This window comes from Labrus bergylta, chromosome 17, assembly GCF_963930695.1.
Source record: "Labrus bergylta chromosome 17, fLabBer1.1, whole genome shotgun sequence".
NCBI lineage: Eukaryota > Metazoa > Chordata > Actinopteri > Labriformes > Labridae > Labrus > Labrus bergylta.
In genome coordinates, this window is record NC_089211.1 from 10,592,518 (window position 1) to 10,714,413 (window position 121,896).

At 39.9% G+C, this 121,896-nt stretch overlaps 1 protein-coding gene and 1 long non-coding RNA gene across 2 annotated transcripts; one reads left to right on the forward strand and one right to left on the reverse strand.

The window, feature by feature from the left end:
* Positions 1–33,520: 33,520 nt before the first annotated feature.
* On the reverse strand, positions 33,521–36,025 carry LOC136183158 (uncharacterized). The gene is made up of 2 exons (XR_010668988.1): positions 35,886–36,025; positions 33,521–34,144 (listed from the first exon to the last, which is right to left on the reverse strand). It is a non-coding gene; the product is annotated as an uncharacterized lncRNA (long non-coding RNA).
* A 79-nt stretch (positions 36,026–36,104) lies between these two features.
* Positions 36,105–121,609, forward strand: LOC109991881 (matrix metalloproteinase-17-like). Its single transcript, XM_020644305.3, has 10 exons — positions 36,105–36,571; positions 65,134–65,266; positions 65,439–65,574; positions 87,375–87,661; positions 101,872–102,048; positions 103,017–103,119; positions 105,864–105,946; positions 107,018–107,170; positions 107,764–108,021; positions 119,874–121,609. Exons 1-10 carry the CDS (start codon positions 36,437–36,439, stop codon positions 120,197–120,199), a joined length of 1,791 nt encoding a protein of 596 aa, XP_020499961.1. The 5' UTR covers positions 36,105–36,436; the 3' UTR covers positions 120,200–121,609.
* The last annotated feature ends 287 nt before the right edge of the window (positions 121,610–121,896 follow it).

Sequence of the window (121,896 nt, forward strand, 5' to 3'; positions counted from 1 at the left end):
ATTGAATCTAATTAAATTCAGAGCTGATTTATTGGTCACAGGCTCTTACATGTATTGAAATATGTAGATAATGATCGGAAGGAAATTGCCACTTGCTGCTGCTCTCAACCAAGACTTTTTTTTCTGTTGTTCAATGAGTTAAGCATGGCATAAATACAGCCCTGTTTACCATCCTCAGGCATAAAAAGAATCTTGGTAAGTTATATGCACTATATGTAGATAGACATTTGGCTTAGAAAAATCAGTTAAATACTATTTACCTTCTGTTTTGTAAGTAAATAAACGGCTCAAATTAATCTTGACTTTGACCTATGAGCACTTTAATCTTGGGTGTCTCTATCAGCAATTCATTTTTCTCTACACTATCGCTATTATAGGCAACTGTCCACCAACCCTGTCTTCTGGATTCAGTCTTGAATCTAGTGACTCATCATATAGATTATGTCGAGGCAGTAATATGCTGTTCAAACCCAGAGCTCTCTGTTTGCTTGGTCATATTTTTCCAGCATGCAGTCATATTTCTTGTGGCACAACAGCAAAGAAGCAGAGATTTCATCATATCTTTCACTATACTGGCCGATAAAAATCGAAGCCTGCTTCTTAAAAGAAGTTTATCTGAACATTCTTGGGCTGAAATCCTCAAATAATCCCAAAGTGTATGAGAGCACAAGAGGCCTAATTTTTGTTGGCAATCCCTCCTTCCATCTGTGAGTGTCTTGCTTTGTTGTGTATGACACATGGATCAAAAATTCTGCCGTTCTCCCAGCCTGTGTATGTGCGAGTGAAAGGAGTTTAATTTGATTATTATTGCCTTTTATCAGCCTCTACAGCTGTGCTGGCTTTCAAAAAGCAGACAAATTGCACCTAGCCAATTCACAGTTGTCCTCTGCCACTTAGAAAAAGATAACTTTGAGCCAAATGAAGTTCAGAGAGGAAGCCTGTCTTACAATAAGCCCAAATCCTTTTATTACAGAAGCAGATCTTTTTCATGTTCCCTCTATGCATGTGTTAAGATTGTGTGACTTTCAGTTCTGTTAGCCACTATTCCAGATGCCAAAAGGAAAAAGGGAAAGGTCACTGTTAAATTAAGTGCTACAGGATACTTGCACCAGGTGGAAATGCTTTAAATGCCACCTGGAACTGAGCCAAAACCTAGAAAAAAAGTCAAGATTTATTTATACAGCCCTTCAAAACACTTCCTTTCTGCAACAGCTTCCTCTGTGCAGCCTTTCACAGGTCCGATGACAGAGATGGCTGTTCACTGCTATGTAGCCAAACTGAGATGGGAATATACGTGTGAAACTTAACTTTTTGGTTTGATCTGCAACCACTATTCATTTCTTTTAAAATGAAATTCATAACACTCAGCCTCATTCAGCAGTTTTTCTTCAATTTGGTTTTCAGAAGGTGCTAAAATATCAAAGGCAGTTTCATGGACCTTTTCTTAAAGTGGAGAATCTTGCCTCTGTTCTTAAATTAATGAATGCTGTGTCCTCAAGTTTGAAGTTAGTACAACCTTTTCCTCATTAGCAATACGTAAACGCTCCTCCAGTACCTATATAAGGGCATGACAGTGCAAGAAGTTGCACTGGACTTTCAGGCGTTCTTTACCTCAGAACTTGGATCTTGAGTTGGGAATGATGTCCCACCATACGTCAGCTCCCTTCCAGTAATGAGTTGGTAACAAGTCGGAAAAGCAACATGACTGCCTCCAGGAGTGTTTTTGTTGTGTTAGCTAAAACTTGACGGTAACAAAACGCTACGTGATAGTGTGCACTCGAAAATAACATTACAACATGTCCACAGATAGAACTTGTATGATACTATCGATGTGAGTGATTTAATTACACATAAAGAGGAATACGTTGCTTATAAACACAAGTACACAGCTGAAACGTTACTGTTGTTGCACGGAACAGGCTTCCTTACGACGTATCAGACCGGCAACTCGAAATTTCCGACTTCTGAGAGCAAATGAAACGCATCATAAAGAGGAAAGTAAATTGTAGTGGTTAGCTGGATGGTTTAGCTTGAATAGCTCTACATTTTGATGATAACACTTTTGGCACTGCCCTTGTTTTTCATTATTCTGCATTCATTTGTAGATTTAGTATTGAGCAGAACGAGGACATGGTTTTGTTAACCTTAGGGAGAGGATTGGGACAAGAAGGTCACAGCTAGCCAAAAACAATGTAGAGGTAAAAAAATTAATAAAAATCCTCCTTCCTATACCTACAAATTCAACTAGTGCAATATGGTTTTACTGACTTTATCGTCACTGTGAGGTTGTAAATCATCCAACATGTGTGTGCTTGTATGTTCTTTCTATATTACACATCTAAAAAGAAGCCATGTGCAGAGTAAATTAAAATACTTGATGCCTAAGTATCATTTGGTGTGTTTACTATGGTTGTTAGCTGTGATTCTTGACTGTCACGCTTAAGATTTGTCTGAGTTCTGCTGAAAGTTGAGCTACTTAAAGCACAGTCTGTCACAGTTGACGACTATCTGAGCTTACTACTGAAGCAGTTGTGGGTTAAGTGTCATGCTTAAGGGTCCACATTTACCTTAACTATGTGTGGCTGGATCATAAAACCAAGAACGAGATCTCACACTTTGTGCTGAAACGAGATGTCGTCGATGGTTACTTTTTCTTGCCTTTCAATAGCCTTTAAAGTTTTATTTCACAACCTTTGAAATGATTAATTTAAGACCAGTGGGACAGTTAAAGATAAATTAAACACTTAGTAAGGATTCATAAATTTTAATGGGTTGGCCATTTTAACTTGGATGATTCTGCGTTATCATGAGGAGCCTTGATTTTTCAGGCTGGACTCCTGTTGTGCCTTATTTCCCAAAAGGTTAATAAAGAGTGCTCTGAATTAGGCTGTCCTCTAAATGCCTAAACGCTCATTCTTCAAGGTGAAAATGCAAAACTTAGCACACTAAGCTCTAAAAGAGTCCAGTGGAGCTTGCTAATCACTTTTTAAACATGTTTTTGGAATATTTTTTCTTCTCATTTCTGGTGATGTTAAAAGAATCTGAGTGCCTTCGAGTGTATGCTTCAATTGTTTCACTTCTCTTAGTGGATCTACACAGCAGGGACACATCATCCTCGGTGCTTTTAAAACCACTTACCAGCTTGCGTTCTCTGTACTCGCACAGTGTTTAACTTGGCCATTAAATTCAGCCTGTCACAATCATGTGACGTTGCCGCAGCTCTCATATTGAAGTGTGTGTCCTGATCACACTCATCCTTGCATCTTGTCCTCACTCTTTGCCTTCCATTTGTCTCCTTTTTTTCTTCTTCCCCTCAGTTGATTTATGTCTCTAAAATGCCCCCCCCCCCCCCCCCCTTCCACATTTTCCTCCATTTCTAGAGGGTGGACATTTATTTTAGGAAAAAAGCTAGAGAGTGAAACTAGGAGGACAGAAATGGTAAAAAAAAAAAAAAGACAGAGTGCCCAACGGCGACTTAGTCATACAAAGAGAGAGAATAATTATTTGAAGTGTAGTTTTTGTAGGCACACTGCATGGCTCTAGTGTTTGTTCAGGGGAGCATTTTGCCTTGAGGTCTCAGCTGGATGTTCTTTTGTGCATGCAGGGATACCAATCGGCCAATCGGACTGTGACAAAACACAGAGGGGGAACATTGAAGCTTTTGCTTGAGTCAGTGGACAGCATCAAGAGGAGGTGGTGGTGTCTCTTTTTTTTTTCTTTTTTTTTAACTTCCCATCTATACTGTCTTCTTCCCCCAGTCTGTAGTGTGTGTTGCAGTCTCCCGGCCAGCTCTCTCATGCACACACAGCTCCGCTTCTCTGGACCACAGCGGCCATTGTTCCCCTATAACATAAACTCCTTCACATTTATCCTCTCAGGCTACAAACTCTGGAACAGGGGCAGAGCTGTCTAAACAATGGCTGCTGAATAACCGTGCCATTAAAAATGCAGACAGCTCCACAGTAATTGGAAAAGACCTCTAATGAGTGAGGCTGAATGCCTGGCCATGGGCTGCCAAGCCTGAAGCCTGGGAGTTTGCATTGTCCTCCTCTCACAAGGGTTTGGAAGGTATAAATTTAGCTCTGTATGTGCGCTGTGTTTCTGTCTGTTGTCATCTTGCACAGGAATGTCCCTTTACAATCTCATTTTGCTACAATGGATTGCTTGCACATACCAAGCAAGTTTAATTAACTTCAGTATCCCTGCAGGGAAATTGCATTGCAGTCAACCAAAGAAATTAAAATAGGTAAAACACATATTTGCATTAAAACATCCAAGGCAAACATTTAGACCTGTGGAACATCACAGACACCAAATATTGTAAAGAAAAATGCCTTTTTCCTTTTTTATTTCATAACTTTAGCTGCAAAGGAGAGAAATGACAAACAAGGCAACAAATAAATGAGGCTCAATGACAGACAAAAGTGGTTTCCCTCCTCAGTGGGTCCAATTAATCTCATACTTTTTTGAGTGGCCGCTAATTGATGACACTTTTACTCTTGTTTGTGTTCATGTGACCGCCATCTGTCATAATTCCTCTTCCTTTTTTCACTGCAGCCAAAAGGTGTAAGCGACACACCAACCATCTTTCTCTAGTCTTGTATAACAATTTCCTCCTCTGACCCTTCTTCACTGCCAGACACAAAAACTCAGCAGTGTTTTCCTCCTCACTCTGATTTTAGTGGCCAGCCTCTCTACATTCAACAAAGAGTGAGGTCACAACCTGTCTGTGCTCCATTCTGCCTGGCGGCCATGATGGCCCTGCTGGGTTTCCCTTGGCAGGACTCGTTTGCATTTAATCTGGCTTTGGCTGCAAAACTGGAAATGCTTGACTTCTAACCAGAATAAAAGAAAGCAATAAAAGACAGCAAAGCAACGCTGACCACTCTGTGGTTTGATTTGTGTGAAAGTGTGATTTCTAGTATGAAGACAGATGTATTGACAGGATTTTAGTTTTATATTAAGCCTGGCTTCTCAGACAATCGCCGGTGTGATCTCAATTCGAGGCTGCTCGGAACCCATTATCTTCCCAGATTATCTCGTAGTGTGAGAAGTATAAAGAACCAAGCTTAATGTCCCCGATCAATTTGGAGATCATCAGGGATGCCCCGATTTATATCAAACCTTTTTGATATTTAGGATTTAAAATCTTGACGATTACGTCATGAAAGGGTCTGGCAGAAGTCCTGTGTGAACCGGGCCAGACAAGGGAGGACATTAATAAGTGAACAGCAGTGGTGAACCGCGGAAAGATGCAACCTGCACAGGTACACACACAGGTACACTGGACAACTGGAGGAGGATAATGACAGTTAATATCTTACATCCATCTTTTGCTGAAGAATATACTGTACAATCCATGTTGTCCGCGTCTCCCCAGACATTTCTTCACCCAAACTCGTTCTTTTTAAGATGATTTTGTCCTAACAGCACAAAGCATTATAATCGCAAATTCAAATGCCGGCTCCATTGTTTACATGAGGTCATGTGAGTTGGTGCAATTCTCTCCGGAACGATATCTTGTAGAATGAAATGTGCCATGATTTTCATATCTTGAAGCGTATGCATGCTTGAGATTATAGAGAAGGATATCGGTTTAGATTCTCCTTATTTGTGGATATTTAAACTTGGGTAGTTTGGGCCAGGCTTTAGTTTGAGGAACAAGGGGCCTTATGTGGTGACAAACCCAGGTTACCTTTAGGTTCTCAGGTTTGACAGATTGTAAATATTAAACATGTTCAGTATTTCCAATCTGATAACATTGTTTAACCCAGAGCAGCAAGGACTCTTTGTAACTAACCAGGAAGTAAGCTGACTGAAGGAGAAAGCACAACAACCACATCAAATACATTTTTTACTCCCCTCCAGCTTGGACTGCTTCATACATCTCATGTTCACGCCATCCAAAAACGTTTTTTTTCTTTTTACTTTAATTCAACTTTAAGTAAAAGTAGTCGAAATACTATCATCACCAATTCTTTCTGCCGTTGTCCACCATGTTTGTTCATTTCAAAGTCCATTTCACCGCAAACGATTTTGTAAGATGTCCTGTTTTGAAAGTGTGGATTCTGATTTGTTAGTGCGTGGTTTGCTGCTTTGGTCAAATTGTTCCTCTCCAAACACTCAAAATGTTTACATCAATCAGTTTTTTTTGTAGGATCTCTCAAATTTTGCCAGATTTTTTTGAAAACATTTTATTGTAGGCAAGGCTTAAGACGAGCTATGAAACTGTAACCCAGTTTTTCAAAAGCCAAATAAAATGCCACCTATGACATAAGAGAAATATGAAGAAGTGTAATACATAATCCAGGCTAAGAGCAGCACAGCTGCATCTGCCAAAAGCAGGAAGGACAGCTGGCAAAAAAATCACTGACTGTCTTAAAGTATATTTAAAGACTCAAAATAAAACTATAAAAATTATAAAAGCACAAGTAGAATTTACTGTAGAAAATGTGTGCATTACATCAAATGAATGTTATGCTTGCATGTATTCTCATAGTATGTGACTGTAGCCTAATTCTAACAAGTGTTATTATATGTAGTAAGGGAGGTTACTTTTAATTCTCAAATACAAAAACTACACCGCTGAACAATTAGTCTGTTGATATCAGCCAAAAGGTGGACCTCTAAACTCCAAAAGTAATCAGCACCGGGTCCAAAGAACCCTCCCTGTTACCATGTAGACCTATTTAACAAGACAACTTATAAACAGGACATTTTGTTGCACTCATTGTAGGTTAAGGATTTGATTCAAACTCTCAAAAATACTCAATGAATTGGTATAAGAAAACTATAAATAACCTATGATTATTGCACATTTCAAAATAATTAGCTGCAGAATCATCAAGAACAAAAAAGAGCAAATGTTATTGCAAGCGACCGATATGGTTACTTTGAACAAAATAGCATGCAGCATTAATGAGGATAAGAAGTGTGTGAACTGGATTCTCTGCTCCATATTAAATTACATTTAAATACGGCTCAGAGTGTAGTCAATTGTGCAAACAAATAAATACAATTGGTTCATATAATTGTAGTTTTGATTCCTGTGATTTTATATTCCAAACATCTTAATATACAATGGATGCCAGTTATCTAATTATTTACGAAAAACAACATTTCTGCATGTCCATCTGCAGCAATTTCAGCAATGCAGATTTCTGCACAGTCATCATTAATCAATATCCAGTACATTTCATTGTGTTGAAATCCTACACCAACTAGGGTAACAACAAGCAAAACCTCTCCTCTCTTTACTGGTGAGCAGTTAAGAGAGGAGCTGGTCAGACACACTCCTAAATCATGATGATTCTGTACTGTAGGACTCAGCCCTGTAAAACATTTAGGAAAGATTTACAACCTAAGACACACGCACGCACACACGCACGCACACACACACACCATGCACGCACTCACAGAGATGCTAGAAGCTCAAATAGAAACAAACCGACTGTTACTACCTATACTGCATAAAGATCAGGTACAGATTCACTGCCCTCAGCAGCCATAAAATACCTCCATTTTCATTAACCCTGATCTGAACCTGCAGAACAAGAAAGAGGGGACTTTATAGTGACAGCTGGGTGGACAGAAAAATTTACAGTTGTGCCTTAAAAAATGTTTTATGGCTCGGAGTTTTTCGCAGACATCCAGTCGAGGGTTTCATAACTCATGTGACAACAGTGATCAGTTGGCCAAACAGCCCACACAGACATGTGCAGATGCAAACATTAGAGAAAACATTGACGCCTAATATATAACACCCGGGTCCACCCTCAGTCGTCTCCCAATGACACTCTATTTAACTGTTCAATTAAACACAAGTGGGCCTGAGAAATCCCGCTGATTTATTCATAATCGAGCATGGCTGGAGCACGGATAAAAAAAACTGCTCTGAGCATTTTCTTCCCCCCTAAACTACATCGTGATCATACTCAGTCAACATTCACATGCCAGAAGAGACTAGTTCAACATAGCACTACCGGCGCAAGGTATTAGAGCTAATCTTATGAAATCTGGCTACAGGAATGTAAGAAAGGATTAATAAGAGTAAGAACAAGGAGTTATATATATATATATAGCATTTTTCCATTTAACTGGATTATCTTCTTCAGCTGCCTTAAATTGCCTTATAGCTATACAGACTCTGATACACATTTGCCCATTCATACATCTGTGGACTTCCCATAGCGTTCCCACAGACTCCCATCATTGTCTACCCTCCAACCCTTTGAAATCTCTCCTTTCTTCCCTCCTCCAGTTCTCTGCTTAGCATGTTCTTCTCCTCCTCCTCCTCCATGCTTCCTCCTTCCACCACCACCCATCCTGCCATCTCCATCCATCCCTCGAAATTAATCCTTTTAATGGGCCGAGCCCTTGTGCGACTGAGCAGAACAAAGCCCAGTAAGTTGCGCGTTTGTGCACCAACAGGAGCAAGCAGAAGCGTAACACAATGTCCATGAATGCACACACAGACACACACACACACAAAAATATACTTACACAAAAACACACTGAACACAATTTATCTCAATGCATGACTCTCAAGCACTTTAGGGCCCACTCACGTCCACAAGCAACCATGCACACATCAGAAAGCATTTACTTCATTGGTGTACATTTTCTGTGATGATCCTGCACCAAAAAAAAGAAGAAAACAAATTAGATTTATGTGTCCTCTGGATGAACTGGCTAACCCTGTCATAGCACTCTCTTAATTAGCAACAAGATCCAAGCAAGTGGCAGGGCTGGGCATTACGGGATTGACTAGTAGAGGGGGGACGGGTAAAGCCTTTACCCTCTATTACTCATCTTCCAAGGATAGTATCAGGGGATGATACAAAAGTATAAGGAGCAATGGAGCTCACATCTTTCTCCTCTCTCTAGGATCCCAGATATAGCTCAAAGAAAATATCCCCAGCATGCTTATCTTCTCTGAATAAATGCTTCAACAGAAGAAAGAACAACTTTGTATTTTTAGTTGTTTTTCTAATGGAAATTAGTAGACTATATTTTAACATTTCAATGCTTGATTACATTTAATTGAAAGCCTACATAAAATATTTTCCAGACATGCTAAGAAACATTTTGCCAGCAGGCTATTCTTGCATGTAGCGTTAAACTTGTTGCATGTTGTACTCATCTGTAATTGCGATCATTCATTTTCTATCGCTGTCGTATCCTGCCGAGCTTTCGCAAACCGCCTTGATCTTCGCAGGAAGCATGTTTGAGTGGAGATCACATCAATCATTGTATCATCAGTCTCAGTATGATCTCTGTCTAATGAGCCTAGAAACAGATGCTCACACATGCTTTTCTGAATAATAGATGCAATGGGGCGCTGCTTCCACCACTCATCATCTTGTAGCGTTCACATGCGCTCACGCCGAATCGGCTTGAAAGGAGCGAGAGTAAGGAATCATCACCCTTCAATAGGTGCTTTGAAGAGGATCAACGTTGTTCTTGCTTGGTGTTCAATGGTCCTTGACATGAAGGTGTACGTTCAATTCTTAAGGAACTGGGAGACTTAGATTAACCTGTGGATGGCTACATATCAAGTTTGAAATTAATCTATTGTGAGAAGAAATTATAAAGAACACACACGAGAGAATAACAGCTGCACAAAAAGCAACCTCGAACTTTTGCTTTTATATAATTCTAAATGCAGATATAGGTATATTTGGTTGTCAGGCCTCAAATGGTGCAACAACCTTCCATACCTCTGTCTCATCTGTCTGCCTGTATTGTTCAGCACTCGTGTTTTGCCTCGCTGCAGATTTGAGTGCAGAGGAGGGCTTTCTGGTTTTATCTACCCTTAGCATGAGTAGGAGGTGGGTTGATGTCTGCGTAATGCTCGCATGAGGTTTCAATGATCCATTCTAGGAAAATGAATAATCTGGAGGTTCGTAAATGAAATAGAAAAGCAGCATTGAGAAGTGGACTGCATTCCTAGAATTCTTTCTGGCATCATTAGTGAAAAACCTACAAAGGCTGAAAGTACACTTGAAGAAGGCTGCGGTATACAGTTGCATGCATGTATAGACAATTTGTACATACCGTGACATCCAGTCGTCTTAGATTATTACAACTAGGTACACAAACATGTATCATACACGCCTTTGCATTCCTTTTATTTAAAGGACTTACGACACAATCATGACATACCAGCCTGACCATCTTTAGATCTGTACCCTCCTCTTGGAATGAAATGTTCTTACATGTTTTGCCCACCGGCTCTGAGGAATTCAGCAGCCTTTATCTTTATCTCTGGCCTTGGTTCATGCTGGTATAACTCTGACTCATCCTGCTTCCTGTTTTTTTTTGTTTTCTGATCACTGAGCTCTGATAATGTTCTTTAGCCACCGTCTTCAAACGACTTCAAAGGTGGAGATTTCACCTGCTTAAAATGGCAACGTAAAGATGCCAAAGGTCTATTTGCAGGGTTTAATAAACATAAAACAGTTGTCATGGTGACCTATTCTGATGCTTCTAATATTGACAAAAATATCAACCTTAGTCTGCTCTGATAAGTCTATTAAACAACGTCACACTAGGAGTTCTTTTGGATTAATTATCAGAATGGCTGATGGACCTATAGGCGGTTTTGGAACTTTTTCATGGTTGTAGGAACTGTTGGAACCCTCCCCCTTTTTTTTATTAATTCCACACAACAGAAACTATGAACAATTTTGGAACCTAGAACACCATTTAGAGGAACCTTTTTAGGTATTCTCTTAGCACAGTGCTGGTGCGCATGCAGACAAAAATAAATCCCCATGCCGTATAGTTCTCCGGGAACTCCATAGCGGAATAGTTCCTCTTCAGAAAGTCCCCAGCACTGTTTGGTCCAAAAGGACATATTGGCACAGGGAAGCACGAGGAATATTCAGCACAACAGCACAACCTCAATTGTGATTTAGCTTTCATACAACAGTTCTATAAGAGGCATAGTGATGTAAAAATAAACAAAAACAGCTAATAATTATTTGCACATTTAACGATGTGGCTTTGCCAACACAACTGCCACAACAAATTAACTTGAAACTGGTAGGTGGGCAACACAAAAATGTTCCTACTCCTGCTTTTTTGTGTACGTCTTCACTTTAGCCCGTACTCACTCGTTTTTTTTTTATGCACCTACCTGAATGTATCATATTATCATGCAATCGGTGAACTGCGAGTCTCTGGATATTTTCTTTGGTAGCATGCGTGACTGATCCGTCTAATGGGCTGTTTGCTGTAATGTTAAATAATGATGTTCAGATCACCCTAGTTAGAGCAATACTTAAAATCACTCCGCTGTAATACCAGCACTCATTGAATGTTGTCCAATCAAATTACTTGGGGCGTTATTATGTATAATGTAAAAGTAGTAACCTTAATAGACAATGTGTAAATACTGCCACCAGGGGGCTCACAATCAAAACAAAAACAAAAGATGACGTCATGGCTGTCGGGGAATCATGGGAGTGATTCTCTCTGCTACTCCAGCCCCAACCCATCCCATGACAACCAACTCCGATATGACAGTTGTCAAGTCGAACGGGCAAAACAGGAAGAGAATCTGTTTACTGGACAGCTGATGAATCCATGTATGATATACATGACATTTTTATCACAGCAGCACATACAGCAACAATACGGCAATACTCTTGGACGTAATATCCGGTGTTTCCACGACAACAATAAACATGTCGTGTCTGCTCTATCATGGCTGTTACAACTATAAAATTAAGGATTTTTCTGGCTTTGATAACTGTTGGAAATATTCGAGCTGATGTAAGTACTCAACAACAACAAATACACAACATAGATTAAGTCGTTTTTAAATTAATTTAGATATTTTGGTGTTAACATTTTACATACAGTATTGTACATTTAAGCTACAAACACACATCATTATCACTAAATCCTGCACGTCCCCTCATTGATATGGAGTTGGCACATATCAGCACTTTTACTTTTTGGTTTTATGTGGACAAATGATGCTTGATGTGTCAATAAGGTTACTTAGACACACGCAATTATTTATTAAACTTTGATTATTTTGTATTGCTCATTTAATAAACAAGATATTTGCTCCTACTCGCAGCACTTTTACCTCTCAGAAAATTACAATTTCACAAAAGCTTTCTCGGTAATATAGAACAAGGTTACATTTACAAATGATAGTCCACTGTGGTGCAGTTAAAACTGCAGAGTGAACACACTCTCACTAAATGAAGGCACTTTATTTAATTGACAGGAGTCAGTGATTTGTGTTGAGCAGCATCCCGGCACACATCCTCCTGGCCGGCATGGATAAATCCTGGAACCCAATCAGCAGTTCCACAACATCAGCAGGCATCCCAAAAAAAAAACCTCCTTTCCCAAAAGCTCAACATTATTTTGTTATGGTCTGACCATGAGGGAATGTCAGCCGCCGTCGCTGTAACATCAGCTGCACACAAACATCCTCAGTCCTCCTCAGCATGTTTGTGATGTCTGCTCCTTACTCCACCTCAAGTCTTACAGCTTATCTCAAGGGGGATCAGTACTAAAAGGAGTGTGTGTTTCCCTTCAACTCCAGTTAACATAAGGACACTCGCTCACTTATTTGATTTCTTGTAATTCTTTGATCTCTCCATGCCCAACAGTCAATCGGAGTAATCAAATAGAAGACGCGTTCAAGTAAGGACATCTCTTACAGTCACAGACTGCTGACAAAGTGTATAAAGAAATAAAAGGGGATACAGCCAGGTTTATTTTTCTGCAAATTAGTTACACCCTGAGAGTTAAGGATTAAGAATTTCCAGAAAAGTATCAACTAAAACAGACCTTAGTCATTCTATTATAAATAGTGAACATGTTTGCCTTGTATGAAGATTTGAGAATTTTAACAAAGGAGAACTGTAACATACATACATTTGGACTCTGAGATACAAGATTTCTTATCAGGGGGTGTCCAGACTGATGACCAGGGTTGGTATGGACCCCACGGAAATGGCCTCTGATGGCCAGCTCTGGTGCCAACCCAAGAATTCTAAATTTAATTAACTTTTTTTTTTTTTTTTTTTTTGGCACCCGTCTAGCCGATTATAAATGCTATTGCATTGTCAGAGGTGAGATGTATGTAAAAAAACAACATTTTGGGTTGTGCTGCAGGCTGCAGGCTGCAAGTAGCTTTCTTAGTCTTTCAATGCTCGTTTTCTTGTATTAATACTTTAGATTGTGTCTAATTGTGAGTAATTCATGTTTTTTTTTAATCCTTACAAATAAAGTTTATAGAGATTTTGGGGGGGGATTTATTTTCTTTTTTTTCATGTTGTGTTAGTTTTTAAGTTTAAAAATTTGACACATCTGTGCAAATCACCTCTATATGATATTGTAATGTTAGTTTTTAAGTTGATATGATAAGTTGAGAAAGAAAGTAAATAAATGATCCAGCAAACCCAATCAAAATAATCTAAACCTCCCTCCTGACTCCAATGGTTGTTTTTGGAGGAGAGGACAGGAAAAGAGAGAGTTCTAGTAAAAGATGGAAGGGGAAACTAGAGGTTGATAGTCCAAATTGTGACAATAATGAAATAAACATTGAAGTTAACCTGACTGGATGTCAACTGAAATAACCACAGATGAAATGCAACAAAGTTTCCTCTCAATTATAGAGGGAATGCGGTTAATCCTAAGAACGACATAAATTCTTTGATTTTGGATGCAGTTACTCATTTCTCTGCATAAAGACAGTATTTGTACGAATATTTAGACACTCACACTCACACACACAAAGCTCGTCCACATTTAGATCTGATCGCACACACACACACACACACACACACACACACACACACACACACACACACACACACACACACACACAGTAATGCCCCAGGAACTAACAATGACATATTTCAAATCATAATTCATCTTCTTTATAAGAAGCCCTTCAACTAGAAGTGGTTTTGTAAATGCGGGCTGTGATACATTGAAATACCCAACATGAAGTCAAGAGAAAGTAAGACGAGCCCATTTATATACTTCAACCATGCTACAGAGGAAGTATAGAAGAGGAAAATGTTTTTAATATGCTTTATTCTGCTGTAAATAATGGGCCCTCTGAACGGTTAAATCTTTTACTAAAAATAAATTAATGCTCCTTCAATTTCAGTTTTGACTTCAAAAAACCTTTATGTGCTGATAATACTTCTCGCTTTACATATTTTCCATTAAGCCACCATAGATTCAGCCAACTTGAAAGTAATGAGTGTACAACATGAAATATTATGGTGTATTGCACGGTGCTGCAAGCAAATGTAATTGACTGAAAATGTAATCCGTGCACATTTGAAAAGTATTGTGCTAGAATGCGAAAAGACAGTTGGTTTACAGACAGAAGAAGAAATTTCAGTTTCATACAGCTAACAAATACATTCTATGAACATGTCCACCTCACAATATCACCTCATAATCAAGACACAATTTATATCAGTCTTTAAAAAACACATGATGATAACAGATCAACAGAGGTAATCCTTCTCGAACTGTTGGAAATATTTCTCTTTGTGCCCTCAACTGCAGCCCTAAGTACAGAGTCTGATTGCCAAACGTCTGCCAGCCGCCCCCCTGGTCAATAACACAGAAATCCCTCCAGACCTGGAGCGAGCAGGGGAAATGACCCAAACACCTGACCTCCTGTGTATCCATCCTCGGAGTGAGAGGTCCCTGCACATCGTCCCTTTCTCCACAAATACCCTAAGTTAATCAACCGTGATGCTTCTGAATTTCATTCACCTCCATCTGTGGAACTTTCCATTCTTAAATCTCTGAATGGTTTACACTTCTTGCAGTTCATAGAATCCACCAAATTCCCCCTGCAACTACCAACCCTATGTGCGTGTCCTGCAAAAACAAATGCCCTACACCTTATAAATGCAATTTTTTGAGCAATTTTATATTTATTTGCACATATTTTTCACCACTGATTTCGTTTGTATTACAAACCAGATGAGCTAGCACTTTGAGAGCAACATGAAGCACGGTGACAGCATTGTGTGCAGGAGTTTCATTATTGAAGCAGCTGTAATTATTGACAATGAATGCTTTGCAAGGACTGACACTGATAAAAAATTGAATTATGGTTGGAAATAAAATTGACAATAGGACTTTCAGAGAGGAGAATAGCTACAGCTGAATGAAGGTTTCTGGTCTGATTTCTACAAGGTCCATTTCAAACTACTGTAGCAGAAGAGCATGCTCAAAGAACAGAAACAAATAGAACAACATTTAATAGGCCCTATGTACAGCTAATAATGCAGAAATTGAAATTTATGTCCAATTTACAAGCACAATGAAAGTGTATACAAGAGGGTTTGTCATAATTCTTTGCAGCTGAAGCTTCATCAACTCATATGCATATTTATTTTGTATTTTTTTATTTTACATTTTTCAAATGTAATTTTTGCAAAAGACAAATAAAACAGTATGTTCCCAGATTAAGATTTGTTCCCAGTATGTTCTGATGTCTATAAGGCATTTGTGTTTGACAGTCAGCAGTGTTACAGAGCTATTATTAGTGATTGTTTGTGAAAAAGGTGTTGCCTCCTTCTAGAATTGAATGGGTTTCTTTAATGACCTATGCCATATCCTTTCACTAACATTCAAATTCCGCAGGGTTTGTTTTATTTTGTTCAATTTGTAGGAGTAGTTCACTGTTTCTGTTTCTGGTGGTTTTCAAAATGTAAGTGTTGTAGCTTTTTGTTTCATTCAAAGTTTTATTAGACTATTATTTGTTTCTGTATATTTGTTGATTTTGGTTTATTTTCTGGGTATAGGGTGGGAGTGGAGGAATAGGGAGAAGAACAGAATACTCCTTTACTCATTATTATTTCTTTTTTAGTGTGTGTCTAAGGATGCTGGCTAATGTACACATTATGAAAAAAATTGATTCAGTCAATGTTAGCATATTTATGCATATCTGAATGTAACACATCTCAATCCTTTAAAATGTACATGTGTATATAATCCTATAATCCATTTATCCTAGCATGTATTGTGAAGTGTATAGCTTCAACTTCCAATACACAATGAATGGAGGCAAACTTTTATTCACGTCAGGTCGCCCAGTGGGTGATGCTTGCAACTGCACTTAGATTCAAAGAATATGCATTTCTAAGCATTTTATATTGGTTTATTTTTCACAGATTTTAGATGAAAACAGGTATTAAGTGCGTCTTATGCACTGAATTTGACAGTAATTGTCCACAAACCATTAGTCATTGGAGAAAACTGTCTAAATCTGATGTAAATTCTGTATCAACTTATCTGGTCTGTTTTTTTAGTTGTATGTTATGGTGAACAATAAATACTTACATCACAGGACCTGGTATTTAAAAGAAGGGGGTCAGGTTGTCTGCAGTTGGTAGATTGTGTGCCTCTTAGAGGCTGGGTTGTCAAGTTAGACTCTCGTCTTCTGCCCTTTGCTGCATGTCATCACTGACCCAACTTTCCCAGATTTCCCTTTCAATCTTCACATGTCCTGTCCAACAAATGCAATGCAACAAAATTATCTTTGAAAATAAGAGAAGGTAGAGGCTTAGGGTAAAGTGATTCATGTAGAAACACACCATTAGGTTAGAGGGGGAAAAATGCTCTCACAGAAGCTTTACCAAGTCCCACTGCCATGAGAGCCTGGAGGAAACTTGTGGCTTTACATCAAGCATATTGGTTTCCAGCATGGTTCTTGGAGGAAGGACTTGACTGAGTAGAATTATATAGAGCCTAATTTCCCAGCCATACATCAAACACTGTGGCAAAAAGGAAAGGGGCCGTTGGCGTAGTACATGGACGAGGTCTGGCCACAAACCACATCAAGAAGTCATTTACTGTTGACTGTGGGATCAATCGAGGAGATGGTGGCTTCTTAAAACTTAAACCATCCTTCTTGAGAAGTGTTTGTTGAAACTGCTGTACTCGAATGCAAAGATAAATAATTCCCTTTTATTTGCCATATTGTTGAAAGTTGAATCCCAAGCTCTGTGATACACACAAAGTCGCTTAAAAAGAGGAGTCAGCTTTAACAAAAAGAACATGTGCACAGAGTTCAAACACAGTACCAAAACACTGTCAGGGTGTGTCAACAGAATTTTTAGCTTTTTTTCCTGGTTTTAAGAAAATCATGTTTTAAATAATGTAGCTAGTTCATCTTTTTAAGAGACTGCCATTAGTCATAAATAAAGTCTTTTTGATTTGGTGCTTGCAAAAGTCTCTCTGAACCGATCACCTTAGATTGTGCTGAAACAATAATGTTGCACGTAAGAGTTTCAAAATAACCCTATGATCAGGCACACACCAGACCTGTTGAGTAATTATTAAAACATTGCTGCATTGCAGATAAAAAAAAACTGTTTCATTTAAAGGGAAAGTGGGGAAAGGCTGTTTACATGTTAGCAATAACCAGAACATCCTGGTACCATGGCTGTGGAAATGGTATTAATATTCTTGTGACTTTGTTGCAGAATTCTTTACTCCTTACAAAGTCATTTCTTACTATGATTGACTAATTTGTAATATTAATGATTTTCTTTCCTCACAAACACAGGACACACACACGCGCACACACACACGCACACACACACACACACACACACACACACACACACACACACACACACACACACACACACACACACACACACACACACACACACACAGTCTCACAAACATTCTTCTAAATGGAAAGCGTATTGGAGTATATTGAGTATTGTTTTTATTTGAATTAAATGGTAGAGTAAGAAACATAGTTGATAGCTGGTCTGTGCTTATGATCTGTGTAAGATTATTAAAAATGTTGTTCAGATACAATCCAGAGTCTGGTGGATTAACAGGAGAAAAACCCAGAACTGCACTGAGTCGTCTTGAGCAGCAGGGAGATGCTGTGAAGTTTGTTTACTTGCACTCTGATGATTCGATTAATGTTAATTTAACAGAGGAATCAAAGGGGGAAATGGAATATTTGGAAATCTCAAGGCTGAGCACATTAATCTGAAGTGTGTTCCTATGAAAAGTTAATCAGGAAAGAGTTTAAGATCCATTATTAATGAAGCCATGGGATGATGAAAAAAATATTCTAACCAGCGAGCCAAAGGGAGCTAATCAAACCTTTCCTGTAACAAATGTACCATAAGTACTTCATTCTGACTACTCAAAGTGCTTTTACTCTGCATGTCCCACCTACACATTCACACACTGATGGCAGAGGCTGCTATGCAAAGTGACAATTAGAAGTAACTAATCCCATTCATACACATCCACACACTGCTGACGAAGCGTGAGAAACGTGGGGTTAAGTGTCTTGCCCAAGCACACATCAGACATTTGGCTGCAGGAGCTATAGGGATCGAACCCCTGACCTTCCGGTTGAGAGAAGACTGGCTCTACCACTGAGCCACAGCAGCCCTCTTGTGCCTTTTTTGTTACATAGACACATTTTGTTTGAGTAATTTTAGAAGTCTTCAAATTATACTTAGTTTCACTGAAAAGCTACATCTATGGTAATAATTAAGTGTTGTTCTTTTTTCTTACCCCCCCCCCAACACACACACACACACACACACACACACACACACACACACACACACACACACACACACACACACACACACACAGTTATTTACATTAAAACCTAATTTGTGGATCATCTCAACCAAGGCAGTTGGATGTGTACTGTCAATTTGTTGGCCTGAATTCTTACAATCTCTTGGGCCTTTCATCATCTCTAATACCTTGTTATCTCCAATAAGCCAAGAGCCAGCTGAAACCATCATTATATAATTACCATGGGATGAGTCACTAGATGCTTCTCAGTTGTAGTCCTTGTTATTCATGTATTTGCAAGTCAGCACATTCCAATGCCTCTAATCCATCCAATCCTTCATTGTAGATTTATATATGGAAACTGTTCATTGTTGTTTTCTAGGTTACTTACTTCATCAAGGATTTCCTTTTCTCTAGCTTTTATATTTTTTAAATGTTTGTGGATTCTACATTTTCCTTCCATATTATGTACCAATAAAGATATGAGCTCTTCAGAACAAAAACACATTTTTTTACCAGGCTCTAATATCTATTTTTGCCGTCAAATTTAAATTTTACATTGATTTTAATTGGACTTTGGGGCTTTGAAAGCCTCAAGTGAACACTCCAAGAACTGCAGATATTCGTACTACCATATTGGCTTTATTTTTCAACCAAGGTGGCCTCTTGGTTCTCACCCCATGGTCAAATGCAGCAGCTTAGTCTTTAGTCCCTCCTCTTCAGAATATGGTATTTACATATCACACTATTGTCAGTTTAGCAAATGCAGGACTCTGCTGTCAAGTTACTTTTCATACATATATAACACCTGGACAGACAGCAAAAAGTTGTGCTAATATTTGCAACAATACAGAATAAACATCCAGTCAAATTTTCAAAATAAAGCTTCCAAAAAATCTTTCACTTTTTAGGATTTTCAGACATATCAGTCAAAAAAAACAAACAACTTTTTTTCGAATTTTAGTTAGGATTACTCACCAAAAGTACTGCAGTTTAGGAAATGTACTTGTGCTAGTTACAGAACATGACTTGAAAACACGTTATAACCTTAATAGCATACACTGTGCGTAAAAGACAATCAACTGCTTAAAAGAAGACATTTACTATTGGTTTCACATTGTAAGTAAACACACAATGTGGGCAGCTGTGGCTCAACCAGTCGCCTCTCAACCAAAAGGTCTTGGATTTTTATCCCCATCTCCTGCAGCCACATGTCAATGTGTCCTTAGCAAAGATACTTAAAGGGATACTTCACCCATTTGCATTAAGCATTGTATCATTAGAAACCTGGTAGTATTTTTGAATGGTTGTGCATCCCACCCTCATTTTCCCCTGAGATGGGAAAAAAATGACGATTTGTGCGTCACTGGAAGCTGTTGGGGTTAGCAGGATGAAACTACAACGCTAGTTCCTCATATTTTCGACCACTGAAGCTACAGACCTATCACAGATCAGTGGATGGGAACTCACTCCCAGACTCAAAACTTAATGTCCGCCATATTGCTTGGAAGCTATGCTAACAGGCTCTATGGAGAAAGCTGATAATGGCGAAAAAAAAACATAAATATAGCGGCGAGACGGTTGCTGCAGACAGGCCGGTCTTGTGCTGGCCGCCGGGTCCGCCGCTGGCCGCTAGCCACCACCGCTACTGGCCGCTAGCCACTGGGGCTGGCGCTGGCCGCTGCAACACAAGACCGGCGTGTCAGCAGCAACCGTCCCTCTTACTGCTATATTGCTGGCTGCTGCCGGCTGCTGCCAGCTCAGCAGCCGAGACATAAGGCCTGCCTGTCGGTGGCGGTGAGGACGAGGAGCCCGGGCCGGCTCGAGCTGGGGCGGACTGGTAGTGTCGGTGCTCTCACTGTTTGCCTATGGACACAGAGTCTGTTTTCAGCCAGGAATTTCCAAGATCAATTCTGGAAGAAATTTCGGAATCAGTTGAGGAAACGACCTTATGTGTTGAAGTAAATATGTCTGTAAATGTTTTTATTACTATATTTCTACTGCTTTATTGTATATTTTTGAGAAACTGTAACTATCGAATTTCCCTCTGCGATTAATTAAGTATTTCTGATTCTGAAATAGAGGACCTTAGTGAGAGTGGCCTGCGGTGCTGTGCATTCTGGGATTTGGTGTCTTTCATCCACATGAGCCATAAAGACACTTTCTGCCTTTTCTCGGCCAAGAAGGCACCAACTTCAAAATGTATTTCACATTTCTACTACATATATGACCCAATGTCAATACAGATTCATGTTTCAACGGGTGAAGTATCCCTTTTATTTCACATTGTTCCCACTGCTCAATCTTTCTTCTCTCAAATTCTTATACTTATTTGACCTACCTATTACCCAATATCAACATCACAAGCAGGCTGTGTCACTCTTAAACTACTTCAGCACAACATAGAATAAATAGCAAGAGGAAAGTCTCCAGAAATGACACTGAAGGTCTTCCTGGAGAATCATAATTTGACACAATGGGCTACTGGCAGAGTTGCTGTATTTGACAACTTGTGAGTGAGAAAAGATTGTACCTATCTCTCCCCTGAGACTCAGGAACCTTTCCCCAAAAATGCTGTGATTGTACAGATATTTCTTGGTATCGAAGAACACCAGGGCAAATGGTTTCTGGACCTACAACTCATCCTGTAAACACACGTTTGAACTGGTACAGATGGATAATCATTTCACAAATTTTCCCTAGACGTTTTCCTTTTTGTCTCAGTTTCCCCAAAGGCACAAGAAGTCATTGTTATGCTAATCCCAAAACCCCACCCGGTAGTGCCTTCTCTACCAGTCAAAATAAGCCTAACCTACTGGGAAAGGAAACCCAAGAGACCACCACACTCTGGGGACCCTGGGGAAGTACTGGTTTCATAAAGGCCATGCTCAAAATCGCAGCCTCAGTGGAGATCTGTTTGAACTGACAGCTGCGGCCTTGCAACATGAGGCAAGGATGCAGCCAGAAGTGACCAAGAGATTGATGTGTGTGAAGCTTCCTCCACTGAAGTTAAAAGTCATATAGAATCACCGGCTTTAGCAATCAGACGCTGTATTCTTCTCTCCCTTGGAGCAATTCGCAGTGATGACTTCACAGAGCCATACAATGGCTTTAGATGGTTTTGTCAGTGTCATTGTAGAGGCTAGCCAAGCTTTAAACCAAAAATAGTCCCAATCAAAGAGGTAACCAGGATTGCATCAGAGAAAGTCCTCTCTGCTACACATCTTCTGTAGAGTTCAGGTGGATCCCTCTTACAGTCTTACAGAAAATATTTCAGAATTATATTACTTGATCTAAATCATTAAAGAGCAAAATAACAATCACATCTAATCAAGCTGGTCAGCTGATTGTACTTATTTTAGTTACAATGCATTATTTTTTCATTGTTCCTCCAACTCAGGGTTTTAGAAATGATGACTGAGTTTGAATGGTCCTTGTCCCGTTCAATTAAATCTGACAGATTGCAGTATAATGGTCCACTGTGACCAATTACTTTATGTGGAACTCTATTATTTATATTCTCTGTTAACCTTCGATATGAATTTTACTACTGGTATACAGTAAGAACTTGAGCAGTTTTAAAATGATTATTGAGCTATAATTGTTGGCAGAGGAACCATTCTTTTTTGGGGGGGAAACGTGTGTCATCAGAGAGGGGCTTATAAACAACAACTCCAAAAAAATAATCTGTTTTGAGAATTAAGGTCTTAACATCCAAGTCTGTCGTTCATTTTCTCAAGGAAGATTAATGACAAACATAATCCCAGAAACAAAGACAGATCATCTGAACAAGAATTACTGGCATCTTGCTTCATTTTGTTTCTTCGGCGATGCGAGTTTGAGTTAATAATGAGGTCAATACGCTGGAAGTAATGCATGTTTCCAGAAGAGTGTAAAGGTAATGCTTAACTTTTTTTTATATAGGCTTAATTGACAAACACACTCACACTAACCCAAATATTTTTATAGAGCACGGGAGAGAGATGGGCTCTTAATCCTGGCAAACCTTCAATCTAAAAAAATGTCTTCCAGTAGCAGCTAATATTAACACAACCTCATCCTCGTGTGTGTGTGTGTGTGTGTGTGTATGTGTGTGTGTGCGTGTGCGTGTGAATATAATTGGTATTATTATCGCTGGTCGGACCCATAATCTTCTTTCTGACACAGCCTGTCAGCAGATTTATGTATTGTATGGATTGAGATACTTTAGGTCAGCACTTGTTCTCCTGCTGCTAATATAATTAAAATGGACCTGAAACCTCATCTTTTTTTAATGGGAAAGTTTTAATAATATTTAGGAGCAGCTGGGGTTGTGTTTTGAACAGATTTTTTATGTTTTTCGGTGGTTGTTTTAATATTGTTTTCCATCATTAAAACCACTCAGGAGACTGATGTTTCAGGAAGGAAATATAGAATCTTAAGCAATGATGTCATTACTTGGCACACACTCACATGCTGCGCTCACAGAAACATGTGGTCAGATAGATGACCTGTAGACATGGATATGTAGACTATATTATATCATGTTTAAATGTCAGCTATATAAAACTTTCCGTTTATTAATAGTAACTTGTGAGTGCTCTTTATTTTATGTAACAGTTCCTTCCTCTTCCTCAAACATTTAATTCGGTTGTTCCTGTGTGAATGAGGCTAAATTTAACCTTAAAATAAATGTCAAAACTGAAACTCACTTTAAAGTAAACATCACCTGTCTCACTTCCTTTACATCACTTTCATGCCCGCATATACTTATCCTCAGGTTGGCCCTCATTTGCACCCACTCTCTTTCAGTAAACCTTTTATTCACACTGCCTACTATAGAACCATACTCTAAAAAAGGCTTTGCATTCATGCACATGATTATAACTGCGTCATCATTTTCAGGTTTAATTTATTCAATGAAAATCTAGGGCTCGACTCAATTTAATGTATAATTTGAATATTAAATGAAAATAACACTTTAAGAAAAAAATAACATTTGCATATATATTTTCTGCAGAGAGGCTACTGTACAAACCTTTGGGTGCATGAAGCCATTGCATCTGTGAGAAATTGGTTTAAAAAAAACGAATTGAAAAAGACAGTTAAATGATGTGTAAGATTTCCGACTTCTGAATAGGTTTTTTTTTTTTTGCATTCAAAAGCAGCTGTACAGTCTGTTCTTCTATTTTTTTATTTTTTTTTTATTGTCCTGAAGGGGCAGAGTCAGTGATCCTTATTTAAAGTCTACTCAGTGTTATAGCACATGCGGAGACTCTGCCCGACAGGTGATGTCCTCCTGTGCAGGGTGTGTGAGTGCTGGATACAGCGGAGTGAATAATAAAAAGGAGGACAGCAGAATGACTAGAACATTGCTTCCATGAAACATTACTCTGCTGCATCCCTCATGGTGCAGCTCTTTATTATCTGTCAGGGTCGCAGCACTATTGAACTGCGGGAGAGCAGGTAACCAGTTCCTCCTGTGCTGACACTTATTAACGTCGGAGAAATGAAGCCAAGCAGCTCGCCCATGTGCCCACATGTACTGTACAGGCAGAAACAAGGAGGAAAGCAAGGCAGAATTATTACACATGGTCAATCATTTCAGAGTGGACAAAACAGTCCTACAACCAGCCTAAAGAAAAGTTTTCAACAAGTTTTTTTCTGTTATCATGCAGTTTGAGCTTTCTTTGTGCACAGCTGTAAGGGCAAGGAGAGAAAATGATTACCTCTGGGTATGCATAGAAGTGCCTCAGGCTCAGTTTCACAGAATCACTTCCAATCTAGGACACAACTCTCACTGAGCGACTGGAAGGGAAGAAGCAGCGAGATTACTCTCCAGTCTGATTAACATGGACAGAAGAAAGGTGAATATTTATTGCATGCAGCACAGCCTCTTGGCCTCCCTTATTTCACCATCCTCTCCATTGCCTTTTTTTTTTTTTTTTTTTTTTTTTTTACACTTAAGGAAACAAAGACGAAGGACTCATCAATGCTGGACCTCAGGACATTTGTCTTTTTAACTGTTGCTTGTCTGCATGCAGCCTGCATATTGGATTTCATTATGCTGTACTGCTGCCGGGGCCGTTAAAGATTTAATCAAGGTTGTAATCTGACTACTGCCACTAATCAAAGATACATCTTGACATCAATATGTATTTCACAGATGCAGAAGCGCTCATCAGAAAATACAGAGCAAACTGTGTTGCATCTTATATGAAATCAAACAGTGAGAGATCTATGAATTAAACATGACTGTCATCGTGCTATAACTGAAACAACCCCACCCCCCTCTTTCTTTCTTACATCAAATGTAACCTGTAATGAATGATTTATTACATTCCTATGAATCAACTTTGAAGGCTTAATTGGATTAACTCGGTCATTAATTAAAGGGACGACGATTGAGGGAACACCCTGATTATTATTGCAACCCCTGTTTCCTGGAGCTTCTATTCCAGGTCAGACATGAATCCATCACACTACATTGGAGAAGTCACAAGATTGTGCATGGACCAACACGCGGCAATATCTGGCTAATGTTTGATTAATGAGAGAAGCTTGAAATGAAAATGTGAAGAAAAGGGAGATTGGCAGAGGATTTTTTTTTTTAAAACTCTTGATTGTTAAGTGCATGGAGAAGAGGTGGTGACATACAGTAAAATGAGGTAATATGACAAGGACAAGACGTAACCCCATTAAGCCCTGATATAATTAGACAGACTGACAGGAAAGAAGACACAGAATAATAATGTGAAAATTACCTTGATCTATGCTGAACTACCACCTAATACAGTCAATTATAACTAGAGATTTTACCTAATACATATGTATCCATATATTTTATTCACACAATTTTCTTTTATCCAGTTGTTTTCGAGATCTCTAATCATTTATCTTGTTACCTCAAGATGATTATGCTTGTTTTACAATTATTTTTCCTTTTAAAATAATGTGTTATGCTTGTTCAAACAATTTAATTGAAGTTGTTTTCTAAAGATCTCCACTTGTTTTTCCCATCATTTTTGGAATAATAAAACTGGTTTTCCTGTCACAGCCTTGGTTGTGATCATTTAGTATTTCCTATGCTTCCCTTGTGTCTTCTCCCCCTTCCCTCTTTTGGTCTTTGGCTGTCTCTGAAATCACAAACTATTCACTGTGTAGTGAAAACACCATTTGTTAGTGGTGTCTGAATTCTGAGTGAGCATAATCATACCATATTATATAGTCCACTCACTGTATAACAGGGTGCATTATGAAAAGTAGTGTACAACGGAATGTCACTATCCAAGCAATATACACCATCGTGCATTGCAATTCAAAGCTTTTTTGCGAGTGCAGAGTGGCTTTTGACTGGACTGCTCTCAGACAGACGAGAGGCGCTACCAGCAAGAACACAGAAACACAAATATGTCATATTTAGGGGGCGTTTTTTTTCTGAACTGGAAGCTTTTTTAATAAAGGGTTATCAGTGGAGGTAATGTTAGCTTGTCCTCATGACGACGATGACACCAGAGTCTGTAAGCACAATAAACAGATTTGGTGCGAAAAAATATGTAAAAACATTTCTAGATAATTTGATCTATCCTATCCTGATCTAGTCTATCTTTATAAATGATTTACTGTTATTATTGAGCCTTGTTCAGTGAGTGAGCCGAGGAGTGTTCCAAATGTTATTTTTATCGTGCTGAATGTGTGCATTATGTAGTCTACTATGTATAATGCCCTATATAGTGTGTAGGGAGGGAATGCGTGTGCGATATCAAACACTAACTTTGTGTGTGTGTGTGTGTGTGTGTGTGTGTGTGTGTGTGTGTGTGTGTGTGTGTGTGTGTGTTTGTGTGTGTGTGTGTGTGTGTGCGTGCGTGTGTTTGTATGTGTGTCTCCTGTCTCTCTGGAGGACGTGGCTTTTGCAATCAAGCACCTGGCTGGATCACACACCTGCTTCTCATGAACTCATCTGCTTCAATATAAGAACCCTGGTTTCTTCTCCACTCATTGCCAGATTATCGTCTACTCTGTGGAAGTGGGGATCGGCTGTTTTGTATAATTCAGACAGAGTATATCACCTTTAGTTTTTCCAGTGTTTTCTAACACTTTTTGTCCTGTGTTCAGATTCAGTTCCACCTGCAAACATCGCAACTCTGAAGATCACCAAGTCAGCCAACGGGACAACAGCAGTGTCAAAATTCTTCAAACTCCTTTACTCATCCCAAATCAGCCAGCCAATCAGCATTCTGCTAGCTCTCTGCCCTGAAATAAATCTCCTCTAAACTTTCCTACTGTCTCTGTGTCCACTTTTTAATTCATATTCAACAACAATACTTTTCTCGTTATTAAGGATTAATTTATCTCACTACTTGACATAACAAAGCAGTAGCAGAGAGAATCAATCACATGATTTCCCGCCAGCCTCGATGTCATCTTTTGTTATTGTTTTTATTGAGAGCCCCCTGGCGGCAGATTTTACATACTGTTAAGGAAGTTTTTTTTTTTTTTAATGAATGATACCCTTAGACACTTGTTGTGGTCTTCCATATACAGTAAGCACAGGGAGTTAGTCAAATGGTGCAAACTGTCTAGGTCTATTTTCTTCTCGTGCCCCTTCACTGTCATGCCCCATTAGTCATCTTTCATATCCCTGAACACAACAGACATGTCTTTGACTACTATAATAAAAGAAAGTTAAAATGACACTATATGGATAATAAGAATGGCATGAATTATCACAGCGTATATTAATAGATTTTATTGTATTGTTATTTATATGTTGTTTTTTTTAATAATGAAATTACTATCTTAAAGTCATACTTAAAGTTATTCAGGGTTCCATAAAAAAGGCTAATTTAAAATTCCTCAACCCTAAAACCCCTTAACAAATTAGACCAGGGAACCCCCATATTTGGCCAGAGTCTTCATCTGATATAATTTGGACGTGTTCTCTGACTGAAAGTGTATTAAACCCATAACCAAATTGGTCATAAATTATTTTGTTGTTTTCCATAGCCTATGTTTGGATTCATAGTGAAAATGAATTGCTTCATCCTCAGACTGTTTTGTGGCTAATCCTCTTAAGGACCCCTGGGAGTTCCCAGAACCTATCTGTGGGAGACAAGATTTTACAGCAGTGAAAAGAAAGCTTTTCTTCAAAACCAAAAGTCATAGTGAGCACTCCACTGTTATTAACTCCTTATGTTATCCTAAGTGATCTGATACTGAACAACAGGTGACAGAACACATGCTCACAGCATTTACTGTTATTTTGAATCACTTTGACTGTTGGGGATTCGATACAAAACGGGAGCCTGCAGATCAGTGTCATTCCAATCACCTTGCACAAAGAAGGAACATACCAGGTGTGGATAAAATATAAAATGGTCAAAAGGAGAAATAGTATGTAGAAAACTTTAATAAATCAACAAAACTTAAGTGTTTGCACTTAGATACAGATGAGATTAACATTCTTCAATAAAGGGAAAAAAAATGTCCCTAATGAGAACCAGGAGTGGAAGTAAACATTAGGGGCCTGATTTACAAAAAGGATTTATCAGCTTGACACCCAATAAACCTGTGCAAATGAGTCAAAAATCAGATGAAGACTCTGGCCTAATTCACAAAAAATACACAAAAGAATAAATGCACCCATGACTGTGCTGCAGAGCAAACTTTTTGTAATGACAATGAGTCATTATGCAGTCATTTGCGAAAGATTGGTCCCTTTCTTAGCAAATTGACCTCATTGAATAAAGCATAAAAGTCACAAACGCCAGAATAAATAGCCACACAGTTAGAGTGCAAAAAATACTGGTTGCGCTGTGGTATTCATAATATATGTTATGTGCAAATTTCACATTGAACTGGTGGCTAATAAATGTGTTGTTATTGGAAGCTGTGGGTCAGTGGTAGAATATTTTTGCCTCATATGACTTAAAATAAATTCTTTCTAACTCTGTAAATACAGTCTGTAAATGTAACATTGAAATAATTTTTGTCAATACAACCGTCACTTGAATCATTACAACGCTGTCAGTGGCTCCACACTTCATCCACATGGAGAGGTGGGAGCTGTTAGGCATGATGAGGATGTGGGTGTTTTTTTTCCTTCTCTACTTGATTCATTCACGGATGAAGCTTTGATTTAAAAGGTTATAATTATACTCCATTTTTTTATTATTGTTTTTTGAGTCTGTCCTCATAATAAACTTGATAAAGTTTCCCCCCCCTACCTCGTCATCTTTATGTGGAGAAACTTGTGTTCCATCAGCAAGAGAGTGCAGCTCTGCATAGAGTAAAGGTGGACATTTTGCTCTCCACATTCGCAAAACAAGAGCAAACATCTGAATATGCCTTTTGTCAATTACGCCTATACGCCTATATATGTTTACGCCTATATAACTCCTTCCTACCCCAATATTCATCCCCAAACTATTTCCTGCATCCTCCAGTCTGCCATAGCTTGAGAAGACTGTCATGTTTGTCTCTAAGGTCGCGGTCACACTGGCCATCTGTACCGTGCTGTACTTAAGCACGATTACCCCCCCCCCCCCCCCCCCCCCCCCCCCCCCCCCCCCCCCGCTGCGCCATTCCCATGCTGGCCGGCATACTGGCCAGGACTAAACCGTGCCTAAAAGCACGATTACCTCTTGTACATAATGTCGTAATACAACACATGAACGCTTTATGCTATTATGAAGTGTGCTCAGTTTACAAACAGGCGGACGAGAGAGAGAGAAAGAGAGAGAGAGAGAGAGAGAGAGAGAGAGAGACACGCAGTCGAGTCCGCGTCTGCACATCAGAGAAAAACACAGAGAGCATGACAGCTACTTTACTGACTTTGCAGCTTATTTTAAGCCATTTTAATCAGACACAGCCATAAATAAATTAAAGAATAAAATAGATGGGAGGCCGAGTCCACGGGCGAGTCCGCGGCCGCACATCAGAGAACAACACAGAGAGCATGACAGCTACTTTGTGACTTACATTGAGTCATTTTAGTCAGATACAGCCAATGAAACTCTGGATTTCTCCATAATGAAGGCTGTCAGTGTTGTTTACCCGCGTGCATCAAGTGTACCGTGCCGAAGCACACCTCTCCGAAGTGTGCCAAAGCCAAGGAAGTGTACCGTGCCTGAGCACGACACGGAGCGGTCACACTGGCCAAACGAACTGGACTTTAACGTTGAAGCGTGCTTGGGCACGGTACGGATGACCAGTGAGACCGCGCCTTAAAGAGGCAGGTGTAGTTCTTCTGCAGAGCACAAACACAACACTATGCCACCATTTTTATCCAAGGGAGGCATTAGAATAGTTTGGTACCCAACCTTAGTGTGTGTCGGTCTTTACTTATGACCTAAATGAAAGATTCAAAAGGGGAAACATCTTCAATCTGATATCTTTATTGACAAAGTCAGCTATTAGTTTCTTGTGCTGGTAAACTTTACATGCATGTTGTAATATTTACATCGCAAATGAATATAAAGCTTACAGTCCTAATATTAGCCTTAAAACAAATTGAATTAATACATCGAATTACTTGACATTACACCACAAGACACAACAGCTGTGTGACCAGAATGATTATCAGCATGGTGGCAACTTCCTGCTTATGGTGGAGAGCAGCAGGAATGTCCCCACAGGTTTTCTATTTATACCCTCCCCCTTAAGAAGGGGTGCCATGGATAGCTGTGGGTAAGACTGTAGTGAAGTGGATCCTTTTAGAGGGCAAACACATGGTGTCACTATAAGTGTGGTGCAATCAGGAACCAGCTGGCAAGTGCACAACAGCCAGCATCTGTCATCATGTATTAATAAGGCAGAAAACAATGTGAACAAAGTCGACTGTCTAGACGCTACTCTTTTTATTATTTATTGACAACCATATTATTCACCATAAACAAGCGCTTTGCAATATAGACGAGGAAAACTATAGTCAGAAACCTTAGAGCAAAACCAGACTAGCAGCATCATTGTTGAGAGGACATTTATCTGGACTAAAGAACTAAGGACTGGGAGAGATAGAAATAGTGGCATAAAATAGCTTGGAAGGAAACTCTACTGCCAGACTGCTCTGAAATGAACGTACAGTTAAATAAGTTACACAAAATAAAAACCCAAATGTAAGTAAAAGAGCGTATTGAGCCTGTAAATGTCATCTGTCCTTAGCCACACTACTGCTTAGAAGATGATGCTTGGCCATACCCAGTGATAGAACATCTGCAGCATTAACTAGAGCTGAAAGACCTGAGTCTCCTTAGAAAATAAAGGCTGCCCTAACCCCTGTTCTACACACCATAATAAATGGAAAATGGAAAATTGACTTTTCTGGTCTAGGTCAACAGCAGTGAGCATTACTGAACAATGATCCACATAAATCTACAAGTCAAAGATAAACAGAAACTATGAGAAAGTTACAAAGTTAGCATGAATGGGGTTGCCAAACAGGGGCAATGACTTTTGCAGAGGTAAAAATTCCCCAAATCTGTGCTTGATGCAAACTTATGGCTGTTGCTTATTTCGTAAGCATCAGACTTGATGAAAAAAATGGATGAAGAAAAAACACACATATTAAGTTTAGAATGATAGATGAGGTGTCTTTAAGGACTTTAAACAAGTCACTTGCATTTTGGATTAAACTTTGGAGAGGACTGGGAACCTACACAATGCTCACACACGCATGTCAACGGACATTTGCCCCCAAGGCACAGAAAGTGCAGCTTCTCTTTTTTGCTGCCTTGCCCTCTTACAGTAAGTGTTTTAAATGCCTGGACAAGATGGAACCACTTGACAGAGGTGTCATTGGAACACTGTTGTCACGCTAGCACACTGTCGACGAGCTGTTAGCACTCATAACACAGGCTAAAAGCCATGCTAATGCTTTTTGAGGCTTTCCTCAGGCAAAGCAGTGCTTTGAGCTAAATGCTAGTCAACATGCAAACAAGATCTCAGTGATAACAGGCTGATGTTTATCATGTTTACGATCTCATTTCAGCATATTTGCATGTTAACGTTACAAAAAATAAAGCATGCGGATTAGTCATAAACTAAAAATGCCTATAGGACAAATTAAAATCTTAGGATGAAAAGTCTGTAAATAGTTAAGTGTTAACACTTCAGGGAATCTGAAGGCAGTCCTTTCCCTGCAGAGGATGTTGAGACATTGAACTAAGGAGCAGAAGGTTCCCTTAGAGAAAAAAACAAAGTCTTCTGAGGACTCCAAATGTCTGCACAAAATATTATTGCAATCTAGTTCATAGCTTTTGAGATATTTCAGTGTCGACTTAAGTGTTGGACTGCCACACCCACCAACATTGCCACCCCTGGAGCTATTATGAGCAAGGGTAAAGCTGTCATTATGCAGGACAAACAACTAAGCACTGGCAAATGACCTATGTCTGCAGTATATTTGCACCAAGACCTAAACATCTTCTTACAAGCAGTGTCTGTTTGTGTTTGTGTTCTCCTTTTTTGTTGGACACTTCTGGGCTTCTTCTGCCATCCCCATTTAAAAAAACAACACAATCATATGAATTATGCATTACATCCTAAAGCAAAGAAGAGTGTGTATAAAAGCCTGAAAAGTCTGCAGGAGGGCCCTCATGCACATCCACTGTAGATTTTATGGTGGGGCAGCCCAGAGCCACTGTAGTCTTAGTAGAACTGTACATCAAAGTCAGCGAGTCTGTGACAGCAAGATTGGGCAAGAAGGACTTTGAGAGAAAGGAGGAAGGGGAGAGAGACATAGAAGTGGAAAGAGAAGCTGAGTCTGTGACACTGTTTGACTTATTACAGTGCAATCATTGACTTTACTGCGCTGGGTGATATCTAAACGAAATAAATGTTATCAGAAACAATGTTTACAGTACAGCTTATACGCACTGGCAGGTTAAATAGAGCTAGACTTCCCAGATGTGAGTTTTTGCATTTCACTGATTTAAGCTTGTATATTGTTTATGCATTGTTTTGTGTCTCAAGGGGGCGCAAAGAGTCAATTTTAAAAACCACAAACAACATTTTTGTGAGTCAGGAGAGGGTCTCGCACTTGTCGCTGTTTCACCAGACTGGATAAGAAGAGAGCTGAACTAAAGAGGGAGCAGGAATGTGTGAATGTTTTAAGTCCCTGCTAAATGATCTCATTGGTCAGAGATGATTTCCATCATAACTAGTCTGATGATACAAAATGCCAAATTGATTCATTACAATTCTACAATTCATTTAGCAGACACTTTTATCCACAGCGACGTACATCAGAGAGTAAGTACAACACAAGCAAGGATCTAGAGAGGAGGAAACAACGTCATTAAGTGCAAACGATCAGCTTTAAGTCTGATTGGACACACAGTTGCTGACAGGCAGTGCACAGAGGCAAAACCCAACATCGACAGCCGTTCTTGAGAGCTAGAATCAGCATCAAAACCATCTTAAAATCGTCATTATCAAACAAAACCATCATCATCATTATTATTGTCATCAATAATATCATAAAGTTCGTCGGTATTCATGAAAGAGCAGGGTCTTTAGCTTTTTCTTAAAGGTGCAAAGGGACTCTGCAGATCGAATGGAGTTTGGAAGTCAATTCCACCACCAGGGGGGAACAGAGAAGGAGTGTCTAGACTTAGGACCCTCATTCTTTATCTTAAAGGCAAATTAGTTTTACAAACTGCTTATACCTGCATATTTTTCTGTGATTAGGTAATCATTGCCAAAATGTCAGATGACTCCAAAGACTGTCTTATCTCTATAGTTGCAGATGATAAAGCTTTCTTTTTTTATAAATTAACTTTTTACATTTATCGTTCAACCCCTATGAAAATGCAGAGCATATTCATATTGGAGCTTTATTTATGTGTCAACTTTATATGAAGAGGTGTTCATTTATCTCAATTCAGAGACCTCATTTATATTCTACAGATGTTTGTTCATCAGTAAGCATAAACTCACAGTAAAAAGAGGACAAAGAATAAACAAGATGAAGTAATGTGACGATGCAACCATTTATTAGCCATTTAATATATCAACATGAATCTCCCCATAAGCTTCACAAAAAACAGTCACATAAATCCTCATTGATATTACATGACTTAATGTTATGGCAAGGAGAATTAGTTCTTGCAATCTCTTTGGGTACAAATAAATTGGCAGAAAATGCAACAACAAATATCAAAATGCATGAGTACAGCTGACTCACTAAATTCTGGCCACGTTTGCACTGGGCGATGGGTTTTCTAATACTTAAATGATCAGAAAGAAGAGAATGAGCTAAATCGTCTCTGGGAAATAGTCTGAAGATGTTGAAAGACTTCAGGTAAAAATGCACACAGCAGACTGTGTTGAATTAATGGATTTTTTCCTCCCCTTCCTTTAATATTCAACTGAATAACTGAGGCTTCTTTTTGCCAAGAGACTTGCTGTGAGACACAATATTCAAATGCTTCAATAGTCACAATATATGTCAAAGCTGACTGGGGATAGAAGCAGTAAGGCTGAGAAGTTTTTAAGCCCTCAGTGGTAAGATAGCAGAACGTAATGCTGCTGAGCAAAAACAGATTTTTCATGTCTTCCTCCTCTGGACCGGTGATGAACGGCTGCTTTAATGGATCTGCATAAGAAACAGAAAAGGTGTGTATTTGTGCATCCGTGACAGTTCTTACCAGGAAATATAGAGGGTGATAAATTCAAAACATGTTTTATATTTCAGACTTGGATTCTGATTCTGTGATTTGTTTGTAAATCAACCCATCAGTTGGTCTATTAAAGGGTTAATATGTCACATCCATGTAGCTCTTACTTATTGTTTGTTATAACGGCATGTTCCTTCATTACCTGCCGGGTTTCGATATTATGCAGCACACAAAGAAAATAAGAACATGAATCTTTTCTCAGAAGAAGAACACAGTGGGATGATACCAGTGTTTCATGTAATAATTATCTCTGCGGTTCTGCAAATTGTTTTGTGCTTTCCTCTGATGTTTCTCAAATATGGCGAAAATAGAAGTGTAATGAGGGGTACAGAATAAAACATCTTTGCATTTCAGAGACATTTGCAGTTTCTCTACTTCAGTGACCCAGCTTTTGCTGATATTTATGTCTAATTGAGTGTATTTTAACTCGATTATACGATTATAAAAAACTAAGCAGACAATTGCTTATGGCGTCATTCCTTACCCAAGAATGCTGACTAAAGGTCAGTTAGCTTAAGGTGGATTTATTATACGATATTCACCATAAATGACCATAATGGAGATTTTACACAATGTGGGTTCTGCATTTAAGGGAACTGTGGCAGGTTACTGGATATTGGATAATTGATAAATCTGAATTTGTGTTAAGGCTCTTTAACCTGGATTCTCCTTTGTTGCACAATGTAAAGGGTGTCGTGTGGAAGGGCCCTTGTGTCAACCAGACTAAGAGCAGGCTGACAATGAACCCAAAACAGAAACCCAAGTTACAGCTGAAAGAATGTCTCTAGTTTTATATCTCTGCGTTCATAAACCAAGGTTATGGGAGGAAAAATGCAATAGTGAGCAGAAGGTGGTTAGAAGAGAAGTGAAAGGAACACGAATAAAGGTAAGGTGTAGGACTTTCAAAGCAGGAGATGTGGCACTGAATATTTTTAGTTTGGATATATTTTATATGTTAATGTTTTAAATGTTGCTAAGCAAAACTATAATCACACGAGCTCTATAAATGTGTGTAAAGCACTTTGAATTGCCTTGTTGTTGAAATGTGCTATTTAAATAAACTTGCCTTGCCTAATAAATTTCACTTGCCAACTGAAATTGACATATATCAATGTCCAAAGCGTGGAGCTGACAGATAGATGGACATTCCTGACAGGCCAAACGCATAAAGTACTAATAAGACCTTCAGGACAAAGTCATCTTTAAATTTGCTAATTTGTTGCATATCTCTTATTAATCATTCTAACAGTGAATATACCTTGCACAGAGGACCCACATATTAATTTTGCCCTTGGCCATGCAATTACATATTTTGAACCCACTGCAACCAGAACCACCAAAACTTGAGAAATGAAGGGGGTTTGTTAAAAATCAGAGTCAGACTTAGGATGCACAAAACATCAACTCTATGATTATCTTTCATTTTGATGTCTTGCTGTGTGAGATAGACTACGTGATGGAATAAAGATTAAACAACAACAAAAAAATAATAATAATCATGCAACAAATTCAAAGCTTGATTCGCCTGAGGGCATGTCAAACCCACTTACTGCCGACACATTTGTATTTCTCATTTAAAGATAGGGGAGCAACACAGACACGTGTTTTTTTGGTCTTCTCAACCCTTGAGACTATGAAATTACGTAGGCTACAACTCACGTCATGAATTTAGTAGTATCCAAGTGGACTAAAGACGCGCTGAGCACCTCCTCCCCCCTTCTTTCCCCGTGTCCTTCGGGCAAAATACTCACGCACCCTCCCTGAGTGTACGTCAACGAGCGGGGTCTCTGCTGCTGCTGCTGCTGCTGCTCGCGGACAAAACCACGCGCAGCTGCTTTCATTCTCCAGAGCTCGCGACTGCACGAACAGGAGGGGAGCTCGTGCTGCTTGTTGCGTGGGGAGGGGGGGGAAACCTCTGTTGGACTTGATTTGGGACGAGAATAGCCTACACATTTTCCCCACCTGACATGTCTTCATAGCTTATAATTAAGGCTACAAAGTGCTGTTTTGTTTGAAACAAACTTGTTAACCCTAAGCGTCCTTCCCGCCGCTTGGTTTTTTTTAATGTGTTTCATGTGTTTGCGCTCCACAGTGAGGTAGACTTATGCAGGGAACATTTCACGCGACTGTCGGCGTGTCTTTTATCCCGTGGATGCTGCTGTCGGGGTCGGTGTCTGAGCCCTGCAGGACCAGCCTGTCATAGGGGCATCATGAATTTTTCGGTTTTTCACAAGTGGATGAGGCATATTTCCCCGGAGATGCTGCTGCTGGTGCAGATATTGTGGCTTTTACCTCTGACCGGAGCGGCTCCATCTCAGACGACCGAGCAGCTGGACACAGGGGTGGTAAGTTTGTTACCTTTTTTTCTCTACCTGTGGGGCAGGAAGTTTTGCTTGCTGCAAGCCTGTCAAATTGGGGGGGGAATGGGACATTTAGGCTAGGCTACTTGAGGAATATAGTCAGCTAGTCTACATTTTTATCCTACCCTCCTCTTCCAGCTGGTAGTTCTTACTTTTTGGTGGTCTGAAGCAGAGGCTGTCCTCACCGCAGCCTACTTTATCTGACTTTCATCATCGCAGCAGTCCACTGCACCGGTAGAGCACGTTGTTGCAGGCTGGGTCTGATGGAAAATTAAATCAGATCACGTATCACTTTAATATTTGGCAGTCAATAGCCTACATGTGAATGTTTCTGCTTTGGCGAAATATTAACCTCCTCGCCATGAATGGCATAAGCGGCAGACCTCCATCACAGCCTACTGACGAATGATCGTTTTCTTCTCTGTCATGGTTCTACAGCCTATACGTCACCTTGCTCCAAAAATAACTGTTTAGTTTAAGATGGGGTTGCTAAAAATAAAATGTGGAGCAGCAGATGATGCTGACAGTTCAATAGATTAGCCATTTAAATGTTTGAATTGAATCATTCAAATCTAGAGTTATATGGATTTAGTGAAAAGTTTTGTAGTAAATGAATCAGGCGGTAGGATATTTTGTTTTCAGAGTTTCGAACATAACTGAATCAATCTAGCACTTCCAATTATCTGCATCTAAGCAAATGAAGCGTCAAAGATGTGATCTATCTTTCTATATGGCTTCTTCAGCTTTGATTTGAGACTTTAATGAACAGAGCACCTGCAGATAAAACAGGCTGCTAAAAAGCAACTCCTCAGACAGCAGTCTAATTAATTGTTTTCTTCAATAGCTGTGATATCTGCATACATTATTTGTTTGTTTGCAGCTGAGTAGTACATCTGGATCTTCCCGACCAGATTAAATCACACAAAAAAAAAAAGATTGTTTCATGTTGTTGCTCGTTCATCTGCTACGCGTCTCCAGTGTCTCTCTCTCTCTCCACAGCTGCAATGTTTCTCTTGTTTTGTGTTTGGATTTGGAAGCTAAGCTTGAGGATGAATCTTATTATCAAGGACATCGCTGTTGCAGCACCACCTCCGCTGACTCCCTGTGGACATGTGGTGCCAGAAAACTATCATTCACTGCGTTGGTCTCAGATGCTCTTTCTGTAGCTGCAGACACAAATTGTCCCTGGACTCCACAAGTGAGTTGAGGACAGCGGGACGGACTTGAGTGCACAGAGAGGAGCACTGAGACACGGTTTGGATGTGCCCGAAGTACAAAAGTACAAGCAGGGTGCTTGCATATGAATGAGCTGTTGTTTGGTCGGCAATCCTTTAGGCTGCTTTAATGCTGTATTAAAGCAAATCAAGCTATCTTGGAGTGTGTATAAACACATGGCTTCTTGCAAATGAAGCAGAAACACATCTATGTAGGAATCACTATCCCCACATATTAAGTCCAAGTGCAAATGCAACTGCTGTTTTGCCCCGGATTTCGGTTCTGCTATCGAGGATCTATGTTTATTAGTTGTGAGATATTCAACTTGGCTTATCAGCCACCTTTTTACTGCAGCGCTTCATCATTCCATGCTGTACAAGTCACATGCACGAGCTCCTGTGCTGGGAAGCAGTGGCCTGAAGTTGTTTTTGAAACTACATAACCGAACAATGAGCTGAAAAATGCTGAGTCTGTGAAGACAATGAGCCTGGCTGCACGCACACACTGACCTCTCATGAAAAACAGTGGGTGTGTTCATATCTGTGGTAAAATGAAAGTTTAAGTTTAAAGGTTTTCAAGGTTAAAAAAATGTCACAGCTTCAAATACTACAAGAGTCGGCAAATTAGCAATTAATTTGCTATAGTTTTTTTTTGTTTCACCTTTCGTAATATGTTTCTTACTCGGACTGAGCCAGTTGTCTTTGTGTATAGTGTGTTTGGATCAGGAACTTTTTACAGGGACTTGTTTTCACCCTGGATGGAATGGGATTGTGTCGCTCAGTGTGATTACCCGGTCTTCCTGGCAAATGCAGACACATATTTATTTGATGTTGTCGGTTTGGTGTCAAAGGGTTTAAGGGTGACCAAAGGGATTTATACGGACAGATGGGCAGATGGGTCCCCGTCCAGAGACACACTGTTCCCATGTGACTGTCTGCCTTTTTAAATAGGACCTCTCCTGCATGGATGAAAATGCTCTCAGCTGGTGAGAGCAGGTGGATAATTGGTTGTTGAGGGTATAAGTGGGTTGTACCATGCTGTGTGCCCAGTTGTGTCCATATTTGCATCTACCCACAGAAGCGTGCTCTGATCTCCAACTCTGCTGCTCCCATGTCCCACCACACTCCAGAGCTATACTGCTCTTCATCTCTTGGCTTTTAGTTGAGCTTGTGCACAGAGTGTTTCTCTTTGTAATTACTGTGCACCGTGAATGCGATTAATTGCTCCACCAAATTAAGCACAGATCTGAGGTATCCAGTTTCCAGTATTGCTGTTATCTGGCCGGCGATATCACCGCAGAGAGCCAATTTGCAATTTCAGCATACTGTGGAACCACAACATTACAGCTACAATTTAATCTGCAATATGTTTTCCGCACGTCATATCATTTTACTCCTGATGGCTGTTTCCCACACTGGTACAGGCCATCAGAGCTCCTTTGGGGGCTGTTCAACAACGGCAGCAGCACTGTACTTGCTTCAGCAGCTGTCATGCAGTTAGACTGAGGTGACTCGATTGGCTGCTGATAAAAGTATCTTAAGAACAATTTAATCTTCTCGAAACTGACATCATCTGCGTAGCATTTATTCCCCTCAAAGGTTCTAGAGATGGTTTGAGAAACAAAACTTGATTGTAAAACCAGTGTGCAGCATGTTTTTATTGGATAACCACACCCTGCCAGTCTGCTTTTTATTCCCATCTTGCTTAATATGTTTTTCAATGAGAAAACCATCTGGTGCTGAGTCCTGTCCACTGAATGGAAGAGAAAAAGCTTCTTGGTGAAAGCCATTTTTCTTTCACCACTCTCCCCCCCTCCCTTCTAGACCTCATAATACTGAATTCTCATGCAACCAACTTACTCAGCACCATCACTACCACCATCATTTGCTCTCTCGTATCATATTCTCTCCCCTCTTTCTCTTCAATTGCCTTCTTCCAATCCATCTAGTCTCTCTTTTGCCAGTTTATCACAGTCCTCACAGGCCGAGACGAGGAAAAGAAAACTGGGAAGCGTTGACAGGTGGGGTAAAGTACAGTGAAACATGAGCTGAAATAAGTCATGAAGAAACAATAATGGAAAGCCCACTGCAATGAAAAGAACGAGGATAGATCATGTAAATAGTGTCACAAGTCGGGACTATTTTTAAGTAAAAGAGAAATCGCTTTTGGATGTTCCTCCTGCAGTGTATTTTTAACGTGTGTAATAACTTCAGAGTGCACACAATATGCTTACTGACTCATATTACTTTTCATGTGTCAATCAATCAACTTTAGTGCTGGAAAATTAATCAACTTTAATTATAATTTTGGCTTCCCACGATCATGTAAACAAAATAATTGAGATGAAACAATTTTGGCGCATTCTGCTTATAATTTTCTATTTTTATTAACTATAATATGAAGTTTTGGATATATTTTTTGATATATTTTCACTTGTTTTATTGCAATTCTGATAAATGCAAGTGCCGCAAATGATGTAAAAACAACAAGTTATCGTGTATAATAATCATGATCAGATCTCAATATCAACCACAAATAATCATGATTAGAATTTTTGCTATAAGCAAACAGCCCTACTTTTGCCCGGCTGTCCCACTTCCATGAAGCTGTGTAGCCTTTCTGTCCGAAGTGCCATATAACAAGGCTTATATGTATGGCAAGGAAACTTTTTATATGCCAAAGAGGTGATGACTACATTGCAGGATATTCTGGAATGATTGGCATCAAGAACAGGAGACAGTTTGACATTTAACATACATCCTCTTCTTTTTAGCAAAATATGGGATACTATGGAAAGCAGCCAGTCCTTCAATCTACTCTCATCCAATCTGTCATCACAGCTTTGCTATGTGTAAAAGTTCTCCAGGGAGCTGCAACTTTGTGAGAAGATTGTCAAACTTTATAATATCCTTAGAGGCCATTTCAACAACTTTATCGGCTGCCACTGCAGCATGACTGTGTGGGACTGATGTTTGGCAGCTGCAACACTTCTGCTTGATGTTTACTCAATGACAACACCAGATGGATTTGAGTGCATTTATAACTTAAACTGTAGCAAGCAGGCTGGTAAAATATCAAGTTGCATGTGTTTGGATTTGTCTTTGGTAATGTCCTCTCTGTTCCTGTGGTGCAGAATCTGGGGCTAGACTGATAAAATGTTAGACTTTAGCCGTTTTGACATAATGCACTCCTGAAAATTTGGAGGGCTGCCTCTGAAATCCTCCTGATCTGGTCTTACACAAATACACCTCACAGCAGGTGACTATCCTGGTCAAATGGGAGTAGGGGCGGGGGGGTGTCCTGAGGCAAGACTTGACTTAAAAAGAAGGATGCAGAGGTGGTGGACAAAGTGACAGACTCAGCTGTTCAATGCTATAATGAGAATATTTGCCTTGATATTAATGCTATAGTTCAATTATCAAAATATCAACATAAGAAGACTCTGGAGAACAGAAAACATAATGCTATACCGTTTCATTATGTGCATGGAGACCCTATCGGTCATGTGCATTCAAACTTGCACAAGATAAATTCTCCTGATAATATTGTGCTGCGTTCTCTAAATACTAGGGGGCTTGCAGGAGAAACTCCGGATAAATTCTGTGTGAAAAATTTGGCTCATACTGCAAATATCAGTAGATTTTCAGGAGTTTTGTGCAAGTGTGAAAGCACTTAAAGGAAGAATGTGCGACCTCTTGATCCAGTCGATGTCGCCCTCGAGCACTAGCATGAAACCAGAACAATCGGCTGTTTGGCGACACCTCCGCCATCCTGAATGAAGCTTTTGCTCTCCTCTAGCGATGCACGTAACACGAAGGAGTAAGCAGCTATGTTTTTTTTTTTGCAAGTGGGGGATAAAATAGTCCTTGGACTTGAGCTCCAATTGGCCTTCATTGTTGTGTCAGTGGGCTAAAGTTAGCCCATTTTAGTTAGCTCTTAGCTTAACATTGCATGTAAATTTACACGGAATGGCCGTGACCTAAAAACGCTGACATGACATTAAAAAAAGCTGTGAGTTTTTTGTTATTCTTTTCTTAAGTCCTTGACTAAAAGAACCAGCGGGACTCGCGCTTCTCACTCATTGTAGACAGTCATGACACAGAGAGATATTTACATACTTGATTTCTGCTATATTTATGTCTTAAATTGTACACATTCTTCCTTTAAGACTATGGTTTGTTTTATACAATCTGACTTGGTCAAAACGATGTCTTCCTTAGTCAAAAAGGACTTAAAAACTTGTTGAAAAACATGGATTGTGCAACCACAGCAAACTAGTCAGATCTGTTTAATCCTCCTAAAGATGTCTGTCTTCCTGAATTTTTCAGATACAAGTACATCATACTCAGAAAATTCAGCATAACATACAAAATCCGAAAACATGTCAGTGCAGACCTGCAGCGGGGCTGTGACACTGAGACTTTTAATGTGGCAGGGCTCAGTTCTTCAGCTGGCTTGTCAGTCAGACTCAGGACGGTTTCCTTGGCAAATGAAGGATCAGTCAGACTTATCCTACAGGTCTTCTTGGTATCTTATACTTTAGCCTTAAGTAAGTTTTTTCTTCAAAAATAGTTTTCGGGAATTGTCTTACTTGCATTAGACTTTTATAGAGACTGGCTTAAAAGCACAGACTAGTCTGTTAAAAAAAAAGTAGTACCTGGTTCTCTGGGGAAATATTGTATGTGCATTTCAGAAACAATTACAAAGAAACTCATTAATTCTTTCTCTACTGAGTTTTCTAATTTAATAGCACAGTGATTGAACTGATTTATGGAACAATACTGCTGTGACTCAGGAACTCTATGCTCCATCGAAGCACTTCATTTACATTTCATTTCAAAGGGAAAATGAAGCACAGTAGTTCACCCCTTTATGTTTGACTTTACAGTACTGACGGTTTAATATTGTGGGCAAGTGAGGGCTGTTTTCCACAACGGAGCTGCACGCGATGATCTTTTTCCTTTTGGCTTGGAGAGACTTTATTACTTGAGCGTGCCCACTCCAGGGCTCCCCATATAGAAAACCTCAAATCAACTCCATGTGGACAGTTCTATTTTAACCCGTGGAGCCCCGCCTCTCCCTCTTGTCTTTGACCAGATCTAGGTTTTGGTTTTCCTTGCTATTCAAAGGGCCGACCAGACCTTGTAATTACAGTGGTTTCGGGTGTTGTGCTGGCTCTGCATGCTGAGGCCTAAAATAATCCAAAGCAATGCCATTGGACTTCTTTAATAGCATGATCAAGAAAACCCAAAGGCAACAACAAAGCTGTTCATGAAATTGCTTGCAGAAATTGGCAGAATGATAATAAATGTGGTTTTGAGCGTCTGTGCATGTCAGATTCTTCTTGCGTTGCTTTTAAATTCTGCGTATGCATGATTGGTTGGTCGTGTGTGTGTGTGTGTGTGTGTGTGTGTGCGTGTGTGTGTGTGTGTGTGTGTGTGTGTCTTTGTCATTTCCTAACAACTCACAGCGGAGCAGATGTGGAAAAAAATGAAACAAGTAGGGATGATGTTGATTGCTTATCTTCTGTGGAGTCAACTTCAAGAACGCTTTGTTCTCAAGATCCCGTTTTTTTCTGAAGGTCCAATGACATGAAGAGAATTAGTGCGGAGGGTGAGGGAAGCCATGAGAAAGTGAAGAGTGGGTGGCAGAGATAAGCTTCGTTTCCATCAAACTTGCCACATACAATTAGGCCCAGCTTCTTTTATTCCAGTTTCAATTCTCAACTCCCTATCAAGTGAATATAATGAGCCACTAGCAGTCTGCTGAAATTCAAGTGGTACTCGAGATTGTGTTATTTGTAGTAGAAGTGATTGCACGGACCAGGCCAAATGTTGCAGTTGGGTAAATGCTTAAAGCAGGGCCATGTTCTCCAAATCAAGTTTTAAAAATAAAGTCAAACACATGAACACACACACACACGCATGTCCGTGCATGTATGTGTGTGTATTTTCACATTGCATGCTCTTATAGCCATGCCAGTTGCCAGCATTCCTCAACCAACACTAGGGACACATTGGTTTCTTTGTATGTACTATAGTGACATATGGCTGCTATTGCATAGCTTTCGTGTTGGCATGATCTGCATTCAAGGCAATCCATAAATAAATCCTCATGTATGTGTTTCCTCCTGCAGCTTTGAAGGCAGTTTCAAAGATGGGTATCATCTTAAGCACCTTCAGGAGCGTATAATAATCCATACTTTATCTGAGCTACTGTTTCTTCTTATCTTTCAAGTCAGGATACATGTTTGTAGAATAATTTAAAACCCTTTTCTGTTATTTACTGTGGCTGGCTTCTGGAAAGTAGACTTTGTTGATTTCTTTTTTTGTTTTTTATATCTGTAAAGGTCACAGCTATCAAAAAAGATCTACATGTGATATTGATTATGTGACTGAGTTTTTGACGGAAAGACAATGATGTCACAAGGAATGACCTTTCTTCTGAGATTGCCTGAAGATGAAGCAATATAAAAGACCCAAAACGACAAGTTGCATTAGAATAATTTAAACCGTGCGCACCTCTTACTCACCTTCAGTGTACTGCTGAAGAAAACACACTCTTTCAAAACCTAGTCCAAGTTCTGACGGTGGCAAGTACAACCCCTCATAAGACAATTATAATCATGACACATTTGTTCATTTAAAAAAAAATGAATTTCTCATTTCTCTATTTTTGGATCCTGTAGGACATTTTATTCTGAAGTGCAAGCGAGAACTGACGTTGAAAGTGAATTCTTAATTGTGCTTTAAATAGATAGCCTGAGGCATGTCACTGTAACACACACACACACACACAGATAGTAAACAAACAAATTGAAGATTGACTCTGATAGTTAAAATCCATCAGGTGTGTGTGTGTGTGTGTGTGTGTACATTTGCTAAGGCTTTTTATTTGTGTGTAACTTTACATCCTTCCTCCCTTATCCTGTCTATCAGGGGAGACTGGGTGAGCTTTACTCAGTTACCCTGTGTTTGTGGCCGTTGGCTCTGTGCCATGCCACATTACTGCCCACAGAGAGAAGAACTTCAAAGAAGGTCTGGGGGCTCCCCCCCCCCCCCCCCGAGTGGAGCCACTGAAATGTATGGCTCTTAAATTAAATCAAGGGGATGTTCTAATTGCCTTCATCAGTTTGTTTTGCTTTAAATTTTGGCTGACATGTTTTAAATCCTTGTTTTCCCTCCCCCTTTTCTTTATGTCCTTAAATCCTCCCTCACTCATTCATACTTAGTCAAGTGCCATATTGCATTCGTTAAGTTACTGTGCACTACATAGCCTTTTACCATAATAAGTTGGGGCTGCCAAATTTCGAACTGACACTAAACTGAAACTCTTGTTGGCCTCTTAAATGGAGCTGAGTTGCTGCTGGCATGGATGAAGCAAATCCTCTCCTGAGCCACAGATTAATAGTCTCAGCAAAGAGGTTCCTGCAGAACCTGAGAAATGCATTTTGCCAAACAGTCAAGCAAAGGCAGGTGTGTGTCATGATTTTACATATTGTTCTAAAGTGTTGTCAGTAGTCAGAATATTTGCATATTTCTGGTTTATTGTAAATTTGTGTCCGTGCCTCTGATTGTGTTAGTGTAAGTGTTTGCTTTGAAACACTCTATGTTTCACACGTTAGAAGAAGCAGATTCGGCATGGAAATGAGGATATTCACACTTGAGTCATAAAACCGTGCTAACACCTGATAAATGAGGGCCGACCTTACTCGAGTACATGAAAACGTGTTCCACCATCCTGCTTCAGCCTAATTTCTCCCAGTAACCTGGTTTCTGTTCTGCAAGGAGCCAGAGACTCCTTTCCTCTTCCCCTAAGCTTCTGTCTCTCACAATCTCTTTCTATTTTATGCCCTCTCTTCTTTTCAGGTCTCCATTCTGTTAGTCTTCCACTTCCTGTGTTACTTTTTCCCCCTGAGCATGATCACTTTTTCTCTTTTTCTTCCCTCTTTTGTTTATCTCTGTTTCCCCCCACTCCTTCTTTGTCATTTACTTTTTGTATTCGCTTCCCTTTTTCTTTGTCTCTATGCTTTCTCCTAACATCCCTGTCTCTTCACCTTCCTCCCTGCTGCCTCCAGGAACAGACACAAGTTGAGTCTCAGCTCTCTGTACAACCAGCTGTTCCTAAACCGGGGATTAGATGATTCACTTACAGTCACATTTTAATCCTCGCTGTCACGCTCTCACTCACACAAACATGCAAATTAGGACAGATTTTCCTCCCAAATGTCTAGAAATTGACATTCACACCTCCAACTGAATGGAAACTGGGTGTCAGAATAAGCACATCCATTAGAATCTACCGCATCTTGTCAACAAGTCAGATTTCAGTCCATTATATTCACATTGTATCTGTAGGCGAACAAACACGTCCTGAAGAGAAGTGATGGATTGCTTCAGCAGGGTGGCATTTGAGCCATCTGCTTGATAATAGCAGGCTGGATGATGAGAACAGATGACTTTGGTGTATGCCATCTCTTCTGTCTGTTCTCTGTCTTCGCACTGCAGTCAATCTAACATAAATAGTCAAAATACCCCCGAAAGTAAAGTCTTTTAAAATTCTTGGATGAAATGTGACCTATCTATAAATGTACATGTCTTGTTATGTTGACATTTAGAAAATGTCTTCATTATGGGACAACAAACCTTTAATATATAAAGGACAGAAAAATGTATTGTCAAACATTTGATGTTTCATACTTAGATATTTTGTGCAGAACCTCTGCTAAAAAAAAATAAATAAAAAAACTTGACTGGCTAAGGGATGCGTAAATCCTTTACCCGTCACAATTGCGTTGTATGCATATGCAATAGTGACATTGTAGGATTTGATGTCAAGCATATGAGCTGGTACTTATCTGTTGCCTGAAGCAAAAACAGAGACTTGTCAGTTTCTTATCTGAAATGAAACAAGAACACAGACTGCTGCCATCTGACATTGTGGGCATAAGGTCAAGGCCCACCCATTAGGAATAGATAAAACATTGTCCATCCAAAAAAAAATAGCAACCAAAACAAACATTTTCAAACTTAAATACTCACCATTTCTTTGAAACACATTTTATTAATTGTTGCCTGTGTCACAATGTAAATCCCCTCTTTTTAAACGGTATGAACCCTTTTATGTAACACCCATTTAACTTACCTGTTAGTCATTTTGGGCTTGGTTTAACCATGACTGGACCTGCACAAAAGTCAGGATGCCAGAAAGCATTTGACTCCAACAATATCCAGTGAGAAGGCTTTTTTGTCAGTGCTCTCCAGAATCTGATCAGAGCCAGGCAGAGGAGGCAAATGTTATCCAGGAAGCTAGCACAGACTACTAATCCAACATGCATATGTAATGATATAATTAAATGACATCTTTGGAGGGCCCATTCACTTGGTTTTTGAGGGCCCAGCCATTTCTGTGGACATTTCTTGCATAAGGTTGAAGGCTCATTTAGGTGATGCAGATTTTTGAGTGAGTGCAATCCTATATCAATGGATCCTCGTCCCATAGCTGGTTACCAATGTGGCCACAAAGCGGGTCATTTATGTGATGATGTGCCTGGATCGGTTTCATTTCAGTGTTGTTTGAGTCACAGCAGCAACAAGACGATGGGTTTTGTTTTCAAAAAGTTATATACAAAGGGCTGATCATGCTGGTATTTAGAAGTAGATAATGACTTTTAATCAACACAACCTGGAACCCATTTTTCATTTGCAAGAAACAGGTCCCTCCTCTGGTTTTCTTTCTACTTTTCGTCTCAAGACTTGTCCATGAGGGGTGAACCCCTTTTAAAAGTGGTGATGAATCCTGTAAAAAAAACAAAAACATTTTGATCGTTGGAAATGTGTTTATAGGTTTATGGAAATGAAACACTTAGCTTGTGTCTTTTCCTAGATTTATCTCACATCACACAACAGAGTGAATAAAAGAAAATACATCCATAATTCAGCTTTTAGCAATACTGGCGGCCCTAACAGTGAGAGACAACAGAATTCTTCCCCTGGTGTTTTAGTGCTCTTTGATGTCCCCTTGTTAAGGAAAGTAACAGTTTATGTGTGAATTATGTTTTCTCTCTAACCCCCCATAGTTGTTTAAGAGTTTCAGTTCAACAGAGAAATTGGAAATGTAATTCAAAGAATACACAAATACTGTTAAATGTTTCAGCTGGGTTGAGTTATTCGAGGTGTAATGGGAAGTGATTCTTGGATGTGTATCCATTCAGGAACAAAAGGCTCATTGTTTTTGATTGTGTAAAGTGTGAACCAGATTTTGTGCATCACAGATTTTCATGCTGCAACAAACACATAATCACTTTTTCAGGTCTTTTTTTAATTTGTTCGCGATGACAGTTAAGACAAAATGTGAAGAATACTTGACAGCTTCATTCAGAGACATCCTGGTCAAAAAAAAAAGTTGACCGGTGTTTTAAATATATGTAGGATAATGCTGTCATGGTTTTCCTTAACAATTCAACATCTTGGCATATCATTTCAATAAATAATTAAAGAAATGGGCAGCATACAAAATCAATATCGGAAGAATGAATGCAAGCCTGCTGCTGCCAAAACTATTTAGTAGATAAATGAGGCTGCGGAAGACTTTGTGAGAGCTTTTACTATTGCAAAATGAAAAGCAACAAGAAGATTTCCGACTTAATTTGTCATGTTGAAATATTCACTTGGTCACAGGGATTAATGTTCTCTAAAGGCAGTTGTTCACACAGTCACAACTGCCTTGTAGAGCAACACCATACAAATAGCATTAAGCTGGACAGTTTGAGGGCAACTTCCTTACGTGTAATATTGATTTACCAGCTCGCACTATCTTACATCTACCCACATACTGGCACATTTTAGTAGTCTTCCAAAAATAACTTGTTTTACCCACTAACCCACCTCATAATAAGGTAATTATTGTTATCGTTCGATCGCCAAGGCCTACGTATAATCAAATCTGAAATTGTTCTTAAAGACTTTAATTGTGTGCTATAATATAAACATTGCTTCTCCTTGGGGGATAATAACCCCAGACCCCCATAGCTGTACTTTTTTCACTTAGTTTGCATGAATGAGGAATCTCACCACCACAAGTAATATAATTTTTTGTCAGTTCTGTCTTTTCTCTGAAAGCTAAATTCATAGAGACTGTGCAAGAAGTAACTCTAAAGTGGATTTTGTCACACTAATGAAATTCCATTCCTTTCATTTATTAAGACAAATGACTAATCCAAATGAATTCTGCTATCTTAATTCAAATAATTGAGATCCCTTAACCAGTTTTTGAGTCTAATAGAGTAATTCTAGGTCAGTTTTAGTTTATATTTAATTTATTTGCCAGAAATGTAAGTGGAGGAAAATCTAGGAAAAATGAGATTCTTACATATTGTCATGGTTTTTTAATAATTGAGCTCAAAATTGAGGATTTCAAACAGGGGTTGAGAGTTGTCTTTGAGCTGTTTATCGTGAACACACACCTGCATGGAGACACATTTAAACAAGGAGAGAGAGAGAGAGGTCATGTTCAGTTTAAAAGCAAAAGGAAAGGTGAGGGGAATGCATCAGTAGGTGGATGATTTCTTGGCAAAGATTAATTTCTTCACACATCTACCGCCTGGCAATCCAACCGCAATTTTCTGTTCGATTAAACGTGCTATTCAGGCTGCATGTCACCCTCAATTTCCCCCTCCTCTTATGTTCTTCCTCTTTGATCTTATCTGTTTGCTCAAATGAGGCTAAATCCTTCATTTCTATGGTAAATTGTGTTTACGCTGAGGATCTGCTATTGGAATACTTGCAGGAGCTTCTCAGTCAAACACAGCTTTCATGCCATAGATCCTACATCATCCTAGTGTAGTACTTGGCTTAAATATGATTTTGGATGATGATGATTTATTAACGGGGCTGAACACAGGTTTGCTCTCTCTGATGATGTCAGAGCTCTCTCTTTAGGCATTTTGAGCTATTTTGTTTATAATACAGGACAGATCTTTTCTGCTTTTACTACAACACCAAAGTTAAGAAGAAACCCAGTGATGTGTTACCAACCAGTATAAGGTTGCCCTGGTCGGAAAAAGCCCCCCTCCCCCCTTTCTTTTTTAAAGGCTGGATTTAAAAATATTACTTTAGAAAAAAACTTTTTGTATTTCAGGAAAAATATATTTTGAGACATTTTCCCGGAGGTACTATCACTCCAAGTACAAGTCCTCATTCTTCAAGCATTTGTTCTTAAAAAAAGAGAGATACTATTCTTTACTGCAGCCTAATATAAATCTCAAATTATGCAAGGTCTGCTTTCAAGTGTTCAAGCTTAGTCTGCCACACACTCACTTATTCTTCTTGGCATTTTTAGACTATTTTTGAACATCTTGTCATACTACAGTCGTTCTTGGCAGCTTGACTGACAGTCATTTGGTCCATCTTCAAGAACAAAGGTGTGGGAGACCAGTTCCTCTCTTTTCCATTGAGTAATGAATTGCTCTCCTGGCAGAAAACTGTGTGATATGAGTAATCAGAAAATCAGTAGGTTACACTGGGATTCCTAAACACCTGTGGGTTGGCTGTGGCTCAGTATTGGGACGGTTGTCTCTCCATTTTGAAGTTGTTGGATCAAATCCTGGCTCCTGCAGTCCTCATTTGGAAGTGTCCTTGGACACTGAACCCTAAATGGTTTCTGATGGCACAGCCATGCACGCATGCAGCAGCAGGAGAAGCTCAGGTGTTGATTGTAATAAACATCATGGTGGCTGGTTCCATGAATTGCTGTACCTCTTGCGTCTTGAGTGTGAATTCCTCCATCTTAGTTGTATTTCATCACCAGGCTTAAGAGTGAAACTCTAACTTGACATTTAGATTCAGAACATTTTGAATCAAGCAACCAATTAACCAAGTGTTTTTTTAAATTTTTTTTTATCTTAGTCTACTTGTGTTGTGTGCATGAATTGCTTCATGTTCTGCTTTGAACAGCTCCCTCGTTCTTCCATGATCAAAAACAACTTGTCGCGCTTTGTTGTCAGCAAAGACAACCCAAGAGCGAAAGAGAAAGATTCATCCTTAACAGCATTAATTAATGGACTGTCATGAATTTGTCTCAAAATATTTCATCCCACTCTCACTTTTCAAACTTTTAAATCTATTCCGGTTCAGCTCCATGACCTTTTGTATGACCTCAACCTAGAGGAAGTTAGCAACGCTGTAAACACTATGGTCTGGCTACTTCATGACCCTTTGAGAACCAATGAGGGCAGGAGGTTAAATGTCTCCCGGGGCCTCATTTCCTGTCAGAGAGGCTAAAGATGAAGGGACTCTTCAGCTGTTCATCAGGGCTAAACAGGGAGGTATTGTGTGACAGAGGAAGCCACGTGCACCGGGGAACAACTGATTCTGCTTTCGAGAAATATTGCTATGGCGATAAATAAATTACGCATTTGCGACTGATACTGAATCTTGTTGTCTGGGAGTGTGATTATGTACAAGGCAGGCAAAGGTGCTGTACACTAGTTATTAAAATAATGACTCGTCCTTTTCAAAGCACGCGATGCCGTTGTTTCTATTTGCAGGTCAGACATAGGCAACAGTGAACTTTGACCTTAGGTCTGCCAGAGCCAAACACAGCTCTCACTGAAACAGGAAACTCATTCATCAATTCAACAGTTGCAGGTTTCAGTTTCAAAGAGTGCGAGGTGAGTAGATGTTTGCAGAGGCTGGTGTAAGAGGGAAAACACCTAAAGTGTTATTACAATGTCTTCAACAATGTTCAAATCGACTCAGTGTATTGCTTTCTACTTCAGAATATACAGCGTTCACTCCTGTGGCCAGGGGTGTATTTGTCTATTGCATATGAGTATTCTTTACGCCTTCTCATTGAACAAGCTTGAAACTTGGTCTTGAATAGAAAAACAACAAACCTAGGGCTGGGAAACATATTTTTTCAATGAGATATAGGATAATAAAACATTGTTTATATATCCATATAGTTTATGTTGCTTTAAAATAATATAATATAATATAATATAATATGATATAATATAATATAATATAATATAATATAATATGATATAATATAATATAATATAATATAATATAATATAATAATAATTCTACCTCTCACTGTCTGTCACTCTTCACCGTGCTCCGCCTCTTTCCCTCTCTGAGCTAAACATAAAAAACCTGCCTGCATATCAGGGGCGTGTCCAGACTTTTTGGACTGGGGTGGCCCAACTGGGTACTGACTGACTTGTGCAGGGATGGCCTGAAGTTTGTGTGTGCACACATTCATTTATTTACTCCTTCTGTCTACACTAATCACATTGACTTTTAAGTAACACAGGATAATGGCAACGTATACATATTCTAAGCTTTATTCTTCAAGGACTAAAAACATGTACGTCCAAAGTCACAATTTAAAGTATTGAGATGAGCTGCCTGTTGCAACACAGACTGAGTCCTGCATTTTAAACGGAGGTCCCACCTCTGACAGGGCATGTAACTAATCATAGTTAAGGATTTTGGGGTGGCACCTGGGCCCCCCTGGCCACCCCTCTGGAAACATCCCTGCTACTGTACATATCAAAATATACAGCTGTCTGTATATTGTTTTTCGGGAACAAAACATTTCTCATTTGTTCTGTTTTATTTATTTTAAGGAACATTGTAATTCATACCATTATATTTATTCACAAATGGTTAGATTGTTTTTATGTCATTTTTCATGTGCATGTTGACATTGTGCAACAGAGTATTCATAAAAGTGCGTCTGTGATGTTAGGCAAGTGGACCATGTGATATTTGAGTCGACTTTGATTCTTTACAGAAAAAAATATCAAGATATAAACTGTGTATCACCATTCAGCAACAAAACAGACAAACTGGGATGTGATTTTTGTTTCGTATTTCCCAGCACTACAAGAAAAGGTGATAAAATGAGTGTCATGACTCCAGTCTGTTGGCTGCTCTGTTGCTCTCTGCTCAGCAACAGTGAAGACTGCTGAGCAAAATAGTAAAAAAAAAAAGGTTAACAACCTGTTCTGCATCTGTCCACTTTAATTGGCTCTTTAGGTAACTGTGGTGTCGGCAGCACAACACTTTGTGGCGCACTGGGATAGTATCACTGCACATTAGCTGTTATGTGGAATACTTAAACTATGCCTGACTAAACTTCTTATGAAGAAGAAAGGCGGACACACAGGAAAAACAAAAGACTCATGTAGAACGGTATAGAAGTCCAGCCTGATTAACAGAAAGAAAAAAAAAATGATGTGCAGGGATTGGGTCGCAGCTTGTTCTTTTTTTTTTTGCCCCAATATTATTTGTGGATGTCAAGATGTCAGCAGAGTGAGGAGAGGTTGTTAAATAATCATTTATCACAGATGGAGATATTGTCTCTGATGCTTCCAAAAAATGCTTCTTGTAAAATCTGTTTGAGAAACACTGATAACTTCATATATAAATAACATATTGAGTTTAATGATTGGGCAGAGTATTTTAAGTTATTTATTAAAGCTTATAAGATGACTTCTGCTTACGCTGACCAACAGCTAAAGCCTTCAACACAACACAGAAGCCACAGACTTTGAACAATAAGTCAAATGAACGTTTCAGCTTAAATCTTCAGCTATACTTAACAAGAACACTCAGAAAGCCTATCAGCTGAATGATTGCCCAAACAAACATGAGAAGGGCACTGCTAGTGCTAACATGAACTTTCGAGCTAGAAAGCTATGAAACTATTCAATTAAAAAAACGTGACAACTTCCTGCAAATACACATTTCAGTCTTGCTTTCAAATAAGATTGTGAAATTATTCGCATTTCATTGTTGTCATGATATGAGCTGCCGCATTTAACACATTTCAAAAAATTGTAAACCAGCGATGCTTTCTCACTCACTCATATAGGCAGGGCACCCATGTTTTTCCTGTTTTCAAAAATTTGAACCGCTATACATTATTGTGTTGGGTGTGTTTATTAAGAACACAGCGTATCAAGTACAGTACCTGGTGTGAATTTGTCATTTCTAACTGCAGTTACATACAACGGTATGGTGGCGGTGCTGTATTGTAATCAATCCAGTGTACCAGGAAGCGCACTGCCAAACAACACCGGAGGAAGAAAAGTGAAAGGAGAGGAAGTAAATATTTTCTCGCAAGAGTTTATTTTTTATTTTTTTGCTACGCTGCTGTTTAGGCATGCCCTACACAGATATCCGATTAACGATAAATAGTCGCTTTCAATGAATTTGTCCTTAAATCATTATCACTTACACAAATATCTAAATGTTCAGAGACCTGTGGACTTTTGAATGCAGGTTTGCCTGCCGTGGGATCGACCGACCGGACCCATGTGATCGTAGAGTGTTCAGAGTGCAGCTGATTTCATAAACTTCACGGATAAACCTGAGACTCACTCAGAGAACTGTGTTCTGATGGTAACTTTAGTGTGAGGTGTCCAATCACGGGATTTGTTTGGTGTTACTTTTAAATCTGCATTTTCTATTTTCAGTCAGTGGAACGCCAAACCATAGATATCAGGTTTAGAAATGTTCCGGTTAAAGGTCTGAAAAACAAAACAAAACAGTTTAACGTATAGGTAAAGACAAGTATCTGAGAAATAAAGAGTTTTTGAATTGAGCTGGTCTAATGTAGCTCAGTCTCAGTGTTCCTTTTTCTTCTTTTCTTTAGCCCACACATTCTTTACCTGCTTTGGTTGAGGGATGTAAAGTGTGAGTGCAAACAGATTTAAAATGTCTTTGCATTAACAGAATACAAAAAAGCTACATTTACGAAAATCACATAAACTCTGCCCTTTTGTTCCGCAGACTTACTCACCCACACAATGCTTCTATGTCTAAACACTCCTGTTTCAAACGCTGCACTGATCACTGATTCATCTGCAATACAGCGACGCTTCAAATCTACACCCACATTAATCAATGTCTCACACACGAAGCTTTGTTTTCTACCTCAAATCGGTTTTCTTTTTAGCGTGGACATGTTTGCCGTTGCTGAAAAGCAGACAGCGCTTTGCTCTGTTTCCTCTATTCACAGCTACACAATGCCATTTAGAAACATTACTTACTCACGTGTATTGTAAGTTTCAATGGCAGACGTTGTTACCTCTCATCTCAAACAAGCTTTCTATTTAAATATAAAGCACAACATTTCAATCTATAAACACCATAATAATGAGGTACAGGTTCACTAAGTCTCAAAACGTTATTCTCTGCTCTGAGAACAGGACAATTTGGAGACTCTACAGTATACTCTCTCCCTCTCTTGAGGAATTCCAAGGCTCATTATTCAGATCCAGATACTGCACCCCAGGGTGGGAAGAGGTCAAACACCATATAAGTGATTCACACGCCGTATAAGTGTGAAAAAGTGAGAGCCAGAATGTGTTTGCGACATGTGTGATGTCCTCAGAAAACATTGTTTTAATGTGGATATGAATAAACATTTTAAATGTGTTTTTGTATTGTGCTTATGTAGGATCTTATGAGTATGTGTGTCTGATATGATTCTTGCATAAACAGGCTGTATCTTGCAGAAAAAAGGTAGTGTACTCTGGTGATATCATTTTTTTTTGTTAATATACCCTGCTTAAAGGTGCACAATGTAGATTTGGTAGTGAAATTTGAAAGTTGGAGAAATGAAACAATTCTGTGCTACATTTTCTGAACTGAATACACAAACTTTACTCAAAGAAAGAAATGGGTCCCTGGACACTGTTTGAAGCTAAAAAAAAAAAAGCTACCAGGAGAGTTACAGTTTCACTGTTGCAGGCCCACCACCATAACTTCTCGTGTAGCATTTTATCTTCAAACAGTGTTCCAGGGATCACATTTTCCTCTGAGGACAGTTTGTGTAAAGAGTTATGAACATATACCACACAATCTGTATATTTCTCCAACTTTCAAATTTCTCTACCCAAACTACGTAGTGCACCTTTAATAACCCAATTTGCAATATTGTTTGTCTGACTTAGAGTTGGGGCTAGACATTTTTTTAATACAGAATCTCTCTCCATGTTTTGTTTTCCATTATATGATTGTCACAAATAATTAAAAGGGAGTATATAGCATCATGCATATTTCATTTTTTTACACACAGTCCTTTGAAATTAGTTCAGTATTTTGTGGCAATCTTCCAAAAAGCAACACAAAACATTTTAAATCATTTATCAAATGAAAGAACTTGCATGCTGTGTAACAACGGACTGATATCTGCATAATTACTGCCTGCTGTTCCCACCGGGGACTGTATTATGTCGTCTTGAAGACACGGTTAATTCATGGCTGCTCATATTTTTTTCTGCATAAGGGACATGACCAGAAAACGTGTGAAGGCAGAAAATTGGGTGAAATCTATGTTAATGTATAATATATGTACATACAGTATGTAGGTGTAGAGATGCAAACATAGAAGTGTTTTATCTACTGTATGGAGGGAAAAGATGGATTCTGTATCCTGTCATCATGTGTTTTATTTTGTCTTTTGTAGTTCCAAGTATCATAGGTGACAGTTCAACATTCAGTTCAAGCATTGTGGGCTCTTTGAAAGCTTCAACCCTATTTTAATTAAGTATTCTTCAATGATTGCTTTGGTGTTAAGACTCCATGCCAAGTGTTAAAGTTGAACCCAGGTAATTGGAGCGTGAGGCAAGTGATGCCATGACACTGTTTTTGCTGAAAAATTAATTTAGAAACCAGTCGCAGATAAAAAAAAATAATATTTTTTTTTTTGGGGGGGGGCAATCCAATGAAGAACATGCCCTCAAAGGAAAGTTATTCTGTGAAATTAAAATATAGCCATTTTGACATTTGAAAATCAATTACTTCTTGCAAATTGCAGAACAATTTCTTAGTGGTACTAGGCAAAATAATCTCTATTTAGAGTTTTGAAAAAATAGGCGCTGCTTACGGAGATGTAACATTTCTACAAACAACAAAAGATATCAAATAAATATACATTTATATACATTTATGCTTAGGTTGTAAATCCCTGACAATCATCATTTCATCCAACTAAGTGACACAAGGTTTCTTAAACATGGAAGAAGTTCGACAGCAGCACACACAAAGGTCAACCCATTTTGGAGAGAGTATTCCAAAAAGACAGAATGCTGAAGGAGTTGGAACGCTGAGGAAAATTGACTGATGTTGCAACAGAGAAGTTTGTTGGAAGAGGTTATTGAATTGTATCACAGCGTTGTGCATCAGAGCAGCCCTGACTCCCACATAGTGTACAGCGGATGATGAATGTTAGCTTATTGACAGTGATGAAAGGTGTTGTTCCGATTGATCAGACGCTGCTCAGCTGCCAGTGTTCAACTCATACAACTAAGGGAGGGAAGAAAAAACAGGGGATGTCATTTTGCAGAGCACTGAAGGGACTCTGCACCACTAATGAGATTTTACGCAAAGATGACTGTAAGAGTTGATGAAGGAGCAAGCCAGTGCACGAGCCATATCAAACTTGGTTTTAATCTTAACTCTTTCTCTCTACATAAAGTACATGCCTAGTGTTTTTTCCTCGCAAAATGAAAGTGACATCTGGAATCAACAGCTAAATTTAGCAGGGACAGGAACAATAAATCAAACCCACCCTTCAAAGGGCCCTCTGTGTTAACAGAGTCAATCACTTGATGCATCAGTCACACATCAAACAATGAAGTTACATGTCTCGTTCAGTCTGATGTCTGTGTTGCATTCATATTCAGACTTATTCATAGTCTACTTTTGCATGATTCGACAGCCTGACAAAGAGCCCCAACACTACATATTAGCAACCTACAGTTTAGGTGGACTTTAGGTTAGCATAAGCTAACATCTTAGCTGGAGTTAGCGCCATGAAGTCACTAAGCAAGGAGCACTCTTCTCTCCAGCTCAGATAAAAAGACAACAAATGCACTAACAGAAGATTTTCTGTTGTGTTAAACTAAGCTAAGAAATGTTACATATCATTTCTTACTGGAAGAAAAACTCATGAATGTTGTTACATTATAATGCTCCTGCTCCTATCAATCTTGAAAATCAAAGTTTAGCTGGTGCAGACTCTAGCCCCCAAAACCAAAGTTGCTCCTTCTGATAAAGCACAAGTCTAGTTGTTTTCAGCCAGCTGCTGGCGATAGCTTTTCTTTTTCTTTTTTTTTACTGTACATACATCAGAGTCGTAATGATATTTCTTACCTAGCTCCTGGCAAGAAAACAACTAATTTTATGTTCCATAATGTTGAACTTTCACTTTGAGACCAAACTTTTGTTTGGAAAGCCCTGGAAACACTTTGAAATACACAAAGATGTTTCCTTGCTTTTACTCAGAAAACATTCAATTAGCAAATAGATTTGAACTTGCAGCTTAAGGTACACCGATAGATCGAATCTGCCGATTTTCAGCCTGCTCGTCCTGGCTGGTCGTAAAAAGTGCAGCAGATTTTGTGCCCATCTCAGACTCAACCACACAAGCCATTTCATGCCGTGCACACAGCGACACAAACACTAACGGACAGACACACACAACAATCTTACATGTCGGCAGAATTCAGGTGATAAAGGGTTTGATGCTCTAAATCGTCTAGTGGAGATTGGTTTGTGTGAGAATGAGAGATGGTCATGAAACCTGGAGCAGTTTAAAAAAAAAAAAAAAATCAACAGTTACTCAACAGTAAGTGTTTTATTTTGAAAATTAACTTCCATTGTAAAAAAAGTTTAAAAAAAAATAATTGAAGAAAGATAATCGGTTTCAGCCAAAAGTCAGTATGGGTAGTGATTTTTACCTGCTCTGTGACACGGGGACTTCTGTATTTTGGATAATAGAATACAGTATGACTGTGTTGGACTACAGACAAAAAGGCAGCTGACAAAAAGGCATTTTCACTTTGACAAGATGTGTCTTTGTTTCCATTTGGGAAGGCCTGAATATTGAAAGCAGAATACTAATACACCAGGACTTGGCCGGTCATTTGAGCAGCATGCAGGCTAAGTGGTAGAGACCCCCTGGGCCTGAGTTTGGACATGGGGTCAAGCCCACGCGTCAGCCAGAATTTGCCCTGCAGAAGTCATTGAATAGCAGCTTTAGAGCTGCTTCACTGCAGCTGAGCCTGTGCCCTGACTTCACTGCAGGGAGAGCATACACAGTGAAAAGAAAGCATGTCACAAGTGAAGAAAAAACTGCTCCATTATTAAGGCATCATTTCAATTTGTCATTCTATTCTCTGTGTGCTCATTTCTTCAGTTAAATATAAGAAATAAGGAATAAGGACTAAGTTTACAAACAATGTTTTGTGGTTTGATGAAGACTATTTGAAATAATAAGTGTCATTGGGCCTCATTATCTTCTTAAGAAGATTTGTAAGAAGACTCGTCAGATTCAATGACTGAATTGTTTGTAGCTGTGTTCTTATCTCCTTGTGTTTGTAAGTTGAAAGCCCATGCATGTTGTTCCTAATTAGCATAGGTAACCGTCGACTAATGCCCATAAAAGGGCATGAGGGCAGGGCCTGCTTTCCCATGCTGGTAGAAGAAAAACAAGGCTGCCTAGACGGAGGGCTGATGAGGCCATTGAGCTCAACTCTTGTGTGCAGCTGATTAAAACTCTGTCTCTTTTTATTTAAAATGTTTCTTTAATTAAGGCCTTAAAAATAATTCTCTATTCGGTTGTTAATTATTTTTTTGAGAAATAAATTCCGAACAGCCTGTTTTTTTTAACATTTGATGAAGATTTGATTTCCAGGATCATTACATTTGGATTTCTTCGACTATTTGTGCAGACCACTGAGCTCAGCTCCCCCTTTCCTTCCAGAGAGAGTAGATATAAGGCAGTGACTTTTAGGATGATTGTGTAATTACAGCAGTTGTTGCATCATTAGGTAAGATTACACTCTGATATGATGTGCAAAGTGAACGACAGTGTTCAATGTAGCTCTGATTATTTGTCAAACATGAGGATTATTTTCTTATTCCTGTTATTTTGTTGCGTTTGTTTAAGCAGGAGGCTCATAACTACCAAGTACGGTCTTAAAATACGTCTCACTTAGTCAAGACAATAAAACGATATTTGAGGTTTTCTTCACATGACCTTAAATATTGACTTGTTTTCAGACAGGAAACTTGCGTCTGCTCTCCTAACTTTCTCTCACCCACTCTCAGCTCTTTGGATAATTAGTTGTTCATTCGCTTGAAGCAGTGGTTGAACTTCACACTTTAACATTTAAGATGTACTTTAGTTCTGTCTTACAATTCTGATTAAGAAAAGAGTCCAATCCATATTGCAATTTAATGAAAAACACGACAGAGGAATAAAAAGTTGCTGCCCATGTTGAGGCCTAGTTATCGCAGAAGGAACTACCTTTTATTTGGGACACAGCACAGAACACAGATGTAAGAAATCACTTCAATGCATTAATGGTGTGTTTGCCAAAGTGTGTATTTGTGTCTCTAATGAGCCATTCAAGAAGAGTATGTCATCGTATTGTTCACTTCAGATTAGAATTTGTTGTACAGGCCAGATTCTGTGTTTCTCTCTCATTCTGCACACATTCATTTTCCTTATCTTTATTTCCAGGGTGAGCACCCAGGAGAACTGCACCATTATTTTTTCGGGTTTATTAGGTCTGAGAAGCGTGTAAATTATTTAAGATTTCCTAATTCTCCCTCCTTTGTTCTTGCATTGGGGATTTTATCTTTGAGTTGCACTCTCTATGGTCTGTGAGAGCGGGAGTGTTGTTTATTTTGTTGTACTCCTTATCTTCTTCTAATGGTTTGTAGTGTCTCTATTTGACCTCAGATGACTTGTATGCAGCCTTTTTTTTTAAAGTACAGCCAATCTCACCTAAACACAGTGACATCCCTGTATATAATTTAGCAGCGTTCAGCATGTTACTGAGCTCTTTGGCAGGTTTTAAAGCTTCTTTTTTTTTCCAGCTGTGAGCTACGGTGTCAGGGTTTAAATTAGTTGCTGGCTCCACAAAAAAAGTTTGATGTAGTGCGTTTATGAGTTGTGTCGGTGTGTGTCGGTGTGTGTCGGTGTGTGTGTGTATTTGTGAAAAAAAGGGTTCGCAGTTTTGTAGACAGCACAGATCCATCACTTCAACACTTTGCTTATAGAGAAGAACTTTAACCTCCTCTTGTCTGTATGGATGCATGCACAGTCAGACAATGTATGTATGTAATGTACTCTAGGCATGTAACTTTAATCAGCGTTACCTCGTTTATTTTTAACTCGTCTCATTTTCATAGTATTGGCTTTCATTTTTTTCTGCTTTTAAACCTGCAAATAAACAGTGTTGGGTCATTTTACTTTTAAAAGTAACTTGTTGCATTACAAGATTACTGCCATTAAAAGGTAACTGTGTCACCCACTGAGAAAAGTAACGCGTTGATAGACACTAAAACCCCTTTGCGGCTATTAACCCACGCTGGTTAAATGGTCCGTCTACCTTTGAATATATCAGCTATACCATCATTGCACGGCCTCCATGGAATCCCCTCTTACAGTCCATAATCTGTAACCCTTCAGCCCAATAAAAGGAATGACAGACTCAATATAAAATATAACAAGGCAAAATAATGGAAAAATTTACACCAAGTAAAAGCTTTCCTCTCCCCCATCTTACTTGCTGAATTAGCTAAACTGCAGATGCTTCGGGGATTTCTTTACTTCAATTTTCTTTTCTTTTGAGGCAACAAAAGGAACAGGGCAGTGCAGCATTTTTCCCTGTAACAAATGACTGTTCTGAAATAGTCACCGTTAACTGATCGCTTGAATTTCAGTACTAACGCGTTATGTAACTGGTCACTAAAGAGAAGTAATCTGAGTACTCAAACGGATTACTCTGTAACGTGTTACCCCCCCAACACTGAAAATAAATACTTTAAATCTAAGGCAGTTCCACATCTCTTCATCAAAATGTGACAAGCAAGAAAATTAGCTGTCAATTAAGTTCTGATCAAGATAGTATTTAAGATAAAGCACTTATTTCTGTTTTAACCCCAACATTAAGAGCACCTTAGACGCTGGCAATAATTCCTCATTCCAGACACTTCTACAACAAAAATAGTTCAAAGTTAAGAATGTCACATTGTATATCCCAAAACTATCATACATACAGTACTTGGAGGTATATTGTAGTCTTCTCACTATTATGATACTCTTCTTGAGAGCCCGACTGATTAATCTGCCAGCCAATAATATAGGCAGTTATTAGCATATCCAATGACTATCGGTATCGGCTAATTTGATCGTAGATATCACTAGATTTGTTCACCAGTCAAATAGCATTTCATTTGAGTTTTAGTATTACACTAGCAGTTCTCTCTCTGGCTGTCACCAGCAGAGTGTGCTATATGGATTACAACAAGCATGATCACTCTCCAGAGTGTCAAGTGGTGATGCACGTACATGTGCAGTTACTATCTAGTTGTGTGACCATCTTTTCTTTAATTAATATCTTTTCAACAAGTTTTTGATCACTTCATTTGAGGGATCAACGTAATATATGTGTGTATGTATATCTATATCTATCCCTACAGATCGAACATATATCAAAGAAAGATATCGGCCAAAAATATCTGATATTTTCCCCTCCCCAATACCAATATCGGTATCAGGCCCAAAAAGTCCATATCGGTCAGGCCCTATAAATAATAAAGTGGAACTTGTCGGTGTATCCATTGATAAGTTGATCATAAATATAATCAGAACACATTTGGTGGTTCCCTCATAGTCAACGCTAGAAATACTCACTGTTTGAGGTTTGATGCTCAAGAGCAATTTATTAGAGTTATGGAGTCAAACACATTTAAGTTGTTTGAAAATGTCACCTTTGTGTCTAGGAAACTATTTTTTACTTTTCAAAGTGTTATTATGATCTATAGGTCAATCAATTCATCTTGTCATTAAGATAACAAATATGAAGATGAGCAATTAAAAAGACCCTTGTGTTAAAGAAAAACTCAACACTCTTTATAAAAACAAGAAATGATAGAATGAGAGCATTGTGTGACGTCAATCCAAACAAAACTTTGGCACATAAAATAGAAAAATGTATCTCTGAAGATTTCTGTCTTCAGAACTCCACCAATTTCCGTTTGTACAGCACAGTCAAAAATCCACTAATTTATTCTTAATAATGCCTGGGTTGGAAAAGAATTGTATGAGGAGTTTTTTCACAGATTATGAAACACACTCAAATTACAAATGATGCCTTTACAGGACCCACAAAAGCAAACAAGATCAACAATGGCAAGATAACTGTTTCTAGATCCTCATTTTGAATGCCTGTAATCGCTGCTTCTGGGTGTTTGTCAGATGAAGCAACTTATACCATGCTGCTGAAACTGTCTTTTATACATTTTCAATGAAAGAAATACTGTATCAGAGTGGAGTTTTCTGGCAACAACTTCACCAACTACCATTGACATGGAGAGTGAATGATCCTGATAAAGGCCACAAACCAAAAATGTGTCGGTCTAATAAAGTTAATATAGTTGAACAGTTCTGATAGGAAGGGCACAGAGGCAAAGCACAACATTGGCAGCTGCTGATCAGCATCAAAACCATCCTAAATCGTCATTCTCAAACAAAACCATTGTCGTCATCCCCTTAGTCATCATCAATGTTATTAAGTGCGTGTTCATGAAAGAGCTGAGTCTTTAGCTTTTTCTTAAAGGTGCAAATGAACTCTGCAGATCAAAGGACTTTGGTGGTTCGTTACAGAAGAAAGAGTCTAGTTATAGTCCTAGGGCCGTTTTGGGAAGGTTGGATCAGACGCCTATTATTGACAGAGCGTAGCTGGCGGGAGGTGAGAGAGTTTAGGTAAGGAGGAGCCGTTTTTGTGGCTGTTTTTGTAAGCGAGTAGCAGAGTTTTAAATTTGATGCGAGCAGTAACTGGGAGCCAGTGTAAGGAGATGCACAGCGTAGGTTAAAGACCAGTCGCGTAGCTGCATTTTGGATCATCTGCAGAGGTTTGATAGTGCATGTAGGAAGACCTGCCAGTAGGGATGAGTTGCACTATGGGTGTTGCAATAGTCAATGTGTGTTATCACCTGAGCCTGTACCAGGAATCTATTTATACAGATTTCAGACACTGATAGTCTCTAAACTGATGGATGTTACCTGTGCACAACATGTTTTTGACAATTAGAGTTAACATTCACTTTGCTTAATGTTTTGCATTCAGTAGGTTAGGATAACTTGGGAGTTCTTTTTTAAAGCCGTGAAATTATCTGACTTGTGCTCTTTGGCCATCCTTGGTAAGTGGTTCCTAAGGCTACTAAAAGGCTCTCACTTCATTTACAATGAACAGTGATAAAGTGATTGAAACTGTAAAAGACAAACAACAGCAAACTTAATTGGCAAACTTTTGGAATCAGTGCGAGCACTTTTTTACAAACACTGTTATCACAATCTCTGCTGATTCATAGAGTCAATTTAACTTTCCTGTTTTCGTTTAGATCCTTTAGCCAGCATGCTCACTCCAGGCATTACTGTTACATTGCAGAAACTCTTCCAGGAAATTGTTGTTGTTTCTCATCATGCCTGTTGTTGCTAAGGGTCAATTTAATTTCCCTGCAAACCTTTGCCAGGCCCTCTGCAGGAATGGCAATCCCAAGGATGAGGAGGCGAATACCAGCCCCCGGAGAGCTGAAGCGAAGAGTTAATGGGATTTTGCCAGCGTTGTCTTTACAGAAGGGTTGCCTTGCAATCGATCTGTGTCACTCACCTCTGATGAGAGCTGATCAAAAACCTATTTAAAATCTGCCAGCTCTTATAGGCTGTCAGATCATGAGAGAGGAGGCAGCTTTAGCTGAGCTGAGTTGGACAAAGAGAAGAGAGAGAAAAAAGGAAAAAAAATACAGACAAAGGAAATATCAGGAGACAAAAAGCAAGAGGAAAAAGCAGAGCTCAAGTTGCAGCTTGCATGCATCCATCAGATCAACACAGTCAGCAGGGCGACTTTGATTGGCAGCACTCTCATTGGTTTCCAGTGGAAACTTGAGTTGCACTATTAACCTTTATTCATGGAGCTTTGCTTATTGTTGAATTAACTTTCTTTTGTAAATCACTGAAGTCATCATTCTTTGAATTTATGTTAGAAACATTCAGTACAGTACAGCAAAAGATAAAGACACAGAGAGCCTTATTCAGAATAAACTCACGACCGCTTCTTAGTCAAACCCCTCAAATAACAATAATGTAAGAAGATGTGGCTAATGGGAATTCCCAACAACGTAGCCACAGGCTGTAAACATGAACAGGTGTTGGACCTCCTCAACAGCTTTTGGATACTCTGCATCCTTGAAATGCCTGGAATGACCCTTGAACTCTGTGTCTTCTGTTTCCCCTTTCAGGACTGGCTGAGCAAGTTTGGCTACCTCCCGCCCCCCGACCCTGCGACTGGTCAGCTTCAGACCAAAGAGGCCCTGACCAATGCCATCAAAGCCATGCAGAAGTTTGGAGGGCTGAAGGAGACCGGGGTCTTTGGTATGTTGTTATTGCAGGAATAATATGGGGGAGTTGGTACTTTTGCTAAATTCAGGCTAAATAAATGGAAGAAAAATGTGCAATACAATCAAGGAAACCTTCAGCCTTTAGCCTCAGAATTGAAAAAAAAAATGGAAAGCATTTGACACAACTAATGTTTTTTTCCCTCCAGACCAAGCCACTCTAGGCCTTATGAAAACACCCAGATGTTCTCTGCCAGATGTGTCTGATGGAGAGCGGACAATGGGCCGAAGGAAACGAAGCCTGACTCCTTCGAACAAATGGAGTAAGAGACATCTATCCTGGAGGTAGGAAACAAAGAACTATGAATTAAAATTGACACGTTGGTTCCACTAGAATGCTCCAATTCTTTTGCTTCTTCTGCTGCTTTTATCTGTAATTTAACAGGATGATCAAGGTCAAATCATTTCAGAGGGTACCTCAGAGGGTTATAGTCAATTTGTGTGTTACTATCAGGTTTCTTGAGTCACCAGGCATTAATATTCTAAATGTTTAATGTTTTTTCTGGGGGGGGGGGGCTTCTATGGCTTTATCAGAGAGACAGGACAGTGGATAGAGTCATAAATCAGGGACAGAGAGAGTGAGGAGTGACATGCAGGAAAGAAGCTACAGGTATTTGGGTTCGAATTTGAACCCTGGTCACCCACTTCAAGGACAATAGCCCATGTACATCAGGGGCGCAAGCTAGCCACTAGGCCACTGGCACCCCTTTACATTCAGTATTAGTAGTAGTATCACTGTTTGGCCTTAGAGCCTTAAAGATAATAAAGGACAAATATCCTGTTCAATTTATTTTGTTTCATTTATTAAACCTGTTTCTCGAAGTCAAATGTTTCTTCTGTACAGATTCAGTCCAGTACATCACATCGCATCACATTGGTGCCGTCAGAAACAAATCTGAAATTCCACCATTCTCCCCCAATTTGTGCATCCTCTAATAGATGAGATGAGAGGACTCTTCCTCAAGCCAGAAAATCCTATTGCTCACCAAATCAGTTTTAAGGAGGGGATCTTGTGAATGAGGCAAGCTGACTAGAGAGACATTTGATAAACAACAAACACTTGTGTCCTCTCAGAGGATGTACAACAAGTGCTCATTAAATTTGAAGAACAAAATTTTGCCTTAAGTGATAAAAAGTTGCGTCTTCAAAAAAATGAGATCCATCATTATTGCATCAAGGTACAGGAAGTTGAGAAAGTTTTGAAAAAAAGTTCAGAGGCTTGCGCAGTTGTTCTGCAACTAAAGGACTATTCAGCTGAAATTGATACTATCTCGAGTTGATTTTAGGCTTCAAACATAATTCTGTGTATTTAGTGCGGTTGTAGTGTTGTTTTGCACCAAAATTATTTATTTCTTAAGTGATTTGTGTGCTCCAGAACTTTCTTTGGACCATGCCTTAAAATAGGAGTCCACTGAATTTTATTTTGAACATCTAAGGTCCTTCTCTGAGAGCACCAAGCGCAATCTGTAGAGTGGCTGAAGCGCTAGAGTTTCCTTCTACCCTGTTTTTAAGATTAAATTGACTCACTGACAATAACAGTAAAATACGTACAAAATAATCTCGTTCATGCTACAATCAGTGTATGTTCAGATCACTCCAAGCTTTTATCAATATTGTTTTTTTATGCACTACCACACTGTTACATCACTGCCTCTTTCATTTTCAGACGCTCCGCCAGGAGTAGCGTATGAAATCATCTATTGGAAACAAGAGAATTGTTTATCATTTACTGAACATGGAGATCAATAGCAGAGACGTGGATAATGCTTCCGGAGAGCTTTGAGAGGTTTCTACGGATGTTTGGATGTTTTCTTTTTTATTTGCCATAACTCTGGCTCACAGCAAGAATCAATTTTGACTGCTGTGGAACAGCAGGCCAGCCATGATAGAAACTTTTCAAAAACATTCAAGTTACTCTTTAGAAGAAGTATTCCTTTTACGGTGAAGGAGGTAGCATGTATCCCTCTATTGTTACAGAGCACTCAGAACCGATTTCCCGATTTTGCAATTTCACTCACTGCGCCAGCACTTCATGAGTCCTCACAGTGGTGCTTAATACATTTATTTATTTATTTAAAGGCGCCTTTCAAAACTCTCAAGGTCACCTTACAGAGCAGAGATAAAAACAATACTTAATGATGACAAGGTGACAGGAAGTTCAATCAGTCAATTAATAAACCTTCATTGTATAGCGCCAATTCACAACAATTCATGGGACGACACAGCCCAATGGGGTGGCTGGGCAAAGTTCACTGCACTTTACCTTTTTCGGGGCATTTTAGGTTATTCAGTTAATCGGGTATTTTGATGTATCATTTTATGATTGTCATGTAATATATCAGTTAACACAGAATCTCTAAATTGGGATATAATTGTCATTGTGGACCATGTATCATATCGTGTCATGAGTCCTATGATTCCCACCCCGAGAGAAACATGAGGCTGCTATGTGCTGATTCACGCACGCTATCAGGGTTGATTCAACTATCATGAGTGTGTTGACTCGTGTTTGTGTGGAGGTGTGTGTGCAGAATATGAGCACAAACATCATCGAAAAAGACAGTTCCAACTCACAGATTCCTCCGCTCACACAATGTATCCTGTATGCACATACACACAGGTGTGTATGCATCGCCTCCCTCCTGGTGGGCTTTAATGTTCCTTTTTTTTCTTTGTAGTGCTGCCAATCACACACAGCTCTCCTGTCAGCCCGCTCCTCTCTGAAATAAGACAGGTTTGTCTTCAGTCCAGCAAAAGCCCCTTTGTATTCACAGCACTCAGATTTGTAGAACACTGCGCAGCCTTCAGATCCGGAGAGATTTCCATATAGTGCAGATTTCCTTTTTTAAAGCACCATAACAAAGCATTGATATTCTGCATAGATTGGACTCCTCTTTAATTCTCCGGGTGTGCTTCCTGCTGCCGTCTCTTTCAGCTGGTGTCGTGGAACTTGCATAGTGATTCCTTCACTGCTTGGCTTAGGAATGTATTTTTATCATCTAATGTTTCATGGTTTTCCTGCTTCATTAGATTATACGTGCAGATAACAGAGCTGACAGCATAGAGATAATGTGGAAAACAGCTAATGAGGCAGATTCAATCGAACTAATGTAATAAATGTTAGCATCCTCATCCAGCAGATGATCTAGATTAAAGAAAAGAATATCACTGCTATATACGATTTTATGATCAATATATCAATTTTAATTACTTCACTGCACAGTCAGATGATATTGTTCATTAACTTATATATATGCTAGCTATATGTATGCTACAGAGGAGGATATCACAATGTGAGGATTAAATGAGCATTAAACACACATAACTTGCTGTTCAAACCACAAATGCATCAGTGCCTGCTATGTCATCAGACATTTAGAGGCCTAACTGTGCACCCATATGCTTTAGACTTTGAGGTGACTCACATATACTCAGACAGGGGTTCTGACTGGGATTCATGCAGCATTAATTCTCCCAGATCACTATAAATGATATCTGATATGAACAATCGATCTTCTTTTAAATCAAAGAAATATATGAAAGTAACCCTGCTATCAAAAAGATTCATTGCAAGTGTAGTTCTACTTGAAAGCACTCAAACTGTTCTAGACTTTTTCTACAAGTGAGAATAATCAATAATAATAAAAAACTACTATTCAGAAACAAGTCCAATCATCACCAGAGTGTAGGTACTGGAATAGCACCCATAAAGCAAGAGTTTTAAGCATTACTGCTGTTACCATCAAGGTTTGCCTTCAAATATTTAGGTTTGGTTCTAATGTCAAATGGATGAAACTTTTAATATATTCAGTCTGTCGTTTGATTGTGCGGTCAGTATATTTTCAATGCAACTGCCTATGTCTCAGGCGTGCCTGTTTTTCTTTTTGGATTAATTGAATGTAAAATGTAGAAAACTCTCCACACAAACATAAAGAATTTAACTCCTTTGAAAAAAGTGAATTCATTGTGTTTCGATACGTTCACTAAAGCCAAGTGTAGATTACACATCCACTACCATAAGAGTTTAACCACTTAATGTCAAACACGAATGTAATAACACAATATGTCTAAAATCATTCCCTTTCATTTTAGTCCAACTCACATTTCTGTTGACCACCTGTGGGTGTTGGGCTCTTACACTGTTTTAACACTGTATGTGATGTTTTTTCCGAAAAAAATGTGTCGTATGTTAACCAAGTTTAAAAGCAGTCAAATGATTGTGTTGTTATCACCGACCTCTGATTAAAAAATAAATACATTTAGAAGTAGCAACATGCAAATAACCCAAAGAGGATTTAGAGTCTTAAATTGGTAACTGCTCCATTAAATCACATTTTTAGGAGGAATGAGCTCAAGCTACCTATAGCATTAGCACCTACATTTATATCCAGGTTCTAACTTGGCATCAAAACGCTTAAAGTCATTTCAAAGCATTTTGATGCTTAGATAAAACAACGACCTCTCTATGGGTATTAACAGAAGCAGGGACTTATAAGTGTCTCCAGCATTGAAAAAAAGTGTTTTTTTTACTACAATCCCCGATCAATCAAGGGTCTGCACTCTTAGTCTGTTTCGATCACTTAATTAGATCATCATATTAGATCATCATAAAGGGAGAAGCAGACTCGCCCACTCATTCCTTATTCAACGCTTGACAGAGGCTGTTTAACTGGTGCTTCACACTCTCTTCTGCCTGTTCAGACACATCAATCACACCATTATGTTTTGAAAATGTGTGGAGTAGGTGGTGAGTGGTGAGTTGTCAGTTTTTTCATAGAGGGAAGGAAAAGATAAGTGCCCAGACTGGGAGGCTACTCATTTCAGGGAATTAAATTCAAGTAATGTGTTTTTTCTGCAATTGAAATATAAGTAAATTATTTTTTTTTCATTATGTCAAAGAGTCTTGCAAAGACTGAGTTCTTAATCCAAAATTCAATTCTTGCGCACCTCCCCCCCCCCCCCCCCCCACCCCTTACACATCAACCCATACAGTGCACTGCACTCAGCTCAGTATGTTGGAGCACAGTTGTATAACAGCCCACTGTTGGCTCATTATGTCATATTGTTAGGCCATTATCGCAGCACACAGCCTGGCAGTCATTAGCAGCCCGGCTGATAACTCAAACGGATAGGTAGGCAAGCTGAGCAGGGGGAGAGAAAAGATTGGGAGGAGGATGAAGATAACGAAGAGGGAAGGAGAAGAAGAAGAATACATGAAATGCAAGACTTCATCTCTTCTGTCTGCATCTATTCAGCGTGATGCATTCGATGAGGTTTACTGACAAAACACTGGGATTCAAATTCATCGTCCATCATCCATGTTTTCTAGCTTGCGCTGCACATCAAAAATCATCTGAGGTTAAGAATGAGCAACATTGAAACGTGATCACATTTGTAATAGCCATTAAAATCCAATCATTGTGACGCCACAGTATCATCTCCCTCTGTGCATCCTGGAGTGTGATAGTATGACATTTACATACCCTAAAGCTCAAAGCCTCTGTTTTGTGTGACCTGCATGGAATAGCGGTCGCCAAAAACTCCCAAACCCAGTGATGGTGATTAGAGCTGTATTCAAAGTGGAAGGCGGTCGGTAATGACAGCATTAAATGTAGCCATAGTCATAACTCAGCAGCAGGGGTCCATCACAGTACTTATTATAGCGATAGCTCACAGTGGTTGGAGGTTGTTAAGAAACACCACAGCTGTATTTAAAAAAAAACAAAAAACAGCTAGCTATGGGAGTTATAATAAAGCTTCAAGCTGTAAAGACCAGGCATACCACAGCATACCAAACCTTTTCTTTAAATTCTCTTCCTCCTGTGGTGACTGGAAATTATGTCTTCAAAATTCATAATTTAATCCACTTCAAGCTGTTATTTTAATATCTGCAAACTAAAAAAAAAAAGTTAATTGAGTTAGATTTCTTTAGGATTTGGCCTTCTTATCTTTATGAGGAGTTATTGGATAGTTTTTTCTTTTTTTTTTTGCTTCACAGCAAATCCAAAATTGCATGTTTTTTCTTTTGAAAGGTAATATAGCCCCTCCTTAAGTGTTATATACAGCATTCCACATACCAAACATCTACAGGGTATACAGGGTGTATGCAGCCAACTTAGAACAAAATAAAAATCTATGCCTGAGTAAGGGGACTGATGCTAATAAAGTGATGTTAAAAGAGTCTAAAGCCCCTGACACACCAAGGAGATCGTCAGCCGTTGGTCCTAGTTGGACCGTTGGTGAGCAGTCGTCGTCATTTCTCTCCAGCTCTCGACACGCGTTAGGGAAAGCCCATTGAGCATGTCGCTGTAGTATCCATGCTGTCACCTATTTAGTGCGGTTTCTCATTATTTGTCGTCTCCACCTCTTCTTTTCTTTTTCCACTAAAAGACCAAGGGCTGACAAGGCCAGTGCCATCTTCAGCTTTTTACCAGACATTATTCTCGATAAGTAGGTTACCTATAATACAAGTGGTGCCAGACGGCGGTGTGAAAATGGTCTTCTCATATCATAACAACGGACTACCGCCGCCTGCTCTCATGGAGAGTTATTTCTTCTCACGCATGCGCACAACGTACGTAGTGGTTGGCCGTCGGCTGTAGTCTTTGAGGTGCGTTCTAGTACAACATTTTGGCCAAGACGTGAGTCGACACCACAAGCGGCCTTCGTCGCCACTAGTTCTTTGCCATCTGCTTGGTGTGTTAAGACCTTAAAGCGATGCTAGCAGCTTTCTGAGACTGCATCGGCACAGTGGTGCAATGTAATAATCATAATGTCAGTGTGCTAACATTTTCAAAATAAGGATATTCAATAGTTTTAATGGAAATATGATTAGCAAAGTGTTGCTCGTTTACAAAGTAGTAGCTATAAACTCAAATTACTGCCAGGTAATGTCATATGGTTTGGGTCATACACCCAACCCTAACCCTAACCCTAACCAATTTAAGTTTTGACCTTAAAGTTGACCTAAAGAGAAAAAAATAATGGATTACCAAATGATGAATGTGTATTTCACAGCAGTTCATTTGACAGTTGTCTAATCGTCAATTAGATCCAAAAAGATGAGGTAAAGTCAGACGACCACCAAACACATAGGAATAAAATGACGGATCATTATAATCATACGAAATGAGCACATTCTTCTTAGTTATCATGTAATGGATCATTTTCATCATAATCGTCAACATTTTGTTCAGACATGGTTATGCTCATAAGATGCACAAGTTGGTCCATTACACTCATGGACAGTCTGTCAATATTAACAAGTAGCAGTATTGTATTACGTTGCTACTGCAATAGGGTTTTTCGAGGAATATGAATCAAATGAATCCATATGACATATAAATACACAGACAACCTTATACACACACATTAACAGCTATAGGATAATCAGTTAGCTGGCAGTCAGAGTGAACCCTCCACAGGCACAGGTAGAATGTAAACTCCTCACAGATAGACCCGTGCAATTTGAAAGATACAAACCAGGAACTCTACTGGCGTGCCGCCCTGCCTCAGTGTTATTCAAATTGAAACATGCACTATGTCTAAAATACACAACCATTTAATTCCAGTTTAAACAGACAAAGAAGCCCCTTCATTCCTCCTTGACTTTGAATTTAATTATCTTGAGGAGGAATTGAAATTGAAATTCTTCTGTCTAACCTGCACATTTAGTGTACCTTGTGTTGTGAGAGTTGCAATTTAGTGGTTAATCACAAAAGCTACCAATGTGCCCGTGTCACAAAGCATTTCTGCCAGTCGAGTTTACTGACATCATGCAACGTAATTCCCAGCTATTGAAGCCGTCAGCATTCATTTCTCTGCCGCCATTTGAGGCCACCAACCTGTGAAATTGCTTGTTGGAACCTAAGAATAAGAATAACTTACTTGAGTATTGTATTATTAGAGACCCATTCATTTTTTTTCTCAAGTTTCATATCGCTATCTGAAACTGTGATAGTACGGATAGACAGAGAATGAGGGATAAGTGAGACTTGGACTGAACGGAGGGGAGACAGATTTGTGGAGAGGGAGTGGACTCATGCAGAGCCTTTTAATTTAATGTCTTTCATCTTTAGCCTGAATGTGATAGCGCCTGTGTGTGTGTGTGTGTGTGTATAATAGATGTACAAGGAGGTTTTAGTAATAGACAGCACGGGGAAAATATTTTCTTGCTTTTAAAGGGGAATTGAGTGTTTCTGTTGCTACATTCATGCTGCTAAAAATGCATATGAGCACCTGAATCACCACCTGCCTATGAGCTTTCAATTTTCACGGTAATCAGCTTATGTCTGCACAAGGTGGCAGAAGGCAGGAGGTGAATAATATTTTGTGTGCGCCTGGTGTGTGTGCGTGTACTTTTTAGCATCACTTTTGATGTCAGCTCATGTCTCTGTGGAGGAGCGAAGCCACGGGAGGTAAAAGCCTGCTGAGAGGCTGAAGGCGGGGACAGCAAAAGAGTCTTAGGGTTTTTCTTCATCTCTTTCTCTTTCTCTCCCCCCCCACCCCACCCCACCCCCCTTTGCCGTCTTCATCTGAATCATCACTCTGTCCATGCAAAGGTCTCTAAGAACGACATTGAAATGAGAAGTCAAGCAGGTAAAAAGTAGAAGGGGATTGTGCCTGTGTGCAAGAGTGAATGCCAACGATTGGGTCTTTGCATATCAGCCTGAGCTCATACATATGCAGCCAGCATGCAGTTTCACACATTTACCTACACATGAGCCTAATTTACTCCTCCGAACTTGTCAAATTAAAGTTGAAATCGTGCCATGGAATTAAAACAGGTAGAGAAAATTAAGTCCACCTTAATCAGCCTTTCGCCCATCCGACTCATTTCAAAGTCTGTCAAATGATTTTTCCTAATCTTTGGGTGAATAAAAATGATGGATTGCAGACCTTTCCATTAGCTCACCCCCACGCCTCATTCTGAGTTCTGTCATTAGAATAAGGTAGTTATGAAACAGGACTGTCGTTACTTCTACTTGCCCTTTTGTTTACATGAAAGGATGTTTCAGCTACAGATCATAGTGGAAGGTTTTTTAGAAACCTTCTATTTATAAATCAGCAATTGCACAACCTGGACAACACGTCACTGCTGGCTTCAGGGTGTTAATAAACATACCCACTTATCAGAGTATGGAAGAAACCTTTGTGCAGGTTGGTGCGTTTCATTGAATGCAAGGTAGTAATTACCCAGACCGGAGATGCAAATTGCATGTATGCATGAGAACTCTCCAACCATTAAAGGTTACATTCGGTGTAAAAACAGGGAACTTTCTCCTTTGTTGTAGTGAGTTAGAAAATAACAGCATATACATTGGAATGGTGAATGGGTTTATACAGTATAGGTTGATTATCTTTTGTTAAGAGGATCAGAGTTAGCATGACATCACAGACCTTATTCTTTAGGCTGACAGCAGCCAACTCCATATACCTTAACAACAGTCTGTTTCTGTTGGCTGCAATCTTTCTCACACTTTTTCAATACAGTACCAGGATTTTAAACCGGTTTCATTTAAAGTAATCCAGGTTGATGTATTTTGGTGCTAAATGGTTTGATTTTACATTTGTATCCTCTGAAACCTGTCCCTCTTTAAAAAAATAAATCCCATCGTTTTTATTCATACTCAAATAACCCATAAAAAAACATTTATTATATAATCATTCTGAATGGTGTCCTCTCACATCAGCCTCTTCCATTTAAAAGTAATGCTAAGGAAGCCTAGAATATGTTACAGAGGACATATTATTCCCCTTTTCTAAACAGTAAGACAGTCCCCTGTGGTCTAAATGAAACATCTGTGCTGTGCTTTGGTCAAAATATTACATGACTGAAGCACCAGAGGAGGTTTGTGACCCTGTATAAACCAGCTCTCTCTGAACGCTCCGATTCGGTGTGTGTGTGTCTCTTTAAATGCAATGAGCCCCCCTTGAGTTTTCCCTGTAGACATCACTCATTCGCTAGCAAGAATAAAAATGGAGGACATGCGCAAAAGTTTTGCTCTAAGCTGGGGGTGGAGTCCATGGGTGGAGATACCAGGGGAGGGGAGGGGATTTTTTTTTTTTTTTTACCAGAATCCCACTTTGACATCACAAGGAGAGCAAATTTTAAACGGAACAATTGTCTCTGTGTTGTAGGACTTATGCAGACCATAAACACAAAAGAACTGGATGGGTTTATTTCACATTGTGTGGGTCAGTAGACACTCAGATATATCTTCAAAAACACTGTCAAAGTGGATTTTTCATACTATGTCCCCTTTAAAATAATACCGTACACTCACAGCACTAACCTAGCAAAAGAAGCAGCAGGTGCTGTAAGGACTGTTTGCTTCCTTGGGATTCGTATCTCAGACTACATACAGGCTTTTCTAACCAGCTGGAGCTTGTCGAGATTCAATGCAGCCTGACAAGAGGACACAACCCGACTCTTCAGCAAAAACCAATCTGCTATATGTTCAGGAAAAGTCACCCAATCCATGTTAAGATTTATGGTTTACATTGTGCTAAAGCTAAGACAATGGAGGGCGTTGCCTTTGCTGCAAGAATTTTGGTCAGCATTATTTGGTTATCTGTTTCCCTTCCATTTCAGTTTGTGGTTCATGCTGATCAGTAAATCTTGATGTATCATTTTCTACTGTGAGTTGATAGAACAGCTCCCACAAAATTAAAAAACATAAACCCCTCACTTTTGCCCTCCGACACATGCTACCATATATCAACGGTACACCTTTTTCTCTTCTCTCTCTTTCATTCTGACAGCCATGTTCTGTCTTAAAACCTTATAACACAAGTCATTAAAAAAAGCATATTGTAATGAGGAACTTTTTTTTTTTTTTATGCTTGTGAGAAAAAAGGCGACATCAGATGCTTTGTCAGAGATGGAAACGTGTCTGTGTGATCACTGATCCCTCTGAGTGTACTAGCCTGCAGAAACGCTGATACTTGAGGACCCGTCATTCTCATGGAGAGCAAACTCTGATTCTGACTAAAGTTAGAAATGTGGAAGATAAAGCCGTGGGGAGTTGTCAGAAATATTTCTGCAATAGGATAGTGTCTTTGTCTCTGCTTTTTACCCCTTCTTTTTTTTTCCCCTTATGTCTCATATTAAAGCATCTCTCTATTTTTTCTGATTTTTTTCCCCCCTTTTCTTTCTCATTAATTTGTCTCGTTTTGTTTTGCTGCTGTTGCAGATGTGATACATACAGCTTGGTCTTCTGAAATAAAATCGTTTTATTCTGTGACATTAATAACAAGAAGACTTACAAAAAGCTAAACAGCTTGCTAATGTTGGGGTTGTATCAAGTCAACTTTGGTTATATTCTTTAATAATTATACTTAATTATTAATAATATAAATAAAATATCATTAAACTATGTTTAATCTCGTTTTGGGGCACCAACCTGTAATCAGGTAAATATAACCAAAATATCACTCAAATCAGTCTCAAATTAGTTATTTAATTACTAATATTATTAATAATGAATAACTATATTTAATAAATTGAAGGCGTGAAATCCGTACACAAAGCCTTCGCACCCAGCTTATATCACAATGTAAATACACCAGTAACCACAAACAACTGCTCTCTTAAATTATAACAGAATTTATTTAAACAAAGCAACATCAATCCAAAATCAATGAACTTAATTAAACAAATAACTATTATAAACTAATCTAAGCAACAAACATTATCAAGCAAAGGCTTGTGGAAGGGGTGTGTGTGTGTGTGTGTGTGTGTGTGTGTGTGTGTGTGAGAGAGAGAGAGAGAGAGAGAGAGAAAGAGGGAAGAAGAAAGGGGGGGAGATGGCTTCGTACCCTCGTGGTCGTTCACGATGGCGCAAACCTAACAAAGACCTGGGTGTGTGCACGTGTGGATGAAAGGGAGAGAGAAGGGGGGGGAAGATTACTTCGTCCCACGTGGTCGCCCTTCCGATGGCACACACCTAACAAAGGCCTAAATGTGGCCTTAAGGTCTAAAAGAGACTGAGTTCGGCCCTACACAATCTGTGTCTCTGAGGCGTCTGGATAGCCGCGAGTGTATAGATCTCTGTGCGTAATGGCGCGGTGGTGGAGTTGGTCTCCAGATGTACGTTTACACAGGAATATGTGTGTATGTGTGTGCGTAGAAGGGGAAATAAAAGAGAATAAAAGAGAAATGCGTGCCTGAAGAGGCCGGATCACAGTCCGACTCCCGCGCCACAACTCGGAGTAATTCCCTTCATTCACAGAAACAAACCAATAGCCGAATTCAGGTTAATACAGCTTACACTGGCCTTTCTGATCAGAAGAGTAATACCCGGTTATAACGCTGTTACGCTAAACACATATAGGACGCCGCGGTCCGAAACAACAAGAGTTTTAAACAGTTAAAACTCAGGACGCAGGTCCAACAAAGATAAAAATTACAGTTTCTGCTTTGATCAACAATTGTTAAAAACACTCCCTAAAGCTAATTCTGCCCAGACCTAATTAAGCCTCACTTGTGAATCGCTTTGTCCGCGATTGGTGAAAGGAAAAGAGTCCGGCGATGGAGCAGATCTTCTGTCCGTCCTGGTGCAGAGGCGTCTGATGGCGGCGAGGGTCCCTTACGGCGAGAGCGGCTTCGTTGGTTCTCCGTCGAGTGGAAAGATGTCCCTTGATGTCCTTTCGTTGCAGGACGGAATAAGACCGTTATCTTTCTGATAATCTGTTATAGTCTGACGCTCTCCGAGAAACTGAGATGCGTTCACTGGACAATCCGAGCTCGGAATTTAGAACACTGCCGGCCGCGGATTACCTGCGCGCCAAAACTTAAAACAAAGGAAGATTGTTGCAGGAAACAGGAGATCTTCTTGGGTCTCCGAGCACCGAAGGTCAGCGCGTGAAAGAGAGCGAGCAATGGAAGTCTTGGAGTTTTGTAGCCTGGCCTGCTCCATGGGGGTCTACCTCAGGTCCCCTCCAATGAGGAGAGAGAGGTTCCGGTCCCCCCTTTACTTCACACGTAGGTGTGAAGTACCGCAGGGGATTCTGGGATTAAGAGTCCTTTTAGGCCTCTTTGTGATCTCAGTGAATAACTCAAATGAGGCTTTTACAGAGGTGCAGGCCCAAGTCCATTGCTTGACTGTTCTAAGCCTGCGTGGCCCAACATCCCCCCTTTGTCCTGAAGAATGGGATTGCGGGTCGCGGTCTTTAGGGCAAATAGGGCCAACAGTCCATGCGTGAGGAGACAAATTTTCAAATAGTTAGTGAGCCAAAAGTCCATACATTTTGAGAGGCATTCGGTCTGGGCAGATACTGAGGCAAAGTCTGGGCAGACTGTCTAACCACGTTTAAAGCTAGGCATAAAACATAACCAGGCATTAGCAAACTTCGCTACTCAAGGTGCATTCTTTAACAAAACAAATTAAACAAACAGACAAGAGGAGGGGAGAAAGAGAAGAGTATAAGGTGTAGATTTTTAGCCTGGGCAGGAGTAAGCCTGTGGGAAGGTGTTTGTGGCATGTAGGTGTGTAAATGTACATGTACATTATGTGTCTCCCTACCAATGTCAAAACACAAAACAGGGACTAGGAAACATTCATGTTGGTAGAGTGACATTGTTGTGTTTCTACAATGGAGGCTACACCCCCACTCCTATGTGGAGTCAGAATCGGGTTCTCTGTAAGCGAGGGAGTCCTTAGGGAGCTCGTAGGAACTCCGATTATACCTACCCTTCTGTCTCAGACTACGGCCATCCCGAGAGTTCCGTTCGGATCTGGTAGCGATCAGTTCTCCAGGCTGGAACCTACTCTGTGGTTGAGTCCCACCCCCCTGGCTCTGTTCTCTATTCTGCCGGTGATATGGTCTCTTATTCTTAGCACAAGGCAGCTTGTTGCCCTCACGTGACACGTGACGTAAGCGTGTCTGCCAAACCGCCTGTGCGAATCTCTTGATCTCTTTCATACTAAGCTGATGTGTACGACTATGCAGGGTGACATCTGAACGCACGCAGCCATGCAGATTGTGCATGAAGATGGACTTGAAAGTTGGGTTCTCTTCCAAACCTGGAGCCTTACGTCCCTGGAAATATGCAGATCTAAGTCGCCAGTAATAATCTTTGGGGGCCTCATGCTTCTGATGCAAGACACTGAAAGCACTAAGAAGGGCAGATGCAGGGTCAATGTAGGTGGAGTATTCCTGGCGCAAAGCATTGCAGAGCGCAGAGTACTGGTATCTGATCTCAGGCTGAAGGGTAGTCGTGAAGTTACGGACACTCTTGGAAGTTGTCTTCCAGATCAGCCTGAGTTTTTCTCTTGTGGATGCATCAGGTACCTCACTGAGACACAGGTTAATCTCTCTGAGGTAATCATCGATGCAGAGGTCTGAGTTATCTGGATCAAACCGCTCTACATCCTGTGCCATAGATTCAGTGAGCCTTATTCGCATTCCTTGATCTCTGGGTAGAAGGGAGCCATCCAAGTCATCTGAGGTTTGGATATTCCTCAGCTGTGAATCCTGCAATGGGAACCTACAGGTAGCAGGAGGGGGCCTGGTGTTATCTCTGCCTCTGGGGGCTGAGAAGTCACCCCCCTTCCTATGTGGTGATTCAAACCTGTGAAGGTGTGAAAGGGTGTCACAGTTGTCAGAGAACTGTGGCGTTTCCCCAAGGAACGGGGCTCCACAGTCAAAATCAGGGAAAACTAGACTTATTTCCTCAGTCCTTGGGTTATCCTGGCTGCTCGGTTCTTTACTGAGCTTTTTCAGCAGGGTTGTTTGATCTCTTAAGGGGCTTGGTCCAGGATCAGAGTCATATCCTGACGATGTGTCTTGCTCCATGCTTACCTGTGCTCCCTGAATTAATTCAAGCATGTCCAACACTTTCTGCTTGGCAGTTTGTAAGTGCTGATTAACAGATTTGTTTCCTTTCTGCAAGGATCGGACCTTTGGTGGGAGTGTCCCCATGAAATCACGGACACTCCTAGCCGTAGTCTTCCAGATCCGTTTCAGTTTTTCATGTGAGGACGCATGAGGCAGGTCAAGGAGACAATGGTCAACTTCTCTAAGGTAATCGTTAACACTTGAATCTGGGCTATCTGGGTCAAAACGCTTCAGATCTTTGGCCTGAGGTTCTATCTGCCTGGTTCGCAGGCCCTGACCCGAAGGCTGGCGAGGGTCGTCCGATTCGTCTGATGAATCGTAAGCCCTGTGGTTGTCACGGTAGTAGGGTTGTAACCGTGGCGGGGTTTGTGTTCGGCTCACACGTGGCCGTCTATCGTGGGACAGGTAGCGTTCGGTGCCCAATTGGGCCCGTGTCTCCTCCCTGTCTCTAGGGGGAGTAAAGCCTCTCATCCTGCGGGGTGAGGGTTCTCTTCGCTCAAAGCGTATGGCGGAACGCGGGGGCCCTTCCTCTTTACTCATCCTACTCTTTACCGGGTGGTCTGAGGACGTGGGCGCTTTTGTGCCTGGGTCGACCCGGCGGTGCCTTCCCCTCTCCTCCAGATCCTGCAACATGTCTGTCTCCCTCCTCCAGGGGCTTGGTTCGGTCTCCCATCCTTCATCTGAGGTTTCCTCATCTGATCTGGGGGCTGAAGTCCTTCTCTGCCTGTCTTGAACTCTGGGTACCATATCACTTCGTTTCCTCTGTTCGGCCAGTTTGCTGCTTTCGTGCAGTGTTTTATTCTCCTCCTGCAGGGCCTTGCAATTTTCCTGCAAGGTCTTTAGTTTATCCTGCATTCTTTCGAAGTCGTCCCGCAGGATCTGTCCTTCTTCTAGTACCCGGGCTAGCTGTTCCCGGTGTATCTCATTCTGCACATTTGATTTGCGCTGATAAAGGAGGAGAATTTCGCCTAGAACATCTGAAGCTGTACGTGTTGGCTTCCCAGTTGGTTGATTTGCATATTCAACCAAGCCCTTTAGTCTCTTTTCACATGTGCTGAGGGTGTAGGAGTTCAGGCTGTCGAGCTGCTCTATGGGGAGGTGGATAAGATTAGCAACTACGTCTTGAAGGGGTGGATCGTCTGATCCATAGTGAGCTTTGGCCCATAGTTGATGTATGTCTTCTGCATACATTCTGTCTTTATTAGGGGTGAGCCTGGCTCTGTGGTTGACAAGATCAACTAGCTCTTCTAACTTCTTATCACTAATGCTAATTGACTAGCTATATAGGTTGGCACTCTCCTCTGAGGAGAGGTTCGTCAGACCGGCAGCAGTTTCTTGCAGTGCTGCGTCGTCTGATCCAAAAGGAGTCTCAGCCCCCGACTCACCTAGGGTCTTGGTACACAAGAGAAAATCTTATCTAAGTTTCCCAACTGATCACTGCAGTCTATCCTGGAAGATAGGAGAGGGGATTCACACCTCAAGTCCTCAAAGGAAGGGAGGAACTCACACCTCTCAGACAGCTGGCTATGCCACAATGATAAGGTTACACTCTCATCTGGCCAAATGGCTCTCAAACAACAAGGAGCACCACAATCCTTTAGTCGAATACTTCAGGATCAAAATCTAGATTAATGCAACAAATCAAGTTCCTTGATAAAGTCACACTAGCTGCATCATTATGTCCAATTGTTGTATGGACCCAAAGGGGACAACAGTTACGGCTTTAACCATTAACTAACAACATAAAACACAACTAAGCCACAGCTTGATGTCTGCTTTGCTTAAACCACAAAAATTTAAAGAAAATATAATTTTCTTCCGAAGGATCCTTTATAGGATTTTAAGTTTGGATTACTGTGCATTTACAGTGCAATAAAGCTGGTTTATTGAAGGCCTCACACGGGGCACCATTTGTTGGGGTTGTATCAAGTCAACTTTGGTTATATTCTTTAATAATTATACTTAATTATTAATAATATAAATAAAATATCATTAAACTATGTTTAATCTCGTTTTGGGGCACCAACCTGTAATCAGGTAAATATAACCAAAATATCACTCAAATCAGTCTCAAATTAGTTATTTAATTACTAATATTATTAATAATGAATAACTATATTTAATAAATTGAAGGCGTGAAATCCGTACACAAAGCCTTCGCACCCAGCTTATATCACAATGTAAATACACCAGTAACCACAAACAACTGCTCTCTTAAATTATAACAGAATTTATTTAAACAAAGCAACATCAATCCAAAATCAATGAACTTAATTAAACAAATAACTATTATAAACTAATCTAAGCAACAAACATTATCAAGCAAAGGCTTGTGGAAGGGGTGTGTGTGTGTGTGTGTGTGTGTGTGTGTGTGTGTGTGAGAGAGAGAGAGAGAGAGAGAGAGAAAGAGGGAAGAAGAAAGGGGGGGAGATGGCTTCGTACCCTCGTGGTCGTTCACGATGGCGCAAACCTAACAAAGACCTGGGTGTGTGCACGTGTGGATGAAAGGGAGAGAGAAGGGGGGGGAAGATTACTTCGTCCCACGTGGTCGCCCTTCCGATGGCACACACCTAACAAAGGCCTAAATGTGGCCTTAAGGTCTAAAAGAGACTGAGTTCGGCCCTACACAATCTGTGTCTCTGAGGCGTCTGGATAGCCGCGAGTGTATAGATCTCTGTGCGTAATGGCGCGGTGGTGGAGTTGGTCTCCAGATGTACGTTTACACAGGAATATGTGTGTATGTGTGTGCGTAGAAGGGGAAATAAAAGAGAATAAAAGAGAAATGCGTGCCTGAAGAGGCCGGATCACAGTCCGACTCCCGCGCCACAACTCGGAGTAATTCCCTTCATTCACAGAAACAAACCAATAGCCGAATTCAGGTTAATACAGCTTACACTGGCCTTTCTGATCAGAAGAGTAATACCCGGTTATAACGCTGTTACGCTAAACACATATAGGACGCCGCGGTCCGAAACAACAAGAGTTTTAAACAGTTAAAACTCAGGACGCAGGTCCAACAAAGATAAAAATTACAGTTTCTGCTTTGATCAACAATTGTTAAAAACACTCCCTAAAGCTAATTCTGCCCAGACCTAATTAAGCCTCACTTGTGAATCGCTTTGTCCGCGATTGGTGAAAGGAAAAGAGTCCGGCGATGGAGCAGATCTTCTGTCCGTCCTGGTGCAGAGGCGTCTGATGGCGGCGAGGGTCCCTTACGGCGAGAGCGGCTTCGTTGGTTCTCCGTCGAGTGGAAAGATGTCCCTTGATGTCCTTTCGTTGCAGGACGGAATAAGACCGTTATCTTTCTGATAATCTGTTATAGTCTGACGCTCTCCGAGAAACTGAGATGCGTTCACTGGACAATCCGAGCTCGGAATTTAGAACACTGCCGGCCGCGGATTACCTGCGCGCCAAAACTTAAAACAAAGGAAGATTGTTGCAGGAAACAGGAGATCTTCTTGGGTCTCCGAGCACCGAAGGTCAGCGCGTGAAAGAGAGCGAGCAATGGAAGTCTTGGAGTTTTGTAGCCTGGCCTGCTCCATGGGGGTCTACCTCAGGTCCCCTCCAATGAGGAGAGAGAGGTTCCGGTCCCCCCTTTACTTCACACGTAGGTGTGAAGTACCGCAGGGGATTCTGGGATTAAGAGTCCTTTTAGGCCTCTTTGTGATCTCAGTGAATAACTCAAATGAGGCTTTTACAGAGGTGCAGGCCCAAGTCCATTGCTTGACTGTTCTAAGCCTGCGTGGCCCAACACTAACCAAAGTTTAATCCTTTCTTGCAATTGCCCAAATACAATTGTAGGCAAGCAAAATGTACGTACAATCGCAGTGTACTCTATTTGTGACACACATTGTCAGCCATCCAACACCACCTTCCACATTTGGATTCCAACTTATAAGTAGGTGAGTTGTTTATGGATGGTGAGCATGTTCTTCTTTACCCCCCCCGTGGTAACCTGTCAGGGTCGTCACAAGGTCACAGAGCCAGTGATCAGAGAGCCAGACAAGTGATCCCCCTCCTAATGTGCTTGAGAATAAAGCTAACTATGGCTGATTCTGCAGCTTATAGTGCTCATATTTTTGGAGAAAATTGAGAATTTGAAGGAACCAAAAGACAAGTTAAGAATTGAATCCCTCATTATAAAGTCCTGCTGTACCTACGCCAAGACCAGACATCCCAAAACTAGTTCGAGAGCAAAAGAAATTCTCTGACGGAGAAGCTTCAGTTGGGGAGATGAGAGATGAGTCACCGGTACTTACCGAGATGTTCTTAATCATGAAGAATTCAGGAAGTTAAAACAAATGTCAAGCAAATTATTTTTTCAACAGGAACTTGGCTTTCAAGATGCCAGCTTCAACAAAGTGGAGATAGGGATGTCACAGGGATTTTCTTTATGAAAAGATACTTTTAAGTGAGAGAACTTCCGTCAAAAAAACAAACTATCCTGACCTACATGTTTATTGTGATTGGCCCACAGCTGGTGCCGCTTGTCTTCACTGATGAGGCATAATGAAGTTTTTGTGACATTTCTGTTGTGAAGCGAGTTTGTATACGCAATTTTAAGGGGAGAAAAGGGCAAGTGTTACAATATGTTTGGTGTCACTTAACGTTTCAAGTTCTACCACTGAAAGTGTGTTTTGTTCCTGCTGTAAGCACTCCTAAAGGCCCTGACACCCCAAGGGCACCGACGGCCGACGATCTCCTTGGTGTGTCGGGGCCTTTAAGCTGCTACTCTGTCACGTGTGAAACAGAAGATGATTGGTGCGTGTGTTAACATTGAAGCTCAATACATATCAAGGGTTTTAAACTAAGAAGTAAGTCATTCTTTTGTTTTTCCATCATGCTGCTTGCAACCACTATCCGATTTCATGATGCACAATTTAGGCCCTTTCACTCATGCACTCCTCACAATTTCTTGAAAATGTCACGACACCCAAATCTCACTTCTCAGAGTTCCCCCTTTCACTCACATCTCTCACAGCAGGAATGTTGATCCAATGATTATTCTTACAACATTACCATTACAAGATGGTGCACAAACCAACAATGTGTGGCAATATAATGACAGTTTTTGCCTTTATATTGATGCTATGAAATGTTGTGTATGTTTGATAACCAAACCTCAAAGAATATGAAATACCTCAAAAAATCCATTCAAAAAATCCCTGGATATCAGTCTTTGAGTAGTCATTCGATTTGATTCCACAAGATAGATCACTGCTATTTGTTTGAGAACCTACTGAGGATTATGTTAGACAAAGGAAAATTGAGTCTTATTTGACAATTATTTTATTGTGAATAACTAACAAAACAAAATCTTAAAGTTAAAGGAACTTTTCCACACAGTGAGTTGGTAACCTTGCCAAAGTGCAATAGCTTTGTTGCCTGTTTTTTTTTTCTTTCCTTTTGGTTCATTTAATATATCTAAAAGATTCATTGTTTCCTGTGCATCCCCCGCTTAATGAAATCTTAAGGAAAAGTGGTTGTCATGCCCCAAGCGGAAAAAAACATTCCCTGAATCCTAATAGCCTTGCTGGCATCCAAGCACTCTTCTAGCTTGTTGTTCCTTAATGATACAGATTCATTAATCACTTTTATTCCATGACTCAACTTGAGCTGTGCTCCACATTATTCCCCAGTCATTACGCTCTCCTGCACTGCGCTGCATGGCTCGCTGCATGGTGACAACGACTGGATTTCAAAGTTGATATTTCCTGTTGACGGTGAAGAGGTGAACTCATATAGTGTGTGAAATATAAAGTTAATGATTGCATGCTGAAGAATAGCTGTTCAAATGGACTGAAGCAGCAGCAACACAGAAAAACCGAGTTCGAACCCTTGAGACGGAAAAAAATCAGGTACAGGTGTGTGGATTGATGTTCTCCGCAGCTTGCCTTGCACCTGTTTGTGAATTTCAGTGTTCATGTGTGTACCTTGTAGCTTTAACCTAACCCTCAGGTCAGTTGTTGATGATCAATAATGTGAATCAATATCCATATATGTGCTCGAGGTTATCATTGAGCTACAGCGTTTTCTCATTTCATGCAAGTCACACCACTTTAGAAAGACTTGACATTGACTTAAGATGGTCAATAATCTACGTGTCCTATATACAGAGTGTGCAGCCTAGCATGACATGCTACCTGGACTACCCTTAACACAATCAATATGTTAGCATAAAGTGTACATTTTAAGATATGCTAGTGGGAGGAAATCATTTGACACTGCTCGTTCTGATTTGATATCTAAACTTCTAAAGAAAACTTCCTATGTTTTTCCATTTTTAGCTTATTTCAGGTTTTTTGCGAGCGGTGGTTCTAAAAGGCTGCACTCTTTCTGGCCTTTTTGTAAAACGGTGCTTTTGTAGGGAGAGAGAAGGCAAGTGCATCTAGTAGAAGGAGAGGAGTAAACAGACCCGGTGACTGATGGGTGAAGAGAAAGATAGGGAATGAGCGATAGGAGAGAATGGGGAAGGAAAGCTAATATAGTTTGAGATGGGGTAGACAAACTTTGTGCGACATCTGAGGAGTTCTCTGTTTATTCTTGTTCGGTTTCTACTGGGGCAGAGAGGAGGAAATAGCTCCAGAGATGACATGTGATGAGCGGGAGGAAGAAAATGAAATATGGAAGAAAAAAAGGAAAGAGAGGAGGGGGGGGGGGGGGGGGGGGAGAGACGAGTTCTCAGAGCAGATGCCATAATCTCTTCAAATGCACATTGTACTCCGAGCTTATAATCAGTATTTGGGAGCAGCAGGAGCACCTAGCCATGAAATGCAAAAACTGATGGGATCACATCGAATATGAAAACAAACAAAAAAATGTTCTTGTTTGTTGTATACCAACACATCTGTTAACTTCCCCTTCTGTTTCCTGCACCTTCTTTCCCAGTCTTTTACTTGTCTCTTCTCCATCTCCATGTTCAACCCTGCAGCCCGTACAGCCTTCCTCCTCCCTTGTCTAACCCCAACGGATTCGACCTCTATTAACCTTTCCTCCTTTCATTTTCCCTTTATTCTCCTCTTGTTTCTTGTCAATCATCATTTCTCTCCTTTCATTTTGCCAAGCTCTCTTCTCTTGTCTTTACTTATACTCTGTTCTCCTGTCGAGTCTCTCTTCCACCTCCTTCATCAGCCTGATCTCCTTCCTTGTTCTTTCTACTCCCGGATGTCCTTTCTTTACCTTCATCTCCTCTTTTCTCTTTAATTTGTCTGTAATGTATGCATACCTTCCCTTTCTTCCCTCAGAGTGCGGACCTTCCCTAAGGATTCAGCCTTACTGGGTAGGGACACTGTTCGAGCCCTGATGTACTACGCTTTGAAGGTCTGGAGCGACATCGCACCACTTAACTTCCACGAGGTGGCAGGAAGTGACGCCGACATTCAAATCGACTTCACAAAGGCCGACCACGATGATGGATATCCCTTTGACGGGCCGGGGGGCACCGTGGCACACGCATTTTTCCCCGGAGAGAGGTTCACAGCTGGGGATACGCACTTTGATGATGACGAGGCCTGGACCTTCAGATCTCCAGGTGAGAACATTATTATCTCCTATTATAATCCTAAAAGTACGTTTGAACAAATGTGTAACATCAATTGAGTGCCAGCAGCACTGAATAAAATAGTTTCAGATATATTCTTTAGCAGAGAATCTTCTTTTTAATCTAAGAGTTTAAATTTATTTTGAAATAAATATAGGGCCCATTTAAACTGTTTCTATTCATCTTGTAGCTTCATTTCAAAGCCATTCATCCTCACTTCACCAAAAATGTATCCATCATTTTAAGAATTCTGTTTAATATTATTATACTGACAGATTCAACCATTCATCTTTAACTTTAAGGTCACTTTTTCAATCTCTGTCAATTTTGTCTGACTATTTCAACCATCAGTTTAGTGGTTCAACTGATTCAGCCACATTTTCAATCATAAGTTCCTACTGTCAACAATTTATCCATTACTCTTACTACCCCATAACACTTTTACTCTAACCATAATGCTTGCTGTTCAAACCATTTACCTACCAGCTATCTTTTATCTAACTTTTTAAACCATTATTATTTTCTAGATAAGTGTTTCAGCCATTCATCATTTTGTCTTAATTACCATATTAACAACTCATACTGATGGCTAACACTATCTTTTTTCAGTGAACCATCAACCCTTTTTACTTTTAGCAAACTGTCAAGCACTTATCCATTTAGCTTGATGCTTACTTTTTAAAGCATTTTACTTCTAGCTGTAGGTACACTTGTTTGCTGAACTTCTTAACCATCGAACTTGAACATATATTGTGTGAATGTGTTACACGTGACAGGTTAATGGACAGCTTACTGGTAATGGTGAATTTGAAGAGATCAGCATCACAACAACTTGCAGTCCAACCTTACAGCGTGTTCTCCCTTAACCCAGATTTGATTTCATTGAGGTAATTAGCTGAGCTTACCACGTACCATTTGGCATCTACAGAAGCAGCCCCGGGGTTAGCTATGGTTGAGTGTGAGTGCCTCAGGTGATACTCTAGTCGCCTTGAGCTTTTTATGCAAACGTTTTTTATGTGATTCAAGTTTTGTGAACATGCTGGTAAACTTATTGGCTACAAAATATTTAAGACTTGTTCACAGCAAAACCTTTACTGCCCCGACTAACAGGGACACTGTTTATGTTTGCTCCAGAGTAAAATGTTGAAGTGCTTAAATGATTAATGACTAAGTCAATGGACTGAGAATAAATTCTCAACACAATCAACCAAAAATCGTTTAAGCTCATAAATCACAGTGCTCCGCTTGGGTCCAGCCTCTCAAACGTAAGAAGCATTCGTTTCTTAACTCTTGAGTCATTTTGCTTTTCAAACTGGACTGTTGGCTTGACACACGCAGCATTTAAAAACAGGATTAGGTCTCTCAACTTTCTCTCTCAACTGGTATGGGCATTTTTCATGTGTATTTTATATTCCATTGATTCAACAATTGAAATATTTCATTGGAAAATTAATGTTTGACATGATGAGGTAAACGTATATGCATCCCTAATTGAATTGTTATCCTGCTGTAGTGAGTTAAAGGCAGAAAAAATGCAAGAACTTGTGGAAATATCAGAGTTATGTGCTTATCTATTATTTAAAGTTTTTTTTAAGTTCAGGTTTTGGTAATCTCGAGCTTTGAGTTGTGACCAGATGTCTTATTTTACCAGAGCAAGGTTTATTATTACTGTAATATGAATATGAATCAAAGTATGAATGATAATCCGTGCTACTCGCTTTATTAGGTCTCTTATTACTGTCATCGCTGTGAAACATATTCATTCGGTGCGTCTCGGCTTTGTGCAGCGTGAGCTGATGGATCGGTTCATTCAATGTTATCCTGAATGATCTGGCCAAATGTCTTTCATCAAACACTTTTCAAAGAGTGTGATTACTCGCTGAGGAAGATCTGCGACTTTGAAATGACGACAGGATGACAGCAGCTTGAAATGGAATTCAATCAGCTCTGCCAATCAAAAGTAGAAAAGCTTATATATGAGCTGTATTAGAAGTATCGGTCTGATTTTTTTGACAGCACTGGAAATCACAAGGCAGTGCATTTGTGTTTGCCTTAGTAAACTCCAAATTGTCACTGACTCATTCTTTCACTCTTTCATACCTTTATTCACTCTGTACAGACACCAGCATTCACACGCCTCCTCTTTTGTGTTCAAGCTGAAACCCGCTGTGTGCTTGTTAACTTGTGTTTGATTGTGAATTTATAGAGCCTTTGCAGAGTGTGTGTTCACTCTGGTGCAAAGGAAATGACTGCTTGCACAACAGGACCATTTTTCAAAACGTGACCATGTCTTCACGTTTTGATAAGAACTTCGTCATCATCCTCAATCCTCCCTGCTGTCCTTTACTTTTCTTGGTGGGGGGGGGGGGGGGGGTGACAAGCAAGAAAGGGCATGGGAGCATTACAAGTCCACTCATCCGGATGAAATGAGCGGATGGAGTGATCAAGTCGCGCTGAATGCATCGCCGGGCAGGCCCTGTCTCAGTGCGGTCACACGAATGACAGTATAAATCATTCACTCCGCTTTTCTCTGACTTGCTTTCTCTTTTCTTCTTCTCATGTGGATGACTGAACTTAAAACGACCTCCCTCTCTTGTCTGCCCAACACCTCCACTCGTCCCTCCTTTTCAAAAGATAAATGGATAGCGGAAAAGAGAGAACATGGGGATAAGAACCGAGGGAGAGATGCATGAGAAATGTTTGATCTGAAATGTCTCGAACAAGATTAAAAAATAATTTTGAATTATAACATAACATCATTTCACTTGTCTTAGTATGAAGGTCAGTTTACCTGTGAAGTTATTTGGTAGTGCAGAGTTGATATGTGATAAAGCAGCACAAAGGTTTTGCTACAGGAGGGTCCTGAGGGTTTAATCCACAGTGACCATCTTAAATAGAATTGGCATGTGGGGGACGCAGAGTAGATCTGATGTTTGAGCGGACCCCCAGAGGCTGAGTCCTTGCAGCACCTGCCTGGATTTCTCTCTTGACCTTGGCCCTTTGCTGCATGACATCACCCCTGACTAATAAAGGCATAGTGCAAGACAAAACGGTTAGTATCAGCCCTCAATAAGTGGAGTATAACTGGAAGATACAGGGTTAAAAACATGAAAGAGAATACATTCATCCACACCCTATACTGTCATACAATCAACCTGAATAGTTGATTGGTTAGAATGATATAATTCAACCTCTACATTTAGGTAGATTTGAATAGAGTGGATTTTCCTGTAATTATTCTGTTTACTTTACAGAAAACTAATCCAGCTTTATCAATTGGAAAGTGGATAGAGTCAGAACAGAAATGAGAGAGTGGGGGACGTCATGCGGTAATGGAACCGCTGGTTGGAGTTGAACCCTGGTCGCCTGCTTGGAAGGACCACATCCTCTGTACATGGGGTACATAAGAGAACTGCTAGGCTGCCCGTCCAAAAAACAGCAAAGACAAATTGACTAAATTTTAAATCATATTTGCTGCTGCCTGGTTACAGGCCAGCACAAAAAGAGGAAAAAATCTAATCCGCGTTAAGGTTCTCTAGTATAACCTAAATCAATGTATAAAGTTAAACAAATAAGTGTATTTGAAACTTACAGTTCCTCTGTCGTTCTTCTGTTCAGTATGTTTTGGTGTTATATACACACTGTCTTTGCAAAATGCATTTTTATTTCCTAAATAGCAAGGGTGCTGTTCCTTTTTACCACGTCTTCTTAATCCTTACTTCTCTTGGTCTTCTGTCATTTCTCACTGTTAGAATCAAAATTGACACCAATGAATCTGAGGGTGGTCGACTAGCTGGGCCTTTATTTGATTGGCCGAATGGTTGAAATGCATGGCTCATGTATGTTTGCATGTTCATTTATTCTTTTGCCCTTCAGTCTTTTCAAATATGTTTATTAGCCATGTTCAAATTCCAGACAATGCAAATTTGGTGTTTTGAGTAGTTTCTATAGAACTGCAAATACTACCAGATCAGGAAAAGGCCATTGTTCCTGTCAGACTGTATAAAGTCCAAGAAGACAAGAGCTGAAGGGGTGTTAAAAGTTTCAGATATATGTGGATGCCATTTCTCCTCCTCCTGATCCCAAATGAAGTCTTTTTCATTCCAGGAGAAACAGTATTGCAAGACTTGGCAGCGTATACGTATTTCTCACCGCACCTCTTTCTCACCTCACGCTCAGACATCCCAAATAGAGTAATTCCTGGATGAAAGAAAAAATCCGTGACAAAACCTGACATGAATACCTTTTTCCAAAGCTAGAAGCAAAACAGGGAAAATCTACATCCAAGCAGGCAGCTTTTTTTTATGAATCAGCAGCACAGACAATTTGAGTGATTTTGCCACGCGGAGCAACAGCGTGTGATTTTCACGGTTGTGTGTATATTATCTTGTGCAATGTACTGAAGAAACAAGAGCTCAGTTACAGAGCGTGCACACTAAGCTCCAGTGCTTTATTTGATGTTGCCGCATTCTGAAAAAAAAAAGGTTCCCATTTGTGGGCCTTCCCGTGGGGATTTTTTTTCACACAAGCATCGTAGCAAATCATCCAGACTGTAATATCATTTTGACTTTGCATTGGAACCTTTTATTAGAAATATATTACCTTACAATAATTTTGTAAAATCTTGCAATTGGGTATCATTTTGTGACTCAGTCTGTGATTGTGTTTATTTTAACATCCCTCTCCATCGTTGAAAAAAAGACGAAAAAGACCTGCATTTATTTTCTTGGTTTCAATGTGAGGTAATTGGTTATCAGAGTTCTTTTGTCTTATATAATATCAGGCCCAGATATTTCTCGTCAGTGAATCAAGTCGTTTAGTGAGCAGATAGTTCTCATTTCAAAAGAAGAGAGATAACACTTTGTAAGCTCAGGGGTTCAGACACCTGTCTAATATCGCTGAAGGAAGTATCTAATAAAGCTTCATGTTTCTCACTCTTTTAATTTGAAGGGATAAAAAAAAAAGTGCATGTATTAGTCCCTGACATCACAGCACTCAGTAAGCTGAAGTGAATAATATATTTAATGAGGGACATTGGAATCAGACTACCAAGAATTTATGGAATCATTTTCTTCCCTTCATAAGTAAAAATGTGGCCTTAGAAAGATAAAAACAACAACATTTTCTGAATCTATTAGCTCATTTGCAATCACTTGTATCAAAGCTCACAAAGCTTGTACTGTATGTAGAACGTTCGGTTCATGTTGATTCTTGCCGCCCCTGGTTGAATATCTTAGCTGATCTTCTCCTGTACATGTGCATGACTTATTTTCTGACGAACACATTTAATCCCACCGTCTTTTAACTTCTAAAAATGTCACTCAACATGTTTCTCTGCCATGTAAATGGCATGTATGTACATGTAAATCGTGGCTGTGTCCTTAACTGACACCATCAGGGGCATGCATAGAAAATAACACTAAAGAATAAGTGATTCTTCTGGCACATTGTCTTGTTTTTAGATGCATCAGTGTTCATTTTGGTCTGTTTTGTAAGCAAGTTTGAAATTGGTTCAGCATTCTTCTCGAGTAATCTAATGCCAGGGGAACATGGTTTATTTTTGTATTGAGTTTTGTCCACAAGAAAGGTCTGCAGAAAGAGCTAGTGCCCGTTGATCATTTGACCTCATGATTTAGATTGAAAAAACGAATGCTTAGTGTGTGTGTGTGTGTGTGTGTGTGTGTGTGTGTGTGTGTGTGTGTGTGTGTGTGTGTGTGTGTGTGTGTGTGTGTGTGTGTGTGTGTGTGTGTGTGTCAGTGAGACTGTCGGTCCCAGCTGGTGGGGCTGTGTTGGGGCGAGGACCTGCGTGGATCTCCCTCCTTTGTTTTTGCGCTGTCAGGGCTGTGAGCCATATGCTTCAGGACAGCAGCTCAATCTGCTCCAATTAGACCTCCCAGCAGGCAGCAACGCGACAGGACGGGCAGAGGATGCTGTAGTGGAGCCTGAGTGTGTGTTTGAATGTGTGCATGGGGCGATAGAGGGAGGGGAGATGCAGTCTAACAGCTGCAAACATGTAGGTTTGGTTAATGTAAGCAGGGCAGTGAGGGAGGGAGTCATCAGAGATGTGCCCCAGTCTATAAATGAAATTGTTTTTATTTCTGTTTCTTATGTTCTGTTTCTATCAAGACAATAAATTATAGGTAATTGTAACCACTAAGATACAGTAAAAATATATTTTTTTATAATATTTAAGTGATCTACCTAACACTTGAACTGTTCAAACTAAAAAATGATTGCACTGAATATGTTTTTAATTGTTAATTTCCAAACATGATGTTAATTTTGCCAGCCATGGATAATTCATGGCGACTGAAGGATGGCAGTAATACTGTGGGTTATTTTGGTAATGTTGCCTTTAATGTATGAGAGAGTAAAAATATCGATTGCTTGAAAAAACTCATCTTTCAAGGATTCTTCTTTCTTTGGCCTTGCTGAATCCCCTGAAGGATGTAATTCATATCCAGTGCATCAAGCTTTTTCATCTGTAAGGCAAGCACAGACTGCTATTTTTAACTGTTAAATCTGATGGGGGGGGGGGGGAGCTGCTGAATGTCTTTAATCAGCTCCCTGAAGATAGCCACAGACCTTGTAGAATTCTCTCTTCTGTGGTTTTATAGTGAAGTCAGATTATTAACGCTTTGTTTAGCCTTGTTGTTTGTTTTTCTACCAGAGGTGGCTGTGGCTTAGTGGTAGAGTCGGTCATCTCTCAACCAGGAGGTCAGGGGTTCGATCCCCAATCTCCTGCAGGCACACCGATGGGTGTCTGAGGTCTGATGGGTCCATGGGCAAGACATTTAACTCCCTGTTGCTCCTGCTGCTTCGTCGGCGGTGTATGAATGTTTATGAATGGGATTAGTTATTACTCATGGACACTTTTCATAGCATCACTTCCTCTGCCATCAGTGTGTGAATGGGTGTGAATTGGCAGGTGACCTGCAGTGCAAACGTGCTTTGAGTAATCAGAAGACTAGAAAAACACTATATTAGCTCATGTCCATTTACCCTTTACCGTTCTGTGACTTTGCCAGCCCCACCTAGCGACTGTTTTATAACCCCTCCCCCCCTCCAGAAAATATCAGCGTGTCTCTAAGGGTTTTTTTAGCTGATGTTTGTATCACTGATTCCTATTTTTTTTTCTGCTTATAAGAAGGCATACATAAATTTCTGCCTTGCTAAGCCCTGCAACCCAAGAGGTATCAGATTTAAACATTGTTCTTTCTCTGCAGCTTTTTCCAAAGCATGGTATTCCCTTGAGAAGATATGAACTTGTTAGGTCAGCCCTGAAGGAAAAAAAGTAAATGTTGGTGCTTCAGCAGATTGTTGAGCTTTGTAATCATCTTTGGAAAAATGAGCCTTATCAGACAAATCCGCAGCTGAGTAATTGCCTCTGCTAATTCCCTTCCCCCTTCTCCCGGTGCATTGTTCTCAGCGGGACCCTAAATCTGGGTCCGCTAAGGCCATCTCCTAATGTGTGTGATGATGGCAAATGGTTGAATATTAAGCACCACATTTAGCGGCCCAGTTCATCCCTCCTGCTGTGTGATCGATGGTGCTGGCGTCCATTAAGAACCGTGAGAGGATGAATTCTTGGTGAGATCAAATAGGTGGAGGTCTTGGAAGTGCTGTTTTGGCTTTGACAGGCAGCAGATTGCTTCTGTTAATTATCGCTCTGCCCGCAATCTGCTTCTGCAAACTGATTGCCCAGGCTGAAGCAAAAGCATCATTAAGCAGGTGAATTTTTCATGACTTTCGTTTCAACATTCTTTGTTGTTGATTGGTGAGGGAGATGTAAACAAGCACAGTGAACAGGTAGGATCTCATAGGACCAGCGCTTCCATCCATTTTCTTTTTAATCTAGAAAATGGAGATAAGGTTGAATGAAATATTGACCACACAGACATGTGGATATATTAACCTGCAAGGACTACCAAAGCCTGGTGGTGTTAGCATTAGCATTGCTAATGTTAGCCATAGTTGGAAAACCAAATTACACCATTTACCTGCAGACAATTTAAAACAAATTGTTCTCACCTTTAGATCATTTCCTGCTGGCCATTATAAATGCTAAATAAATAAACACTTGAACTGGCTTCAATTTAGAAACAAGGGACCACTTTTATTTCATACAGTCTCTTATGATGTGCATTAATGTATTCTACATTTTTTTATTTTTTTGATTGGGCACTTCACAGTGGACATTAAACTTTAGTGTACAATTTAATTTAGCTTATTTTTGTTTTTGCCTTTAGTAGAAGGTGCTGAGACAAAATATGGAACTTGGGTAAAGTGAGATTGAAGAGTATAGAGGCAGCAAAGGTCACACTGGAATCAAAGCCGGATCATTACATCTCTATCATTAATCAAATGTATCTTGACTATGTCCTAAGCATTTTTTCCTAACTCTAAATTGCGCATGTTCTATCCCATTTTATGAATGACTCATTTTTTTATGCAGTTATTTCAAACTCTTTTTTTTTTTTTTCCGACAATTCACTTTAATTCTACAGTCTTGCAAAGAAAAAGGTCAAAAAGAGCATTGCTATTATAAAACCACTTTAGTGTAGGACAAATTTGTGAGTTTTCTGGTGCTTCTCAGGTACTGAAAGTTTTAAAAGTTGTTCAGAATTTCCAGGGAAGAATTTCAGTTATTAGACCAAGGGCCTGTGTGAAATAAAGGAATTCCTTCACTTTATTTTGCCCGTCAATCTTGTGTTAGTTGAGGATAGTGGTAAAAGTTGTAAACGGAAAGTGCAGTTAGAGCCTTGAATAGACCAGGGAACATGGTACCAGAGTGGTTGATATATGGCGAGGGAAGTTTAATTTACACTCTTTAGGCTACATCATGTCGTTATGTGACGATTTTATAGAACATTACTGAAAGTGCAATTCAAAGTTTTGTTGTTAAACCAACCCTGCTCTGTATATCAGGGTCGTTTCCTGTCCCTGCCCTCAGCTTTACACCTCAGCTTCTAGAATGATGTCTGGCTGTAACACAGCAGACAATAATAAATTATTGCAATACAGAATAGAAAACAGCAAACAACGCTATAAACAGGACAGACAATTGCAACAGCACCAGAATCCCGACACAGTCAACAAACCTGAAAGTTAAAGCAGAAAGGACAACCAGAGGACAAAGCAAGAGAGAAGTCCACCAAGAAACCTCAGCCGTCATTTTACTCGGTTTCTTTTCCTCTAAAATGTAGTTAATTAAACCTGAATTCATGGTTTAATTTTTGCAAGAGAAAATATATTTGGCATATTTTTATTATATGTAACACCCTCAAAAAAATATTCCCTTTTTTAATGAAATGAGAAACTTTTTACTTTGAGACGGTTAAGCTATAACAGAATACAGCAGGACAGGATATATGACAACACAGCCAAAAGGTTGCTCGTGGTCACTCTTGTTAAATTTAAACAACTGTGCAAGTAGACAGACTGCTATGTCAGCCAGTTTGGGTTTTGTTCATGTACCTCCAGTGCATAAACATGCTAACACAAAACCCGTTAAGGGCTCACTCAGCAGAGGTCCAAGAGCTCCAGAAACACTTTTTGTTTAAAGATAAACTTAGATAAACTACGATTGACCATTTCGGCTTATGGCCTTCATCAGGGTCATCTGTTAGGGGACATATTATGAAAAATTTATTTTAACAGTGTTTTTGAACATATATTTGGGTAACCTGAGTGTCTACCGACCCACAAAATGTGAAATAAACCCATCCAGTCCTTTGTTTGTGGTCCGCATAAGTCTTACAACTCAGAAAAGTGCTTAGTTTAATATTTTCTCTAATTGTGATGTCACGGTGGGATTCTGGTAAAAAAAAAAAGAAAGCTTGACCAAAGCACAGCACAGATGTTTCATTTAGACCATAGGGGACTGTTTGAAAAGGTGGAAAAGGTGTATAATATGTCCTCTTTAATACACCACCGACCAAGCAGCGGGAGCAACTTGGGGTTAAGTGTCATGCCCAAGGACATGTGGCTGCAGGAGCTGGGGATCGAACCCCAGACCTTCCAGTTAACACACGATCGACTCGACTAAATGAGCCTGGGGAATTTGAGATTTGTCTTTTTGTGTCTCCATTAAAGTGGTATGATTCAGTTGAAGAAGATTGAGATATGTGCCTTTCATGAATCTGACTAACTACATGACGAGTGGCACAATAAATAAACTAAAGCTGTAGTTGTATTCCACTTGGTTAGGACTGACAACACACGTATAAGCTAACCTCAGCTGCTTCATTTCATCAATGGTCTCTTGGCCTTGTGCTAGTACTGGTGGTGAGAGTGGTTTCATCATGGTGAATCACAATGAAAAGCACTGTACACTCTTCACAACAAGGCATTCCAGGGTTGATACAAACCAAGGTGATTTCATCAGCCTGTATGACTCTTACACAATGGATACACCTACCACAGCAGCAGCTCCAATGCTGGTTCAACCTTTTTCAAGTTGTGTGTTATGAGGTATGTGCACCATGAAGAAACTTTTTGTTTTTAGAAACCTTATGTTTGCTGTTTATAAGATGAACTTTGGAGGAAGCTGTTGTTGCAAGGAGAGGGAAAAAATATCCCCACTTATTGAATCTTTAACACTTCTTCATTTTAGAAGAGCTGAACAGAAATGAGTCAACCACAACACCATTAGATTTATTTTGTTTTACACAGGGATGGTCAAGGCCTAACTTTTACTGTTTACCTAACTTTTACTTTTAACTGTTTTTACTTAAAGGAAAAAAATACACATTGATTTTGGCATGTAAACTTGAACAGAGAAATTGGTGAATGATAAATTTTCCACAGCTGACACGCCTGATAAAATCCACAAGTTTTAAATTAAAGCCTGGTGGATTTCTTGGTCGAACCATGGTTTGAAACAAAATATACTGATTACAAGTATGTTGCACTGCAGTCGATGTTCCATTGTAAAATAATGTGTGCGAAATCTGTATAAAATAACATTATCAGATTCTGTGGTAAGGATATTGCACAGTAAACAGCAACACCAACTGTTCTTTTATTAAATACAAGACACCCTGTGCAGATCAAGATTGTGGTGTTGTTGTCCATCTTGTTCAGCAGTTTCAGAGATAGCAGTTGTATTGATGATTGATGAGGAGCAGAGGTCAGGGGAAGAAGCTCTGGATGTTTTGGCTCCAATAGAAGGGAGCGTTTGGAAGATGCTGTGAGGGAGAGGTCAGTAATTGTGTTTGACGAAGCTTTCTTGGGACTGAAGAATTCGATATTCTTGAGACTGAGAAGTTTGGTGGCAACTTTGGCTTTGGCTACTCTTTTATTTGTTTGGTCAGGTCTTATCCCATGCGGTTCAAACTTGGGTCATGTTTTGCTTAATTGTGGACAAGGTGACCAGCTGTTGTGTACTCAGCTGCTCACGAGGTGCATCCCTGATGAGTCATATTAACCCAGAAGGCAGATTGTAGCCTTTTTGAATGTGAAACCTTCACATTGTGTCTTGTCACAGAGTTGTGTCATGTTGTATTCATTCAGCTTGTTTGATTTTGTTTTTCACTTCACAACATCATGTCATGTTTTTCTTTGTCATGTTGTTTCCACGCTGATGGAAAATCTGTTAAATTGAGAGACCAAGAAAGACATGATCTACAAAGTCATCAAAAAATGATGTTTATAGAAATGTGCTGAAGGAAAGTTTGTTATACAAAACAGGTGGGATTGAATGAACAGAAATAGGAAATAAATTATCAGTGCCAAGTTCAATAAATAATCAATAAAAAGACAAAAGAAAAAGAGGGTTTGTATGTTGAATGATTCATACTTTCAACCTGACAATGATAGGAAAGGATAGAAATGACATTCAGTGACGATGATAACTCTGAACACCTACATTAAAATAAAAGATGACAACATCAAACCACAAATCTAAAATAAATTGTGCAATATAGTACGCAAACTGTCAGTATCACACAGCTTCACATCACTGAGTACATCTCACTCATTCTAAAACTTCATGGATTTAAACCTCATTGGATTCATATACGTGATACATATTGGCAGATGACTAGCTGTTGTTTGGATGGTGCGGTAGATGTTTTCTAGCGTGTTTAAGCATCTATTAAATTTGCTCTTAAAGGTGTTTTAATGTTTAAAAGAGTATGTAACTCTGACATTTAGCGTTTACAATGGGTACTGCAGTTCAAGTTTAAAACATTGTAGAGAGCTGTCCCCCCCCCCCTCTGTGGAGTCAATGCGCGAGCAGGTTGCCATGTTGAAGACACTGAAGCTTCAGTCTTTAGCCAACTTTGCATCAGTCTTGAAACCTTTCTGCGCTTTAAACACTCCATATTTCAATTGCATCTTTTATATTTATCCTGGTTTTACCATGTTTCTGATCATGGAGTTTATTCAAATGCAAAGGCTTTTTAGGTCGTGTAGAATGAGTTATATCTGAACCAGTTTGCTTGCCGGCTTATATAGCTGCTACACCTGTTGTTTTGCGGCAAGGGGCTTCAGAAACGACCATGTGGGGGTTCCTTCAAACCACCTACCTTCTCTGGTCAAAATAAATACAGATCATTTAGGGCCGGAATCAAAACATAGGAGGAGGTTAACTGGCTGCATTCTTGCCAGAGAAGTCAGAATGTCAACATAGCATGTTTCCTAAATGTCTGCTGACATAATAAGGTCACTTTATGATTTAATTTAGTAGATATCTTACATATTGGTCCTTTAAATGATGCAAAACAATCCTAAATCAGTTGTTAGAATCCAGCTTCATTACAAGGAGAGATTCTTTAACAGCTTGTGCTAACCAAGAGACCAGAAGCTCTGAAATGAAGATGTTAACTGTAGATTCTATGTCCTCCAACAGTATCTGTATCAACTTCCAAGCTATCACAGTTACTCCAGAGTCATGTTGACGGAATCTTCCGAAAACACACTGGCCAAAGGCAAACTTCAGTGCATCCGAGGTGCATATGAGGTGTTTGAGGCAGCCAGACATGAGCCTTTCAAAGGTCTTCTGACATCAAAGCCTCTCCGTCCTGTGATCCTACTTTTAAGGACTGTGGGAATAGAAGACAGGAGGAGTTTAGAGGTCTAGTGAAAGACGCCCTTAGTTCCCATCTTCAGCAGTAGAAGCATTTCAGTTGATAAAAGATGCTTTGTTTTTTAGAAGTCCAGGGATACAAGGTTTAAAATTCTGTATTCAGTGCTCTATAGCTACACAATTTCCTTTTCTGTCTATCAGTCTTTTCTAAATGATAGTGGTTCATCCAGCCCATTCTCTCTGCTCTCACTTCGTCCACAGGCATTACATCTATTCTGTCAGCCTCTTATGAAGCGTAAATACGATGACATGGTACATACTCTATTCGCTGCCCGTTTCTCCCCTTCCTCCATCCCTTTGTCCACCTCTCCTCTTTACACCATGTGCTCATGTAGATTAGGGTTGGCATTTGCTTTCAGAATACACATGCTGGGTCCGGTAAGTAAAAATGTAAGTCCCAAGCCGAGGCCAACCGTAGGTAAACTGAATGCAGACTTGAGCCTAGCCACCAAGGAACTCTAAGCTAGCTTGGCTCGACATGCTAGCTCTTCAAATTTTTGCTAATCTGAATCTCCAAGCTCCTGGTTTTGTCTTGCTTTGCAGACTCTAACAAAGAGTTTTGGAGGCTTTTTCCCCCCCTTTTTTTTTCCCCCAGCTCAACGCAGAAGGAAAGACGCTTTAACAGCCTGCAGGTTCTCTAGGTATCTTTCCGCACTCAGGTTTTGATTGCTTGCCCAGGGGCTCAGGCAGTATTACCATAGTTATCTCGCCACACCAAACGCATACCAGCCCTCAAAGCCTTCTGAGCTGTCTGCCATGCCTCTTAATTTGCAACATAAGCAGATAAGTTCAAAAAGGATAAAATACCTGAACCTGTTTGACAACAAGATTAAGGTCACACACGGAAAGGTCACAATGATGACTGTCGCCACCAGTTCAACATCAATTCATATTCCAGTGTTTCCCCTACCATTATATTAGGGGGGACAACAAGTGTTTGTGTCGGCGTATCGGGGAACTCCCCCCAACGCTGTAAACCTAGGGGAAACACTGTATTCCGTCATTTCCTGTCCATACACAAACTCACAAAGAATTTAGCAATACATACATAATCATACTCACCCAATTCTACGAGCATTTTATGATGTTGTACTTTTTCTGTGTCCTTCAGACTCTCATGGGATGGATCTGTTTGCGGTTGCGGTCCATGAGTTCGGTCATGCCATCGGCCTTGTCCACACGTCAGCCATGGAGTCCATCATGAGGCCGTACTACCAGGGTCCAGTGGGAGACCCTCTGAAGTACGACCTACCCTATGAAGACAAGGTCCGCGTCTGGCAACTCTACGGTACGAGGGAGTATTTACTCAACTTTCTATGTGCGTAAAAAAGAGCAAGGGGTTAATTAAATTAGTCACAGTTCCATCCGAATTTCCATTAATAAATCTGCCGGGAGTCTACAAAAAGTGCCCACATATAAAAATGATATTTCAGTAATTGATTTGTACTGGGGAACATGCTGTCGGAAATGAAACAAAGTGGATATTTAACTGTGAAGGTCACACTGTAAATGGATGTAACAGCATGTGTGACATTTATGGGAAGTGGATTTTTAACAGTGGATTTTTTGAAAATACTCGCTCTTAGTCTTCTCCATTTTTCTCCACCTCTGACCCTTGTCATTATATACAGAACAAATTCTCCTCTTATGAACAAGAACTTTAGGCTTTACTTCGTACTTGCTAAATAGTTGTTTTTTTCAGGATCAAATATGTAGTTTTTTTTGCCTCTCCTCCACTTCTGATAATTGCTGTGAAGCCTCAGAATGTGTGTTGAGATAGATTTTTACCCATATCTGCATTCACAGAATCTTCTTCTATACTCCACTGACCATGACTCACGAGTCTCTGCTTTAATTGCGCCTTTCTTGGTGCGGCGGTGGAAAGAGCCACAGTTCAGCAGAGTGAAGCTACAGAGGCCTCCTCACGCAGAAAGCAGCGAGTGATGAGCGCTGTAGAGCAAGGTCATTGATTTAATGAAAACATGGATGGAGTTAATTGGACCTCAGTATGGCATGTGAACTACCACACCACTCAGTGATGGGGGAAATGAAACAGAATGTTGAACACATGAAGAGATGAAGTGAAGTATGTTAGTGAAGAAAGAAATAAAAGATACAAAAAGAAGGAAAGAATGATGCGCAGTACGTGCAATTTCATACAAGTGTACAAGAAAGTAATAGGGCAAATTTTAAAGAATTTAATGAGTGTTAAATAACGTGTTTTGTACTCATTTGAGGTGATGTTTAACTTCCCAGGTGTCAGAGACTCAGTGTCCCATACTAACCGACCAGGCAACCCATCCCAGACAGCTGAGCCTCCTGTTCTACTAGACCTTCCTGAAAACAGATCGACTTTCCTGTAAGTAGACACACATTTAGTCTGCATCTATTGGATGTAACACAATGTAAAAAAGAAATACAGAACCATCCTGTGTGAAATCAACTGCCATTGTTCCTCAAAAACCCCCTCAGTCGATCTCCAGTGGCCCTATCACAATGCCTCCTAATTCCAACGAGTGATACAACTCTAAGAAAACTCAAAATCCTGACGGTTTTCTAAGAAAGTCCCCTTAACGTTAAGACTACATCCTGGAAAAGATATGTTATTCACCAAGCATCTGAGCCCTTCAGAGAGGTCCTAAGGTCAAACACAGTTAGGAGTAGTGAAGAGGCCTTTTAAGACTGTTTAAGACTTTCTTATGGAGAGGAGAACGCAGCAGAAAAGAAGAAAGGTGATAACACATACAATAACATCTCTGTCACAACCTCATGTTAATATCAATACAATGAAGGACTAAATTATCTTTCATTATTATTTATTAACTATTTTTAAAATTATTGTAAATAAACTTAAGCAAGTAAATATAAGGGATACTGCAAAGCATGACCACAGAGAACAAAAGGAGTTCAGACGGGAGTCTTCATTTAAAGTATTTCCAGTCATAGCTGGGCTAAAGAGACAAACATGATTAATACAGACCATCTTGGACTTTCTTCACATGCTGATATAGGCTAACTCTCAACATGTGAAGAGGCTCTGCACAAGTAGGCATGTGTTTTCAAAAATGTTGTAAGCCATATAGAGTTGATATTTAAAGTATCTTACAATTTAAACAACAGAGAAGTTCATTACATAAAAAAGAAGTTAATGAATACACAATGTCTGACTAGAATCTATGATTACTCCGACTGATTTCATTGTCTTCTGACTTCTATGCTCATTATCACTTAAAGATATTCACTTTTTCTTGCTTTTTGGATCAACCAATCACAGCCTTGGAAAGTAATTGTGCCATACCTAGCAACAGGGTAAACCACACCTCCTTTTTAAGATAAAGAAAATGTTGGGCCCGTTCCTCGCTCAGAGTTGCTCTGAGGATGTTTCTTAATCACTTCTTGAACTTGCTAGAATTTTTTAAGCTAAACCTTCTCAGAATTATTGTGAATACGGGCCCAGGACTTTCCCTTTATGCCTATAGAAAGCAGTGACCGTGCATCAATAATGTTTCAATATCGTTGGCTGTCCATTCTGCTTTCACATGACAATGTCGGGGTTGTTCTTGCCAAGGGGTGCAGCAAAAATGAGTGTCAGTGAAATCTTTTGCCACCAAACTGATTCTGCTCAGGACATATCTCATGAGAACAAACTGTGTGGCTGTTTGATACATTTTATGTCTTTAATTGACAAAGGTGGACATGCAAATAAACATCAACAACAATCACTTTTAACCTTTATATGTATTTTATGCTTTCCTGTTTTCAGATGATAGGAAATCCTCAACTCGTCACAAAATATGTGGCTACAGTAAAAGTTATACAAGAAGTAGATTTATATCCATAAAAAACAAATTATCTTAATCTGCCTTGTGCAGGTGGTATTTATTGCTGGGTAGTCATATTGGATCCCATTAAATGGAGATGTCTATTTTTCTGATGGTTTCCTGAGTATCATTATATTTATATTATGATTGTTTCTTAATTTCCTCCCCACTCTTACTGAGAAACAATGTAATGAATCCATGCAGGAATACATTTATTGTTAAAAAGTTTTTTCTTTTTTTTTTAAAGCTTGATATTAAGTCATGAGTTGCCAACAAAGCAAATTAGCTAAGAAGCTGAGGGTGAGCTTGGGAGCCTGCCCGTCTAATTAAGTAACTCCCCAATGCAAGCTGGGCAGCCATCAGCCTCCAGTTTTGTCAGATTACTGAGGATAATTAGAGTTAATTTTGTCCATTTATGTATTACGAGTGTTCAAACACTCTCTCATACACAAACCACCAAGCACTAACCTTAAAGGAGCCCCCGAGAGGTCCAGAGAAAGGCTTCATAAAAATGTCTTAGTTCTGAAGGTCTGAAATTCAAATTGGTTTCAGAACACCAGCAGTAGAGAATAAAGAATAACAAAAAAACAAGGCAGCACGGAGAGGGGTGTCTACACCAAACAGGCAGTGGTGGATAATTAACCATCTTTTGTTCCCCAGTTGCAGACTTCCACTGCCTTCATTAATAATTTACCACTGAATCCATCAGGTCACGACGCGTGAAAAAGCTGGATTAGGCCTGACAAGGGCACCTGTACTGACCGATAGGCGATGGTGTAGTGTTAATAGAGCTCTCAATGGAGACCTTTGTTGGTAATATAAGGCCTGGCGGGCTCCCACTCTCGACCCTGTAGTGCTAATGGCCTCATCATTTGCAAGCGGCCCACGTCAGTGCTTTAAATCACTTAAAAACCCTTGGGGGTAAAAGCACCCAGGGACCTTGGCGTGTTAGGATGATAGCATCTCCTCTACTGTTTTAGCCTGGTTCCACTGATTCGTGCAAAGGATGCCAGTCGACGGCAAAAGCATGAAATCACGATCTACAAAAAGAGCCTGAAAAAGAACTTAATGAAGAAAACAAACAATTAAGCCTTTCTTCTCTATAAGTATGTTCTCTTATCTTTTTTAAATGCTAGGTTGAATCATCAGACTACAGAAGCATGGTGTGTAGTGTTCAAAGATTTAAGGAGTAAATGTCCAGTTTTACACAAGAGCTTCTTGTTTTCCTCTCTTTTCAATCTTCCCTCTTCCTCTTTTTCTACGTTCCTCACATCTCTCTCAGGCTGGCGCGAGATGCCCCCGACAGATGCACCAGCCACTTTGATGCAGTGGCCCAGATTCGAGGGGAGGCCTTCTTTTTCAAAGGTACCGAGTCACAGAGGGAGACAGACGCAGAGCCACAGAGCTGTGTGGGGAGAAATAAAAAGAAATTAGCTAAATGAGCGGAAGTAGGAGGAGGGAGAGCAAAGTAAAGAAGGAGAGAGAGAGAGAGCGAGAGAGAGAGAGAGAGGGAAAAGGGACATGCATTAGAGAGTGGGGTGGATGTAGACACCCAGCTGAGCCTGTTGAGTCCTGCTGAGAGACCGCAGTCCAAAACTTACGTCAGGCTTTCATGCTGCCCCTCTGGAGGAATGACCCGAAGTGCCACGCTGACAACAGAAACAAAAAGCAGACTGCAGCCTTCAGCAGCAGATGTCTTAGCAAAATATGCTGAACTTTAACTGACATTTTTTTTTACCTTTTTGAATATTTTATACAACTAACAAGAGATGACATTAAAAGTTTATAGATCATTGTTTCAAGAATATTGCCCTTTGCATGAAGTCTTTTCAGACATTTGAATAAATAAAGATGTAGATGGGGTTTTTTACTGCATTCCAGATATACCTATTACATAGGGGATGTTGTTATCCTCATGCAACTAAACCTGAATCCTTCAGACACATGACTTAACTTTCAGTCATTTTTTGATGCACAGCGTTATGTATTTTTCATGCTTTTAAAAACTCTTTTTCAGTCAGCCTTGGGCCTGTTCTGAACTACCACATTCATTTAATAAAGCTGCTACAGGTAAAAACAACAATGCACCAGATGCAAAGGAAAGTAAATAGATCATCCCTCTTGGATAACCTTGATATTAGCTCATATTTGCACTTTAACTCCATTTTGCACTTCCAACATCAAAACTAGTCAGCCATGAAAATTGACTTTGACATTTGCAGTGCAGGATATTGTTTATAAATCTCCACACACAAATGTTGAAGAGAAAATGAACCATGATAGACTTGACATTGATTTACATTTGCATTGGTCAAGTTCCCACTAAGTTGATGCAAAGGAAATGATATTATAAAAGCCTTCAGATGAGCCGTCGTTGTTTGTTATCAGCATCCTAAGTTAGCAACGATTCACTGATCACAGTCCTGTTCCCCACAGGAAAATACTTTTGGCGACTAACTCGAGAGAAGCACCTGGTGTCTCTGCGTCCGGCTCAGATCCATCGCTTCTGGAGGGGCCTCCCAATCAACCTGGACAGTGTGGACGCTGTGTACGAGAGGCCAGGGGACCACAAAATCGTTTTTTTTAAAGGTACATTACCAGAAAAAAACTCAGCTCCTGGAATGAGTTTTAAACTTCCTAAAAGTTACACTGGTCAATGTTTTTTTCTTTAGTCTCACATATAAACAATATTACTTATTCATTACTTCAGATAGAAACGAAACACTGTTGTAATACACAAAGGTATACATATTGCATTCTACAACAGCATATCTACACTGTGCTTGTTTTGATTGTAGATGACCTGCATTACTTTTTAAAGTTTTATTCATACAATATTTTAAGAGGCAAGACATCGCTGGGACTTTTAAGAAAATCTTCCCTCTATGTGAAAGGATAAAAGAGCTATACATTTTATTTAAACGGTATAAAAAACAGGGATATTAAATCAAGGACATGTATTTCATTTGATTTAAAATGTAACGCAGCTTTCCTGACAGATAATGTTCCTTTTTGGCTTCATTACAAAATATACTATGCAAGTCTTTTCATTATGTCTTTTTATTATATTGAGTGTGCTTCATATATCTTTTCACATCTTAAGTGAACACTCTCTCTCTCTCTGCTGTGTGTAATGTATTCATCTATATATTGTAATATAGATTTCCTGTCCACCCCTTCAGGTCTGAAGTACTGGGTGTTTAAAGATAATATCGTAGAGGAGGGTTACCCTCGTCCAATCAGTGACTTCGGCCTCCCCTCGGACGGTGTGGACGCAGCTTTTGTTTGGCTCCACAACGACAAAACCTACTTCTTCAAGGACAACCAGTACTGGCGCTACGACGACCACCTGAGGCGTATGGATCTGGGATATCCTAAAGACAGCACGCTGTGGAAGGGGCTGCCGTCTCAGCTGGACGACGCCATGAGGTGGTCTGATGGTGAGTGATGCCACAACATTTCTGTTTTCCATTCAAACACTCCAGGACTTGAATCTTCTAGCTCCTCTCAGGGAATCTGTAGGTTATGTCTGCCATGTTGGGGGATATATTTCCCCTTGTGGGTCCTTGTCACCACTCAAAGAGAGGTGATTGTTGACTCCTCTTTCAAACTGACACATAGAGTAAAAGCAGTCACTCTGCAGGGACATGGACTTTCTCAAACTCAACACAGAGATTCCTGATCTCATTCTTTGTCACTAACCACACACTGAGATTGAAGGTGAAGGTTAACTAATGTAAGCTTTGCTCTGAGGCTTAATGTGTCAGTGTGCTTCAAAAGGAGCACTTTTCAGAACATCAAACAGATGTTGAGACCCGCTTTGGAATGGAAGAAAGCAGGAATGTGGAGATGTGAAAACAGACGCGGGTTTAAAAACGTTTCTCTTTACATGTAGAGTGAAGTCACCTCACACCACATTGCTAACTCCCAAACGACCCAACTTTCTGTTTCTTTAAGATGATACAATGTTTATGACCATTAGAGAGTCAAAGCCACAGGCGTGTTTGACATTGGGAGAAGGTCCCAGTTTGTCTCTTGCTTTGGTAAGGTTTGGCCCTTGGCTGTCGTCTCGAGCGGGAGGCCCGGGTTTGCATCCCGCCTGTGGCCTCTTTCCGCATGTCATTCCCCGCTCTCTCTCCCTGGTTTCCGACTCTATCCACTGTCCTACCTCCCTGCATTAAAGGCACAAAAGCCCAAAAATAAATCTTTAAACAAAAAAAAAAATGTTGTCATTCGAAGGAGATATACTTTATTAATCTCATGAGGGGAAATTCAACTTTACACTCTGTTGTTGAACAAATAGGCTGAAACACACACGCATGCACAAACAGGATCCTATGGACATGCACTTATGGAGAGATGTCAGGGAGAGGGGGCCGCCCACTGCAGCGAGCACTACTGAGCTGCTGGGAGTTTGCTGCTTTGCTCTAGGGCAGCTCAGCAGTGCTCGCATGAGTGTGTATGAATGGGATTAGTTACTTCTGATGGTCACTTTACATAAGTAGCCTCTTCCATCAGTGTGTGAATGTGTAGGTGTAACATGCTGTGTTTGAGTAGTGAGAGGACTTGAAAGGCGCTATGTAAGCTCAAGTCCATTTACCATTTACTGGCACATCTCAAGTTATTAGACCAATTTCCAGACTAGCTACTGTCACCTCCATTAATGATAATATTGGTAATATATGCTAAAGTTCAAACTGGTGTGGAAAAGGTGTGTATGGGATTTGTCTCTCAGCCTCTTTTACTGAACAAACAAATAATCAAAGGTGCTTTAAAACTGAAGTAGTTCTTTAGTTAATACTTCAGTATTTATAGTGCTAGTTTACCTTAACTGCTTCTTTTATGAGCAGGTGTCAGAAACATATCTTCAGTAAAACACAAACGCTAGACGCAAAATACACATACTGAGTTAACAGTAACACTGTCAGAACTTAAAGGGGCTATATGTAACTTTTTACATGTATAAATCGTTTTTTATCTGTGTTGCCTGTATAAAGATTTTCCCTGGGTCGTATTTTCCGCGAAAGCTCCAGGAAGCGACATTTTATGCGCGCTCTCAACGTCCTCCTCACTCCGCTCCGCTTACAGAGATCAACAGTACAAACTCATCACACACTCCCACTACAGCCAGAGGCCGCCTTCCACACACTTCTATCCGCCCTAAGAGCTCTCAAAGGCGGACAAACTCATCACACACTCCTGCTCTCAGCCAGTGCCTGCCGATCTGTCGTTTGTAGGATGGAGAATGAATACAGACACACAGACTCCTTCACAGAGTTTCACATGTGGATGACCACTGACCCCCTCTGTAAACATTATGCCAGTAAATATCCAGTGTTTCGCTGCTGCTGATGATTCTCGTTTGTGTACGTACGAGCACGTATGACGAGCACGCGAGGGAGAGCGAGCAACAGGTTACTGGTGCAGTTTGCCTAACGGCCTGCGGTATCGCTACAAATGCAGTATTTTTGAAAGTTAAACATCCCTTTAAAAGGACGCAAAATAAGCAGAAGTCACCTTCTTCTTCTATTTCCTTTAAAACAGCAGCTTCTGTAAAGTACTCCAGATAAATGTATACTGAATAATAAATGATACTATTACAATATTCCACGAAATAAATGATCAAAACTCGACTCCAAAGGTAATCTGTCACCCTGAGTAAAAAGTGTTGAAGGAAGCCAGTGACATTTTTTGACCTCTTCTGTCTTGATTAAAAATGGATTATATTCCTATTCTGATTGATTACATTCAATATAAGTGATAAATCACTGCTGCCTGTTTCTTCCCTTGATAAATGATTACATTTGTCAGAGAGAAATAGAGTTGTAACACTCCAGCAGAGCATCAGACCACTGGTTGCTCTGGAGTTTGCTGGAGCCTAAGGCAAGACCGTGCAATATCCTTCTCAGGGGAAATCCTCAAAGAGGAGTGAATTACACCAGAAAAATGAGAGTCACATAGAGCAATTACAAAAGTTTGCAAATATTCAACTTTTGAATGAAGTTTTATAATAACATATACATTTTATAAGCCAACTTCCTAGGAGAAGTAAACATGGAAGCGCTTGACTCTCAGAATGGTTGCTGTGCTGCTCCTATTCTATATTCCAGTTTAAAAATATTCAGATTGACTTTTGTGGTTTTTACTGAAATAAACACTAAATATAGGTTGCCATGGATTTGGACACATTCTAATTTCATTTCCTCCCACAGTAAAATTCATAATCAGTTTGGTGATTTCTTTCATTTTCATCTCGCACCATCACTGGGTCAAAGTTTCCATTTTTACAATACTTGCAAAACAGATGATAAAACTCAAAGTGCATGCTGCCCACTAAATTTTGACATTAGTCATTCTTAGGCCACATGTCCACATAGCTTTTTTTTCTGAGCGCCAGGGTCTTTTTTTCAATTGCTTTCAATGAGCAGCAGGCGGCCGCTTTGAGATAAATCGCAGCGTACAGCGTCTTTTTTCCAGGCGCTCTGCCCTTTTTCATGCGGTTGCTCAGAGCGCTCAAGTTGAAAACTTTTCAGAGAGGCAACGTTTACGACACCGGTGCTTTTTCCCCAAATGTATGGTATCTCCTGTAGTTTTGCCACCTACCGATCGTGATCACATCTTCTTTGATCTGTGCCCGCTGGGTTGAAAACGATCTCAAATAAAAAAAAAACATGCAGTAAAAAGTAACATAGAGAGGTCCTTGTCAATAGGCTGTTGTCATAGAAACAGGAAGGACATACAGCGCTTTTGTTCACAGCACTCCTCAGCGTACAGCCAGTGCTTTTCTGCCCGGAAATCATACTATGCATTTTTAAAATGTGATTATAGACTTAGACTTAGGTAAGCCTATTAGACAGACTGACAGATGGATGAATGAAGGGATTGATTGATTGATTACAGGGCTAAACATTATGCTCACGTCAGTGTGGTTAGCATGTTAGCATGTAGGTTTTATGCTAAAGGTAGCACACCCTTCCTTTCATACATTGTGTCAGTGTCATAGTGTTACATTATTATGGATCTGAGTTGGATTTCATGGTTTTCTTCATTAGAATAAATCAGTGCTTTTGTCCATCAGTGAAGGTTTAAATCATTTGAAGGCTGTATTGTTTATCATGGGTCTGTTTATTGAGACACTTGAGGCTTTCATCATAAATCATAAAAAGTAACAGGTTGTTTATCTTAATACAGTTAAAAAGGGTATAAATTAAAATTGTATTTACTTCTTAGTTCAGTTTAAGTTCTATCTGTCATAGAAAATGATATTACTCTGGAGAAAGAGTATTAAATTAAAGATTTGTTTTCTTTCATCCAGTGGGTTCTGTCATGATATTTATTTTCATTTTGCGTGAGTTTATTTCATTTTGGCAGTCTCCCTGGTTGTATGCCTGCATAATATTTTGTTGGCATAACTGCAGTATGCAGATTAGAGGCACATTTGCATTTCATTGTTTTTTTTTTATAATGTGTCAAAATATTTTTTTAACCTTTTTATCTGTTATTTTGATGCAGCACACATGGTCCTTTTTTGCCAACACGGTTCTCCACACACACACACACACACACACACACACACACACACACACACACACACACACACACACACACACACACGCACACAGTCAAACACATTCAGACCTTGGAACTGGCCCAGTGTAATCACAGCAAGCAGCTCCACTGTAGCAGCTGAGCGTCAAGGTCGCAACCACTGTTTCCATTAACGAAGCACAGCTACAGTCATCTGAACGCATGTGCACGTTAATGAATGGTGTTAAACTGTCTAACGCCATTTATTTGAAAAACTTTGAGTAAAAGATAGTTTTTTCTGTTAGGCTGTCGTGTTGCGTTTAATGACGCCAGGGAATTTTTACTCTTTTAATGCCAGCCAGAAAGTCTCTTATCCCCCCTGCAGAATGTAAGGAAGCTCGGTCCTGTCAGGTGTTTAGTGCTCTGTGTTCTGTCTTCATCTTGCTCCTAACTCATTTTGATATGTGCACAAAAATCTGTGCTTATGTGTGTGAGTGAGGCTAACTGCACAGTCATAACTCTGCTTCACCCCTCGCCATTATCACCACAGAGCCTGGAGGGGTACACTTTGAACCCAGCACACACAAACACACACACACACGGACACACACAGACCATGAGGCCTGGGAACTGAAGCCACATCAAAGCCGGTTCTCTGTTTGTTTCACCGACACAGGGGGGGAAAGAGAGAAAATAGGAGATGGAAACATACAGGGTGGTGTGAAGGAGTGATATGACAGAAAGGAGATATGGTGACTCCTTGTTTTGACCACAGAACAAAAAGACACAGACCGAGAGAGAAAAAAGACGGGAGACAAGAGTCGATATGGGGACACTTGACGATGAAGAGAAATCATAAAGATGACTGAACACAAGAAAAGATATTAGAAATATAGACGGCTCGACTCAGAGGACAGATAGAGAAATCACAGAGAAAGGAAAGGCTGTAAAACCTGTGGAGAATGGTTCCTGTAAAGGGAGAAAGGGGGACTTAAAGGATAGTAATGTGGCTGTAATAATTATACTAATCATTGCTGCTGATGTCAGTAAGCCTCCCAGGAATGGTTTAGCCTTTTAGTCATAGCCAGTAAAAGAAAGTGAAATGAAATTCATCAGGCGTGAATATTTTCTTTAACCATGAGGAAGTTGAGTTCAGAAGGAACACTATGTTACTATTGTTCTTTCGTTGTAGTGATTCTGGGATTTAGGGTTTAAAATCATGGGTAGTTTAACAGCCCTCTGTCTAGTCAAAAAAACTGAACTAAATCTTCTTTTTTTGAAATAAAGGACTTCAGTGAACTCACCAAAAACATCATCGTACCTGTCCTACTTCAAAGAATGACCTGTGTGCTCTGTCTTTCATTGTTTGAAGAATCAGGCAAAAAAAACAAAGCATCACCTTTTGGCCCAAACCAATCATTCATTCTGAAAACAACAGAACATTATCAACCAATCAAACGATAAAACAACCATCTATCTTATTAGATCCTTTTGACAGAGACAAAATCAGAAAAACCAACAAGGACATGAAGGATGCATCCCTCATGTCTGCAGGGGCCCAGTAGAGGGCGCTCATGTTACACATAATACACAGGTCCCTGTGGGAAACGTACTATATTTGCAGTGTTAACGATATAAAGAAAAGTAAAAAGGTACATGAACTAAAAGTCATATCCTAAGACTATAAACTAATCCAGAAGTTTTGCAATTGACAGTTTGACTTTATCCTGCCAAAACTTAGACACAACATCGCAAAGGGTTACTAAATCCATCATTACAGTGGATTATATTTCGAGGCAATCCCACATAACCTATCTGGCTTCAAGTATTATAGTTTGTATTAACCTGAGGCTGAGAGGAGTCCACAGTTCCCCTTTGTTCTCTTGTTGGATTCTCATAGCTTTAACTACAACGGCTTGCTATTTCAGGAAATGAGGGATTTTTCAAAGTTTTGTGACCTGATTGTATGACATCTTTCATCTTCAGTATATTAACAGGCTCGGGGGCTGTCAGCCCACAGTCTGTCACTGATTTGTTGATGTGAATGTTACATGATAACACAAGCTGTATCATGTCGTTCTTCTGTTTCAATTCTGAATTACAAAAAGAATCCTGAAACCAGATATTTCCATGTATTTAATCTATTTACTTTATCAAGAGTTTTGTTTTGGCTCTAGAAATATTTACATCATGAATACTGTCTTCTGAGACAATAATTCAAACTACTGTGAGATTGACATTTAAAAAATTCAAAATACAAATCTTCAATTAAAAGCAAAACTGGAAGAGCCTCTTTTTTAAATACCATCATCATAAATTCACTTGTTCAGCCTGGACACGGATTCCTCTGTAGTTAAGTAATCTGAAGGCGAGCTGTATTTTTAAGCTGACTCAGGCGTTAGTCAAGAGTGGGTGACATTTGATATTTAATCACCACTTCTTGACAGCTTGAAGACTTTCAGTCTCCGTGGAAATGAAAGAAGAATATGAAGAACCCAGAGTGGCATTCTGCCCTATGGGCCTGGACTTCTAATAATAGTGATAGATGGATAAGGATGGGGACTTTGTGAGTGTGTGTTCTTTTGGATTTGTATCTCAAGGTCAGCTCTAGACTCAGGGAATGAGGACATATTCAGAAAGCGAGGAAATTAAGGTCAGTCCTCACAGCAGAGGGCTTAGCTGAGTTATTTTGGGACTGGTGTTTTATAGTTAAGGAACCGAAATAAAAATGAACTATTTTACTGCCAGCCTACAGACATTAAGAGGTACATGATGGAGCTCTGTGGACTAAAGAGAATACCTTTTTTAATTAATTTTTAATTCCAACAAGTTGCAGCCCTGCTTTGTATTCTCATTATCAGGCTCAGGAAATAAACTCTTCTAGGCGTTGTGAGCCCTTAACGCATTCTTCAAGTCATTTACATTATCTTTTACATTATGGTATTTGAATTGTTCGTTGTATGCATTAAGGACATCAGAAAAAGCAGTCAACATCCTCTTCGTTGGGCTTCTTGTAAGAGTTTTGCTCCTCAGTTTGGCCTTGAAAATAAAAGAAAGGCTTTGTTTACACTTGGAGTTTCAAATGTGTCCTAAAAGTCGATCACAAGTAGACTTACTTAAGAGTAAGTTAACTCAACCAGGACCCATTGAGGATACATCAAGATTGCATCACTGAGACCACATATGAATCTGTTCTGGGACACATACAGGATGTAGTTTATACATCATAGTTGAATGTGCACAAAAATACAGAATGTATGCATCTTGTAAAGATCCAGTAAGTTACCATGCATTGTGGGCAAGTGGGCGAGAGGGCGCCTGAACACGAGCCATATAAACAAATGTACTGCTCTGTCTCTTACTCTGCGAGGGAATTACTCTCCTACGTTTGACAGTAGTATGTAGTATGACTGCCAGTCACAGGTTGGATTCCGGTCTTGAAGCGCGGTAGTAATCAACAGCCCAGCTGACAGAAAATGCTGCTGTAGTGTAGCATCAACCTACAGTCTGAGAATCAAAAAAAGATCATTGGTGCTATCTCTGTGTGGTTTCGTCTGATTGTGATTATTTCCCCTGTTATGATAGCTGTTGCTTTCCTTCATTTCAATCTCTCATCTGGCACTTTGAATTGTGGGAAACGGTACGCAAGGAAGACTGGTCTGATGCATACTGTGATTTTTTTACCTTATCAGTACAACATCAGGGTAATTTTGGCATACGTCTGGTCTTGCCAAATCAGTACATACTACTAGTATAGTAGGTGGTTTGGAAACCAGCTTGTGTCTCCACATGCTTGAAACGACAGCAAAAGCAAGAGATTATATCACAGGCTGTTTATCAAATAATATAGTGTGGAGGTGCAGTGAGGACACACACATTGCATAATGGATCCTTCTTAGAATCATGCAGATCTATCTGCCTGTTTGTTAGTTTACCAGAGACTTCAGTCTGCCTCCATGTGGACTTCATACAGTGTGGACTAATATCAGGCTTCATAAGACCAAGTTTCTGTATCACGTTGTCACTGCGGCCCATAATCACTGCTCTCTCCCTCTCACTTATCCACATGGGTTTTGTCTCTCATACTCTGCTGCTATCGATCTTTATTCTATTGTTTATAAAGAAAACTATGGAGGCTAAGTGTTTGTGTATGTACTGTATAGAGCGGGGAAATGAGATCCCATCACAAGTGGTCACTGAGGACCCATTTGGTGTCACACTTCAGTGCGTGGTGTAGAGCTGTCCACTTCAGATAAGAAACCCCACGACAGTTGTGCCCCGTGTTAAGAGTCTCAAAGGGTTAATGCAGCTCATATTGAGGTAAGAGATCGTGGTCATATGTTTTGAAGTTATTATCAAGGCCGTAGATAAAGACATGTAGAGCAAAAAGCTATATATCTTTAAGCCTAAAGAGCCAGACTGGCAATACATTTCAACGCAATCATTTTTTCAAAACCATTTTATTTAGAAAGTGGTTCTTTCACATATCCCTCGTACTTTCTTTGGTAGATATTTAACGTAGGGTTCAAAACCTTGACAACAGGAAAACACAGATTGAATACTTACATTCTTCCCCGTCTCTCTTGAATATTTTCTCTCCACTCATTTATTTCCTCTCAAAATAATACATCAAAACGCCACCACCACTATGATCCACAAACGGTTCAGTAATGTTCTTTATATCAATACTGACTCCAGAGTTAATGGTGAGCTTCGAGGTCGTTACAACAACCCAAGAACAATTTCACTTCCTTGGAGCTCCTCTGCGTGTTTTTCATTCAATCAATATACTCAATTATCATTACAGTTTCTATGTGAGAGAACGAACGAGCCACATTAGTATCACATGGTTATCTTTTTTTTAATCAGGTTTTTCATTCACAATCAAATAAAGTAGCAAAGTATATGGTCAGTTACAGAGAAAACGGAAAGAAAGAAGAAAAGATGGTCAAGTATGATGGTTAATCATAAACTGGAAAGAGAAAAGGCTGATATACAGTCAGGCATCAGCCAATTTCTGCACAATTCATACATAGTGATGATCAAGTTTATATGTATACATAAAGTTTATTTTCTATTAGAACAAATCTTTAATCTAAGAGCATTCAGAGACACTTGACTGTAGAGAACACAGACCACCTCATGAAGCTACTATTAGTGTTTTCACACTAGCAAAAAACTCCTGAAAAACTTGTGATTTTTCCAAGTGGGCTGTATGTGTGAACGCAAACAGCAGGATTATTTTCTCAGACTTCACCCCGAATTTCTCCTGCCAGCCCCCTAATATTTTTACAGCAGCAAGTCTGAGTGAGCTGATGTGAGAATGCAGCAGGATATTCTCCGGAGAATTCAGCTCGAGCCAATGGGAGGGGGGGGAGTGACGTATATACTGTGACTGGAGTCAGTGCATACGACCACTACGATCTCTGTGCACATAATATGAGGAGCTTATGTGAACAGCCAGGTCAGGAGAATATCCAGAGCAGTCCTGCAATTATCTAGATTTTTCAGGAGTGAATATATATGTGAGAAACAGCTTAAGAGAGAGGGAGAGGGATGGGAAAGTGAGGAAATAAAGATTACTGTAAGTGCTTATTCTCTCTTTTTTAGGACAAGTAATATTATATATTTTGTAATTAATCTGGTCCCAGGTTTCATAAGAGGGGGAGTAAATGAAGTTTGACTTTTGTTCTAAAATGAGTCATATGTCAAAGATTCTCATTTATATTATTAGTAATCTTCCAGTTTGAGGCAATGATTCTTTTTTACCCAACCTTCACAATCTTTTTCCTCAAATATGGCCAGCTCTTTTCATCCATACAGTTAAACAAACATAACTTGGGGCCCAGCGGGATGTTAGTTACTCGTTCTTGTTCAGAGGTCAGGTTGTCAAGAAGCTGAAGAGGAGTTGTTGAACTACATTCAAACCCCTCTGCTCAAGTAAATCACAGCGTGTTGATTTTTCACATCCAGTTCTTCGATTCATTAAAAAAACATTTATTCTCCTTTTGAAAAAAAAATGCAGCCCTCCAACATGTTGTGTTCAAATCAGTTATTTTTGACATGCAAAAATGAAAAGAGTTTATGGTCAGAATCTTTCCCTAACCCCTGTGATATGCTTAAATCATTCTGATTGAACATGTTCTCCATAATGGAACATGTTGCATTTAAAGGCTTTGTACCTTCTAAGTGCTATTTTCCTCACAAGCACACACAGCGTTTAGTTTCCTGCTTTTTTATCGCCACTGCCCAGTGTGGTATTTCGATGACTCTAATTAACTGAGGTGCCCTGCAGTGAAAGGACAGGCGCAGTAATGGGAGTGTCAGTAGCAATCAACTGACACGCTGCAATTAGGGTGTCAGGAAAGTCTAGGAGGCGTTACACATAAACACACAAACACACCCTTAAAGGAGTTCAACCCCCCTCTTGTGGATTACCCCAACCACATATATGTGATTGTTCTTCCGGAGATAGTTTAAGCTAACTAAAGCAAACTGAATCTGCTCTGATCCTTCTTACACCAAATAAGTTCCTCTAAGCATCTAAACAGACGTGCATTCAATTCCTTTAAACTTAAGGATTTGTTTCGTGCATGCTCAATCTCAGGCTGCCACTACTACAGTTGTTGGCTACAACTCAGCTATTCTGCACAGCATCCAAGTATATGCTGGATGTGCATGCCATCTTTATTTTGGATCAGATCATCCATCAGAGGCTCTGTTTGAATCATTGCCATGCCACAGTAACTAACAGCCACTGGAAAATAAAAGCTTGTTGTGACTATGAATGGTGGCTGACAGTACTGATGTGTGCCAGCTCTGCTATTATTTTCATATTGAGAGAATTGAGGCTTCCATTTGAGCAGCAGGTTAAAAAAAACAAAAAACTACTGCTGCACAGGTTGTTTGTTATTCTCTCGTGTCAATAAAGTGCAGGGGTGGTTTTCATGCCAGTGCAAATTTGTGTTGAATTGTTTTGAATTTTCTTAACTTTTTTTTGTCTTTGGCTTGAAAATGTAACTGGAAACAAAGTCAGATATTTGTACTTATTTACTACAGAGCTGGAGATGTTTATACCTCTGAGAGACATCAATATGTTAGGCTAGCTTCATGGCTGAGTGTTATTGCAGTGTAAGATTTGAAAATGCTTGACTAAATAGGTATCATATTCAAATAATAATGTATTTTTTTTTATTGTTAAAAAAAAAAAATTGGCACGCTTGTGCGTATGCTGATCACATCTCTACTCCAAAACTCATTGGTAGGGACCCAACAGTCTGCTGACATACCAAGTGCATACTCTTCATGCCAGTTGCATGATATAAACGTCCCCCTCCCTCCCCTCTCCCCTGCCTTCCCGCACACTCGCTGTGAATTTTCCTGAATATTTCCTTTTGAGTTTTCAGATCTGTTCACCCCGAGTGCACACAGAAAGTCAGGGGGGCTGGCAAGAAAAAAAGTCCAGCTGAAGATGGATTGGAAAAATTTGGGCTGTTTGCGTTCATGCACATTTTCGGGAGTGAAAGCACCGTTAAAGTGTTTTCTGTCAAAAGGTTGTTATTTACTTCATTAAACACTGATGGTGCTGCGCTGCATTGTACTTTTTTTTGATCGGCTTTTTTCTCCCACCAATAATATTCTGCACCTCTCAGAGGGGTTTCTTTGGTGAAAAAAATTACCCTGCTGTTTTGTTTTCTGCTCTGGTTTACACACACACACACACACACACACACACTAATACCGACCCTCTTCTCTCTCCCTGTAGGCTCGTCCTACTTCTTCAAGGGGAAGGAGTACTGGCGAGTGCCGGGCAGTGACATGGAGGTGGAGGCAGGATTCCCCCGCCTCATCGCCAAAGACTGGCTCCTGTGCACAGAGATGCAGTCGGACTCTCCGGACACAGAGCCCAAAAGTACGGAGACAAGAGGCAACGCGCACCAACACCCGGACCACGCAGAGAACGGGTACGAGGTGTGCTCCTGCACCTCGGACACTGCCTCGCCTTTAGGTGCCCGCCCCTCCCCCTCTCCCCTGTGGCTGCTGCCACCTCTCTGGACGCTCTCGCTGGCCCTCCGCTCTGAACTGCTATGATGCCAAAGCAGGGGACAAAGCTCCTGAGCCGATTGGTGGAGGGCTAGAGGACTCTCAGTGGGAGCCAAACTGGAACACTTTTACACTTTGGTATCTTTTTGTGCTCATTTTGCTGTTATTTATTTTACATGTCATTTGGTTGGCACTGCCAACTAGAGTATCATCCTTATAAGCATCTTTACACTCACACTGCTTTACAGAGTTCTTATTGAATGCTCACACTGCCTCCTTCTCTACAGGGAAATACTGTAAGAAATGGAATAGATTCAAAGAGCACCAACAGTTATTTGTTTTGTGACAGGTTTACAGAAACAGTGACTCAAATCCAGAGGAGTTAAACAGATGTAAGCAGGTAGAAAGAGGAAACACACAGTAACCCATTTTACATCACATCAGAGGATACGTTCACCAAATGTTTTTAAAGATAACCAGAAAACATCTTTTCACTCCTCACCTGATATCCAGCCCTCACGCCAGTAAAGAAAAAAATATTTCTACTTTTCTACACATGTCCAATTTGAAATCCAATTTTTAAAATCTCAACATAAGTGTTTTTTTTGCAAAACCATTTTCAGTGTTTCTCTTAATTATCTGCAGTATTCAGAGGGATTCTTTTCCTGTGTTTTAAAGTAGACCTGATGAAAACGGTTTACAACAAAGTGTGTAGATGATCCAGAATAACATGGACACTGATTCTGAGTGTTAAGACTTTAAATTTGAAGTTTTAAAGCATTTCTTTCCACACGCACTGCACACACACACACACACACACACACACACACACACACACACACACACACACACACACACACACACACACACACACACACACACACACATCCATCCATGCTCGTGGACTTGACAGTTAGCTTGTGATATGTTTGAATGTTTTGGCTCCTGCTCTTTGCAGGAGGAGTCTAAACTTCAGTGAGAGCTGTGAGGGCGGACGTGGAGCTGGATTGTCAGTTTTCTTGCATAAATCCCTCAGTTTGACTCTGACGTGAGAACCTGCAGCTTCTGTTGTTGTTGTTTGTATTTCCACTCGTTCACATTCACTCTGGGTTTTTGAAGCATTCCTTGCTTTTTGTTTTGTTGGAACTTTTGGATCCACTTCCGATAAGGTTATATTCCTGTTTTTTAACTACACTGCAGGTCATAGAGTTTTAAGAGCCTTTTTTGCTGCTGGACATTTCTTTAATCGTCCCTAGCTTCTATTGAAGACAAGAGTCTTAACATGGCTCTTGATTTATTCTTGCTGTAAAGATATATTTACTTATAGACTGATATATTTGAGTTGAAAAGTTCTGCAGTTATTGCAGTACCAAGTGGACTGTGTATATTTTAAGCCGTGTTTTCTAATGTAAAATATTTTTGTAAAAAAAAAAAAAAAAATTAAAGAAATCTGAATGACTTGGTTTTAATGCTGTGGGACACGTTTGGTGGCTGAGTGTCTTTAGTTATTGAGTGATACTGAAGAGGAGGCCAGCCTTGAAGACAGATGAAGGTAAGTGACAGCTTGCAGACACCGACTGGGAGCTGCTCTGCTTCTCTCTGATGTTCCCTCTTTAGCATTTTTGTCCTCTTATAGTGGTCTAAACATGCAAACCTCATCGTGTCAGTCAAAGCACACACTCGCTCTGAGAAGCTTTATCAACAACATTTTGCTGGCAGAGGATTAAACAGTCTACCTAACTTAA

What these genes read in the sequence shown, in the direction of transcription:
- LOC109991881 (XM_020644305.3), top strand. Translation starts at nt 36,437, where the DNA reads ATGAATTTTTCGGTTTTTCACAAGTGGATGAGGCATATTTCCCCGGAG. An exon ending in CTGGACCTTCAGATCTCCAG is followed by an intron (nt 87,662 to 101,871) that starts GTGAGAACATTA and finishes TGTGTCCTTCAG; the next exon opens with ACTCTCATGGGATGGATCTG. An exon ending in GAAAACAGATCGACTTTCCT is followed by an intron (nt 103,120 to 105,863) that starts GTAAGTAGACAC and finishes CATCTCTCTCAG; the next exon opens with GCTGGCGCGAGATGCCCCCG.